The sequence below is a fragment of the Dasypus novemcinctus genome, chromosome 9, assembly GCF_030445035.2.
Source record: "Dasypus novemcinctus isolate mDasNov1 chromosome 9, mDasNov1.1.hap2, whole genome shotgun sequence".
NCBI lineage: Eukaryota > Metazoa > Chordata > Mammalia > Cingulata > Dasypodidae > Dasypus > Dasypus novemcinctus.
In genome coordinates, this window is record NC_080681.1 from 70,996,639 (window position 1) to 71,140,817 (window position 144,179).

Below are 144,179 nucleotides of genomic sequence, written 5' to 3' on the forward strand. Positions count from 1 at the left end.
CACACTATTGAATGCAAAGAACAAGGAAAGAGTTCTGAAAGCTGCAAGAGAAAAGCATCATGTTATGTGCAAGAGAGTGCCAACCAGTTTGAGTGCTGATTTCTCATCAGAAATTATAGTGGTAAGAAGGTAGTGGGTTGAAATACTTAAAGTGCTGAAAGAAAACAAGTGCCAGTGAAGAATTTTATATCTGGCAAGACCCTTTTTCAAAAATGAGGAGTAATAAAGATATTCTCAAATATACAAAAGTTGAGGGAGATCATCACCACAAGACTGCCCTGCAAGCAATACTAAAAGGAGTTCTTCAGATTGAAAGTAAAGGACGCTAGACAGGGGTCAAAGCAGCATCAAGAAATAAAGACCTGTGGAAAAGGTAATCATGTGAGTAATTATAAATGCCAGTAATATTGTACTGTATTGCCTGATATGTAACTCCAGTTCTTCCTACAACTGCTAAAATGCTAATGCATAAAAGGTAATTATACATCTATGTTTTTGGTCATACCCTGAACAAAGATTAACATGGTAACAATTACAAAAAATGCTGGGGGGACAGTGTGGTATAGGAAAAGTATATGTGCATTATATTGTAGTTAAGTTACTCTCAAACCAAATATGATTGTTATATATTTAGGATGTTAAATTTTAACTCCATGGTAACCACAAGGAAAAGATAGAAAATACATCCAGAAAGAAAAGATGAAGAGAGTTGATATGGTGCAACACACACAAAAAAACAAATAAATATAAAAGTAAGTATTGATGGAAATGAGGAAAAAGAAAAGGTATACGTCTTACAAGGATAAGTAGCAAAATGCAGGAAAAAGTCCCATATTGTCAGTAATGACTTTAACTATAAATGGATTAAACTCTCCAGCAAAGGCAAGAAATTAGCAGAATGGATAAAATGCATTACACTACTAAATGTTGTCTGTAAGACACATACTTAAAATTCAAAGGCATAGATATATTTAGGGTGAACTGATGGAAAACACTCTGCAGTTCATCCTGTAGGGCCAACATCACAGTTATACCAAAGCCAGGTATAGATAAAAGTAAAGAAAATTACAGATTGATATCTCTTATGAATATAGATGCTAAAATCCTCAACAAAATACTACCAAACTGAATACAACAGTGCTTTAAAACAATTATACACCATGATCTCATGGGATTTACCTCTTGGATGCAAGATTGGTTCAACACAAAATCAATTAATGGAATACACCATATTAGTAGAATAGGGGAAAAAACCCACATGATCATCTCAACTGATACAGAAAAATCATTTGACAAAATACAGTACCCATTCTTTTATTTTTTAAAACAAATTAATTTTATTGATACTTATTAATACAGCATACAATTTATCCAAAGGGTACAATCAGTGGTATTTAGTATAATCACATAGTTGTGTGTTCATCATTTCAGTCATTATTAAAGCATTTTCATTATTTCAATAATAATAATAATAAACAAAAGACAAACAAGAAAATTCCTCACCTATCAATCTCTTTTGTTTTCCCTGCTGTACATAGTAGCTGTTTCTGTATATTCTTGCACAATTATTTATTTATTAAGCAGTTTTACTGGGATATATTCCCATACCATATGATCTATCCAAAGTGTATAATCAATGGATTTTAGTAAAATTACAATGTTGTACATTCACCATCTTAAAAATTTTAGAACAATTTCATTACTCCAAAAAAGAAAGACTCCACAACCCTTAACATTTCTTCCTCAGCCCTACATAACCATATATTTACATTTTATATAAATGCAATCATACATTATGTAGTACTCTGTGCCTGGTCTCCTTCATTTAATACAATGTGGGTTTTTTGTATGATATTAACATTTTTAGTATAATCTACATTTGTTCAGCTTCAAAGAAAAAATTTTACCCATATTAATATTTCACATAATAAATTAAAATTTATATTTCATGTAATATATTTAGTTCATAACAGCATATTTGTCCTTTGGTGTCTGGCACTTGCATCATTCAACATAATGTCCTCCAGTTTCATCCATATTGTCATATGTTTCACAACTTAATTTCTTCTTACTGCTGCATAATATTCCATCATGTGTTGTATACTCTACAATTTGTTTATCTATTCATCAGTTGATGGACACCTGGTTGTTTCTAACTTTTGGCTAGTGTGACTAATGCTGTTATGAATATCATTGTGCAGATATTATTCGTGTCACTGCTCTTAGTTCTTCTGGGTATATACCTAGCAATGGTATTGTTGGGTCCCATGGTAAGTCTATATTCAATGTCCTTACAAAATACAAAACAGTCCTTCACAGCGACTGTATCACTCTACATTTCCACCAACAGTGAATAAGTATTCCTATCTTTCCACATTCTCTCCACAATTTATAGTTTTCTGACTTTTTAATAGCTGCCAGTCTAATAGGTGTAAAAGGACTTCTCGTTGTAGTTTGATTTGCATTTCCCTAATCTCTAGTGATGAACAGTTTTTCATGTGTTTCTTCACCATTTGTACTTCTTCTTTAGACAGTTGTCTTTTCAAGTCTTTTGACCATTTTTAATCAGATAGTTTGTCTTTTTATTGTTCAGTTGTATGATCTCTTTATATATAATTAAACACATCAGATATGTGAACTACTATCGGTATCAGAAATACTTTTTCTCATAGAGTTGGCTGCTTTTTCACCATTTTGACAAAGTCCTTTGAGGTAGAGCACCCATTCTTGATAAAAAATACATAAAGCATTAGGAATAAAGGAAACTTTCTCAACATGATACAGGTGATAGATATAATGCCCACAGCTAATTTCCTCTTTAATGGTGAAAGACTAAAAGCTTGCCATCTATGATCAGGAACAAGACAAGAATTCCCAATGTTAACACTGTTCTAAAAAATTGTATTATAAGTTTTTGCCTGATCATTTAGGCAGGGTAAAGATATAAAAAGCATTCAAATTGGAAAGGAAGAAGTAAAACTTTTCCCTATTTACAGACTATACAATCTATGACAGAAAATTCTGAAAAATCCACAACAAAGAACCTAAAGCTAAGGAATGAATTTGGCACAATGGTGGGTTACAAGGTCAACACCCAAAAATTGGTAGTGTATCTTTATACCAGTAATGCCAGTAATGAACAATTGGAAGGAGAAATCAGAAAAAATTCCAGTAACAATGGCAACTGAAAGAATCAAATATCTATGAATAAACCTAGGCAAGGGTGTAAAGGACAGGTACACATAAAACTATAACACTTTTAGTTTTTGGAAAGAAATTTTTAAAAAGACCTAAACAAATGAAAGGTCATGAATTGGAAGACTGAAAATCATTAAGATATCAATACTACCCAACACAATTTATAGATTCAAAGCAACTCAATCAAAATTTCAACAACTTTCTTTCAGAAATGGGTTTTGAAATGCTAACCTGATCTTGAAAAAGAAAAATGAAGTTGAAGGACTCACACATCTCAATCTTAAAAGTTATTACAAAGGCACAGTAATCAAAACAGCATGGTACTGGTGAAAAAAATCCTGACATTATAAATGGAATTGAATTAAAACATCAGAAGTCAACATGCACATTTATGTTAAACAGATTTTTGACAAGATTGCAAAGACCACTGACTGAGAAAGAACAGTCTCTTCAACAAATTGCCCTGGGAAAACTGGACCTCCATTTGCAAGTGAAAAAAAAAAAAAGGACCCATATACCTCATACCGTAGGTTAAAATCAACTCAGAATGGACCAAACAGCTGAATATAATAGCTAGACCTTCAAATACCTCGAAGAAAAAATAGATAGGCAACTTCAGACCTTGTGTTAGGTAATGGTTTCTTAGACTTTACCAAAATCATAAGCAACAAAAGAAAAAAAATAGGTAAATTGTACCTCACCAAAAATAAAAACTTTTTCACCTTAAAGAACTTTATCATAAAAGTTAAGTGATAAGGTACACAATGGGCGAAAATATTTGGAAACCACATATTCAATAATGGTTTCATATCTAGAATATATAATCTTTCAATTTAACAATAAAGAGACAAACACCCAATTAAAACAATGGATAAAATACTTGAACAAACATGTCTCCAAAGAAGATATACAAATGGAAAGAAAGCACATGAAAAGATGTTCCACATCATTAGCCACCAGGGAAATGCAGATCAAAACCACATTAAGATGTCACTTCAACACAACCATTCTAAGGTCCACAGGATGGAAGAATAGAGTATGGATTAGAGTGAACTTACTGATATTCTATTCATGAACTATTGTGATTAGTAATCGAAGAAAATGTGGCATTGGTGTGGAGAAAGTGGCCATAGTGGCTGCTGGAGGTAGGGAGTGGGAGGAAGAGATGTGATGTGGCGGCATTTTCAGGACTTGGAGCTGTCCTGGGTGGTGCTGCAGGGACAGTTACCGGACATTGTATGTCCTCCCAAGGTACACTGTGGGACAGTGAGGGCTATAATGTGGGCCATTGACCATGAGGTGCAGCAGTGCTCAGAGATGTATTCACCAAATGCAATGAATGTCTCATGATGATGGAGGAGGTTGTTGTTATGGGGGGAGGAGTGGGATGAGGGGGGTGGGGAGTATATGGGGACCTCATATTTTTTGAATGGAACATTAAAAAATAAAGACAAAAAAAAAGATATACCACTTCATATCCATTAGAATGGCTGGTATTTAGAAAATAAAAATAGTGTAAGAGGGAATGTACAGAAGTAGGAGCATTCTATCATTGTTGATTAAATGTAAACTGTTTTAGCTGCTATGAAAGACACTTTTGGTAGTTCCTCAGAAAACTCAGTATAGAACTAACATCTGTTCCAGGAATTCCATTATAGTTATAAACCAAAAAAGTATAAAATGTCAGTACACTAATAAATATCCTCAGACACTAATGTTCATAACGATGTTGTTCAGAATTGCTAAAAGATGTGAGCAACACACGTATCCATCAACCAATAAATTCATCAATAAAATGTGATGTGTGCATACAATGGAATATTATTCAGCCATAAAACTGAGTGAAGTCCCGATACATGTGACAGCACAGAGGATCCTTGAAGACTTCATGTGGAGTGAAATAAGCCAGACACAAGGACAAACATTGTATGAGCTCATTGATTTGAAACAATTAGAATAAGCAAACTCATAGAGTCAGAATCTAGAAGATGGGTTTCCAGGAGACAGGTAGGGAAATTGAATGGGAAGTTAAGGTTTAAAATATACAGTGTTCCTATTTGAAATGAGGGAAATTTTTTGGTAATGGAGGTGGGCATGGCAGTAAAACATTGTGAACACAATTAACAGCACTGAAATATATATCTGAATATGATTAAAAGATGAAATGCTAGCTTGTATATATGCTAGCAGAATGACTTTAAAAATATACATGTCCTGGGAACTACACTAGACAAATTGTGAACCTTAAGTTTAATCATGGAATTTAAATAATAGTACAATTATAAAAATGTATTATCAATTGTACCAAATGTTCCATGCCAGTGCTAGATGTTGGTGGGACAGTGTATGTGAATCCTGTATTTTGCACATGACTGTTCCATAAACCTACACCTTCCTAAAGAAGAAAAAAAAAAGAAATAGGAAGTGATTAAAAATGTCTCATTATAAAGATCACTAGGACTTCCAGGAAGATGGCATTGGAGTAGGATTGTAGGGCTCAATTCTCTTACAAAAATAATGGAGAAAGGGCAGAAGCTGTCTGAAGGAGTTGCTTTTGGCATCGTCAGACCAGAAGAGTGCCACTCATATTCAGATATATATGCACGGGATGGAGAGAGGCAAAGAGATGAAAAGGTCAAAATGAATACCATGGGTTACTCACTCCTGCTGCTGGGAACGTAGCCCATGCCCCATCTTCAAGGAGAACTTGTCAAAATCTGTGGTTGACAGGGGCCAACTGAGAAGATAATGGGTATTTCTCCCTGTGGAAGTCAAAGGCATGTTGGAGGGATGAGTATGGTTTTTCTGCAGCGAGTTTGGACAGCAGGGATTGTTGAATACCCTGTTAAACAAGACTCAGAGACCGACTGAAGTTGCAGTTAGTAGCAGTTTATTAGCATGGGGTGGGGTGGTCTGAAGTGAAGACTTTTTAGCCCATCCATTACAGCAAAAGGGTGCTATATATATTCTCAGGCATGGAAAAGTACTGCATAGCTTGGGACTGACTAAGGAGGGTATCGGGGAGGAGGGGGCGGGGCCTGTTTCAGGAGGCTATTCTCTGAGAGGCAGGGTGTTTGCCTGTCTTGCAGTTAGGTGTTCAGGAAAGGGGAAGCACGTGGGTTGTTGCCCTCCGGCGAGCGGGATGCGGGGTCCCTTCTACTCAGGCTTCTACTTAGGACTGCCTGACTGTCTTGACCTATATTCCCAACTCCTTTTATTGATGGTTGAGCTACAGAGATTGTGAGAGAGAAAAAGACAGAGCAGGGGAATATGGGTTCCGTTCTTCTGGCTGATTCCTGATGGACGTGGGCATTGTGGGTTTCACTTTCTCTCAGGGTCACTTTAGAATTTGGGAATCTGCATGCTAGGTGCTAGTGGCATATAGCTGACTCTTCTCATGTATAGAATGTTGTCTACATGACTTTCAGTGAAGTGGCGAATGGAGGTCTGAATGAATTTGGAAAAGAGGCGGAGAAGAGGTGGGTCAAAAAGGAGTAAGGCAAGTATTGTCATAAGGAATGGAAGAAAGGACATAAAAAGAAACAAGAGCTCCAAGCAGAGGGGATGTGTGATTTTGGAGTTCTCTTTGTATTTTCTGAATTTCTTTTACATCTGTCTGTACTTGCCCTGAATGGTTGACACAATAACAGCATTCTTCTCCCAAGAAGGCACAAGTGCCTCCTTGAGCAGCGGTGAGAGCATCTAGTACCCTTCTGAGGATCACTTTGGCTAGAGACTGTTATTGTACATCTAACGCTTGTAATCCTGTGGTGATTTTCTCAGATATTTTGTTGGGAGTGGCTGCTAGTTGGGAGTATTGGTGTTGAGAGAGACCTAATGAGGTGGCTCCTGTGGCAGTTCCAAGTAGCCCAAGAGTGGGCATTACAGGGATATATATTGTACATTTAGATTTTGAGGTGAGGGGTCATAGAAGGGAGGAAGGGGTGGCCAAGACATTAGTATACCTCATCCAGGGAACAGCATAGATTAACGTGCAGGTACCCTGCCATTCAGTGGGGAGAAAATGATACACAGAATTTCCACGGAGGAATGACAGTCTGGATTGATCCTCAAGGGCTATGTAGAAAGATAAAGTCCAGTCATAACTTACATATTTAGTTGATGCCTTGCTAGTGATTGTTTTGTGTAACATAGATAGGGCCCTGGTTGGTTTTAGGGCTGGATTTGGTGTGGATGCATTGTGGAAGGTTCAGAGATATCCTCTAGTGGGATCTCAAAGCATGAGGAAGGTGGTGCTTAGGGGTACACAGCTGTCATGTCATCCAGTGGGCAAATAGGTGGTGTTGATTAGGTGATAGGAGTCAACATATTGTGCTGAAGGTCTGCCTTAGCAGGAGACACCATGGCCTCCCTAGTTGTGTTGTGAGAGGTCATGGGAAGGTATAGGTATTTCAGTTATTGTGCAGTTGTAATCAGGATAGCGTCATGCAGACGCCCAGGGAGCAGGTGCTCTTACTACCGACTGGCTTAGGTGTTTTGGCTCTGTGCACATAAAATGTGTGTCTGCATTGGTTTAAGATTATTCACCCGAGATTTTTTGTGTTTGTGCTATTGACCAAGACACAAAATGGGAAGTATAACTTTGAGACATTCAGATTGGAATAAAGAGACCCTCTGTATGGTAGTTGGAAGTGTAGAGTCTTTACTGATTTATTAATGGCTGGCCAAAACATTGGATAGAGATTGAAAAAGATGGGTATTGATCCTGATTTTAGGTGATCTCAGATAAACTTTACCATGTCTCCCCGGTCCTTTTCTGAAGCAGGGATTAGCATAGGTGGCTTGGTTATGTCAGGACAAAGCCACCATGAAGATAGTTTAAGGAATAGGGCTGTTTGTTTGGCTAGGTGGAGCATGGTACTCTGAGGGTTGTGTGTGCACAAAGGGGAACTTGTAGGGTGGATATAAAGAGAAGGATGGCCATTTTGACTCTTGGGGTTAGAGTGTTAGTGATAGGAGTATGAAAGCAAAGAAGTGGATTTGCCCTGGGGAGAAATCTGCAAGGTCTCTGTATTAGTCAGCCAAAGGGGTGCTGATGCAAAATACCAGAAATAGGTTTGTTTTTATAAAGGGTATTTATTTGGGGTAGGAACTTACAGATATTGGGCCATAAGCATAAGTTACTTCCTTACCAAAGTCTTTTCATGTGTTGGAGAAAGATGGCCAATGTCTGTGAGGGTTCATGCTTCTTGGATTGTTCTGGGCTCAGCTCCTCTGTTTTCTCCACAAGGTCAGCTGTAGACTATGAGGCTCTCTAGACTTTGCCTCTCTCCACAAGGTCAGCTATAGACTATCAGGTGAATGGCTTTGTCTCTCTCCCTAGGGCTCCAGATTCAGCATCAAACTCCTGGGTTCTTCTCTTCCAGGGTCGCTTCTCTCTGGGTTCAGGGTACCTCTATTCCCAGGGCTTGCTTCTTCCTGGGCTCAGGATTCCTTTCTTCCTGGGGCTTGCTTCTTTTTCCTCTCTGTGGTTACTTCCTAGGGCTCCAGCTTAAGGTTTCAGCACCAAACTCCAACATCAAAAACCTTGCATCTAAAGTTCTAACTCTGTCCTTTGCCATGCCTTTTATCCGTGAGTCCCCACCAACCAAGGAGTGGGGATACAATGCCCTAATGACATGGCCCAATCAAAGCCCTAATCATAATTCAATCATGCCCAGTAATAGACCAGATTGCAAACATAATCCAGTATCTATTTTTGGAATTCATAACCATATCAAAGTGCTACAGTCTTCTTGGAGCCAAAGTCTGAAACAAGTGAAAGTAATTGTGGGTGGAAAGGGAGAAGGGGTTGGTAAGCTGAGAGTTCTTGAAGGACCATTAGAAGGAAGGTTTCAAACTGCTGTTGGGACATGCTACCACATGAAGGCAGGATTGCAGGCTGGACACAGCAAGGGGCAGCATATTCTGCTATGGCCGACAGAACCAGGGAGAGAAACAGAAGTGGGAATATCAGGAACAGGACTGCAACAATTGCCCAAGAGACTGTGGACATATTATGAATCAGATAATGGATTGGTCTCACCCCAAATTTTGCAGAAGAGGAACTTCAGGTCATTCAGAGGTTCGTAGCTATACAATTCAGATAGGTGGGGGTGTGTCTGTGGGGAGATATTATATTGGGCTTTGTTGTACAAGGAAGGGATTGTGTTGGAGGAGGGAGTGCCAGTTTCAACCAGGAGAAATGTATCTGCAGATTAATGCCCCTTAGCTTTGCCACATTGGGAGTAGTTGGTAAGATTATATAAGTTCTGGTCCAAAGAGGTTGGAGAGGTTCAGGATTTAATGTTTTGAGTTATGCCCAGTTGCCCAGGACAAGTTGAGGAGTTGGGGACTGGGGCATTGGCTGGGGCAGATTAATGTGTGCATGTTGTCAGAGGAGGTGTCCGGTGAGATTTAACAAGGTTATGTAGTCTCCCATAGGGGAATCCAGGGGAGGACTATTCCTGAGGACATATGGCCTACCATACATAATTTCAAAGGGACTAAGGAAAAGAGGTTTAATAGGAGTAGCATGGATTCTGAGAAGCACAAGTGGTAGTAAATCTATCCAGGTTTGCTGTGTCTGTGTCATGAGTTTTTTAAGTGTGTCTTTATGAGGCTGTTCATGTGCTCAACCCTAGATGATTGGGTTGGTACAGAATATGTAGCTTCCATTTTATGTTAAGGGTGCTACAGACTCCCTGTGTGACCTTAGAGATGAATGCTGGCCCATTGTCTGACTACAAGGAGTTGGGATGCTGAATCAAAGTATTGTGTCAGACAGGAGCACTTTAATTACACCATCAGTGTTTTCAGAAATACTGGGGAAGGCCTCAGCCTATCCTGAGAATGTGTCTACCACAACCAAGAGATACTTTAGCTTCTTGATGGCAGGCATATGTCTGAAGTCTTGTCCCAGATTTTGGCCCTGTATTTGGTATGTGGGGAAGGTGGGCTTATAAGGTGATTTGTGGAGATTTGTTGTTTGACAAATATGGCCTGATGTTGTAATTGTCGTAAGAGTTGTTTGGAGATTGGGAACGGTAAGGTATTGCGAGAGGAGGTGGGCCAGGGGCTCAGTGCCCACGTGAAAATAATGATGTATGGCCATGAGTGTCTCCATTGTCTTCTGCTTTGGTATTATGATTTAGCCATCTTTGACCATCCATCCCTCCCTAACTGATGCTCCAGACTGAAAAAGGGATGAGGTTTCTTTGGGGGCATAGGGGTAGGTCTTCTATGTGCAAAACTAAGACTAAAGGGAATAGGCCTTTGAGCAAAGTAGAGGGTATAGAAGCTTGCATTTTTGCTTCTTGGTTGGCTTTATTGTTTCCCTGTGCAATTTGGATGTTTAGCTTTTGGTGTCCTCTATAGTGCATGATTACTGCTGGTTTGGATAAGGCAGTGGCTTAGAAGAGTTTCATGATTAAATGCTGATTAATAATGGGAGAGCCCTTTGTGGTCAGGTATCCCTCTCTCTCCATAAAGGGGCATGTGAGTGTAAGATACACATGTATACTTTGAATCAGTGTATATTTTGACAGGTAGATTTTGGGCCAGTGTCCAAGCTTGGGTGAGTTCTACTAATTAGGTCTTCTGGGAGGTAGTACTTGGTGGCAACAGTCCCAACTCAAGGACTTAGTGTTGTGACTATAGGATACCGTGCATGAGTAGTGGTATTGTCTTTGTAGGAGCTGCCATCAATAAACCAATTTGGAGCAGGCTCCGGGCGTTTCGAAAATGTCGGGAGATGGGTTAGTGAAGTGATCGAGTACTTCTAGATAGCCATGGCCATGATTGGCAGTTTTTGTGGGTATAGAAAGAAGAGTGGTAGGGTTTAAGGAGGGACACCTGTGTAGGGAGATGGTCAGGTTTTGTAAGATGGAGTCATGAATTGCTTGCAAACACATGTTGGAAATGATGGAAACGACTTGGTGCGATAGTAATAAGGAGAGTGAATGAGACATGTAGACCTTAATGTTTCAGCAGGGGTGAGTTTAAGTGTTTTGTGGACAGGTAAGGCTGCTGCTGCTGGTGTTTTTAGACAGTGGAGCCACCCTGTAATGGTGCTGTCTAATTGTTTTGAAAAATAAGCTACAGCTCAAAGGTCAGGTCCATGTTCTTGGGCTGAAAGTCTGAGAGTATATCTTCCTCTTGTGTCAACATATAAAAGGAAGGGCTTATTTGGGTTCTGTAGAGCAAGGGCCAGGGCTGAGGATAAAGCTTTTTGCAGTTGCTTAAATGAATTGGGAGAGCAAGGTATATGGATTGGGAACAATAGGGGTGAGCAGTAGCATGGGTGCATTGACCACTCACAAATCTTGGACCAGGCAGTAAGAGCCATTGGGCTTCTTGAATGCAAGTATTAGAGTGTTTGCTAAAGAATTAGTTGGTATTATTAGACTGGCAGTGAGAACTTTACTGATTATATGTTGTAACCCAAATTGGGCCTGGGAAGATAAAGAATTTATTGGCAAAGTGGCTTGATTAATAATGGGAGAGCCCTTTGTGGTCAGGTATCCCTCTCTCTCCATAAAGGGGCATGTGAGTTGAGGAGAGTAACTTTAATGGGGTTATGGTGCCAAGTTGTAGAGGGATGTTCCATGTCCCAGACTGTCAGAGTGACCTGGTTTTGAAGGACTGAATGGAGAGGTACAGGCATGAGTGTCACTGTTTGTAAGAGGAAAATGGTTTCTCATGTAGTGTGCTTGAGTGCAGGCAGATTGATGGTGGCATGCAATTTGACTAGCAGGTCTCAGACTATTAGCGGAGTGGGGCAGCTGGGTATAATGAGGAAGGAATATGTGAGGGAGATTGTTCCAATGAGGCATATAATTTGTTGTGTCTCTAAGGGATTGTTTATTTGGTTGTTAACTTCCATAATAGAGACTGAGGAGAGGACTAAAGGTCTGGCATGTTTGGGGAAGATCGAGTATGTGGCCCTGTGTCTAATAAAAATGAAATCATCTTACTTGCTACTGTTAGGATTACTCCAGGTTCAGCTCCAGTGATGGGAATGGTGGGAGCCTCTAAGCTCAGGCAGCCTTGGTCTTCAGTGGCAAGGCCCAGTAAATCTGGGAGGGACAATCCTGGCTCTGGGTTTGGGCTGATTTTTGGCCAGACTGTTTCTGGTTGGTGGCCAGAGGACAGTCTGACTTCTAGTACCCCATTTACCCAGCACACTCAACAGGGACCAAGCAGAGTTCTGGGATTAGGGCAAACTCTTACTCAGTGTCCTTCCTTACCACACTTGAAGCAAGGGCCTGGCAGCCCTGGTGTTGCACTGGCAGTCTTCTTTCTGCTATCTTGGATGGTGGCTGCAATTAAATGGTATATAGCCTAATCTCTTTTTAACTTTTGTTGTTTTATTTCCTCATCTCTATTGTTAAAGACTCTGAAGGCAGCTTTAATTAAGTCCCTTTGAGGAGTTTGTGGGCCATTTTCTAGTTTTTTTCATTTCTTTTTGATGTCTGAACTGGACTATGAAATGAAGTGAGTGTGCAGATATAGTTTTCCTGCCTTGGATTCAGGATCTAGGTTGGTATATTTTAAGTGAGCTTCTGTAAGTTGGCTCTTGAAGGCAGCTGAGTTTTCATCAGCTTTTTGGGTAATTTCCTGAATTTTATCATAGTGAACTGCTTTTAGAGCTGCCTTTTTGAGGCTTTCTATGATGCATGTGAGAAAGTGAGTGAGCGACCTAGATCTAGGAAGCTGTGTTGATAATTCCAATTGGGGTCAGAAGGGTGGACAGCTCAGGGTCCAAATGGAGATTGGGCTGGGTCTTATGTATGAAGGGTATAGGACATGGCTGTGGCCCAGATGGGGGCTTTTTCCTCTGGGGTAGTGGAGGAGGAAACAATAATGTAGTCACATCTCAGTATGTGACACTGTATGATTGATCGATGTATTGGAATTCCTTGGTGTAATGTGCAGGATCAGTTGAGAAAGAGCTGAGGTGCTTTTTGTTTGGGAGAGATCAGCTAGAGAGAAGGGGACATGTACTCTGACTATCCCTTCCACCCCAGCTACTTCTTGTAGTGGCAGTAGAGGGCAGGGGAGATTTGGTGGATTTAGGATATTCTGTTGTGGTTCCTGTGTCTGAGAGTGGGTGACAGGTGGAAAGAGAAGTGGGGAGTTGGGAGGGGGAGGAGTGGCGACATCAGAGACAGGAGGAGTATATTAGGGGATGGAGTGTGATTAGAAGGATCAAAGTCAGTGGAAGGGTCATTGTCGTATGGAGGGAGGACTTCTTTTAGCAAAGAAGGAGGATCTCGTAGGTAGTACAAGATTGACATAGCGAGGGGCAGTTTTGGAGGAAGAGGAAAGCTTGAATATAAGGGACCTCTGACCATTTGCCATTGTACTCAATGAAGTTTGTGAGATCTTGAAGAATTTGGATGTCAAAAGTGCTATGCTCAGGCCATTGACTATTATGATCTAATTTATATTGTGGCCAAATGGAAGTAGAATAGAAGATGAGTTTGTTTGGTCTAAATTTGCCCCCTGGGTAGAGAGTTTTTAGATTTCTTAGGAGACACCTGAGAGGAGTTTCCTTGAGGGAAAGTGACTGTGAGTTCTCCATCAGAATGAGGAGGAGGAGGTAAGCTCAGAAACCTCTTATGAAAAGTAGAAACCTGAGAGGAGAGAACTAGGCATCCCCAGTTCTCTCACTTTCAGGTTGTAGGCAGGCAGAGTCGCCAGTGACCACTCCTAGGACTAAGTGTTCCTGAGGCTGAGAGGGTCAAACAGGGGTCAGCAAAGACTAGTGGCCAATCCAAGGGTTGAGTGTCCTCACCCTCTGGGAGGTCAGGAGAGAAAGATTCTCTAAGCTGAGGGGGGACCACTTGGAGGGGTTCCAAGACTTACCCCACAGATAGTTTGATGACTGGTGTTAGAAGGTGGACACACAGTGGCATGAGGAGAGGGAGAGAAGTTTTGGGGAGTCTCAACAAAGCCTCCTGGGTTTTGGCACCAATAATATGTTGGATACCCAGTTCAATGAGACTTGGAGACCAACCAAAATTACAGTTAGCTGCAGTTTATTGGCATGGGGTGGGATCTGAAGTGAAGAATTCAGCCCATCCCTGTACAGCAAAGGGGGAACCAGGTGTGGGTGGAAAAATACTGCTTAACTTAGGGCTGACTAAGGGGAGAAGGTGGGGACCTGTTTCAGGAGGCTATTCTCTGAGAGGCAGGATGTTTGCATGTCTTGCAGTTGGGTGTTTGGGGGAAGGGGGAAACAGGTATAGGTGGCTACACTTGGGCAAGCAGGGCATGGGATCCCTTCTACTCAGGTTTCTACTTAGGACTGCTTGACTGTCTTGACCTACAGGGATCTGCTTTGAATTGCAGCTTTATCCAATACAGAAATATCAGCAAGCAGAAGTTGAAAGAGTCACCTTGATGGAAAGGTTCAACAAAGAACAACATCTGCTGGCAGGTCTGGAAAGCAAAACAAAAAAAGTGTTTTTGGAGTTTCTCATGTCCCTATCCCAAACCCCCTTGTATCTCATTTCTACGCCATTACTGAGTCTATTGCCCTGTTTTGATAACTTGAGTAGGGCAATTTTAAAGATTTAGAATATGCTAAACTAAAAATCAAAGAAGAGCCATGAAAAAAACCTACAAGGCAAAAGAAAGGAATGGACCATCAGAGTAAATTCACCAACATAATCAGATACCTAGATATCAGAAAAACACAGGTCATGCTAAGAAAAAATAAGATATGGCCCAGCCAAAGGAATATAATAAAAATCATGATAAGATGCAGGATTTAAGAAATCTAATCAGGGAGTAGATGAGGCTCAAACTTTCGAGCACATGCTTCCCACATAAAAGGTCCTAGATTTGGTTCCCAGTGCCTCCTAAAAAAACAAACAGAAAACACCAACAAACTAAATAAAGGAAAAAAAACTCATGAGGGCTAATGTAGCTTAGTGTTGAGCACTGACTTCCTACATACCAGGTGCCAGGTTCAATCCCCCACACTGGTACCTGGTACCTCAAAGGAAAAAAAAAAAAAAAGAAAGAAAGAAAGAAAGAAAGAAAGAAAGAAAGAAAGAAAGAAAGAAAGAAAGAAAGAAAGAAAGAAAGAAAGAAAGAAAGGAAAAGAAAAGAAAACTAGTCAATAATTCACACAAATCTCCTAAAGCAATTCAAGGAGTTGAAGGAAAATATGGTTATGGCTAAAGGGATTTTAAGAAATACTAAGAAGACAGAAATACTTGCAAAGAAAATTAACAGGTATTATGAGAATGAAAGACACAATGGATGAGATTAAATACTTTAGAGACATATAAAAGCAGATTTGAAATGGTTGAAAAGTGAATAACTACATTGGGGGACAGAGTCTCTAACTTTGAAAAGACAGGAGAAGAGATGGAAAAAGAATGGAAAGCATTAGACAGGCTCTTGGGGAATTGAATAAATGTGAATCACACTTTCATACATGTTGTGGGTGTCCTGGAAGGAGAAAAGAATGGAAAAGAGGCAGAAAGATTACTTGAAGAAATTTTGGCTGAAAATATCAATATCCAAGAATGACAATGGACTCCTAACGGAATGTATCTAAATAGACATACTCCAAGACACCTACTATTCAGAATGTCAAATGCCAACTATAAAGAGAGAATTCTGAAAGCAGCAAGAGAAAAGCAATTCACCACATACCAGGGAAGCTCAATAAAACTAAGTGCCAATTTCTTATGAGAGACCATGAAGGTGAGAAGGTTGTGGTATGATATATTTAAGATACAGAAATGAAAAACTGCTTCCAAGAATTCTTTACTTGGAAAAACTGTACTTCAAAAATGAGGATAAGTTTAAAGTTTTCACAGATAAACAAAAACTGAAACAGTTTGTCACCAAGAGACAGGAATTACAAGAAATTATAAAGAGAGTGCTGCAGCCTTTAAGTGAAAGACAAGAAAGAAATGTTTGGAGAAGAGTGAAGAAATGAGAATTATTAGTAGGGTAGCTAAAAGGGTAAAAGACTGACAATACTTAGATATATCAACAAAAAGACCAGGGAACTGAGAGTGTCTACAGCTGCAAGCAGGAGAATCACATCCATCAGCCATGTGGGATCTAAGCTCCCTCTCAATTTAGAGGTGGGTTGGACTTGAGTCTCAGGGTCCACAAGATGGAGGAATATAATACAGATTGGAGTGGACTTGCTGGTATTCTATTATAGAACTCTTGTGACTCTAGCAATGGAAGAAATTGTATCATTGATATGGAGATGGTGGCCACAGGAGTTGCTGAGGGCTGGGAGAGGAAGGAATGGGTATGACTCATGGGGCATTTTCAGGACTTGGAGTTGTTCTGAATGATATTGCAGGGACAGATGAAGAACATTGTTTATCCTGCCATAACCCACTGCATGGAACGTGGGAAAGTGTGAACTACAATGTAAACTATGGTTCATGCGATGTGACAGTGCTCCAGGGTGTATTCACCAAGTGCAATGAAGGTGATTCACTGATAATAGGGGACGTTGATGTGGGAGGAGTGGGGGTTACTGGGGAGTGGGGTATATGGGAACCTGTTGTGATTTTAACATAATGTTTTGTGTGTTCTATTTATCTTTTTTAAAAAAAGACAAGGAAAAAAAAAAGAGTTAAGTCTGCATTGATAAGGAAGGGACCTTATAAGATATAGTAAATGAAAAAGTTGGTTACCTAACAGCAAATATAGTAATACTTCTTGTAAATGTTTGTATGTTTGTAAATGTGTAGAAAACATTTGGATATTGCCAAAATGTTAACAGTACTTACATCTGGATAGTAGCATTTTGGATAATTTTATCTTTCTTTAACTTGTATTATGTTAACAGAAAAATAAAGCTATTTTACTTTTTTTAAGTAAAAAAGAAAAGACATAGGATAAAATGGATGAAGTAAGTAATGGTTTTGCAGTAATAACATTGAATGTTAATGGATTGAACTCCCCTATCAAAAGACACATATAGGCAGAAATGATTTTAAAAATATGAGCCATCTATATGCTGTCAAGAAGAGACTCATAGACCCATGGGTTCAATGGTCATGGCAGATGGGGTTCACTGCCATGTCAGTTGGCCCTTCTTTGGAGCTGGTGTTTCTGCGTGATGGAACTGGACTCAGATGGGATCTCTTTTCACAAGACTTTCATGCTACTTTACTGGAATTGTAGTTGGTGCTGGCGTTTAAGATATATCTAGGGGATTTGAATCTCTGGACCGACAATATGATAGCCACGCCCTGAACCTCAACAGACTTCAACTCCTACACTCTGATTTATTGGACTTACCCCACTCAGCTAACATCGAGTTGAAGAATGTCAACCACCACACCATGGAGCCTAGAGTGCCTACAACTGAAAGCAGGAGGATTGCATCCAGTATCCATGTGGAATCTAAACCCCCTCTTGGCATAGATGTGCAATGGACACAACCAATCCAATGTCCACAGAGAAAATGTGGCATTGGTGTGGGAAAAGCAGCCATGGTGGCTGCTGGGTGCGGGGAATGGGAGGAAGACATGAGATGTGGAGGCGTTTTCGGGACTTGGAGTTGTCCTGGGTGGTGCTTCACGGACAATTACGGGACATTGTAGATCCCCCCAGGGCCACTGGATGGAACGTGGGAGAGTATGGGCTATGATGTGGACCATTGACCATGAGGTGCAGCAATGCCCAGAGATGTACTTACCAATGCAATGGATGTGTCATGATGATGGGAGAGAGTGTTGCTATGGGGGAGTGGGGGGTGGGGGCGGTGGGGTTGAATGGTACTTCATATTTTTTGAATGTAATATTTTTTAAAAAATGAATTAAAAAAAAAAGAGACTCATATTAGAAGCAAGGACACCAATAAGCTGAAAATGGAAGGTTGTTAAAAGATATTCCAGGCAAATTTTAACCATAAAGGAGCTAGAATAGAACACTAATATTGAACAAAGAAGATTTAAAATGCAAAACTGTAATAAGAGAGAAAGAAGGTCATATATATACATATATATACATATATTTAAAAGGAGCAATTCATAAAGAAGAAATCATGATAATAAATATTTTTGCACCTAATATGGCTGCCCCAAAATACAAGGGGGCAAACACTGGCCAAACTAAGGGTGAAATAGATGTCTCTACAGTAATATTTGGAGACTTCAGTAAATCACTTTCATCATAGCACATGTGGATAGCACATGTGGATAGAGGATCAATAAGGAAACAGAGTGTGAACAATATGATAACTGAACTAAGCCCAACAGAACATATATAGAACATTGCACCTGGAAACAGCAGTATATACATTCTTCTGAAGTGCTCATATAACTTTCTCCAGGATAGAACATATGTTGGGACACAAAACAGGTCTAAATTAATTTTGAAAATTGAAATTTTGCAAAGTAACTTCTCTGATAATATGGAATGCAGGTGTAAAAGGGAAAATTCACAAATATGTGGACATTAAACCATACCTTCTTAAACAATCAGTGGCTGAAAGAGACTATTGCCAGAGAAATGAGTAAATATTTCAAGAAAAATGAAAACAAGGACTCATCATTTGAAAAATTATGGGATGCAGCCAAACCTATGGGATGCAGCTGAGAATAAAAGTTATAGCCACTTATACTAACGTTAAGAAAGAAAAAGGGCAAAAATTTAAAAAATTAATTGCACCCCTTGAGGAAAGAGATCAACTAGAAAGAGAGCAACTAACTAATTCTAAAATAAGCAGAAGGAAAGAAATAAAGATAAGAGCAGAAATAAATGAAATTCAGAAAAAAACAATAGAGAGAATCAACAAAAGTTGGTTCTTCAAGAAGATCAACAAAATTCACAAACACAAAGCTACAATGACAAAGAATAAAAGAGAGAAGATGCAAATAATCAAAATCAGAAATGAGAGGGGTCATTACTACTGAAGCTACATTAATAGAAGATAAAAGAGGATACTATGATCAACTGTCTGCCACTAAATTAGAAAATGTAAATGAAATGGAAAAATTCCTAGAAACACATGAACAATCTGTGCTGACTCTAAAAGAAACAAATCCAGCACAAGTAAAGTAATGGAAAGTCATCAAAAAACTCCCTAAAATGAATAACTGTGGACCAGATGGCTTCAGAGGTGAATTTCCCAGTCATTCAAAGATTTAACAGCAATCTTCCTTAAACTCTTCCAAAAAATTGAGCTGGAGTGAACCAAACACATTCTGTAAAGCTGATATCACTCTAATTCCAAAGCCAGATAAAGTCACAATGAAAAAGAAAATTACATACCAATTTATCTAACTAATATAGATGAAAAATTCCTCAACAAAATACTGGTTAATTAAATTTAAAAGCACATTTAAAGATTACCTACATTGATTCAAGAAGAAATAAAAACAGCAACAACAACAAAAAGCAATATCAAGTAGTAAAATTGAAAAAACATGCTAAAACTTCCAGCAAAGAAAAGTCCAGGACAAGATGGCTTCCCTGGTGATTTTACCAAACATTTAAAGCATTAACACCAATCCTTCTCAAACTCTTCCAAAGAATTCAAGGATATAGAATACATTCTAATTCATCTTAAAATGCCAGCATTACCCTGAGAGCAAAGCAGAATAAAGGTATCATAAGAAAATTATAAACCAGAGCCCTTTATAAAATATTGATGCAAAAATCCTTAACAAAATACTGACACAAATGAATCTATGAACATATTAAAAAGATACTTCAGTACTTAATATGACAGAGAAGATACCATGATCATGAAGGTGGTTTTCCCAGGGTAAGGCTGATCCATTTCACTGGGGATCTGCTGATTCCTGTGCATCTTTGGGGGTGGGGGGGTTTGGGGCTGACACAAACAACTCCCTCCCATCTTGAATACCTTCATGTGTTTCTCCTTCTTGCTTTCTCTATTTTTTTCAGTTCTTTTTCTCTTAACCTCTAATTCCTCTTCCCTTCTTCACTTTTCTTTCCTATTCTATCCTTTCTTTTTTTTCCTGAAAATTTTAAAAGATTATTTAAAAAAAAACAACACTTCAAGATCAAATGGGGTTTATATCACAAACTGCAAGCAGGAGAATTGCAACCATCATCCATGTGGAATCTAAGCCCCCTCTTGATGTAAAAGGGGACTAGACATAACCATCCCAGGGTCCACAGGATGGAGGAATAGAGTATGGATTAGAGTGGACTTACTGGTGTTCTGCTGGGGAACTATTGTGATTAGTAATGGAAGAAATTGTAGTATTGATATGGAGAAAGTGGCCACGGTAGCTGCTGACATTGTGTGTCCTACCATGGCCCACTGGGTGGACTGGGGGAGAGTGTAGACTACAATGTAGACCACTGTTCCTGTGGTGCAGCAGTGCTCCAAAATGTATTCACCAGGTGCAGTGAATGTGTCACGATAATGGAAGAGGTTGTTGATGTGGGAGGAGTCGGGTGAGGGGGGTGAGGGGTATATGGGGACCTCATATTTTTTAATGTAACATTTAAAAGAAAATAAAGAAGAAAAAAAACTTTAAACGGTATTTGTATCAACATGAGGAAAGAAATAAACATAAATATATTGGATAAATACATTGATCAACTTTAAAAAAAAAGAATGAAAGCGTGGTTCAACATATGAATATCAATCAATATGATACGCCACATAAATAGAAAAAGGAACAAAAGCACATAATTATCTCAATACATGTCAAAAAGGCATTTCACAAAATCCAGCATGCTTTATCGATAAAAAGACTCATAAAAATAGGAACAGAACGTTGACAACGTAATAAACACTTTAAAAAACACAGAGTTGACATTGTCTTAAATGGTAAAAGACTTAAATATTCCCCTCTAAGGTTAGGAACAAGGCAAGTGTATCCACTTTGGCCACAGCTATTTAATATTATAAGTTCTAGCTAGAGTAATTAGGCAAGTAAAAGAAATAAAATATTTCCAAATTAGAAAGGAAGAGGTACAACTATCTCTAATTGCAGATGAAATGATTTTATATAGAGAAAATCGAAAGGAATCCAAAGCAAATGACTAGGGCTATACAGGATTTCATCAAAGTGGCTGAGTATAACATGCAAAAATCAGTTATGTTTCCTTACACTAGCAACATATAACCTGAAGAGGAAATTGTGAAAAAAAATTCCGTATAAAATAGCATCTAAAAGAGTAAAACATCTAAGAATGAATTTAACCAGAAATAAAAAAGACTATTACACTGACATCTACAAAATATGGCTGAAAGAATTTAAAGAAGACCTAAATAAATGGCAAGACATCTTGTGTTCATGGATTGGAAGACTTAACATAGTTAGGACTTTGGCCCAGTGGTTAGGGCGTCCGTCTACCACATGGGAGGCCCGCGGTTCAAGCCCCGGGCCTCCTTGACCCGTGTGGAGCTGGCCCATGCGCAGTGCTGATGCGCGCAAGGAGTGCCCTGCCACACAGGGGTGTCCCCCGCGTAGGGGAGCCCCACGCGCAAGGAGTGTGCCCGTAATGAGAGCCGCCCAGCGCGAAGGAGGGAGCAGCCTGCCCAGGAATGGCGCCACCCACACTTCCCGTGCCGCTGACGACAACAGAAGCGGACAAAGAAACAAGACGCAGCAAAAAGACACAGAAAACAGACAACTGGGGGAGGGGAGGGGAATTAAATAAAAAAAATAAATCTTAAAAAAAAAAAAAAAAGATATCAATACAAGCAAAATGGCCTCTGGTTTCAATGCAATCCCTGTCAAACTTCTAGTGGTCATTTTTGCAGAAATGGAAAGGCTGATTCTCAAATTAAATACAATTACAAGAGGCTTCAAATAGCCAAAATAATTTTGGAAAAAAAATCTATGGGGAGACTCACACTTCCTAATGTCAAACTGTACTACTAAGTTACCATAATCAAAACAGTTTGGTACTGGCATACAGATAGAAAAATAGACCAAAGAAACTGAGTTGAAAGGCCAAAAATAGACCCATACATCTATCGCCAATTGATTTTCTTTGTGGATGCTAAGCACTTGCAATAGGGGAAGAATACTCTCTTCGACAACAGGTATTGCAAAAACTAGATATCTACGTGCAAAGGAATAAATTTAGATCCCTATTCCACACCATATAAAAAATAAACTCAAAATGGATGAATGACCTAAATATAAGAGCTAAACTATAAAACTCTTAGAAGATAATAGTGACAAGTCTTCATGACCTAGCAAGTGGCAAAGGGTTCTTAAATAGGACACAAAAATCTCAAGTAACAAAAAAAGAAATAATAGATAAATTCAACTTCATCAAAATGTAAAACTTTTGTTCATCAAGGGACACAATCAAGAGAGTGAACGGACAGCCTATTGAATGGGAGAAAATAGTTGCAAGCCATACATCAGATAAGGGCTTATCTCATATCTTGTATATGAGAAACTCTTATAATGCTACAACAAAATATCAACTCAGTTCAAAAATGGGGAAAGAAATTAAATATGAACATCTCCAAAGAAGATATAAAAATGGCCAAAAACATTGGAAAGATGTTTTACATCTTTAACCATTAGGGAAATGCAAAACAAAACCATGAAGAAGAAGAAATGAAGTCATAAAACATATGAAAACATGTATGAACCTGTAGGACATTATGTTCAGTGAAGCAAGCCAGACACAAAATGACAAATACTGTATGATTGCCCTATTATGAACTAAATGTATTATGTGAAATATAAACCTTATGTGAAATACGAATATGGGTAGAATTGCATATGTAAGACTGTTTTTCTTTGAAGCCAAACAAATATAAGTTTATACTAAAAAAAGTTAATATCGGACAAAAATGGCATTACCCTAAATACAGGAGGATACAGAGTACTACAAGTTATATGATTCCATTTATATAAAATGTAAAAGTAAATCCAGTTATAAAGATGAAATTAGATTAGTGATTATATAGGCCTGAGGAAGGAATGCTAAGGGGTGTGGAGTCTTTCTTTTTGGAGAAACGAAATTTTTCTAAATTTTTTGAGGTGATCAATGTACAACATTGTGATTATACTAAAAGCCATTGATTATACCCTTTGGGTAGAGCATATGGTATGGGAATATATCCCAATAAAACTGCCTAATAAACAAATAAACAATTATGCAAGAATAGCCAGAATCAGCAGGTATGTACAGCAAGGGAAACAGAGAGAGATTGATAGGTAAGGAATTTTCTTGTTTGTCTGATTTTTATTATTATTATTATTATTGAAATAATGAAAATGATTTAATAATGATTGAAATGATGAATGCATAACTTTTTGATTATACCAAATACCATTGATTGTACACTTTGGATGAATTGTAATAATATGTATTAATAAAATAGATTTGTTTTTTAAAAATGCACCATAAGAAAAAGTACATAATGAGATACCAATTCACAGGCACTAGGATGACTACTATTTTTTTAAATGGAAAATAATAAGTGTTGCAGAGGATGTAGAAAAATTAGAACTCTAGTGCATTGCTAATGGGACTGTCAAATGGTACAACCATTTGGAGAGTAAGATGGAGTTTGGCAAATTGTAAATATAGGCCCACCAATTCTACTTCTCAGTATATTCACTAACAATGTGAAAACCAGATTTCATACAAATTCTTATACACTAATGTTTATAATATCATTATTCTCAAAAGCCAAAGGTATAAATAATCCAAGTGTTCATCAACAAATGAAAGGATTAAAAAAATATAGTACAAGGAAGCAGCTGTGGCTCAATCAGTAGGGTCCCCATCTACCATATGGGAGACCCTGGGTTCACATCCCGGGGCCTCCTTGTGAAGGCAGGCTTGACCATACACTGCGGAGGGCCGTCCAGCCCAGACGCTGTGGAGTGCTGCCGGGCCCACTGCAGAGCGTTGCAGGGCCCTCAGATGCCATGGAGCACCACCCAGCCTGCAAGCAACGCTGAGAGCCAACTCAGCAAGGTGACACAACAAAAAAAGGGATACAAGCAAAAAATACAGAGAAGTATGCAGCGAATGGACACAGAGAGCAAACAGCAAGCAAGCCGCAAGGGGGGAGGGAAATAAAAATAAATACATAAATACAGACACAGAAGAATGCACAATGAATGGACACAGAGAACAGACAGCACACAAAAAGCCACAAGGGAGGCATGGATAAAAAATATATAGTACATATGCACAATGAAATATTATTTGGCCATAAGAAAGAATGAAGTTCTTAGACATGCTATCATATTTAAAAATCTTAAAACATTTGCTCAGTGAAACAAGCAAGGCACAGAAGAACAAGTACTGTATGATGGCATTTATAAGACATGTCTAAAATAGCAGATTCACAAAGATACAAAATAAATTAGAGAATACCAGGGGATGGGGGAGAGGGGAGTGGGAATGTTTGCTTGATACAGAGTATTTGTAAAGAAAATTAATTTTTAGAAAAGATTAAAAAATTGGAATGGGGCAAATGACCACTTTATGTTGGAGTAGGGGATATTGAAGTCCTAAATTCTGCTGAGTCTTCTTTTCCAGATAATTGTATAATGGCCTCCCCTGAGGAAGCAGCTCTATCAATCCTGTCTGGGGATTAACTCTGTTGCAACAAACAAACCTGTAATCAAATCCTCTGAGATAGTTGTTGTGCAGGGCACCACTAATTCCTCACAGTACACAAACATGGTATTTTGATGCTGGGTGGCTACCAAAAAATCATGTCCTTAGAGGTGATCCATTCCTGTGGGTGTTAATCTATTTTAGGTGGGAACTTTTGAGTATATTACTTAATTTAAGGGCCTTTGGTTTAGATTACTACAGTAAGGTGTGAAACCGATTGGGTCTTAACACTCTTACTGGAGTCCTTGATAAATGGGATGAATATGGGAGAGACACAGGAGCTCATAGGGGAATCCAAAGAAGCTGAAAGAGAAAGTTACAGATGAAGTAGCAAGAAGCTGAAAGCATCAGAGCCTGGAGGAGAAGACAGAAACTGACAGACTACCTCCCACCATGTATCTCCCCATGTAAAAAGTTTCTAGGAATGCATACAGCCAGTCTTTAGTGAGAGAATTTTGCCTGATGTCTTGATTTGGACACTTTTCTCATCCTTGGAAATGTGAGCTTGCAAATAATAAATCCCCATTATAAAAGCCAAGTCATTTCTGGCATATTGTTCTGACAGCTTTAGCAAACTAATACAACACCTCCACCACTCCTGTTTGCATCCAGGCGATAACTAAACTAAGGCCCCAGCAGGGCCTGAAATGAGGTATAAAGTGTAACCCATGAGGAGGTATGCTACACTCAAAAGAACTGCATAGATTGCTTCCAATTTATGCAGAGAGAAATAAGGAGAATATGTTTGGGATTGGATATTAAGGGTGTGGGATTATGGAGGAAGGAACATAAAGTTAGATCTTGGAATATGATAGCATTCACCTTGCTGGTTTTTGATTGTTTGGGAACAATGACCCCTCTTTTCCATTCAATTTCTCCCTCCTGGAATGGGAATGTCTTTCCTATGCCTGTCGCACCAAAGTATAATCTTGGAAGAAGTTTTTGATGTTTCTTCCAAATTCTGGCTATTCTTAGCTGTCTCTTTTCTTGGTTGTCTCTGGCAAATTTCTAGCTAATCCACGGTATAGATTATGGCTCTCATAAAGCTACCAATCTCCTCTTAATTGTTTACCACCAAAATCTCCATTGTTTTCAAGAGCTCCTTTCACTAGAGACTGGAAGATAGGCTTACAGGAAATCGGGGGGTGGAGGAAGGCTGTGAGCCAATGTCTGCAGGGGTGGAATCTATGATGAGCTGGCGGTAAGTATGACCACAAAGAAGAGATAAAATGGGGCAAGGGGTTGCCTTTGGGTGGGGCTTTGCGGGTTTGAGGGGTGCTGGGGATGGGTGGATGGTAATTGCCCAAAAACTTGGGGGGAGGGAGGGCAACATATGAACATAGGAGAGTGTCAGGTGTTGGTTGATAGTAAAATGCTGAGAAAATCGTATCAAAATATAATTAGGAGGGTTACCTGTTAAGGATGCTCAGAGAGGATGGTCTGATGTGGGACGGACTCCTGGAGAATGTCTGAATGCTCATTTTGCCAGGGTGGGTTGAACCTTTGGGTAGAGACCCAAGTAGTGAGAGTTGGGGTGGACCCACATCCTGGGGAGGTCTAATGCCATCAAATAGAGGGAACTGTATCTCTCGAGAGAAAGGGTGGCTCCCAGGGCATTAGGGCAGTTGAGCAAGTCAGGCCCTGAACACTGTTGCAAGTATCTCTGGACGTGGCTCCTCGGGAAATGGAGATTGGCTGTCGCTGCGGGCCCCAAGGGGAGGGGAAAATGGGTGTTGAATGGATGGAACCAAGGTAAATGTGGGGGTAAGAGAGGAGTTTCACGAGAGTACACAAGGATGGATATAAAACATGTAATATTACACCAAAAACATGTAGGGTATGACAGACTAATAATGTAAACCATAATGTAAAACATAGGATAACTAAAAATTTAGAAAACTGTATATCCTAAAGTATGGGCCACAATGTAAGCACAGATGTCACCTTGTTGGAAAGCTATTGTCTCAGAGTCTGTACATCAGTTTAAGTAAATATGATATGAATAAGTTATAAGATTATTGCTGTGGAAGGGAAAAGGTTTTATGGTGGATGTGTGGGAGTACTGTATATTGTATATATGAATTACTGTGATCTAAGGCTCTTGTGAAGAGAAGCTCAATAATTAGGAAAAAAGAAAAGAAAAAGATAGGATGTAGAATTTTTCCAAATCAATACGTATTCTAGATCTAACCTTTAAACTCATCGTTATATTCCATTTTACTAGTAAGGGAACCTGGCATTATATTGGGCTTCACTTTTCAGGAAGTCTTGGATCACAGAGTGGTTCAACAATGGCGGCGGAGGAATACTGGTATGGGATGTTATTGACAGGTGATATATGGTTGACAGGGAGTTATACAGGGCATATGTCCAGGGTGCATGGTAATGTTTGGATATACTCATAGTGGAAACAATTAAAAACAACAGCTGGGGGGGTACTGGGTTCCTGGCTGGGGGTGCTCTGTCGTGGTCCCTAGGGGAGCAGCAGCAGTTCCCCAGGTGCAATGGTAAGAACAGGAAGGAATGAGGGTCCAACAGTAGGCCCCTGATACTAATGACTATGCTTGTGAGCCTATACACCTGAAATAAGAACAAGGCCTAGAGCAGCACTGTGCCTGGTAGTTTCCTCCTGACAGCCTTCATGTTACTCAAATGTGGCCAGTCTCAAAGTCAAACTCAGCATGTAGATGCAGTGCATTCTCCCCAGCGTGGGACATGACACTCGGGGATGAGCCTCCCTGGCACCGAGGGATCACTACCAAATACCAGCTAATGATGCAACTAGAAAATGACCTTGAATTAAAGGTTCAACACAGACCAGCAGAATATCCCTGTCTACATATAATAACAGGAGTTTAAAATGCTGTTTGACCTAATGTAAGGGGGAAATGGAAAGGAGAAATGAGTTTATATGGCTATGAGTCTCTAAAAAAGAGTCTGGAGGTTGTCAGAAGGATTGCCCTTATGCATACCTGAGCAGAGTCTCAGAGACAGATAAAGTAGATACAACCCCAGGTATTGGTTCTTTTGAGGGCTAAAGAGACCCACGGGTTCTATGGTCATGGCAGATGGGGTTCACTGCCATGTCAGTTGGCCCTTCTTTGGAGCTGGTGTTTCTGCGTGATGGAACTGGACTCAGATGGGATCTCTTTTCACAAGACTTTCATGCTACTTTACTGGAATTGTAGTTGGTGCTGGCGTTTAAGATATATCTAGGGGATTTGAATCTCTGGACCGACAATATGATAGCCACGCCCTGAACCTCAACAGACTTCAACTCCTACACTCTGATTTATTGGACTTACCCCACTCAGCTAACATCGAGTTGAAGAATGTCAACCACCACACCATGGAGCCTAGAGTGCCTACAACTGAAAGCAGGAGGATTGCATCCAGTATCCATGTGGAATCTAAACCCCCTCTTGGCATAGATGTGCAATGGACACAACCAATCCAATGTCCACAGAGAAAATGTGGCATTGGTGTGGGAAAAGCAGCCATGGTGGCTGCTGGGTGCGGGGAATGGGAGGAAGACATGAGATGTGGAGGCGTTTTCGGGACTTGGAGTTGTCCTGGGTGGTGCTTCACGGACAATTACGGGACATTGTAGATCCCCCCAGGGCCACTGGATGGAACGTGGGAGAGTATGGGCTATGATGTGGACCATTGACCATGAGGTGCAGCGATGCCCAGAGATATACTTACCAAATGCAATGGATGTGTCATGATGATGGGAGAGAGTGTTGCTGTGGGGGGAGTAGGGGGTGGGGGTGGTGGGGTTGAATGGGACTTCATATTTTTTGAATGTAATATTTTTTTAAAAATGAATTAAAAAAATTAAAAAAAAAAAGAGCTCCTTTCAATTTAAACTTCCCCACACTCTGTTCTAATGAAAGTCATTTCCCTTGGGGGGAGCTCCATATCTCTCTTAAGGCCTGCCTCTCCACCTGGCCAAAACCTCTGTGCCACTAGTACAGAGCTGAGTTTGGGGACAATTGTCCAATTCTCTTGGATAGGCACTCCTGCTTTATGAGTTGGGCACTGGGCAAAGATGGTAGCCTCTGGTCTTTCTGCCTTCCTTCTCCTGATGAAGAATCTTGGCCCTAAGAGTAAAGAGGGAGGTCATTTGTGCCCCAGGTATCTCACCCAGTTCTGAGGTAACACTTCCACCTGTTAGGTAGGGCCTGGTTGGGTAAGTGATCCCTGAGTCTCTCAGCTGCTCTTGCCTAGAATAGAATTACTGCAGCAATGGAGTTTGATGGAGGGAGGTGGGAAATGCTGGCAGGCTTGCCCTCCCCCACAGATTCAGTAGCCCTCAACTGGGACTTGTGGAATGAAGGAGCCCTATTTCTTGGCTATGCTTGCCCAGCATTCAGCTTCCATCACACTGAGTTGGAGGTTGGAAGAGAAATGCTATGTGTTCTTGCTGTTACTATTGAGTTCGAAGATTTTCTTGAATGAAAGTTTCTTCATTTGCTGTATGCCCTTAGGACAATTAGAAGATAATTAATTTTTTTCCAAGTCTTGTATTGCATTTATTTTCTCTCATATAATAAACTTTATTTTTAGAGTAGATTTAGATTGCATAAAAGTTACATCAAAAGTATAGGGGATTCCCATATACCTCACTCCCTTTCCCTCCCACATTTTCCCCTATTAATAACATCTTACAACATGTGGTACATTTGTAACACTTGGTGAACAAATATTGAAGTATTGCTACTAACCAAAGTCTATAGTTCACATTCTGATTTACACTTTTCACTGTACAGTTTTATAGGACTTGACAAAATGTATAATGATCCATATCCCACACTGCAATATCATGTGGAAGAATTGCAATGCCCTACAAACGCCTTGTGTTCCACCTGTTCTTTGCTTCTCCTTCCCACAAAACCTCTGGAAATCACTATTTTTATATCAATGTTACAAGTTCATCTGTTACAACAATAGTAATTCTACTTTGGTTTGTTTGTTTTTCCACCTTACGTTTGTTCATTCTTCAAATCTGAGGATTTGTGGGTAGTGTATTAGTCAGTCAATGGGGATACAAAATACCAGAAATCTTTTGGCTTTCTTAAAGGATATTTATTTGGTGTAGAAGTTTACAGTTACCAGCCCATAAAGTATAAGTTATTTCCTTCACCAAAGTCTGTTGTCACATGTTGGAGCAAGATGGCTGCCAACATCTGCAAGGGTCCAGCCTTCCTGGGTTTCTCTCTTCCTGGGGCTTGCATCTCTCCAGGCTTAGCTGCTTGACTCTCTCCACAAGGCCAGCTGCAGATTATCAGGCAAACAGGTCATCTCTCTTCCCAGGGCCTCTATCATGTCTAACTGAGTCTTCTCATTGCTCCTATATGTGCTTATTTCCTGGGATCCACCATCAAAACTCCAGCCTCCCTTCTCTATGGTGTACTTTCTCTGTGAGTCCCCACCCACCAAGGGGGTAGATACTAAATATCCTACTGACATGGCCCAATCAAAGCCCTAATCATAATTTAATCATGTCCAGAGGAACAGAGCAGTTTATAAACATAATCCAATATCAATTTTTGGAATTCATAAATAATGCCAAACTGCTACAGATGGTGATGCCCACTCTGCTTCAGACTGAGAGGAGAGATAGATCTTATGAGGCAGATGGAAGGAACTGTTTTGCTTGCAATTGTAGACACTCTTTGTTTTATTTATTTATTTATTTTTAAAGATTTATTTATTTATTTATTTATTTATTTATTTATTTCCCCTTCCCCCCCACCCCGGTTGTCTGTTCTCTGTGTCTATTTGCTGCGTCTTCTTTGTCCGCTTCTGTTGTTGTCAGCGGCACAGGAATCTGTGTTTCTTTTTTCTTTTTTGTTGCATCATCTTGTTGTGTCAGCTCTCCATGTGTCCAGCACCACTCCTAGGCAGGCTGCACTTCCTTTCGTGCTGGGCAGTTCTCCCTATGGGGCGCACTCCCTGCGCGTGGGGCTCCCCCACGCATTGACCCCTACACTGCACGGCACTCCTTTCATGCATCAGCGCTGGGCATGGGCCAGCTCCACACAGGTCAATGAGGCCCCGGGTTTGAATCACGGATCTCTCATGTGTTAGACGAACGCCCTATCCACTGGGCCAAGTCTGCTCACCACTCTTTGTTTTATTGATGGGAATTGTCTATCATCATCATTTTGTTAGTTGACTTGGGCAAGTCTGATGAACTGAAGGATAGGTGTCGGTCGCAAATTTGCTGAGATTCAGAGCTCAACCGGCTTATGAACAGACTAAAGATTTAAATCTCTGAGACATAATGCTAATTATAGGTTCAAATAAAAATGGTAGATGAATCATATGTAGAGAAATTATAAATTATACTCTTACATTGGGGCAATTAATTATCATATATTCCAAGGTAAGGCCCACCAAGAGGGTGCTGATTTCATGGAGTTGTGTGCCTTGCCTATAATGTCCAGATGTCACTAGAGCCCTTGGGAGCATGTCTATTTCAGTTTTGTTTACTGTGGCAGTCAGTGAGATCTGCCTGAGACATGCATAAGTGTAACCTCTGAAATGCCCTCCAGACTCAGTTTGAAATCTCTTAGCCATAAAAATTCTTTGGTATTTAATGTTTCCCCCTTTGGGTTGAGGCCTTTTTACAAATGCATCATTGGTTGGTTTTTGGTATTAATCCCTCAGTGCCAGTGAGGCTCATCCCCAGGAGTGATTTCCCATGCCTGGGGGAGGGTAGTAAGTTTATTTGCTGATCTTGGCTTGCAGAGATGCGACAATGAGTAACAAGGACATTTTCAGGAGGTAATTCTCAGGCAATAGATATTATTAGGTAAAGTTTCAATTTTACAGAAATAAGGTTCATAAGTACAAGCATTAATATCGTAGGCTTGGCATAGTGGTCTGTTTTCCTATTATTAGGCACTGCCTAGGTACTCTAGAGATTCTTGCCACTCTATTTGAGAACAAAGTAGGACTCCTCGGGATGGGAGGTTAATATTTTATTGGTTATTGTGTGGGTCTCTAACCATTGAAATACACCCTTTGATATCATGAACATATTCATATTCCATAGAGGAATGTCCCAGGTGTGCCCTTCACCAAATATCCTATTATCACCATCACCCTGCACCTGTGACTCTCCCCTGCCATAGATACAAAAGAACACTCCCACAATTGTATTCTCAACCAGTCTGCCTCTTCCTAGAGTTCACCTCGTCCTTCATCCAGTCATGGATGGTCCAACCCAATCCCCCAACCCCACTTACACTCACATTCCAGCACCATCAACCCTACTCACACTGCTGCACTGTAATAACCCCTGTTCACTTACAAACTGTCACCATCCACTGTATCATAGATTCTACACAGATTGAGCATCAGTTCAATACCCTGTACTCCCAATCCATCTCCTGGTAATGAATATTAGAAACATTGTAGGGATGTGTAACAACTCTAATAAAACAAGAAAGTCAGAACTGGAATAATACAAATCAAATTCCTACTAGTTGCTCCTTCTGGAATTTGGAAAGGTAGAGAAGAACTTCAATTGTTCTATTTTATATTTTCTTTTCAATAAAAGATGTTAAACCAAATCTAATTCTGGACAATGAGTACATGAGTTTTTGCTATACCATTCCAGAAATATTCTGCATGTTTTGAGTATCTCACAAATAGGGAGACAGGAGGGTAGAGGATGGAAGAAAAAGTTGGAAACTGGTGGCCTGACATTATGTTGGGAATTCAGAGGAAGAGCCTCAAAAGGCAACCCAAGAACTAAAACACATTCCTTCATCATCTTCTGGATTAGACTAAATCCTTAGGAGTTTTGCTTTCTCATCTTCAAAACACTTTTCAATGCAAAACCTTGATTAGTCTGGCAACAACCCCTGTGAGGTTTACCAGTCTGGGGGATACATTTTTTCAACACTTATTGATCCTAACCTGTTTCTCGGTTTCCTCAACCGCAATACCAGGCTACCAAGACCATCTCCAGCATAATTGTATGAGGATGAAACAATTTACATAAAGAAACTAATTCGCTGGTTGTAGTATAGTAAGAGCCAAAGAAATTTCAGTTGCTGCTGTTATCATACTATTGACCAGGCACAGTTTCAAGAACTGTGTGAGGAGATGACTCAAAAACAGGGAACCTGTGTGTTGCACTCTTTGAATTGCATTAAAACCATAAACCCAAGAGCACTAACGGTTTCAGAGAAAAAAGGGCTTTCAAAGGAGAAAAGAAACACGCTCCTAGCCTGACTTTTCCAAAACCATCTCCCAGGCTTCGGTACGGGTCCTCCTTGAGTCCAGCGGCTGCCGCCGGCCCTGCCGAGCCCCGCGAAGTAACCAGGCAGGCGGATCTGCTCGGTTTGGGAGCCGGTTTGGTGCAGCGGGAGAAGCAGGACGTTGTTGGAAGCGCGGCTGTCGGTGGGCGCGGCGGAGGCGGAGATGGGAGGAGAGGTGGGGCTGGCCTGAAAAGAGAGTGACCCGAGACTGGAGGTGACAGTCGTGTTCCAACAAAGGGGAGCAGATGGACATCCGAGTCTTGCTCGCTGCCTTAGGCTCCCTCCGGGCAGGGTTCCATCTCAAGCATCTCCTGCTGGGTGCCGTCGCCTTTCTGTGTGTTGCTGATTTCCTCAAGAGGCGGCGCCCAAAGAACTACCCACCTGGGCCCTGGAGCCTCCCATTCGTGGGCAACTTCTTCCAGGTGGACTTTGAGCAGTCGCACCTGCAACTTCAGCAGGTAGGCGCGTGCAGAGGTGCCCGGGAGTGCTCTTGCCTGAACCTGCAGGGCAATGGGCACTTCGGGGCCGTGGGGGAAGGGTTTGTGTGGCTCTGTAGCTAAAGCTGGTAACCTGGGTAAACCCCTCTCTGATGCTCATTTTCCTCATCTTAATGGCATTACTCTACGTGCACTTATCTGGGTGAAATAGCATTAAATGTTCCTATTTAAGTGTGGTAGGCATGTTGCCTTCCTTAACTCAGTTAATTGTGTTATTTTGTTAAATACTATGCAATATATAATTTACAGTATGATTGCTTTGTCACCTATGACGTTACAATTCTGTAAAGCATCTGCTGTGTTTTCCTTCTTGGAGGTTCCATTTCCCATGTGTAAAAGGGTCATAATGCCTAAATCCTCACCACTTTCCGAGAGGGTTACTGCCACGCCCACAATCCCTGAGCTTCTCACCTTCAGCTTCTTCCCCCTTCAATACTTTCTCACTGGTCATCTAAATCTGTTATTCCCCCGCTTAAATATTTTCAGTGCCTCCCATTGCCTCTGAGAGTTAACTCCTTACCAAGTCACTTGAGAACCTTCTTGACCCAATCTCTTTATTCTCATCTCTGACAAAGTTCCTCAACTCTGACCACTCTGAATTCCTTAAAGTTCCCTCCAACATTTACCACTTTCTCAGATATCTTCAGCTCCTATCCCTGTAGTTCAGCACAGGTACCAGGATGAGAGTGAACGCTGTGGTAGGGTTATGAAGACTAAACTGTAATGGGCAACACCAGCGTAACTTATAGAAGGGGCTCAACAAATATTAGTTTTGGTTTTCCTACAAATACCTGGCATAGCTTAAACGTGGATTTATATTACTCAAGTACAAATGGACAAGGTTTATCACTTTCAGGGAGATTTGCACAACTGGCAATGCTAGGTGACAGAATTAGTCACAGAATTTTAAAGGGAGGCCTCTAAACTCATCCCGTGTTTTAGAAGTGAGTTGTTTAATTTTCAAGAGTTTGGAAATTTTTCCGTTATATTTCTGTTAATGATTTCCATTTTGATTCCATTGTCTTCAGAGAAAATACATTGTATGATTTCAATTCTTTTAAATTTGTTAGGGTTTGTTGTATGACCCTTGAAATGGTCTTTCTTGATGGAGGTCACATGTGTCCATGAAAAAAATATGTATTCTGCTGTTGGTGGGATGAAATATTCTATAAATGTAAATTAGATCCTATTGGTCAATGGTGTTCACTTCTTCTGTATGCTTTGCTGACATTTTTGTCTAATGGCTTCTATCAGTTACTGAGAAAGTGGTGTTGAAGTCTTAACCATAACTGTAGATTTACCTGTTTCCCCATTTAGTTCTATCAGGGTTTCCTTCATGTGTTAGGCAGCTCTCTTGTTTGGTGCATAAACATTAAAACTGATATGCCTTTTTGGTTCATTTTACCCTTTTATCATTATGTAATGTCTTTGTCCCTGGTGATTTTCTTGGCTCTGAACTCGAACTTATCTGCTTTGTGTACACACTGTGGCTTTCATTTTTTAAAAAGCAATTTTATTGAGACATATTCACATAGCATACAATCTGTCCAAAATGTATAATCAGTGGTTTTTAGTATAATCACAATCTTGTGCATTCGTCACCACAAAAAATTTTAGAACAATTTCATTACTCCAAAAAGAAAAACTCCACACCCCTTAGCAGCCACCTCCCTCTCAATTCCTCTATCCTTTCCCAACCCTACATAGCCACTAATCTAATTTTATCTTTATAAATGGATATATATTTACATTTTTAATTTCCTTTTTTATTATCTTTTTTAAGATACATAGATCACATAAAATGTTACACTAAAAAATATGAGGTTCCCATATACCCCCACTCTCCCCCCATATTTACATTTTATATAAATAGAATTATACAGTATGTACTATTTTGTGTCTGGTTTCTTTCTCTAAGCATAATAGTTTTTTGTTTTGTTTTGTTATATTAACATCTTGTAACATTAATATACATTTGTTGAGTTTCAAAGAAAAACAGTCTTATATATGGAAAATCACCCACATTTACATTTCATATGAGGTTTTACTATGCTATACAGTCCCAGTTACATTTTCTAGCTTTCCTTTTAGTAAAATACATGACCTTAGACTTTTCCTTTCAACCACTGTCATACCTATAAAACAGCATTGCTAGTTACAAACATTGTGTTGTGCTTTCATATTTTCTATTCATTTCCAAAGATTAACATGCATCATATTTTCCAATTCTGCACAAGTTAATCCTCAGCTTTGCATTCTGTGACCTCATTATTTTCTGGTGCCCCATGTTCAAGTTATTAACTCCATGAGATCTACACGATGTATTTAGTTCATAATAACACAGTCATACCATATTTGTCCTTTTGTGTCTGGCTTGCATCACTCAACATAATATCCTCCAAGTTCACCCATGTTGTCATATACTTCACGACTTCATTTCTTACAACTGCATAATATTCCATCGTGTGTATACACCAGTTTATCCATTCATTGGTTGATGGACACCTGGGTTGTTTCCATCTTTTTGCAATCATGAATAATGCTTCTGTGAACATCAGTGTGCAGATGTCTGTTCATGTCACTGCTGTCAGTTCTGAGTATATACCCAGTAGTGGTATTGCTGGGTCACATGGTAAATCTATATTCAACTTCTTTAGGAACTGCCAATCCTCCACACTGGCTGTTTCATTCTGCATTCCCATCCACAGTGAATAAGTGTTCCTATCTCTCCACAAGCTCTCCAACATTTATAGTTCTCTGTCTTTTAATAGTGGCCATTCTAAAAGGTGTGACATGATATCTCATTTTAGCTTTGATTTGCACATCTGTAATTGCTAGTGATATTGAACATTTTTTGCCATTTGTATTTCTTCTTTGGACAAATATCCATTCAAGTCTTTGCCCATTTTTCAATTGGGTCATTTGTCTTCTTATTGTTGAGTTATATCATCTCTTTATATATCATGGATATTAGACCCTTATTGGAAATTCCTTGTCCTGTGGTGTCAGCTGCTTTCTTACCCTTTTGACAAAATCCTTTGAGGTGCAAAAGTGTTGAATTTCGAGGAGGTCCCATTTATCTATTTTTTTCTTTCATTTCTCATGCTTTGGTTGTAAGTAAGGTCCAAGAAACCACTACCTACCACAAGATCTTTAAGATGTTTTCCTACATTTACTTATAATTGTATTTTGTTGAAGATACATAGATCACAAAAAATGTTACATTAAAAAATATAAGAGGTTCCCATATACCCCCCCCGCCTCCAACATCAACAACCTCTTTCATCATTGTGGTACAGTCACTGCATTTGGTGAATACATTTTGGAGCACCGCTGCAACTGCATGGATAATAGTTTACATTGTAGTTTACACTTTCCCCCAATGATAGGCTTACAGGAAATTGGTGAAGAGAGGAAGGTTGTGAACTGATGCCTACATGGGTGAAATCTATGATCCTACATTTCTTCCAGTAGTTTTATGGTCCTGGATTTTGATCCATTTTAAATTGATTCATGTATAGAGAGTGAGATAGGGGTCCTCTTTCATTCTTGTGGTTATTGATATCCACTTCTCCCAGCATCATTTGTTGAAAAGACTGGATTTTTGTGTTAACATGGACTTGATAGGTTTGTTGAAATCCACTTGGCCATAGAGGCGAGGGTTTATTATGGGACTGTCAATTCTATCCACTGTTAGATATTCCTGTCTTGATGCCAATACCATGCTGTTTTGACCAGTGTAATATGTTTCAAGGCCAGGCAGTGAAATTCTTCCCACATTGCTCTTCTTGTTTTAGAATGCTTTTGGCTATTGGGATACACTCTCCCTTCCAAATGCATTTCATAATTGTCTTTTCTATTTCAGTAAGGTAGACTGTTGGAAATTTGATTGGTATTGCATTAAATTTATAAATCAGTTTGGATAGGATTGACATCTTTACCATATTTAGTCTTCCAATCCATAAACACATATGTCTTTCCATTTGTTTAGGTCTTCATTGATTTCTTTTAGCATTGTTTTATAGTTTTCTGAAGATAGGTCCTGTATTTCTTTGGTTAAATTGATTCCTAGGTATTTGAGATTTTTGTTGCTATTGTAAGTGGAATTTCCCCCTGATTCCCTCCCCAGATTGTTCAATACGAGTGGACAGAAACATTACTGATTTTTGCGTGTTGATCTTGTATCCTGCCAATTTGGTGAACTTGTTTATTAGCTAAAGTAGTTTTGTCATAGACATTTCAGAATTTTCTAAATATAGGACCATTTCATCTACAAATAGTGAGAATTTTACCTCTTCTTTTCCTAGTTGGGTGCCTTTTATTATTATTTTTTCTTGTCTAATTACTCAAACAGAACTTCTAGCACAATGATGAATAACAGTGGTGACAGTGGGCATCTTTGTCTTGTTCCTGAGCTTAGAGAAAAAGCTTTCAACATTTCCCCACTGAGTAAGATGTTGACTATCAATGAGGAATTTACTCCTATTCTTATCTTTCAAGTGTTTTTATCAAGAAAGGATGCTGGACTTTGTCAGATGCCTTTTCTGCATTGATCAAGATGACCATGTGGGTTTTTCCCCTTCAATTTGTTAATTGAATGTCTTGTGTTGAACTACCCTTGCATACCAAGAATAAATCCCACTTTGTCATGGTGTATAATTCTTTTGATATGTTTTTGGATTTTATTTGCAAATATTTTGTTGAGAATTTTTGCATCTATATTCACTAGAGAAATTGGTTTGTAATTTTCTTTTCCTGTATTGTCTTTATCTGGTTTTGGTATTAGGGCAATGTTGTCTTCATTAAATGCTTTGTGTACTTTTCCCTTCTCTTCAGTTTTTTTGGAAGAGAAGGGAAATGTTTTGGAAGCAGTATTGAAATATTTGATAGAACTCACCTGTGAAGCCATCTGATCCTGGACTTTTCTTTGTTGGGGATTTTTGGTGACTATTCAATCTCTTTAAAGGTGATTGATTTGCTAAGTTATAGTAGTTTTTTAGCATCAATGTAGGTTGCTTGGGCATTTCTAGGATTGTGTCCATTTCATCTAGATTGTCTACTTTCTTCACATACAGTTTCTCAGAATATCTTCTTATGGTCCTTTTTTTTTCTGTGGGATCAGTCATTACTTCCCTTTCATTTCTGATGTTCATTTATTTGCATCTTCTCTCTTTTTTTCTGTTAGTCTAGCTAAGGGTTTACCAATTTTATTGATCTTCTCAAAGAACTACCTTTGGGTTTTGTTGATTGTTTATTTGTTCTCAATTTCATTTTTTTTTTTTCTGCTCTAATCTTTATCATTTCTTTCCTTCTGCTTGCTTTGGGAATAGTTTCCTGTTCTTTGTCTAGGTTCTCCGGTTGTTCAGTTACTACTTTGATTTTAGTTCTTTCTTCTTTCTTAATATAGGCATTTAGTGCTATAAATGTTTTGATAAGTCATGTTCTTGTTTTAATTCATCTTAATATATTTACTCATTTCACTTACAATTTATTCCTTGAACCACTGATTGTTTAGGAGTATGTTGTTCAGTCTACACACATTTGTGAATTTTGCCCTTGACCATCGTTTCATTCCATTATGAGCTTTGTATAATTTTGTCTGTTTTATATTTATTGAGACCTGCCTTGTGACCTAATATGTGGTATATCCTGGAGAAAGATCCATGAGCCCTTGAGAAGAATGTATAACTCACCGATTTGGGATTTAGTATTCTGTATATGTATGTTAGCTCATTTATCATAGTGTTAAAGTTCTGTTTCTTTGTTGATCTATTGTATGATTGTTCTTTCTAATGATGTGAGTGATCCATGGAAGTCTCCAATTATTATTGTAGAGATATCCACTTCTTCTTTCAGTTTTTTAAATATATTTTTATTAGAGAAATTTCAAACTAGCAAAACAATCGTGGAAATGTGTGGAATTCCCATACAATACCCTTCCACCAACACACTACATTGTTTGGAACATTTGTAACAAAATATGAGATAATATCATCAAACTATTACCACTAACTATAATTTATAGTGTACATTTGGTATATTTTTCCATAGCATCCAATTATTAACAGTACATCTCTGGCATCAGTACAAGAATATTAAAGTATTGCTGTTGATTCTAGTCCATAGGTTACATTAATTATATTTTCCCTATATTTCTCCACTTTCTTACTACCTTGCAATAGTGATGCACATTTGTTCTAGTTCATAAAAGGATATTCTTGTATTTGTACTATTAACCACAATTCTCATCCGCCTCTGGGTTCACTATGTTATTCAGTCCCTAGATTATCCTCTAACTTTCTTTCAATTGACATTTACATCCCTAGACTCTCCCTATCACCTGCAATCCTGTGTTAGTTCTATTCACTATAATGTGTTACCACTAAGTCTATCTATTGCCACACTTATACAGTCAAGTTAATTAAAAATTCTATGTACATTAAGCATCAGTACCCCTTCTCAACCTGCTCCTTATCTACTAATAACATATAATCTAAGTTTTAACTTCATTCGTTTATTTTTTTAATATAGTTCATATTAGTGAGACCATGCAATATTTATTCTTTTATGTCTGGCTTATTTCACTTAGCATAATGTCCTCAAGGTTCATCCATGATATCATGTGGCCCACTTTCATTTTTTCTTATAGCAGCATAGAATTCCATTATATATATATACATTACATACATATACACATTATATACATATACACACCACATTTTATTTATCCACGCATCAGTTGATGGACATGAGTTGTTTACATCTTTTGTCAATTGTGAATAACACCACTATGAACACTGGTGTGAAAATGTCTGTTCATATCACAATTTTCAGTTCTTCTGGATATATTGCTAGGACAGGAATTGCTGAATCATATAGAAATTCTATATTTATCTTCCTGAGGAACTACCAAACTGTATTCCACAGAGGCTGCACAATTTTATATTCCCACTAACAGTAAAGTAATGTCCCTAGTTCTCCACATCCTCTCCAGCACTTGTTTTCTGTTTTTTTTTTTTTTTATTAAATAAAGGCCATTCTTACAGTGTGAAATGATATTTCATTGTCATTTGATTTGCATTTCCCTAATAACTGGTGATATTAAACATTTTTTCATGTGTTTTTGGCTATTTGTATTTCCTCTTGGGAGAAATGTCTATTTAGGTCTTTTGCCTGTTTTTTAATTGGATGGATTGCTCTTTCATTGTTGAGTATACACCATGGAAAGCAAACCCCTATCAGCTATGCAATATCCAAATATTTTCTCCCATTGAGTGGGCTGCATTTTCACCTTCTTGATGACATCCTTTGAATCACAAAAGTGTTTAAGTTTGAGGAAGTTCCATATATCCGTGTTTTCTTTCATTGCTCATGCTTTCAGTAAGGTTTAAGAATCCACCACCGACCACCAGATTTTAAAGATGTTTCCCTACATTTTCTTCTAGGATATTTATGGCTCTAGCATTTATATTTAGGTCTTTGATCCATTTTGAGTTAATTTTTATGTAAGGTGTGAGATAGAGGTCCTCTTTCTTTCAGATATGGATATGCCATTCTCTTAGCACCATTTGTTGAATAAACAGTTCTGCCCCAGGTGGATGGGTTTGACAGACTTGTTAAAAATCACTTGACCATAGATGTGATGATCTGTATCTGAACCATGACTTCGTTTCCATTGGTCTATTTGTCTTCTTTATGCCAGTATCATGCTGTTTTTATCAATGTAGCTAGGTAATATGGTTTGAAGAAAGGAAGTGAGTCCTCCAACTTTGCTCTTCCTTTTTAAGATGTTTCTGGCTATTCAGGACTCCTTACCCTTCCAAATAAATTTGATATTTGTGTTTTCCATTTCTTTTAAAAGTGCTGGTGGTGGGAAACGGACTTTGGCCCAGTGGTTAGGGCGTCCGTCTACCACATGGGAAGCCCGCGGTTCAAGCCCCGGGCCTCGTGAACCCGTGTGGAGCTGGCCCATGCGCAGTGCTGATGCGCGCAAGGAGTGCCGTGCCACGCAGGTGTGTCCCCCGCGTGGGGGAGCCCCACGCGCAAGGAGTGCACCCATAAGGAGAGCCGCCCAGCGCGAAGGAGGAAGCAGCCTGCCGAGGAATGGCGCCGCCCACACTTCCCGTGCCGCTGACGACAACAGAAGCGGACAAAGAAACAAGACGCAGCAAAAAGACACAGAAAACAGACAACGGGGGGAGGGGAGGGGAATTAAATAAATAAAAAATAAACCTTTAAAAAAAAAAAAAAAAAAAGTGCTGGTGGAATTTTCATCAGGATTGCATTAAATCTGTATATCAATTTTGGTAAAATTGATATCTTAATGATACTCAAGTCCATGAGCACGAAATGTTCTTCGAAATATTTAGGACTTTTTAAATAAACTTCTTTTCTCAATGCATTGTATTTTTCTGAACACAAGTGCTTTTACATCCTTAGGTTTATTCCTAAATATTTTATTCTTTTGGTTGCAGTTGTAAATGGAATTTTTTTCCTGACTTCCTCCTCAGATTGTGCATTACTAGTGTATAGAAACAATAATGATTTGGGGGTATTAATCATGTATCCTGCCATTCTGCTGAAATTATTTATTAACTCTAGCAACTTTGTTGTAGTTTTTTGGGACTTTCTAGGTATAGGATCATATCATCTGCAAATAGCAAAAGTTTTACTTCTTCATTTCTGATTTGTATGCCTATTTCATTTTCTTGCCTGATTGCTATAGCTAGAACCTCTAGCACTATATTAAGCAACAGTGGTAACAGCAGGCATCCTTGTCTTATTCCCAATCTCTGTGGGAAAGGTTTAAGTCTTTCACCATTGAGTATGGCCTTTTTCACATTGAGAAAATTTCCTTCAATTCCTATCTTTTGTAGTATTTTTATCAAGAAAGGCTGCTGTATGTTGTCAAATGCCTTTTCTGCTACAATTGAAAGGATTATGTGATTCTATTTAATTTATTAATGTGGTGTATTTTGCTGATTGATTTCATTGTGTTGAAACATCCTTGCTTGCCTGGTACTAAACCCACTTGATCATGATGAATAAATCTTTTAAAGTGTTGTTGGATTTGATTAGCACATATTTTGTTGAGAATTTTTGCATCCAAATTCATTAGAGAAATACGTCTGTAAGGTTTTTTTCATAATATCTTTACCTTGATATTATGGTCATACTAACTTGATAGAATGAGTTTGGTAGCATTCCTTCTTGTTGAAATTTTTGGAAGACTTTGAGTAAGACTGATATTAAATCTTATTTGAATGCTTGGTAGAACCCACCAGTGAAACCATCTGGACCTGAGCTTTTCATTTTGGGGAGTTGTTTGATGACTCTGTCAATCTCTTTAGTTGTGATTGGTTTGTTGTATTTCTTCTGGGGTCAGAGTAGGTTGTTCATATGTTCCTACAAATTTTTCCATCTCATCTACATTGTCTAGTTTGCTGGCATACTGTTGTTCATAATATCATCTTATGACCTTTTTTATTTCTGTGCAGTCAGTATTAATGTCCCCATTTTCACTTATGGTTTTATTTATTTGCATCTTTCCTTTTTTCTCTTTGTCAATTTTGTTAATCATCTCAAAGAACCAACTTTTGGTTATGTCAATTCTCTACTATTTTATGTTCTCAATTTCATTTATTTCTGCTCTGATATTTATTATTTTATTCTTTCTGTTTGCTTTGGGAATTGTTGGCTGTTCTTTTTCTAGTTCCTCCAGCTGTGTAGTTAGGTCATTGATTTTAGCTCTTTCTTCTCTTATAATGTAAGCATTGAAGGTTATAAATTTCCCTCTCAGCACTGACTAGCTACATCCCCCAGGTTCTGATATGTTGTGTTCATGTTTCCATTCGTCTCAAGATATTTATTGATTTCTCTCACAATTTCTTCTTTGACCCACTAATTATTTGAGTGTGTTCTTTAATATCCATATATTTGTGCATTTTTTCCCTTTTCCACCTGTTGTTGATTTCCAAGTTTATTCCATTATGATCAGAGAAAGGTTTTCTATAATTTCAATCTTGCTGAAATTATTGAGATCCACTATGTGACCCAACATATGGTCTATCCTGGAGAAAGACCCACGAGCACTTGAGAATGTATATCCTGCTGTTTTGGGGTGCAATATTCTGTATATGTCTGTTACTTTTAGTCCATTTATCATCTTATTCAAGCTACCTATTTCTTTATTGATCCTCTGGCCAGATGCTCTATCCAATGCTGAGAGTGGTATATTGAAGTCTATAACTATTATTGTAAAGACATCTCTTTCTTCCTTCAGTTTTGCCAGTGTTTGTCTTCTGTAATTTGGGCTTTTTGGTTAGGTGCATATACATTTATGATTACTATTTCTTCCTGGTGAATTGTCCCTTTTATTAATATATGATGTCCTTTCCTGTCTAATAACAGCTTTGCTTTTAAAGTCCATTGTAGCTAACCTAGCTTTTTTTTTCTTCTTCATTTTGGTACTACAGGTTTGGAATATCTTTTTCAAGCATTTCAATTTCAGTCTATTGATATATTTGGGTCTAACATGCATCTCTTAGACACCATAGAGGTGGCTGATACTTTCTCACCATTCCACAAGTCTTTGTCCTTTGATTGAAGAGTTTAATTCATTAACATGAAATGTTATTACTGTAAAGGCAGTTCTTCACTCATTTTGGCCTTGGGTTTTATCTGTCATATTTTATTTTCGCTGCTATTTTTACACTTTTAGTTAATTTTACTATATAATGTTCATTTCTAGACTCTCTTCCAAGCCTCTCTCTCCCCTCTTTTCTTTCCAGACTGTATTACTCCCTTTAGTATTTCCAGCAAAGCTGGTCTCTTGATTACAAACTCTCTCAATTTCTGTTTATCTCTGAATATCCTTAACTTGCCCTCATTTTTGAAAGACAGTCTTGCCAGATATGTTTCTGAGCTGGCAGTTTTTCTCTTGCAGTATCTTTAATCTGTCATACTACTGCCTTCTTGCCTCCATGTTCTTATGTGAAATCAGCACTTAAGCTTATTAGGTACCCTTTGTATGTGATGCATCACTTTTCTGTTGTTGCTCTCAGAATTCTTTGTCTTTGACATTTACCATTCTGATTATTACATGTCTTGGAGTAGGTCTATTTGGATTTATTTGAATGGGAATACACTATGCTTCTTGGACACATGTATCTATGTCCTTCAATAGGGTTGGAAAATTTTCTACCTTTATTTTTTCAAATATTTCTTCTGCCCTTTTTTCCTTCTCTTCTCCTTCTGAGATATCATGATACATATGTTTGCGAGTCTCTTGCTGTCATTTAGTTTCCTGAGACCTAGTTCAATTATTCCAATCTTTTCTTTATCTACTCTTTTACAAGTTTGCTTTTAGAGGCCTTGTCTTCAAACTCACTGATCCTTTCTTCTGCCTCCTCAAATCTGTTGTTATATGCCTCCAGTGTTGTTGTTGTTGTTTTCCTTTTAGGTGGTACTGGGGATTGAACTCAGGGCCTTGTACATGGGAAGTAGGCACTCAACCACGTGAGCTACATCTGCTCATTCCAGTGTATTTTTAGATATATTTTTATTTATTTTTAAAAGACACATAGATCATGCAAAATGTTACATTAAAAAATAGAGGAATTTCCCATATGCCCACCCCCCCACCTCCCATTTTTCCCAAATCAACTATTTCTTTCATTAGTGTGGTACATTCATTGCAACTGATGAATACATTTTATAGTTTTCATTGTAGTTTACACTCTCTCCCTGTCCATTCAGTGGGTTATGGTAGGATATATAATGCCCTGCATCTGTCCCTGCAATGTCATTCAAGTCCCAAAAATGCCTCCATATCACACCTTCTTTTCCCTCTCCCTGCCTTCAGCAACTCCCATGGCCACTGTCTCCACATCAATGATATAATTTCTTCCATCGCTAGAGTCACAATAATTCTGTAGTAGAATACCAATAAGTCCACTCTAATCCATATCTTATTTGTCCATCCTGAGGACCCTGGGGTGGCGATACCCACTCCACCTCTCAATTGAGAGGATTCTTTGACCCCACATGGTTGGTGGATGGGACTCTCATGCCCACAGCTATAGACTCTTTCAGTTCCTTGGTGTGGTGGTTGTCCATCCTTACCTCCCTGTCAGCTGACATTGATAAGTCCAACAAACTGGAGAGTAGGTGCTGCAACACTTCTGAGGTTCAGGGCCCATCTGGCACATGGACAGCCCAGATATTCAAGTCTTCTGGGCATACACCAACTCCAGTGCCAACCACAGACTCACTATAAGGGACAGAAGAGGCATGTGCAGAGAATTCACATCTGAGTAAACTCCATCACACTCTGGAGTACCAATTCCAAAATAGGGCCCACTGGCAAGGGATTGAACTCTGGAGTCATGTGCCATGACCATAGGACCTGGGTATATCCATAGCCCTCAGGAGCACCACTATCTGGGGTTGTATCTACTTTGGCTGTCTTGAGATCCTGCTGAGATGTGCATAAGTGCAACCCCTCTGATGAATTCTCAACTTATTTTAAAGTCTTTTAGCCATATAGACTCATTTGTCTTTACCATTTCCCCCTTTTATTGAAGGTCTTTTTCTAGTTGCATCACCAGCCAGTGCTTGGTAGTGATCTCTCAGCGCCAGGTAGGCTCATCCCCGGTGTCATGTCCCATGCTGAGGGGAAGGTAATTTATTTATATGCTGAGTTTGGCTTAGAGAGTGGCCACAACTGAGCAACATGGAGGCTCTCAGGAAGTAACTGTTAGGCACCCTGCAACAGTAGGCCAAGCTGAAATTTCAGGCACAGCAGACTAATAAGCATAGTCATCAGTATCAATCTTGGACCAATCTTCTTCACTGGTCATTGCCCTTGCACATGGGGGATTGTTGCTGTTCCATTAGGGAAAGTGGCAGAGCTGCCCAGAATGGGAACCCAACACTCCCTAAGTTGTCGTGTGAATCTCTACCCAGTGTGCCAATACTCAACGCACATCCAAATGTATCTATATTCTCTATATACATACATAGGCAAACTCTTTCACATGCATCCCCCGTCAATGACACCCCACACCAATGCTGCTCCTCTGCTATAGTTGAACCCCTTTGTGATCCAAAACTATTAAAAAATGAAGCCTAATATATTGCCAAATTCAGTTAATAGGAAAATGAAATAATGAGAGGTTTAAACATGAGAAATAAAACACATAATAATTTAGAAAAACTAAAATAAAGTTTAAAAAGTGGGATATTAAAAAAAGAAAAATATTAAAATTTTTTTTGACATTTTGACTTTTATCAGTGTAATAGGTGTCATTGTCCTGTATGTACGCTAACAAGGCAGTCTTCCATTTCTTCCTCAATGTCTTACCTCCTTTTTTTATTATTCCATTATGTCTTCACAGAAGTTTTAGGTCACAGTAAAGTCATACAAAATATAGGAAATTCCGATATACCAAACATCCTTCCCTTTTTCCTCCTTCCCCAACAATGATCTTTTTACATGTGGATGTTACATTTGCTACAACTGATGTACAAATATTGAAACATAGCTACTAACCATGGTCAGTAGTTTACACAATGCTTTACATTTTAGACCATACATTTTTATAAATTTTTGGTGAAATTTAACATGGCCTGTATCCATCATTGCATGATCATGCAGAACACTTCCATTGTCCCCCAATTGCCCCTCTTCCTTCTGTTCTATTCCTCTTTCCCCCTCCTCTTGGGTCCCACAATGACAACCAAGCTTCACTGCTTGCAGGACAAGATTCATAGATGCTTGCAACAATGCTGAGGGCTTGACACACTAATCTATCCTTCCCAATTAGGAGGCACCCATGCTCTCATGAGACACCCTTCCCTCTGTTTGAGAACATCAGGACTTCCCAGGATGGAGGTACAACACCTTCCTCCTCATTGTATGGGTCTCCACCCACTGAAATAACACACTATGACAAGATGAACACTCACACACTCCCTAAAAGTGTGCCCCAGGTGTACCCTGTGCCAAATGCACCCCACTCAAATAACCCTTCCTTATTATATTGTCTAAAGAGTTTTCTCAACATTATAGTTTCAACCAGGTACCTGCCAATCCCCCATGCTCACCTGCTCTCCCCATATTCCCCCCAATTCCATGGACCATCTGACCCATCCTCCCAACACTAGCCTCCATCAAGCCTGCACAGCCCAATCCAATAGTGTCCCTATATTCCTGTGTAGGGAGTATCCCTGTACTCTCTATAGACCTTTCACAGCACAACTACTTACCTCTTCCTTATCATAGATTTTGCCCATGTGGGTGTTGGCTCACAAATTTCCTCTCCCCCCCCTATTTCCTGTAAACCTGTCTTCCAGACTCTAGCTTTCTGAGATGGCTCAATTTGCTTAATTCATATCAGAGAAGTCGTGTAGAATTTGTCCTTCAATACCTGGCTTGCTTCACTCAACATAAGGTCCTCAAGATTCATCCATGTTACTCCATGTATTAGTACTGTTTTCCTTCTTATGGCTGAGTAGTACCTCCAGTGTATTTTTAATTTTACTTATTGTGTCTTTCATTCCCTTAAGATCTACTATTTTTCGTGTCTTCTAATATCCTTAATCTCTTTAACCGTCTCATTGAATTCATTAAGGAGATTTGTTGGAACATATATGATTACTTGTCTCAACTCTTTTATGTCATCTGGAGACTTATCTTTTTCCTTTGCCTTGGCTATATCTTCCAGTTCCTTTGTATGCATTGTAATTTTTTGTTCATGTCTTGGCATCTGGTTTACTAGATGTATTTATTCTGGGTGCAGTTTCTCTTTTTAGTTTAGGGCTTTCTTGCTCTTTCTCCTTTGATGGTTATATATAAGAGCCATGGATGTAGTTGGTACTGTAAAATGTGGAGTCTGAAGCTGCCCAAGTTACCCTATGGCCTGATGAAGTTTCTCCCAACTTTCTCCTCTTCCAAGGGTAGGGATGGAGATGCAGCTTTATATAGTAATCCAAGCTGTGCAGGCCAAGATTGTCCGAAGTTACCTGGAGAGACTGATGAAGCTTCTTGTCCCTTCCTCCCCTGCCTTGGTGGGGATTGAGGTGCAGGTGTGGGTTACAAACTAACTTTGTGGATCAAAACTGAGCACAGTTGACCAGGTAGACTAACATACCTCTAGCACCCTACCTCCCCTCCCAAAGGTAGGTATGGACCCTCCCTATGGGCCAACAGTCTAATCCAGGTGGACTGAAAATGCCTGCTCTTAGCTAAGGGAGTTCTGTCCCTTCCGTCCTTTAAGTGGGGAGGATATTACTAGAGGTACCCAACAAACTAGTCCATGTGGGCAAAAAGCCCCTGCAGTTTCCCAGAGAAGCTGATGAATCAGCTCTCCTCCTATCCTGTTGGAGGTCAGGGATGAAGCTACAGGTGTCCTTGTATCCAATCTGTGCAGGCAGAAAGCACCTGCAGTTCCTTAGAGATGCTGAGGAAACACCCACCCCCTCCTATCATATGGGGGGCAGGCAGGGTAGATCTCCAGGAGTGCAACAAACCAGCAAAAGTGTCTACAGTCACCCAGAGAGACTGAGGAAACATCTCCACTCCTATCCTACAGGAGTCAGGAGTGGAGCTATAGGTATCAGAGTATCCAGTCTGTGCTTGAAATTACCTGCAATTGCCCAGAGAGGATGAAGTAATACTAGCCCCCTCCTATCCTATGGGGGGTGGGAATGGAATCACAGGCATTCAACATACTAGTCCATGTGTGACAAAAACACCTGCAGCTGTCCAGAGAGGATGGGAAAACCCCACCCCCCTCTTGTCCTATTGAGAGTGGTGGTGGAACCAGGGTGACCAACAATCCAGTTTGTGCAGGCCAAAAGCACTTGCAGTTTCCCAGAGAGGCTGAGGAAACACCAGTTCCCTCCTATCCTATTGGGGGTTCTTAGAGTTGGAGCCACAGGTGTAGAACAATCCAGTATATATGGGCCAAAATCACCCACATTTGCCCAGAGAGGCCGAGGAAACACAGCTCTCCTCCTTTCCTATTGGCAGGCAGGGATGGAGTCCCAGGTGTCTCACTATCTAGTCTAGGCCAGCTGAAAGTGCCTGCAGTTGCCTGGAAGGGCTGGTGCAGGTCCCCCCAGCTTCCTTTCTGCTGGAGGTGGGGCTGGGGCCCATGCTAGGGCTGCAATCTGATCTGAGTGGAAAGAACCTGGCTCCTACTGTCATTGTGATTTTCGATCAGCCCTGTTTCCCCTCCTGCTGGGGATGGAGTTAAAATGGCAGCTGCTGGTCTCTTTCTACCTTGGACAGGTTCAAACTTCAAACTTCAGCTATTCTTAGGATTATTCTTTAGCCAGCCAAATTAAACTAATGAGCAAGTGTAGTCAGTGCCCAACCTCTTCCTCACCTGTTTTTGGGAAATAGGGCTTCCAGCTCCAGCCACAGAGTAGTTCCTGAAGTGACTTGTACTACCAGTGGAGGATAAGCATCAGCCTCCAGTGTGGCGTGCTCTACTCGTTAATCTTCACTGCAGATGGTCAGTCTCCTCCTTCCAATCTTTCAAGGGTGTTTCAGGATGTTCTTCTGGTTTCCTGGGCCCCCAGGTGCTTTAGATAGCTCTGGCTGATTGCTAGATGCCCTATAGGATGAGCTGATTCTTGAAGCTCCTTACTCTGCCCTCTCCCTTCAGTTTTGCCACAGTTTCTCATGTATTTTGGGGCACCCTGCTTAGGTGCATAGATATTTGTGTCTGTTATTTACTGTTATTTCTATTTTTATCTCTTAAAATGTTTTTGCATTTAAAGTCTATTTTATGTAATATTAGTATAGCTACCCCTGTTTGTGTGTGTGTGTGTGTGGTTTTGTTTTGTTTTGTTTTTGGTTACTTTTTGCGTGGAGTATCTTTTTCCAGCCTTACACTTTCAACCAGTTTGCGTCACTGGGTTTAAGGTGAGTCTCTTTTAGACAGCATATGGACAACTCATGGTTTTTTGTTGGTTGGTTGGTTGGTTTTTATACATTCTGTCAGCCTATATCTTTTGGCTGGGGAGATTAATCTCACTTTCAATGATATTAATGTGCTTACTTTGATTTTCATATGTCATATCTTATTTTTGTCAGTCTTTTGCTCTATTGGGTATATTTCTGCTATTCTTGCCTTCCACACACTCCTCCAAGCCTCTCTCCCATCGTTTTCTTTCAGGCTGCAAAGCTTCCTTTAATATTTCCTGCAAAGGCAGCTTCTTTTTTATGAACTCTCGTAGTTTCTATCTGATTTTTGACTATTTTAAACTCACCTTCATATTTGAAGGACAATTTTGCTGGATAAATAATTCTCAGCTAGCAATTTTTCTCTTTCAGTATCCTAATTGTATCAGATCACTGCATGCTCACCTCCATAGTTTCTGATGAGAAATTTGCACTAGGTCTTATAGATATCCCTTGTATATGATGGCTTGCTTCTCTTTTTCTGCTCTCAGTATTCTCTCTTTATCTTTAATGTTTGACATTCTGAGTAGTACATTTCTTGGAGTAGGTCTATTCACATTTATTCTGATTGAGGCACACTGAGCTTCTTGGACATGCAAGTTCATTTCTTTCATGAGAGTTGGGAAATGTTCAGTCATTATTTCCTCAAATACTCTTTCTGTCCCTTTTCCTATCTCTTCTCCTTCTGGAACCTCCATGACACATAGGTTGTTTTATTTTATGTTATTCAATTACCTGAGCCCCTGTTCAATTTTTCCGTTTTTTTTTCCCCCTCTGTTCTCTCTCTTCAATTTCAGCTCCTCTGTCTTCTGTACCACTTATACTTTCTTTTTTTTCTCTTTTAAAATTATTTTTATTAAAGCAGTTATAGCTTTAAAATTTTAAAAAAATCCTTGCAAATAGTATGAGGTTCCCATAAGTCCACACACAATTTCTTATAATTGGTGAAACACTATTATTATAATTGTACTATTAATTATATTTCATAATTTACAATAAGCATCCTTCTTTGTGTTGTAAGTTATATAATTTTTTAAGTCTCTTGATATATATGTAGATATACACAGAAACTGAATAGTCCCATTTATCCATTTCAATTATTCAATTCAGTGGTGTTATTTACATTCACAATTTCTACCACTATCAACCATCAACACCATCCATTACCAAAAGTTTTCCATTACCCCAAACAGAAACTCCATTACAATTATGCATCATCTCCCCATATCCCAACCCCACCTAGTTCCTGTTAAACTGTATTCTATTTTCTGACTTGATGAAATGTTATTTTGCTCCATACTGTTTTTAAATGCTTAATCCTACACTTGAAATTTTTATTTTTATTAAATTTCCTGTCTCCTCTTGCTTTTTTCCACTTTCATAGCTCCTATTTTAATTGTTCCTCTTTCTCTAGTTTCATTTCTGATTTTAAGCCTGTTTAAGCCTTTTGACCCATGTCAGTTTTAATGACTTTTGTTCCCTTAATCTTTATTTTTTTTCTTTTTTAAATGATTTATTTAATGAGGCTCAAAGTATGTTTTACCTGAGGAATCCTTTCACATGCCCCCAGGGTCACTTAAGCCATGTAAAGCAATTGGCACAATGCCTGCACTACAAATTGTTATCATCCCTACCATCATAAATATTATTGGGAAACAAGGGCACTAAAAGGTTGTTTGATCTATGCATGTTTACACAGTTTATCATACCATAAAAGTTTTTGATCCACCCCCAGGCCTTTGCTCTCTCACTTTCACTAAATTCAATGGTCCTGGAGCCATCTCAGGTTCATTTTTTGTTTTCAAATTTTGCCATGGCATCCAGTGAATGTGAATGTATTTGACCCTACATGTCTTTCTTGCACATATCCTTCTGCTGTCATCCTTTTTATCACTGTGATTGTGCATGCACATCCTCTCCATGCAGAGCCTGTTCATTTCTCAGAGTCTTGCCAAGCTGCAGTGTACCAGGTACTAGAAACCAAAATGCCTTTTTCATTGCTGTTCTCAATCTTCCTCACTGTGACAGTTTGAATTTGGTGAATCCCCCCCAAAAAAGGTTATGTTTTTGAACTATTCCATTCCTGTGACTATGAGACTCTTTTGATTGGACTACATCAGTGAGGCATGACTCAGGTTGAGTCTCCACCCTCTTGCTGGTCTTATATAAATGAAGACACCGAAAGAAACACACAAGAACAACAAGCGCTGCCATTTTTGATCCTGCCATGTGAAAGAGAAGACTCCAGGAAAACAGAGAAGCCCTGAGAAGCTGAGAGAGGTCCTTGAGTCTGGAATCAGCAGAGCATAGAGACTCTGAAAGTTGCCCTAAGAGGCTGGAACCATGGAATCCCTCAAGGCTGAAGAGCCAAGCAGAACCATGTGTCTGATAATCCACAGTTGAACTCAGGAAGAAAGCAGAGCAGCTAAGATTGAAAGAGAAGGCCAGGAAAGACACAAACCCTATGCCTGGTTGCCCACAGCTGAGCTCTGGGACATAGTAGATTCTGGAGTGGAAGGCAGGGACATAGGCAGTGATCTGTGGACATCTTGCTTCACCACGTGGCAAGACTCCAGGATCACCAGTAGCTTATTTGGTGAGAAAACGTCTCTGATGGTGCCTTGATTTAGGCATTTAATGACTTTGAAACTGTAAGCTTTTACCCCAAAAAAATCCCTTTTATGAAAGCCAAAACGTTTCTGGTACTTTGAATCAGCATCCCATTGATAAACTAAGACACCAACAGAAAGCTCTGATGAAGAAATAATTTTCTCTCATTTTTGGCTGGGTTGCTGAGCCTCAAAAAGGTGAAGCAACTTTCAAGAGCCCATAGCTGGGGGGGGACTGAAGTCTAATCTTCAGATCCCCTCCGTCAGGAGAGCTTCCCAATAAACTCCTGCCTGCCTGTAATCCTCAGTCTCCGTGTCCCAGTGAGTGCCATTTTTTCTCTGACATTAGGTGCCAAAAACCCAGGTCTGGGACTATGTTGAGACTGATTGATTGGTGAGGAGCCTCCACCCTGCCACTGCTGAATGCCAGTCAAACACCAGACATCGAATCTCAGTTGGACCGAATCATACAATCAACAAATCAGGAATATGTGAACAGCATCTTTTTGCTACATGAACACCAATACCAACCTTTTTTGGACCAGAAATGAGAACCCACTGCACAGGATAGAAGGGAACACTTCACCGCCCCATGACAGCGAAAACGTAAGGGAGGCTTGTGACCAGAGAAGAAGATGCTGGACATTTCACCTCTCTGAGGATATACTTTTCTTAGCCTACTCCTTTTTGCCTGTGTACATCACTGAGGAAGCATTGTGAGTCTTTCTCCCACTTCAGTCATATCTAAGTCAGTCTCCTAAAGAGCCCAAACAGCTGCAGAAGTTCTTCATTGGAGAATTGTGCTCTGAAATAACAGATGACAGTCTGAGGAGCCATTTTGAGCAATGCGGATCAGTCACTGACTGTGTGGTAATGAGAGACCCAAACACCAAGTACTCTAGGGGCTTTGGGTTTGTTACATATGTCACTGTGGAGGAAGTGGATGCAGCCATGAATTCAAGGCCACACAAGGTGGATGCAAGAGTTGTGGACCCAAAGAGGGCTGTCTCAAGAGAAGACTCAAAAGCCAGGTGCCCACTTAACTGTGAAAAAGTTCTTTGTTGGTGGCCTTAAAGAAAACACTGCTGAGCATTACCTGAGGAATTATTTTGAGCAGTGTGGGAAAATTGAAGTGATTGAAATCATGACTGACCAAGGCAGTGGCAAGAAGAGAGGTTTTGCTTTTGTAAACTTTGATAACCATGACTCTGTGAATAAGAGAAATACCATACTGTGAACAGCCACTACTGTAAAGGAAGGAAAGCTCTGTCTTAGCAAGAGATGGCCAGTTCTTTATACAGTCTAAAAGGCCAAAGTGGATCTGGAAACTTCAGTGGTGGTCATGGAGGTGGTTTGGTGGGAATGACAATTTTGTTTATGGAGGTCATGTTGGCTTTGATGGCAGATGAGGGGGTGGTTTTCATAGTGTCTGTGGACATGGGTTTTATGCCATTGGTAATGAAGGAAGTAGTTTTGGAGGTGGTGGAAGCTACAATGTTTTTGTCAGTTAAAACTACCTGTCTTCAAATTTTAGACCTATGAAGGGAGGAAACTCTGGAGGCAGAAGCTCTGGCCCTTATGTTGGAGGTCAGTACTTTGCCAAACCCCAAAACCAAGGTGACAATGGAGGATCCAAGAGCAGTAGCTATGGCAGTGACAGAGACTTTAATTACTGCCAGGGAACAAACCTTAGCAGGAGAGCAGAATGGGAGAAGAGGTGGGGAAGTTACAGATTATAACAGACTTGTGCACTCAGACAAGTAGAGTAGCAGCAGGGCCTAGCTGCTGCATAGAAGACATTCTTGAGACCATACTCATGTGTATAGGCAAGATACTCAAGGATTGTACTTGTTTGTAACTAATTGTATAACAGTTATTTTAGTTTCTGTTCTGTAGAAAATGTAAAGCCTTCTAATGATGGATTTTAATATAGGTTTTTGTTTTTTGCACCAATGCTGTTGATTGAGTCATGTAATAGTCTGAAAATGATGCTGAATAAATGTTTCTTTAAAATCATGCTGTATAAATTTAGTGTACTCTGAAGCCATCTCAATAAACTGCCTCAATGGTGTGAAATAAGATTTCTTTCAGGGTGATGCAAAAATCATTTAAAATCTCAGAGACTGTTTGACAGAGAAACCTTTTGCCTTCAGAGTGCAAGGTATAGTTGAACTGACAGTTACTGGGTTGTGACTTAGAGTTCATCATTGGAAAAGGTCACCTAAGCAAAATTTATGAAATTTCACTTGATTATAAATATGATTACAGGCACATACTATGGAATATCTAAATTGAACAATGGTACCAGATTAAAATATAGATGGAAAATGAAGCTTTTGTATTATCTATTATCATTTGTCATCAATAAACAATTTCATAGCCTCCTGGAAAAAAAAAAGCCCATAGCTAGTGAACTGCAGAGCCAAGATTTACATATAACTCCAAAGCTAGACTGCTTTTGCCTAAACTTAGCTCCATCCTTCTAATGAACTTTCTGTTATCTAGAAATGTGTTGGGGAATTGAGCATTCTCTTCTGATTAGATAGACATTATGATTTACTAAGAAATTCATGTTTGCTATACCAGACTTTCACTAAACATAACTAAGCCTTTTTGGTGGGTCAGATGAACAAAATTCTCCCTTTATGGACTCCATAATGCTGGAAATTAGAGACCTTTTTCATTTTATTTGCAGTTATATCCTCAGTGCCTTGTTCTAGGGACTTGCAGTGGATGCTCACTCAATTCATATGGGTTAAATATAAGAAAGAACTTCCAAATCCCATAGTGAATTGTACTTGAATCTAGTTGACAGAAGGAGAAAATGAGACAGAGAAAAACACTCCCACTCAACAAGGTGTGTGTGCAGACACAGAGAATTCCTTCAGTCCAAGCCCCTCCAGCTGCACACACACCCTTTGTTCCCTAACACATGGGCTTGTGTGCATTCAACTGTGACTATTTTTCAGCTTGTGAAGAAATATGGGAACCTCCTAAGCCTGCACTTTGGTGACTTGCATTCAGTAACTATAACAGGATTGCCCTTAATCAAAGAAGACCTTGTCCACCAGGAGCAAAACTTTATAAACCGTCCCATGACTCCTCTCCGAGAACATGTTTTTAAGAATAATGGTAAGTTTCCTGACTGATGTAAGACTTGAGCTTTTGATATTCTTATGTTCTGTTAAAAGTACCTCTATGATTATAATTCTTCAAAAACTCTGAGACCAGGCCCACTATACAATCCCTCCTTTAAAGGAATGTGGATGCTATATATCGACAAGTAAAGGCCCCTCAGAGGATATTTAGCAGGGTCAGCGCTAAAGTCAGGGATTTGGGAAAAGCCTCTTCTCCTGCAGGAACTCACTATGTATACTTTTATAATCAAGTAACCTCATCACTCAATGATAGCATAGAAAAAGGCAATGTATTCACTCTTTCTGCTTTCCGATTCCAAACCTCTTGCCCTAGGAAAACGGATATGGATCTGCTCCCTCTGCTACTCATCTAATTCCTTCTCTTATCTCTAGTTCCTTCTGATTGGTCATTAAGATCCTGCCACACAGGATGCCTCAAGCCTTCCCATCAATCACAGCTCAATATATATTACAACAGGCTGTTTTGAATATTTAAAATTATTTTTAAATAAACTTAATCATTTAAAAATCGAATGGAAAACTCAGATCTATTAGTCTATCAAGGCACCATTTTGTTCAAGTGCTTTGAAATTCCTCTTTGAAGCATTTCATCCATCACGCTCCATTCACTCCCTATATTTTTTAATTGTCTCCCATGTGAAGCACCTCCTTGGCATAAGAGATTTAACAGGGAATAAAATAGAGGAAGTCCCTGTCCATAAGTATCTTACATTAAATTCAGGAAGACAGGCAATGTCAATTCTATATCATTTTAAAGCCTATAATACTATGGAGATAAGTACAAGGTACAAATATTAGAGATAACTAATCTAGTTCAGGAATTCAGGAAAAAGCTAGCATAAGGAAATGGTAATTAATTTAGTAAAGTGTAGAGAAAGGAGGAGCAATCATGAAGAAGGAACAACGTGAAAATTGAAGAGATGGCTTGAAGGACAGTGAATCTGAGGAACTGAAACATGGCCAATGTAGCGAGAGAATAGAGATTAAACGGAGAAAATGACATGGAATGAAGCAACTCAGCTTGGCTAGGAATAGTTCATGCAAGTTCTAGGTAAGGATATTATAATAATAGAATCTATTGAAGGTTGTAAACAAAAAAGGGAATCATCATATTTATATTGTACATAAATCCTTTAGGTTACAGAATAGAGAATGGACTAAGGGAACAAGAGTAGATGCAAAGAAGTTCATTTAAAAGCTTAGGCACTATGGTAGCTTGGACTAGGGAGGTTGCAACAAATGAAAGTAGGTTAGATGAGCATGTTAGTAATGAAGATACATGGGTTTAAGATATTCAGGTGGTAAATTCACTAACGATGACTGAAGAAAGACAAGATGGAAAGAGAATGAGATGTTGAGGTGGACACCAAACTAGGTAAATGATTGAAGGTGAGAACACCTGAAGGAAGAGAAGGTGTTTGGTTTAGTTTGGTTTGTGTGGAAATTTCTATGGAGAAAATCCTGAATTCAGTCTCAGAGACGCTGAATTCGAAATGCCTTTAAGTTGGCAAAGTCAAGCATGCAGTTGTGTATATGGATCTGGAAATGAATACAGAAATAGATGGTCACTATCAATAGATGCTATTTAAAATTTTAGTAGTTTATGAGATTTCTCAGAAATAGAAAATACACCAAAAAAGAAGAATTTTAGGTCCTAATCTTGAAGAACTTTATTTCAATGTTTGATAGGAAACTATGAACCAGCAAAAGAAATGGGAGGGAAATTTGGAGATTGTGGTATCCTGGGTACCATTGGAAGAGAATATTTCAAGAAAAAAGAATCTACAGCTGTTAAAACCTCAAGTAAGAAGTTAAATAGTATCACTGAATATTACAAAAGGAGGACCATTTCATTGAAGTGGTGGATGCTAATGCCAAATATTATAGGGGGTTGAGTGAAGAAATAGAAAAGAATATAGCATTACCTGTGATATAAAACAAATGATGCTGTATTGAACACACTGAGTTTTTTTTTTTAACTTTCCCTTTGCTGTTCTTCTTCCTGCATGAAGTGTTCACTTCTCTTCACTTTCTTGAGCCATTCCTTCATCGATTATGACCTAGGTTAGTAGGACACCTCCTCAAAAGCCTTTTGTGCCTCCTTCAGAATGTGGACTTCGTTTTGCCTATGAGTTCATTCCTAATATTTAGCACAGTATAAGTACTTAAATATATTTTTTGAATAATATTTGAAGAATGGGCTTTGGAATCAGGCAGACCTAAATTTGGATGCCTGTTCAGGTGCTTATAATAGTGTCACCTTACAAAGTTTACCTTATCTCATTTTACCTCCTATATTCTTCAGTAAAAATGGTGGCAATAATAGTAAATTGTATAATAATTTATCCCATGGGGTTTTGTGAGTATTATATTATTAAATGCAGAAGAACACCCAATAAAGTACTGTGCATAGCATTCAGTAAATGTTGGCCATTCTATCTATGGTTTGGGATTGTTTCTATGAACATATTTCAAGTGCCTTAGGCTTCCTCCCTCTCATCCCCAATAATTTCTGCATATTCATATTCTAGATTCTGGATACCATTATATTGACTTTCTTTTTCCCAGGAATAGTCATGTCTAGTGGCCAGAACTGGAAGGAGCAAAGAAGGTTTGTCCTGACAACACTAAGGAATTTTGGCTTAGGAAAGAAGAGCTTAGAGGAACGCATTCAAGAGGAGGCCTGCCACCTCATAGAGGCAATAGAAGAGGAGAAAGGTGAGTGTTTCATACAGCAGGTGCAGGAGATTGTGGATTGTGGTTCATTTATTAATTGAAGAGATACTCATTAAGTGCCTAAGTTCCTACTCCATTCCCAGCACTATACTAGGCACACTGAGGAGATAACATTGAACAACGAATGGTTCTACCTTTATGGGGTTCTAGAATTAATCACAAGATAGACATTTAAAATATTGTTAAATTAAACCCTGGTCATCAATTTGACTTTGAAGGCATTCACTGAGTACTTACTGAGTGTCAGCCCCTGTGCAGGGCACTCTGACCCAAGGCTCATATGTGGTTCTATAACAAGTGTGTCAAGTGTCTTTTTAAGTGGGCTCTCCATAGAAAGCAACGACAACAAAAAATCCATCTGAATGATCCGTCTCTTTCTTCCTCTACCTCTAGGACAGAATTTTGACCCTCACTTCAAGATCAACAATGCAGTTTCCAATATCATTTGCTCTATCACCTTTGGGGAGCGCTTTGAGTACCAGGATGGTCAATTTCAGGAGCTGCTGAAGTGGCTGGATGAGGTCACATATATGGAAACTTCAAGGCAGTGCCAAGTAAGGCAGTTCTCCTTCCATTTTTTGGTTGAGAATATTGGAGCTGGGGTCAAGCACAAATGGTTTCTTCCTTTCCCTCTCCCCAGCTAAAATATATTTTAATTAACATCAACAAAAATTAATTTGATATCAATCTGTTGACTTTCATGTTTTTAATAATATTATGAAATATTTATTATGCGCAAAGAACATTTTGATATTTATGTAAGGTAAAAATTTCATATGGCATACCCCTATGCAACCATATTGTTCTTAAAAAATAATAATAATATTTCCATTGCCTTTGCATCCCTTCCTAATCCTAGGCACTTCTCTCCTACCTTAGATATACTTTTTTGCACTTGGCTTCTCACTTAGCAGGACCTATTGATATCCATTTCTGTTGATTGCTCTGCTTTAATGATGAGTAGTATTCCATTTTATGAATATTCACTGTTTGTTAATGTATTTTCTGTGTTTCCATTTGGGGGACGTTCTGAATAAAGCTGCCATGATCATTCTTGTACAAGTATTTTTGTGGATATATCCACTCAATTCTTTTGACTATATATGGAAATAAAAGATGGCAGCACATTTTTAAAGTGGTTTCACTATTTAAAGAACCACCAACACTTGCTTTTCTCAGTGGTTTAAGTTCATAGTGCACAGCCCTTTGGGATCCAAACTTCACCCCTTTCCTGGTGGGTCCTGAACTCCGAATTTTAACCTTCTATGCCTGTGTGTATACCAAAACTTCTCCTCAGCTTCTTGATCCCTCAGCCACTTTTGTGGATTTGGAGGATACTTCTAGAGTCACCCCAGAGTGTTGAGTTCACCTCTCCTGGTTTCCTTCTTTCTGTAGATCTTGTCCCTTAATTCCTCACTACCTTGGTAAGTGTGTATCTATGTGTGTGTGTGTGTGTATGTGTGTGTATTTTTTCTACTTATCTTACTGTTCTCAGTAGAAGATTTGGCCTTGATATACCTCTTCTGCCATTGTCAAATTTTAAAAAGTTGCCTCCCTTTAAAAATCACTTTATTTTTGAAAATTATAGGCAAATATAAAAATAGGAAGAATACCATAATGAATCACTATGTACCCCTCAATCAGCTCCAACAATTATCAGTGCATGGTCAATTTCATTTCATCTTACCCACACTCAAGTACTGCTTCTGCTCTTGGATTATTTTGGAGCAAATCACAGACCTTGATTATTTGATCCATTAATATTTTAGTATATATTTCTTCACAGAGCCGTTTTACAAAAATGCAATGTTCCTAAATGTGAAAAATATTAATATAATTCTGTTATCAAATATTCAGCCTGTGTTCATATTTCCCAAGTTGTCTTCTAAGTAATTTTTATGAGCTATCAGTTTTTTCTTTTAATCAGAATCTAAACTAGGTCCTTATGTTGAATTTGGTTGCTACGTTTCTCAAGTCTTGCTTAACATAAGGCTTCCTGCCCACCTCTATTTTTCCTGCAAAATTTATGCTTAAAAAACTGAGTTATTTGTCCTGTAGATTATTCCACATTCTTGATTTTGTTGATTGCATTCCTTTGTCATTTAATGTTTTATATTCATTGGTTGTTAAATCTAAATGACTGATCATAATCAGGTTTAATATTTTGGGGATGACAACCTTTTTGGAAGTGCATAATGTCTGGTTGTCTCTGCTTATATTAGGATTGATCAGTGAATTTATGTGTTACCAGCCTCATCCATCAATTATAACATCCCCCATTAGCTTTCTACATAATTATTTTATTTTATTTTATTTTATTTTATTTTTTAATAGAAGAAAAAGCAGAATCATTTATTTATTTCCCCAATTTGTAATTTTATGTTTTGATTGAATGTATTTGCACATTTTGAAAACCTTAAAAAAAGGTACTTCCCATTCTTCTTACCCATTTTTCCCCAATTGCTCATTCTCCACTTTTGTATATACTTTCATTCACATTTTATAAATAGAAGCAATGAGTCGGAAGTATTATTTATTTAATTTTGGTTGTGTTCTCAGGAGAATTATAGTAAGCAGAGTAAAATGCATGTCCCTGTGAAAATGTTTTGTGTTTTTTTAAATTATTTATTTATTTTTAAAAATTACATTAAAAAAATATGAGGTCCCATTCAACCCCACCGCCCCCACCCCCCACTCCCCCAACAGCAACACTCTCTCCCATCATCGTGACACATCCATTGCACCTGGTAAGTACATCTCTGAGCATCACTGCACCCCATAGTCAATGGTCCACATCATAGCCCACACTCTCCCACGTTCCATCCAGTGGGCCCTGGGGGGATCTACAATGTCCCATAATTGTCCGTGAAGCACCACCCAGGACATCTCCTCGTCCCAAAAACGCCTCCACATCTCATCTCTTCCTCCCATTCCCCAAACCCAGCAGCCACCATGGCTACCCTTCCCACACCCATTCCACATTTTCTTTGTGGACATTGGATTGGTTGTGTCCATTGCACATCTATGTCAAGTGGGGGCTTAGATTCCACATGGATACTGGATGCACTCCTCCTGCTTTCGGTTGTAGACACTCTAGGCTCCATGGTGTGGTAGTTGACCTTCTTCAACTCGATGTTAGCTGAGTGGGGTAAGTCCAATAAATCAAAGTGTAGGAGCTGAAGTCTGTTGAGGCTCTGGGCCTGGGTGTCATATTATCAGTCCAGAGATTCAAATCCCCTAAATATATCTAAAACCCCAGCACCAACTACAATTCCAATAAAGTAGCATGCAAGTCTTGTGAAAAGAGATCCCCTCTGAGTCCAACTCCATCACGCAGAAACACCAGCTCCAAAGAAGGGCCATCTGCCATGGCAGTGAACCCCATCTGCCATGACCATAGAACCCGTGGGTCTCTTTATTCCTCAAAAGAACCAATACCTGGGGTTGTATCTACTTTATCTGTCTCTCAGACTCTGCTCAGTTGTGCATAAGAGGATTCCTTCTGACAACCTCCAGACTCTTTTTTAGAGACTCATAGCCTTATATTCTCATTTCTCCTTTCCATTTCCCCCTTACATTAGGTCAAACAGCATTTTGAAGTCATCTACATAATGATTTTAGAAATTACTGATGATCATTGCCTAGGTCCATATTTCTTTGGAGAATTCAAACTGGTGATATTCTAATTCATTTATTCCCTCGTTGCAATTGACTTTGATTATTGATTTTGTATGCATCAAATTTGATAAACTGTTATTAACACTATAATTTATCTGTGGACTACCCCATAGATAATTTTATCATATGCAAATAATAATACCTTTGTTTCTTCCTTTCTAATCCTCATACCATAGATTTACTTTTCCTTCTTCATCGTGCTGGCTAGAGTTTCCAGTGTATTCATTAAAAATGCCCTTAGTACAAAGGTAGATTTTTAAATTTCTCTCTGTAGTTCTGTCAATTTTCGCTTTATATTTTTATTACTGTGTTGTTAGAAGGTGCATACAAGTTTAAATTTGTTATGTCTCTCTAGTGAATTGAAACTTTTATAACTGTTTAATAGTGTTCTTTATAGTCATTAATATTTTCTTCCATAAAGGCTGTTTTGTCTAATACCAGTATAGGAAATTGCCTTTACTTTGGTTAGTGTATGGTTAATCCTTTTCCATACTTTTACCTTTTTATTCCCTTATGTTTTAGGTGTTTCTCTTTTAAACAGCATAAAGCTAGATGTAAATTATGCCTTTTTATTGGTGCATGATTCCTTTACATTAATCATAATTACTGAAAACTTAGAATTTAATTCTAGTTATTTTGTGCTTTCTATTTATATGTTTTTCTCCTTTTTTTTTTTTTGTTTGGTTGTTTTGCTCATTCCTTCTTTTTTGTATTAGTTTAAAAGCTGAACAATTTTGTTCTATTATTTTAGTCTTTAACCTAGAAATTTTAATATGCATATTTAAACTGTCAAAATCTAAAATTAATAGCTCTATCCTCTCCCCAAATAATACAAGAACTTTAAACACTATGATCACTCATCTAGGCTTCTAGGATTATGTGTTTAGTTTGTTCCTTTTAAACTTGAAAGTATATAACTTTTATTGTTTTGTTTGGTCACTATTTATATTTACCTACATATTTATTGCTTTCAGTTTTCATCATTCCTTCTTGCATTCCATACCCTCCTCCTGAATTTAGTAGGTATCAGTTGGGGGCAAATTCTTTTGTTTTCAGTTACTTGAAAATATTATTATTTTGCCCTCACTTAAAAAATGTATCTTGAGGTTGACTATTTACTTTTCTGTGCACATGGAAAATGTTATTCCCCTGCTTTCTGGCTTCTTTGGTGCCATGGAGAGTCAGTAGAATAATATACCTCTCCCTTTCTCTGGCTTCATTTTAGACTTCACTGCCTTTAGTGTTCATTAGCTTCTCTATGATGTACCTAGAAGTGGATTTATTTGTATTTACTGCTGAAAAGTACCTTTGCCTGGAGCTTTCTGGATACATCACATGAAAATTGGTGAAGCAGTTACCATGATTCTTTACTCTTAAGAAAGGCATAATTAATGCTATTTTTATTTTCAGAATCATTTTGAATTCCTTGTTTTCACTTCTAGTCATGGTAGGCCTCTGTTCAGTAAATTCATTTTTTTTCCTTCCTATTACAACAGAGTCTAGGAAATCAGAGTTTAATGGGTACCCTGCTGACTTCCAAGTACATGTCTCAGGGATGAGATTTTCAAGGGAGAGGAAGAAGGGAAAGTCCAGTGGGGGTAATAATCATTTCTTGGAGCCCCAAAAAATACCAGGTACTTTAAAGGACAATTGCATGAAATTTACTTACTTTACAAAACCATCCTAAAAAAAAACAAAATGCAGCTATATCATATGTGCAAGCAGATATGGGAGTGTGTCTGCAAATACAGGAGGCAGTTGTCCACTGGTTCTGTGTTAAATGTTCTATGTTCCTCATTTCATTTCATCCCCAGAAACCTTAGGACCCCACAGGAAGTTACTGAAAGTAAGAATCAACAATTTACATTGCTATTATTATGACAACTCTTAAAGTATTACACCTAGAAATGCAGAGCTAATATTCAAAACCAAGTCTGTCTCATGTTAAGTGTAGGCAATGTGTATTATGTTACACTATATACCTTCTATCAGATATGAGGGAAAATTTACTTACCATCTATTGTATTTATGTAAAAATGTCAAGTTTTGCCTACATGGAGATTACACCATAGTGGAGAGACAGACACATGGAAATGTACATGTGTATACATGTATATATGTATGTATATGTATATATGCATGTTTAGGTATGTATTTGTATGATTTTATAAATATATAATTGCCATTAAGGAAAAAAAAGCTGTGTAGGAGAATAGACAAAGGGTGACAGAAGAGCTGCCACATACAGGATTAGCTGGTAATCCACCATTCCAAGGCAGTGGCATTTGCGCAGCACCTTAATGAAGTGAGCAGGTGGGTCATACAGGTTTACAGAGGAAGAGCATTGCAGGCAGAGGGAACAGAACAGGTAAAGGCTAAAATAGGAACATACTTGATGTGATCATGGACGCCAGTAGGGCTGGAGTGTAGAGAGTGAAATGGCCATAAGATAGGAAAGGAGGTAATGGGAGAGGAAGGGACAAGTGTGTGTGAAGACTTAGAGACCCAAGTAGTGATGCCAACCTTTTTTCTGAGTGTAATGGGAAACCATCAGAGGGTTGAGAGCCAAAGAGTGAAATAACCTGCTTAAACTGTGAAATGCTCAATCTGGTAGCTCTGTGGAAAAAAAGACTGGGAAAGGGATTAAGAATTAAATCAGGAAAACTATTGGAGGCAACTACAGATAAAAACTGCTAGTGGTGTGTTCTAAGTTTGTAAGCAGTTGGGGTGGTGAGAAGTGGTTGAGGCTGGATATATTTTGAATAGAGAACTGAAATGCTCCCCTAGAGCAGTGAGGAGAGGAATGAGAGAGGAAAAGAGGCATCAAAGGTGAGTCCCAGGTTTAAGGCTGAGCAAATGAAAGAGATGGAAAGAAGATTGTCATGAACAGTGGAAAAGTGACAACATGTGGTCCCCATGATGGTTTTTCTTTTATCATTTAGCTCTACAATATTTTTCCATGGATAATGAAATTCCTACCTGGACCTCATCAAACACTCTTTAGAAACTGGGAAAAACTGAAATTGTTTGTTTCTCATATGATTGAAGAACACAAGAGAGATTGGAATCCTGCTGAAATGAGAGACTTTATTGATGCTTACCTCAGGGAAATAGCAAAGGTAAGGAAATCAAAAGCATTTCCTCATTTGTTCTGAAAGGTCAAACTGAGCTATAGTTGTGCTAATAAATTGCCACAGATGTAGTATCTTAAAACACATATATTCTTATATACTCAGGAGGTCAAAGTCTGAAATCCATTTCATTGGACTAAGGTCAAGGTGTTAGCAGGGCTGGTTCATTCCAGAGGCTATAGGCTATAGGGGTGATTTGTTTCCTTGCCTTTTCCAGCTTCTGGAGGCCGCCTGTTTTGTGTGTGGCCCCTTCCTCCACCTTCAAATCCAGCACCATATCATCTCACTGACTTCTGCTTTGTCCTTACATCTTCTCTCTGAATTTATCCCTTTTGTTTCCCTCTTATGAGGTTTCTTGTGATTACTTGGGGCCCTCCTTGATAATCCAGGATAATTTAACCATTTTTTGTCTTTATTTTTTTAATATTGTATTCAAAATATATGAGGGCCCCATATACTCCCCACCCCACTCACCCCACTCCTCCCCCCATAGCAACAATCTCGTCCATCATCATGAGACATTCATTGCATTTGGTGAATACATCTCTGATCACCGCTGCACCGTATGTTAATGGCCCACATCATAGCCCACACTCTCCCACGTTCCACCCCGTGAGCCATGGGAGGACATACAATGTCCAGTAACTGTCCCTGCAGCATCACCCAGGACAACTCCAAGTCCTGAAAACGCCTCCACATTTCATCTATTCCTCCCATTCCCCACACCCAGCAGCCACCATGGCCACTTTCTCCACACCAATGCCACATTTTCTTCGATTACTAATCATAATAGTTCATGAATAGAATATCAGTAAGTCCACTCTAATCCATATTCTATTCCTCTTTCCTGTGGACCTTGTAATGGTTGTGTCCACTCCACACCTATATCAAGAGAGGGCTTAGATTCCACATGGATGCTGGATGCAGTCCTCCTGCTTTCAGTTGCAGGCACTCTTGGCTCCATGGTGTGGTGGTTGACCTTCTTCAACTCCATGTTAGCTGAGTGGGGTAAGTCCAATAAACCAGAGTGTAGGAGCTGAAGTCTGTTGAGGCTCAGGGCCTGGCTATCATATGATCAGTCCAGAGATTCAGATCCCCTAGGTATATAGTAAACCCCAGCACCAACTACAGTTCTGGTAAAAGTAACAGGAGAGGCTTGTGAACAAAGATGACATCTGAGTCCAGCTCCATCACACAGAAACACAAACTCCAAAGAAGGGCCAACTGACATGGCACTGAACTCCATCTGCCATGATCATAGAACCTGTGGGTCTCTGTAGCCCTCAGAAGAACCAATACCCGGGGTTGTATCTACTTTATCTGACTCTGGGACTCTGCTGAGGTGTGCATAAGGGCAACCCCTCTGATAACCTCCCGGCTCTTTTTGGAGACTCATAGCCATATAAACTCATTTGTCCTTTCCATCTCCCCCTTGATTCAGGTCAAAAAGCATTTTTAACTTCTGGTATTATATGTCGACTGAGATATTCTGCTGGTCCAAGTTGACCCTTTTATTCAAGGTCATTTTCTAGTTACATCATTAGCTGGTACTTGGTAGAAATCACTCGGCGCCAGGGAGGCTCATCCCCGGGAGTCATGTCCCACGGTGGGGGGAAGGCAACGCATTTACATGCTGAGTTTGGCTTCGAGACTGGCCACATTTCAGCAACATGGAGGCTCTCAGGAGGTAAATCTTGGGCACCCTGCAGCTCTAGGCCTTGTTCTTATTTCAGGTGCACAGGCTCACAAGTATATTCATTAGTATCAAGGGCTCATTGTTGGACCTTCCTTCTTTTTTGGTCTTTGCCATTGCACTTGGGGGATTGTTGCTGTTCCTTTAGGGACTGTGATAGAGCTCCCCTGGCTAGGAACTCAGCACTCCCTCAGTTGTTTTTTATAATTGTATGCATTATGAAAATATCCAAACATTTTTATGTACCCTGGATATATGCCCTGTAGAACTCCCTGCCAACCATGTGTCCCCTGTCAATAACATCCCACACCAGTATTCCTCCACTGCCATTGTTGAACCTCTCTGTGATCCAAAACTTCCTGAAAAGTGAAGCCCAATATATTGCCAGGTTCCATTAATAGTAAAATGGAATATAGCGATGAGTTTAAAGGTTAAATATAGAGTACAAATTAATTTGGAAAAATTATGGTAAAAATAAATTGAGGTATCAAAAAATTTAAAAATGCAAAAACTTTATTTTTGAAGTTTTGCCTTCCATCACTGCAATAAGTGTTGCCCTGTATGCAAATTGGCAAGGCAACTTCTGTCTTTTCCTCAGTGTCTACGTCCTATCCTTTTCTTTTTTCTAATTATTAAGCTTATCTTCACGAGAGTTTTAGATCACAGTAATTCATATATACAATATACAGTACTCCCACATATCCACATAAAACCTTTTCCCTTCCACAGCAATAATCTTTTTACATATCCATACTATATTTACTGAAACTGATGTACAGATATTGAGACAATAGCTTTCAATCAAGGTAACATTTGTGTTTACATTGTGGTTTATATTTTAGACTATACAATTTTCTAAATTTTTAGTTATCTTATGTTTTACATTATGATTTACATTTTAGCCTATCAACCCCTATACATTTTTTATGTAATTTTACATGTCTTATATCCATCCTTGCATACTCTTGTGAAATACTTCTATTGCCCACACAGTTACATTGGTTCCATCTATTCAATACCACTTTCCCCCTCCCCTTAGGGCCCACAGTGACCATCAATCTTCATTGCTTGAAGGGCCATGTTCAGAGATACTTGCAACAGTGTTGAGGGCTTGACATTCTCAACTGCCCTAATGCACTGGGAGCCACTATTTCTCTTGAGATACAGTTCCCTCTATTTGAGGGCATCAGTCCTCCCCAGGATATGGGTATACCTTCACTCTCATTATATGGGTCTCTATCCAATAATACAATCCACTATGGCAAAATGATCATTCACATATTCCCTAGGAGCCTGTCCTGCATCAGATTATCCCCTTAAGCATCTTAAACAGGTAACTTTCCTTATTATATTTTTGAAAAGGTTTTCTCAGCATTATACTCTCAACCAAATACCTGACAATCTCCTATGTTCATATGTTGCCCCACCCTCCCCCAATTTCTTGGGCAATATTACCCATCCTCCCATCCCTAGCCCCCCTCAAGCCCACAAAGCCCCACCCAAAAGTAACCCTATGCCCCCATTTTATCCCTTCCTTGTACAAATACTTACCTCCAGCTTATCATAGATTTCACCCATGTAGGTGTCAGTTTACATCCTTCCTCTACCCCCCAATTTCCTGTAAGCCTATCATCTAGTCTCTAGCTCTCTGAGGCAGCTTGGTTTACTTATTTCATATCATTGAGGTCATGTAGTATTTGTTCTTCAATGCCTGGGTTGCTTCACTCAACATAAGGTTCTCAAGATTCATCCATGTTATCATGTGTGTTTGTAGTGTATTTGTTCTTAAAACCGAGTAGTATTCCATTGTATGTATACACCACATTTTATTGATCCATTCATCTGTTGATGGGCATTTGGGTTGATTCCAACTTTTGGCAATAGTGAACAATGCTGCTATGAACACTGGTGTGCATATATCGGTTTGTGTCCTTGTTTTCAGTCCTGCAGGGTATATACCTAGCAGTGGAATTGCTGGGTCATATGGCAAATCTATGGCTAGTTTTTTGAGAAACAGCCAAACTGTCCTCCAGAATGGTTGGATCCTTCTGCATTCCCACCAGCAGTTGATGAGTGTTCCCATTCCTCCACAACCTCTGCAGCATTTGTACTCTTCTTTTTTTTTTTTCATAGCTGCCAATCTCATGGGAGTAAGATGATATTTCATTGTAGTTTTGATTTGCAATTCCCTGATAGCTAGAGATTTGGAGCATTTTTTCATGTGCTTTTTAGCCATTTGTATTTCTTCTTTGGAGAAGTGTCTGTTTAAATCTTTTTCCCATTTTTTAAAATGGGTTGTTTATCTTTTTATTTTCAAGATATAGGAGTTCTTTATATAGGCAAGTTATAAGTCTCCTATCCAATATATGGTTACCAAATATTTTCTCCCATTGACCTAATACATTGCTTTTTCTGCATCTAAAGATATAATCATGTGATTTTTTCCCTTCAATCTGTTTATATGGTGTATTACATTGATTGATTTTCTTATGTTGAACCATCCTTGCATACCTGAAATGAATCCCACTTGGTCATGGTGTATAATTCATTTAATGTGTTGTTGAATACGGTTAGCAAGTATTTTGTTGAGGATTCTTGCAACTAGGTTCATTAGAGAAATTGGTCTGTAATTTTCCTTTCTTGTGGTGTCTTTGTTTGGCTTTGGTACTAGGGTAATGTTGACATCATAGAATGAGTTAGGTAATGTTCCTTTTGTTTCGATTTTTTGGAAGAGTTTCATCAGAATTGGAATGTTTTGTAGAATCCACCTGTGAAGCCGTCTGGCCTTGGGCTCTTCTTAGTTGGGAGGTTTTTAATGACTGATTCTATCTCTTTATTTGTGATTAGTTTGTTGAGATCATCCATTTCTTCTTTCATCAATATAGGCTGCTTATGTGTTTCTAGGAATTTGTCCATTTCCTCTGAATTGTTGGAATATAGTTTTTCAAAGTATCCTCTGATGATAGTCTTTATTTCTGTGGGGTTGGTGGTGATATCTCCTTTCTCATTTCTTATTTTGTGTATGTGCATCTTCTCTCTTTTTTTCTGTTAGTCTCACTAAGAGTTTGTCAATTTTATTGATCTTCTCAAAGAACCAGCTCTTGGTTTTGTTTATCTTTCCAAGTGCTTTCTTATTTTCTATTTCATTTAGTTCTGCTCTTGTCTTTATTTCTTTCTTTCTTTTTCCTCTGGAGTTACTTTGTTGTTTTTTTGCTAATTCCTCCAAATGTGCAGTTAGTTCTTCAATTTTTGCTCTTTCTTCTTTTTTGATGTATGAATTTATGGCTATAAATTTCCCTCTCAGTACTGCTTTTGCTGCATCCCATAAGTTTTGGTATGTTGTGTTATCATTTTCATTAGTTTCAAGGTAGTTATTAATTTCTTTTGAGATTTCCTCTTTGACTCACTGTTTTTCTAAGAGTGTGCTGTTTAATTTCCATATCTTGGTGTGAAATCTGGCCCTCCAGCCCTTGCAGATTTCCAGCTTCACTCCACTGTGGTCAGAGATATTATTTTGTATGATTTCAATCTTTCTGAATTCATTGAGCCTCTCTTTGTGGCCTAGCATATGGCCTGTCTTGGAGAATGATCCATGAGCACTTGAGAAAAATGTATATCCTGCTGTATTCGGGTGTAATGATTTGTATATGTCTATTAGATCCAGTGTTGTGCTTTCTGGACATGTACATCCATCTCTCTCAGTAGATTTGGAAAGTTTTCGGCCATTATTTCCTCCAACACCCCTTCTGTCCCCTTTTCCTTCTCTTCTCCTTCTGGGATGCCTATAATATGTATGTTTGTGTGTTTTGCATTGTCATTCAGGTCTCTAAGTCCTAGCTGGATTTTTTCTATCTTTTTATCGATCAATTCTACTATCTGTTTGATTTCAAATGTACTCTCTTCCACATCGCTAATTCGCTCCTCTGCCTCTTCTAATCTGCTGCTATTTGCTAAGAGTGTATTTTTGATTTCTTGAACTGTGGTGCTCATTCCCATCATATCTGTTATCCTTTTGCATATGTCTGCAATTTCCTCTCCAAGTGTTTTCTTCATATTGTTAATCTCTTCCTTTACTTCATTAAGTTGGTCTCTAATATATGTTTTGAGATCTTTAATTACTTGTCCGATGTTCTGCTCCCCTTCCTGGTTTTTAGTTTGTTCATTGGATTCAGCCATGTTTTCCTGATTATTGGTTTGGTTTGTAGTTTTTTGTTGCTGTCTGGTCATCATTTTATCTTGATGTGTTTAATCAGTTTCTTAGCTTCTTTGTCTAGTCTTGGGGATTAATTAGTTGTTGTTCTTGCATAAGTGTTATGTCTTCTCTTTGTCTCTTTGGTCTTCTTACTCTATTTTCTTGTTGCTAGCTAAGTTCACTTTGAAGGAAAATATTAGGGCCAGGGAAAGCAAAATGAGTAAGAAAAGAAAATGTGTAAAGTAGTATTGGTAATAAATATTAACAGAGCAACAATGTGAGATCTGGGAGAATGGATGTTAGACTCATGTAAGTTGTGTAGAGTTACAGCAGTAAGTAGAGTACCTATAATGAGACAGTGAACTGAATATGGGGAGGAATATAGTATGAATTAAAAAGCCAGTGTTATCATGAGAGATGGAAAGAGAAAAGACAGACAATAATATCAAGAGTGGATAAAAGACAGAAAACAGAACAAAGGTATTAAAAATTAAAAGTCAGACAATTTGGGGGCCAAAGAAAGGGAGGTGGAATATAAGAGAGACAGTAGATGATGGAGGATAGCAAGATGTGTGTGTGTGGGGGGGGGGAGGGGATGGTGTAGGTTGCCAAAATCAATTCACACAGAAAAGAGGAAATGGAGGATGAGGAAACACAGCAAATGTGAAGCACTCCCTGCAGCACCTATCATATAAAGAAAAGAAAAGAAAAGAAGAAGAAAAAGAGAGAAAAGAACAAAAGAGAGGAGAAAAAAAGGGGGTGGGCAAAGAAAAGGGAGGGAAACAAGCAAGAAAAAGAAAAGGAGAAAAAAACTAAATAAACAGAAAAGGACCTTGGGGCATAAAATGGGAGAAAAGTCCAGGAGATAAAGCAATATTAGCAACCAAGACAAAAAAAATTTTTTTAATGAAAAAAAAAAAAATACAAACACCGAGGGCTAAGATAATCAAAGACTTGGGATGGACCTCAGGGCACGGTGGATTCAGGGATGGGAAGTCTGTGATATTGCAGACTCAAGGTGTGTGAGTCTCTGGAGTGTGGGCCACCAGGGTTTAGGGGACACAGACCTGGGAACCACGCATCCAGTTAACAGGGGGCCTGGGAGCACCGCAGTGCAACACAGCCTTCCGGGATCCCCGCAGCTGGGTGCCAGCCCTAGGGGGAGGGGTCCTGCCCACAAACTCTGACCTCCATGTCAGAAACCCAGAATTCCACCTCTTACAAGAATCTCTTCTGTCACTGTCTCACCAAATCGACATCCAGACACCTCCTGCCCTGCAAGCCCCCAAAACAGCCTGCTGGGGGCACCACTGTACTATAAAGAGTTCAGGGACAGCCACGGATGGGCTGCCAGCTCTAGGTGGAAGGATTCCTCCTAGAACTTCTGACCTCCGTGTCAGAAACCAAAAATTCCACCTCTTGCAAGAATCTCTTCTTTCACTGTCTAACCAAATCGACATCCAGATACCTCCTGCCCTGTAAGCCCCCGAAACAGCCCGCTCAGGATTGGGAACTCCCCACTCAATGAAGATCCCAGGGATTGCCACAGCCCAGCCGCCAGCCCTAGGGGAGGGGGCTCTACCCAGAACCTCTGACCTCTGAGTCAGAAACCAAAATTCCACCTCATGCAAGAATCTCCACCGTCACTGTCTCACCAAATCGACTTCCAGACACCTCCCACCCTGCAAGCCCCCGAAACAGCCCACTCATGACTTGGGAATTCCCCAGCACAACAAAGCCTCCAGGAATCTCCGCCGCCAGGCCGCCAGCCCCAGGTGGAAGGGTCCCGCGCACAGCCCCAAACTCCGTGAAAGAGACCCAAAATTCTACCTCTTACAAGAATCTCCTCTGTCACCATCTCACCAAATCGGTGTACAGACACCTCCTGCCCTGCAAATACCCAAAACAGCCTGGTTTAGCAGGACTCCAACCCTACTCAGCCGCTTCTTTGCAGGAGAGATTATAAAGTGCACTCACTCAGACGCCATCTTGCCCCGCCTCTCCCAATTTAACCATTTTATGAGCCTTAACTTCTTGATTTCTCTATAGTCCCTTTTGCCATTTGTGGTAGCATTCAATGCACATGCATGGACATCTTAGGGGATCATTGTTCAACCTAATACAGTGGGGTGGTAAAAGGAGAGGCAGTGTTTCAGAGAATGTAATACTAGGAGTAGCATTAACTCAGGATTGGTGAGGCAAGTAGAAATAAAGAGAGAGGGGTTGAAAAGTATTTGGCTTGAGGCCTTGGGAATACCTAAATATTTCCTTCTCATGCCCTGAGCCCTACTCTCTACCCATATCTCTGTTATAATTGAGAATAATAAAAGCAGTTTTTCATTATCTGTTGGGCCTATGGCCAGTTAAGTATCCTTTTCTCCAGCCCACAATGCAGAACACAAGTAAAACTGAGTTGAATGCTGCAGTTAGCCTCAAGGCCTAAGTAGGTCCTCCTACTACCCCATCCCCTATATCATTTACTTTCCAACATTATAGGCAGAAAACAGGGAGAAAGCTAAGAGAATGTTTGGCCTTTAACAGTGACCCCTCTAGTTAACATATAATCCCTATATAGATGTCTTAATCTTTGACTCATCTGATTAGTGGGCAGAATGGTGGATTTATTTCCCTTTCCTCTCTTATTTCATCTTTTTTGGCACAGTATTAATGGAAACTTTGTTTTTTCCTCAAGGAAGAGACTTTACTTCCTACAAGGTCCTCAGGTATGGGACCACACAATAAGAGGAATGTTGACATTGAAAATTACAGAGGAAGGTGATAAAAATGGTGAGGTGTCACGAGGAATGTTTGATGGAGTCGGAGATTTAATCTAGAAGAGATTGATGGGGAAATATGAGAATTGCTATATAAAAGAGGAATTCAGTGTAGTCTTTCTTCTATCAGTTTTGAGTATGTGCTCTGTTTCTTTTGCATTATATGCGAAAGATATTCGCATGAAATGGTCTTAAGAGGGGCATATTATTTTCACTTTACAAAGGAGAAAACTGAGGTACAGTGAATTTAAGGTGCTTGCTCCAAGTCATACACCTGTAAATGATATGACTGATATTGGAGCTAATGTCTTTCTTATCCTTATCCCATTCTCTTTCCACTGTATCAAGACCTTCTCTCAAATTATAGGCATAAGAAATGTCTGTATTGATTTTTATTCCTCCAATTGCTGGAAGCCCAAAGTAGCTTCTGACCTTTGGGACAGGACAATGCAAATGATATTGACTTAATAGCCGCTGTCTCCTGAGTATGCCAAAAGGAGAATCATTTATCCAGAGGACATTTCCTTCCACGTTCCCTCCTTAGGATGAAGCCCTGTGTTTTATGGTCAAGCACAAACACTGCAAACAAATCCATAAACATTGTTCTTTCTAGAATTCTGGTAATGCTGCATCTAGTTTCCATGAAGAAAACCTCATCTGTAGCACCCTGGACCTCTTCTTTGCTGGAACGGAGACAACTTCTACAACACTACGCTGGGCTCTGCTTTACCTGGCCATAAACCCAGAAATCCAAGGTGAGCATGTTGGTGTTGGACCTGGAACAGGCACTGCTTCCCAGAACCTCCCAGTCCCTAAAGTTGGGGCCAGAAAAGAGTAAGGTAGAATGGAAAGTCACAAGGTGATACGGACTTGAGAACTGGGACATTCTTCAGTTTTTCTCTTGGGATAGTGATGAGTCCTGGTAATACAAATATAGCAGAGTCCCTGCCCTCCAGAAGGCCATAGTCTAGTGAAGGAACAGTGTAGTCAAAGGGCATTGTAGTTGTTTCCATGGAAGAATTGTATTCTTATATGAAAATCTGGATGTGCCTTTTAAGTGTTAGCTTCCCATTGCCCTCTTGGTAATGTCCGTACTCCTTACACTGGTATATAATACCCTCTAATGTACCTCTTTCTGCCTGTGCAGCTTCAACCCATGCCCTCTGCATGGGGTCTCACTAAATTACATGTCATTTATATTTGCACCATCTTTATTGATGCCTCTATATCACCACAAGTGATGTTCCTTCTATAAAGAATTTCTCTACGGGGAAACGGACTTTGGCCCAGTGGTTAGGGCGTCCGTCTACCACATGGGAGGTCCGCGGTTCAAGCCCCGGGCCTCCTTGACCCGTGTGGAGCTGGCCCATGCGCAGTGCTGATGCGCGCAAGGAGTGCCATGCTACACAGGGGTGTCCCCTGCGTGGGGGAGCCCCACGCGCAAGGAGTACACCCATAGGGAGAGCCGCCCAGCGCGAAGGAGAGAGCAGCCTGCCGAGGAATGGCACCGCCCACACTTCCTGTGCCGCTGACGACAACAGAGGCGGACAAAGAAACAAGACGCAGCAAGGAGACACAGAGAACAGACAACCGGGGGAGGGGAGGGGAATTAAATAAATAAAAATAAATCTTTAAAAAAAAAAAAAAAAAGAATTTCTCTACGTTTTAAACCAGTATTCTTCTTAAAGAATCTTTTCAAATATTACCTCCACCATGATGTTTCCCATTTTTCTAGGAAATTTCTAGCATTTCTTCTTCTAGTGATGATCCAGTATATCTCCATCACTGTACCAATTGCACAGTATTTCCATTTGTTCTGCACACACTGTGCTCTATTGAAGAATAGTGACTCATATTCATTTTTCTCTCTCTAGGTCTCATAACAGTTTGAGCACATTGGGGCTGGTAACTGAGAGGGTACTGTTTTTCAAAACTGTAGGTAACAATTTATTAATGTACTTAAAATCAATTTGGCGAATTAAGACCAACTCTTTATTCTGAAATAAACATAGAATAGAAGATAGTTTGCTCTCCATGTACGAAGGATAAGCATGTTCATGAAACTTTATTTTTTTCGTATTTCATGAATGTATATATAATGTATGTGTATTTGTGTATATGCTTCCTAGAACATGATGAAAAATGCATTTCTAGGTTTGGGTTACATTTTTAGTAAACTTTAAAAGCTACTGAGTTAGGATATAGATTTTTTTTTCTCTAACACAGTGGCTTAAAGGATAGTTATTTCAATCCCAGGTGAAAAGTCTCAGGTGGAGTCTGCAGAGTCCTTGGAGTTCAGAGCTCCTTCCAGCTTGTTGCTCTGGTGTATCTAGACTAATGCCCTTGTTGGCACTAAGAAGGCTTACCCCTAGGTCTGCCTTTCAACTGATATGGAGCGAAAAATGAGAAGAGAGCACATGTACCTTCTATTGGTCACATTTACTGACAAGGGACTCTGAGAAGTATAGTCTTTAGATGAACAAACATGTATCCAGTCAAAATTTCTATTACAGTAGAATAAATGAAAATATATATTGGGGGACAAATAGTATTTTCTATCATATAGTGGGTGCTCATGTACATAAGTTCTGCAATTCTCAAAAAATCCTGGGTTTCATTCCCTGTACCTCCTGAAAACAAACAAATGAAAAAACCAAAACTCATTGAGGGGGCAGATCTAGCTCAGTGGTTGAGTGCCTGCTTCTCATATATGAGGTCCTGGGTTCAATCCCTGGAATCTACTACTACTACTACTAATACTAATACTAATAATAATAAAAATAATAGAGCCTTCTTTTCTTTTCCAGAGAAAGTACAAGCTGAGCTCGACAGAGTGATCGGCCCTATGCAGCAGCCAAGCATGGCAGACCGAGAGCGCCTGCCCTACACCAATGCAGTCATCCACGAGGTGCAGAGAATGGCCAACATCATACCCCTGAATGGGCCCAGGGAAGTGTCGGCTGATACCACTGTGGCTGGATACTACCTGCCCAAGGTAATCAGGGACTCCTGAGACTTTCAAACCTATCTTTATAGATGGTTGGAACCTGAGCTTGTAAAGAGGCATGTTTTCATATCCTAAGGAATCACATGGACGGGAAAGTATATTATAGCAGATACAATACTATGGTCTTCCTCAATATGAACTTTGAAAGAGTAGTTCAACTAGCTGTTAATAGATATTTGGGGGAGGGAATTTCCTTGGTCCAATATGTTTAGGAAAAGAAGTCTTGTGGGATTTCTCAGAGTTTTACTATGCCAACATGCATTGTGAATCTTTATGGGGATACAACTATCAGTAGTACTACTTTCTTATAGGAGAGCAGCTCACAGGTTTAGGGACTTTTGAAAATACTGCTTCATACAGTGCTGGGGTCATGGAATGTTAAAACATGAAGGGACATTTGAGACCAACTGGGCCAATATCACATTAATGATGGTGTTTCTAACATAACCCCCACAAGTATTTTCCAGCTTTTATTTACAGTTCCAGTAAAGGGGAACTTAAGTATCAGACCAGAGAAACCAACCTAGGTGTTAGTTCTTAGTTAGTAGATAGTGAATTAGTCAGTATACCATGGTTTCTAACCCATGTTAGAAAGGTAGTAAAAGGAGCCAACACTTATTAAGCATTGATTTTGTGCCATGGACTATCTAGGTTCTTTCAAAATGATTAGTCCTCTAATAATTCTTTGTTATGCCCATCTTATAGCTTGGGAAATTGAGGTTCAGAGAAACTTGCCCAAGGTCTCTCAGCTACATAGTAACAGAGATGTGATACAGAAACAGTTCTGTTCTGATTGAAGGAATATATGTATCATGTCCCCTCCATGTGAGTTGCTTTCCTTTGACTTTAAAAGAGTCTCCCTGTGTTTTTTCTCTATTGGTCCCTGTTAAATTCTCCTTATCCTCACAGAGAATTCTGATCCTACTCTTACCATCCTCTTCTCCTGAGCTCTGTAGACAGCTCTCCTTTACCCTCAGTGCCCTCTCCCCAGAGGGCACAATCTCAGCTCTGGCCTTTGCTTTCTTACCACCTTGGTCAACCACCCAGATCCATTCCAGTTTGTCAAAGTCCCTTTGAGTGTGTCTTACCCAGGGATGACTTCAAGTGGCAGAACCAGAGGAGCTTCTGCTTAACCTTGATCACTGCTTAGTCACTCTTTGGTCACTATCCTTGCACAGCCAGGATATACAGCTGTTGCCTTCACTGATTTCCTCACTGATTAGCCATATTACAGATGATAGCTGGAGACAAAATTCTAGGGGCCATTTCCTATTTTCTAGCAATTTCGTGGACTCAAGGGAACCATCCCAGGTAAACAAATTTTGTCTACCACTTGATTTTAGCATCAAGTTTAAATGTGAAATTTCTCAGCCCAGGAGCTGAGAAATCTAACTATGATAGAGAGGTAAGGAACCAGGTCTTTGGAAGACCAGATTCATACATGGCTTTGCATCCTCCCCTTACGTCTGCTGATTAACCTTTCAGAGCTTCAGTTTATCTGTAATGTGCTTGAGGAGGTAGAATGATGTCAAGTAGGTTGAGCACTTAAAACCTACTGCTTAATGTACAGTGTGCTCAAAAATATGTTATGGTTCTTTATTAATTCAACAAATATTCATTGAGCACTAATGTGCTTAGATCTAGAGAAACAATCCTGAGCACAACAATCCTAGAAAACAATCAAAACAAGAACATAATTTTAAGCCATGATAGGCGTCCAAACAAGGAAGCTCATATGAAGCAGATAAACTGGTGCCAGAGTAGGGACAGGAGTAGTCTGAGAAGGCTTCCCAAAGGAAGTGATCTGTGAGCTGAGGATTAAAGGATGCCAAGAGGGAGGAAGAACATTCCAGGCAGGACCCAATAGGCCTTAAAAAGGCCTTGAAATGAGTGGAGACTTGGCATGTCTGAGAGACTGAAAGAAGACCACAGTAAGTGGGAGAGCAGGGAGGAGGAGGAAATGGCCCAGACAAGGCTCAGATGGTGAGTCTTTAACCTACAGTGACTGGAAGCTCTGCAAGGGTTTCAGGTCCTGGTGTTTTAGGGTGGGAGGAGGGGGTGGGATGATGAAATCATTTTCAAGGCTCACTCTGCTTTCAGGGTGCATAGCAGATTGAAAAGGCAAGAGAGCATGTGGGCCAGAGTTGGTCATATACTTTAGGAGTAGAGACAAGCAAGATGGCTTGTCTAGGGTGGAGCACTGGACATGGAGTGGAGGAGGCAGCATCAAGAGAAAATTAGCAAGTGAAGTTGACATTTGTGCCAATGTGTTTGATAAAGGCAGAGTAAGCAAAGGGAGGGGTTAAGGCTGTCTCCTGGGTTCCTTGCTTATAATTGGATAGATAGTGATGACTTTCACTGCACTACCTGATTCTATTTTTAACCCACTGTTTGGGGTGGGGGATGATCAGTGTGACATTGAAAGCAATGGGGGGAAGAAAATGGGAAAAACAGGGATGAATAACAATTCTTTTACCCTCGTGAGCTGCCACACTGAGCAGCTGGTTGATTTTAGTCCAATGCCGGTGGACGGCTATACCATTCTCTCATTGTTGCGTATTCATCCCCTCCCAAGTCCTAAGCTGTCCCGTCCCTGTATAGAGAGATTCACGCCACAGTCAAGAGTAGCCAATCTACCCTGGTAAAATTCCCGACAAGCAGTTATGATCCACACTGTGAGCTGTCCATGGACACAGGATTCTGGGGAAAGGAGGAGTGGCAGTGGTCTCAGTAGATGTTGGCTTAGGGAGGGCAGGGGAAATATACAGTGAGGTTACACCCTAGCTTTGAAGCTCGAGGACCCACGCCTGTGCACAGGCATGTTGCACATAAAGAGCCTTACCTGAGTCATTGCTGTCTTTTCTAGGGGACCATGATCATGACCAATCTGACTGCACTGCACAGGGACCCTGCAGAGTGGGCCACCCCTGACACGTTCAATCCGGAACATTTTCTGGAGAATGGAGAGTTTAAGAAAAAGGAATCCTTCCTGCCTTTCCCAATAGGTGAGTTGTAATCAATGAGCATGAGTGTTCAGAGTTCCTCTTTCAGTCTCCCCCACTCTTCTGAAGTCCTTTGCTTTAGTTGGAATGTCTCCATTTGGTCCCACCAGTGTGACTCTGTCTTGCTGTTGGTGGCAGCCTCAGGATTCCCTGGGCTGTGCATTTATTCACACTGTTCCTTGCTTTCTGAAGCTTCCCTTGCCTCTGATGGAGATTTCAGCTTTGCTTTGTTTTATCTGGAGCATGGGAAGCGAGACCCAAACTGTGCCTCTTGCTCACAGAGAAGTTCAGTCACCTGCCCTCTTACATGCTTTTTAAAATGCTTCATATTCATTTTAAGGACCAGCCCACTTACACAGACATAGGCCAGATTTATAATAAAGAGATTGAAGGTGGGCAGAGAAAGGGGCTATTTACTATTAAGGGCATCAGGTAGTGACTATAATTGTCATAGGCTTAACTAGGTCAACTTCTAATCTGTACTCACTGAAAAGGCCCTTTTGCCTTATTAAAATTTCAGTTACCTTTTTAAAATTTAGTTAATACTTCATTCACTTAATAGAATGGGATGTGGCCAGATAGTGCCAAGAGTGAGCTGTGAAGAGAAGTATCTGTTATAGCATTGGGCCTCACACTGTAAAAAGACAGACTTCAATTTGTTGGAAAGACTATTGTGAGAGTCAGGGAGGTCAAAGCAGCTCAAGTGGAAAGGGCCTCTTAAATTCTTGACTTCATCCATGTCAGTGATATCCCCAATAATTGAGGAAGATATGGATAAATAAATATGCTTTGTAATTTAGAAACTTCTCTAACATTTGGAAAATTTCCATTTAAGGTCTACAAAAAAAATAACAGGGTTTTCTTGTGTTGTCTGACTTTTAATTGTTTATTAATTGATTTTTGAAAGCCTTTAGGCTAGACATCTATTTTCTTAGTCAACAGGAGCCTCCCAGTTCCCCAGTTTAATTGTTCTGTGCCCTCACCTTTTTTGCCAGCCTAATCCCTGAAGGTAATTGAGTTTGTGATCCCGGGCATATGCTCTCTGTGCTTTAGTTTACCTGGGAGGTTACCACACTGTAAATAAATCTCTGGAACCTAGCAGACCCTTCCTTTGCCCAAATTTTGCAGGACTGTTCTATCAGACTGGGAAAGAGCCTCTGATCATCCATCCTAACCCATTCCGTCCATAGAATAGTCATCTGTAACTCAGACCTATCAGATGTCAGAAATATCAATAAGCTCTCCTGGCCTTTATAATCCCCAATTTAGAGGTAACCAGATTCTTGAATCCAAGTCAAGGACAAATAATAATGGACAGGATTTTAAAAGCTTGCTATGCTAAAATGGCTTTATTTGCACAGAGAAAGTGCTTTCAACTCACCTTTTCACTGTCTGAGGTCCTAAGTCATGGCTGCTCCAATTTTAAGCAGGCATTCATTCTCTGTGGGGTACCTCCTCAACCTGGAAGATAACTGTCTTACTCTTTCTGTCTTTCAGGAAAACGCGCATGCCCTGGAGAACAGTTGGCCAGGTCCGAACTGTTCATTTTCTTGACTTCCCTTATGCAAAAATTTACCTTCAAGCCTCCAAACAATGAGAAGCTGAGCCTGCAGTTCAGAGTGGGCCTCACCATTTCCCCAGTCAAATACCACCTCTGTGCCATTCCTAGGGGGTGATGCTGTTGGAGAATGACAGGGGAAAGGAAAGCAAGAAGAAACGAGGAATATAATCTGAAGACTCGTGTCTGCTCAGAAGTGGGGGACAGAATAAACGTGGCCCTGAGGAAAAATCACAGAAAGTGGACTGAGAAGAAACTGGATCCAAAACCCATGGGTCCACTAAATCATCTTTGATGATTTATTTACATTCTGAATGATATACCATTCCATGCAATGAAAATGAAGAGAGTTGCTTGTAAGAATCAAAGGAATTAATGTACTTTAGATGGTTTCTAAACCATAGAGCATATCATAAAATTATAGTTGTTATACACGTCCTCCTTCCTTACATATTACTTGCTTGTGATCTATTGATATGTATCAGGTCAACAAAGTGGTGCAAATGGTTGATGCACATTAGTAGTTAGAATGGGGGTCCAGGTCATACAGGTTAGCCTTACAGACTTGAACATGTGGTAGCATGGTGCATGTTTCATCTCGCTTGTCCCTAAGAATGGCTCTTTGGTGTCAGCAGGAAATACATGGTTCCCTATTTGCAGGCAGGGAAAGCAAGTGTGGCTGAGCTGTTTCTGTGGTTTACATAAGGAGGTACTACTTTGACTTTGGACTCAGGATAAAGTAAGATTTGACCACAATTAACTAAAACTGAGAAGTAGATTTAGGGAAAAGTGTGGAAATGTTTTCCATCTTTAAGAGTGGCTGTATTCGTCAGCCTCCTTACCTTAATTCCTCCATCAGGCATGTATTCCCATCATGATTCACACCATGATTTAACTGTGATTGTGTGTGCTTCTTTCAACCAGGCTGTAAACTTTTAGATGGCGAGTATTTCCAGCCTAAGCTGGTAGAGTATATTATAACAGGGAACCAGAAGTAGCAGAATGCTTTTCATCCCCTCTGTGTGTGATTGCTCAAGAAAATGATAGCCATAAAATGAAAGACAGGTAACTTTGAATTTTGACCCCAACTCTCATGCTAATGAGTACAACTACCTTTTGAACCTGACTAAACCATATAAACAGATGTTTTTTTACCAAGTGTAGCAGTAGCAGAGCAGAAACCCTAAGTTCCTACAGAAATGTGCTCAGTTCACGCATAGCTGGAATTCATGAATCAGAAAGAAGCCTCCAGGAGAGATACACAAAATTACAATACTTGACATATTTACAGAGAAGGAAGAAGGGCTGCCTAAGTGACTAACAAGGGCAGTGTATTAGGGTTCTTTAGGGTAATAGAACCAACAGGAGATATCTATAAATAGTATGAGATTTTATAATAGTCTCTCATGATCATGCAAAACACAAGTCCAAATTCCACAGGCCAGGCTGCAAACCAGGGCTTCAATTAAGGTCCTTGATGAGTACCTATGGGAGTCGGTGGATTACTAACTTGTCCAGTAAGTTAGAGACGGTGCAAGAGAATACACTTAAACACTGTTAAGTGGCAGAGCCCTCCTTTATTTCAAGATGTATTAGTATATATACTTTTTTGGAGCTGGACTTTTTCCCAGGAATTTTTCAGGTTAGACATTTGAACTTTGCTTTTTTTATTGCCATATCAGGAGGCAGGGGAGCAGGACAGCACAAGCTGTTTCTGCTGAACTTTGATGCCTGAACAAAGAACACATATACAAATAGAACCTTATGGCCTTGCTACTCTGTTAGTTTTTACTTCTGCTACTATAATCAGGGGCAAGGGGTAAAGCAGATGGAGCTGTTTTCAGCTCAAAGACTTTGCCCAAGCAATAAACAAAAGCATACGTGGCTGTTTACAGCTCACAAATGTTAGTAGCAATCATAAATTCTTTATCTAGGCAACCACAAGTACCCCAAGAGATGCTGGTCATATGAAGCAGAGATGGGAATTCTCTCTCTCTGAATGCTGAAATCACTTCCCCTTTTAAGGTCTTCAACTGATTGGATGTCACTCATTGCTGACTGCAAATTCCAGTTTGCAACCAGCCATCTATGCGATTAAGTCCATTAATGCCCCTGTGTTACAATTAGCCCAGTGCTTGCTTGATCAAATACCTGGGTACCATTACCTAGCCATGTTCACACATTAGCCTAATCATCACAGACAGCTTCCTGGGTGAGGAGGTAGCTTTGTGGAACCAGGAATTCTAGAGCTCAGATGCTGTGTCAAGGTGCTCTTCATTTAAGCTAACTCAAACCTGCTAAATAGTTTCCTAGGCTTCTGGGACAAAGTTCTACAAACTAGCTGCCTTAAAACAACAGAATTTTTTTTAAGATTTATTTATTAATTTCTCTCCCCTTCTGCCCCCCGCCCCGGCCCCCCCCCACCCCGCCCCGGTTGTCTGTTCTTTGTGTCTATTTGCTGCGTCTTCTTCTTTGTCCACTTCTCTTGTTGTCAGCACAGGAATCTGTGTCTCTTTTTGTTGCATTATCTTGTTGTGTCAGCTCTCCATGTGGGCGGTGCCATTCTTGGGCAGGCTGCACTTTGTTTCGCGCTGGGTGGCTCTCCTTATGGGGCGCACTCCTTGCGCATGGGGCTCCTCTACGCAGGGGACACCACTGCATGGCACAGCACTCCTTGTGCGCATCAGCACTGCGCCTGGGCCAGCTCCACACGGGTCAAGGAGGCCTGGGGTTTGAACCATGGACCTCCCATGTGGTAGATGGAGGCCCTAACGACTGGGCCAAGTCCACTTCCCAAAACAACAGAATTGTATTGTCTCATAGTCCTGGAGGATAAAAGTCCAGAATCAAGATACTGGCAAGGCCATGTTCTCTCGGAAACTGTAGGGGAAAACCCGACATTATCTCTTCCAGCTTCTGGAGTTTGCCAGCAATCCTTGGCTTTCCTCAATCTCTGTCTTCACTGTCACATGACTTTCCCCCCTGTGTTTGTATGTCTGTCTCACTGTGTCCAAATTTCCTACTCTTTTAAATCCATCAGTCCTATTGGATCAGGGCCCACCCTAGTCCAGTTTGGCCTCATCTTAGTTAATCACATCATCAAAGTCTCAATTTGCAAAGAAGGTCACATTCATGGGACAGGAGATTAGGGTTTGAACATATATTTGGAGGTACACAATTCAAGCCATAACCTACCAAATGGAATTTGGGGTGAGGATGAATGTTCAGAAACATTTGGGTTTATCTTTCATAAACCCCTTACTGTGACCTTGAGCAAGATATTTAAAACTGCAAACCCATTTTCTTCTTCTAAAACATGAGTACAAGAATAGAAACCTCACTGTGTGCCAGTAAGTTTAAAACTTAAAATCATGAAATACCATCTGTATAACAATCAGACTGATGGCATGGTACTCTCAGATTCAAGTTTTAGTCCTTCCCCACCCTTAAACATACTCAGGGAACTTAATTCTTTGTCTCTGAAAGAAATTTTGGACAGAGCCCATCACTTTTCTCATCACTCTTAGATAATAAATATTCTTCCTGTTGTATTCAGTCCTAAGAAGAATCATTTTGGTCAATAAAATTTGTAGCCAGTGTTTTATTTACACAGCTCCATAAATGAGCTGGTTTTGCTCTCACATGTTCAGCCTATTTTTACACCTAGCAGCCTGACAGATGGTGGGCAGGAGGCGTGTCCTATTCTTCCTTTTGTTCCATTTCCCTTACCAATCCTCACATCCACAAAGGGTGCTTCTGGCTCCCCGTGTCTTGCATGGGAGGGTGGGCAGGACATCTTGCCATCTGGGTGAGGGGTTAATTCCCAGGGCTAATTGTTGTTCTCCTGAGGTCTCTGCCACCAGCGCCCTCCTTCTGCGATGCCCTTGGCTTGGATAGTGATTTCCTCCACTGAGTCTCTCTCCCAATCCTAGGTGTCTGCCCATCCAGCTTCTCTTTACATCACACTATCCCTCCAGGCAATCCTCTGTGGATCCAAGTGAGTTCATGCTGGCCAATCCCATGAGGTGCCCATCAAGTCCCCCACATTTACCACATTGGAGGACAGTGCAGATCCCTATCAGGAGAGCCGTCCCTCCTCTGCCCTCTGTCAACCTCACACTTATCTCTTACTTCAGTGTGATATGAGTTCTTGGTACCCTAGAAACTCTAAAAGGAACTGCTAAACCCTTTTGACATGAAGCCTTTAGATTCATGAGGGAAGATCATGCCCCTCCCCTCCATGGGGAGAATGGGGTGAGCGGTAGGATGGGTCTCTCAACAAATCCCCTACAATACTCCAAAAGCCCAACAACTCCTCACTGAAGTTCCTCTCTTTCTTTTCCCTTAATTCTCAACTATTATGTATTCTTTCTCAGGTGATAGGCTATGAGTCACATAAACAGCCTCGTAGCAAGTCCTACCTGCACAGGATTTCAAGTGTCTGTTTTTAACTGTGAGTTTAATGGCATTAGGCATGAATTGTTTGGCTTGCAGCAATTGGAACCCCATCTGAAACAGAGAGGAAGAAAGCTGTTTTCACATCCTGATACAAATATCCAGCACAAGAAGCCCTTATTAAATGTTCTTTCTCTTTGTGTGTTGAATGAAGGAATAGATGCATGACCCACGGGACACCTCAGGATCTTACTGTGTCCCCAGGATGGCACTATGGACAGCAAGGACCCATCAGGACTATAAATGGAGCAAACCCTGGACTAGAGCTTTACTGAGCTCTGACACCTTACAAAGTGTTCTTTGTGTTTTAGTTTTATTTTATCACACACATATGCTCGATTTTCTGCCATTAAGTCCCTTGAAAGTAAAGTTTCAATTATATTTGTAATAGGAGATTATACTTCGTTTTATTCTGATTAGCTTTGGCTATATGGCAGTATAATACAGTATGACCTAAAAGTTAACATGTTTTTATCGGGTAAAATTGTATTGCTTTCCCAATACCCTCACACCCTGAGGTATCTCTCAAAGTGTGGAAAAATCCAGGCCTTAGGAATTGTTAATTCTACCTGGAAAGAGTGAATGGAGCTGTGCACTGGAACCAATTCTCACATTAATAATATTTTCATGTCAATTCAATAAATATTTATTGAGCATATGCCATTAGCAATGACTAACAAGGGGAGTACAAGGTTACATTAAGAGCATTTTCATTTCAATTGAACAAATATTTATTGAGTGTATACCATAAGCCAGATATGCAGTGAATAACAAGGGGAGGTTCAGGCTCATCGATTCTTAAATCTTTCAGTGTAGTGAAAATGAGAGTGAGGATTGTAAACATATAAACACATTTACATTATTGGCCCCTTTGTCAGCCAAAGGGGTGCTCCTGCAAAATACCAGAAATCAGTTGGTTTTTATGGAGGGTATTTATTTGGGGTAGAAGCTTACAGTTACCAGGCCATAAAGCATAAGTTACTTCCCTCACCGAACTCTATTTCCTCTTGTTGGAGCAGGATGACTGTGAACGTCTGTGAGGGTTCAGGATTCCTGGGTTCCTCTGAGCTCGTCTGGTTTCTCCACAAGGTTAGCTGTAGACTATGAGGCTCTCTAAGCTTTGACTCTCTCCAAAGGTCAGTTGTAGACTAGCAGTTGAATGGCTCTTTCTCTCTCCCTGGGGTTTCTACCATGTCTAAGGAGCCATCTCTGTTCATCCATATTCTCCTGGGACAGGTCTCTTGGCTCAGGTCCTCACTTCCTGGGTCTTGCTTCTCTTTCCTCTGTGTCTGACTTCCTGGGGCTCCACCTTAAGACTTGAGCATCAAATTCCAACATCAAAACTCCAACATCAGAAACCCTCAGCTCTATCTTTTGCCATGCCTTTGGTGGGTGGGGACTCAACAGCCTAATGACATGGTGCAATCAAAATGCTAATCATAACTTAATCGTGCCCAGGTACAGACCAGATTACAAACATAACCCAATATCTATTTTTGGAATTCATACCCATATCAAACTGCTACAGGCCCCATTGAGGAATGTGTACCAAAGGAAAATTTCTCAACCATATGCAGCTCCATGCATCTTTCATCAATTTCATCATTGCACAGTAATCTTTAGGGGCTGGGTGTATATAATGAGTAATTCCCCCAAATTGGCCCCTGTATTAGTTTCCCAAAGGGTGCTGATGCAAAGTACCAGAAATTTATAATGGGGATTTATTTGGGGTAAAGCTTACAGTTCCAAGTCCATAAGTCCAACTCAAGGCACCATAAGAAGTGCTTTCTCAGCAAAGTCAGCTACCACGTGTAGCTAGTAGGCCATCTCTGCCTGGTCTCTCCCTCCCCTCCAAGATTCCTCTCTGTGGCTCAGCTGCTCTGCTTGCTTACCAATTTCAGCTGCAAGCTGGCAGAGGGCTTGTCTCATAGGGCTTCCTATATCAGTCTTGGCTGGTCTGCTTTCTTCCCAATTTCAGCAGTAAGTTGTCAGGCAAATTGGCTTCCTGGAGCCTGAGCTGTTTTAGCTTTCTCCTTCATATCATACAGTAGGATAAAAAATGACAGAGCTCTCTCTTTCTGCATCTGTCTGAGTGTCCATTTATATCAAACCAAGCAAGGGGTCAGGGTCTCAACGTGGGTCAACTGAAAAGCCCTAGAGAAAGAGGTACCTCCTGAGAGCCTCCATGTTGCTCAAATGTGGCCAGTCTCAAAGCCAAACTCAGCATGTAAATTCCCTCCAGTGTGGGACATGACTTCCAGGGATGAGCCTCCCTCGCACCGAGGGATTACTACCAAGTACCAGCTGATGATGTGGCTGGAAAATGACCTTGGATGAAAGGGTCAACTCAGACCAGCAGAATATCTCAGCCTACATGTAATATCAGGAATTAAAAATGTTTTTTGACTCTGAATAAAAGGGGGAAATGGAAAGGGCAAATGAGTTGATATGGCTATGAGTCTTCAAAAAAGAGCCAGGAAGTCATCAGAGGGGTCATCCTTATGCACACCTCAGCAGAGTCCCAGAGACAGCTAAAGTAGATACAACCCCAGATATTGGTTCTTCTGAGGGCTACAGAGACCCACAAGTTCTATGGTCATGGCAGATGGACTTCAGTGCCATGTCAGTTGGCCCTACTTTGGAGTTTGTGGTCCTGAGTGTGATGGAGTTGGACTCAGGTGTGATCTTTGCTCACAAGCCTCTCCTGTCACTTTTACCAGACCTGTGGTTGGTGCTGGGTTTAGTGTATACTTGGGGGACCTGAATCTTTGGACTGTCCATGTGATAGCCAGGCCCTGAGCCTCAACAGACTTGCAACTCCTACCTTCTGGTTTACTGGACTTACCCCAGCCAGCTAACAGGGAGGTGAAGAAGGTCAACCACCACACCAGGGAGCCAAGAGTGCTTACAACTGCAAACAGGAGAATTGCATCCATCATCCAAGTGGAGTCGAGGCACCCTCTCAATAGAGGGGTGGAGTGGACATAGCCATCCCTGGGTCCACAGAATGGAGGAATAGAGTATGGGTAAGAGTGGACTTACTGATACTCTATTCTGGAACTAATGTGATTAGTAGTGGAAGTAAATGTAACACTGAGATGGAGAAAGTGGACATGATAGCTGCTGAGGGTGGGAATGGGAAGAAGAGATGTGATGTGGGGGCATTTTCAGGACTTGGAGGTGTCCTGGGTGATACTGCAGAGACAGTTACTGGACATTGTATGTCCTCCCATGGCCCACTGGGTGGACTGAGGGAGAGTGTAAACTGTAATGTGGACCATTGACCATGTGGTGCAGCAGTGCTCAGAGATGTATTCACCAAGTGCAATGAATGTCCCATGATGATAGAGGAGATTGTGGAGTGGGGTGAGGAGGGTGGGGGGTATATGGGGACTTCATACTTTTTTAATGTAACATTAAAACTAAATTAATTAATTAAAAAAAACACAGAGTTTTCTTATGTCCTTTTAGGAGGTCCTAGATTATAAAAAAAATCCAAATAAAATATTTGGATTATAATAAAATATCTTATATCCTGAATTATAATAAAATATCTTTATACTGAAGTAAAGGTACACAATTTTCAGCAATGGCATCACTTGAGTCTCTATTATTCCTTTGAATTTTCAGATGCCAGTGTCATTTTAAATTTTGGAGTATATACATATATATATAAAGCCATTTAAAGTTTAAATTCAAAAACTGAAATAAAATCCAGATTATGAATAAAAAATAAAAAATAAATAGGCGGCGGACTTGGCCCAGTGGTTAGGGCATCCATCTACCACATGGGAGGTCCACGGTTCAAACCCCGGGCCTCCGTGACCCATGTGGAGCTGGCCCATGTGCAGTGTTGTGCCACGCAGGGGTGTCCCCTGCATAGTGGAGCCCCAGTAACAAGGAGTGCGCCCTGTAAGGAGAGCCGCTCAGCATGAAAGAAAGTGCAGCCTGCCCAGGAATGGTGGCGCACAAATGGAGAGCTGACACAACAAGATGATGCAACAAAAAGAAACACAGATTCCCTTGCCACTAACAACAACAGAAGCGGACAAAGAAGACCCAGCAAATAGGCACAGAGAACAGACAACCAGGGTGGGGGGGGAGGGGAGAGAAATAAATAAATAAATCTTTTTAAAAATAAATAAATAAATAAAATAAAAGCCCCAAAGAAATCTTAACAGATAATCTAATCAAAGACCTCTCAGCTGAATTTAATACCATCAAAGTCCTTTAAAAAGAAAAAAGCTGTCCTTTAGCTGAGCAGTGTAGCTCAGTAACTAAGTTGAGCATATGCCTCTCATGTACTAGGTCCTGGGTTCATTACTCAGTACCTCCTAAAAAAAAAAAAACAATCAAAGGGTATCACACCCAGAGGAATAGATTAGTTTACAAACATAATCTTTCACCTTTTTGGGATTCATAAAATAATCTCAAACTACCACAGTCTCCCCTGTTCCCTTCCCACTATTTAAGAATCAGTACAATACATTGTGAACTGAATTCTCTCTCTTTTTTCTTCCTTCTCTGCTTCTTCATTTTTAAAAAATAATTTCACCAGATACGGAATTCTAGACTAAGGTGTTTTTTGCTTTTAGCACTTTGAGGATGTCATTCCACTATTTTATGGATTACAGTATTACTGATAAAAGGTCCACAATTATTCCTGACTTTGTTTTCTGTTCTTTTTTTTTTCAAATTCTAGTTCTTATTCAGATTTTTTTTTTATGATTACCTTTCAACAATTTGATTATAATGGACCTTGGTATACTTCTATTTGTTTTTATTCTGATTGGTGTTCATGGAACTCCTTGAATACATGAGTTTATAATTTTTAGCAAATTTGAAAATATTTGGTCATTATTCAAATATTTTTTCCAAAACTACTACTCTCTTCCCCCAAATTTCTGTGATGTCAGTACAATATATGTTAGAAGTTTGGTAATGACCCAATGGTCACTGAGGTTTTATTTTTGAACATTTATTCTCTCTGTGCTTCAGTATGGATAGTTTCTATTGCCCTTATTTCAAACTAACATACTTTTACTTCTACAATGTATAATCTATACTCAAACCATCCTTTAAATATCTTATTTCTTATATTGTATTTTTCAGTATAGGGGAACCAATCAAAAAATTTTATAGGTTTCCTCTCCATGGTTTTCTTTTAAATCTTTGAATATAGAATAATATACATTTTAAAGTTCTTGTCTAATAATTTCATAATTTTCTTCATGTCAGTGCCAATTCTATTCACTGATTTTCTTAGTATTTTAGGTAACATATTCATACTTCTTCATATGTCTACTGATTATGGATTGACTTGAAATTTTATGTTGTAGAGTGTCTCGTTTATGGTATCTTTTCTAAAGCATGTTGAGTTTTGTTTTGACAGGTGATGAATTAATTTTTGGAATAGTTTGATACCTTTAAAGCTTGGAAAGTATAGCCTGTCTGGGTTGTCTGCTCATTGGATAATTTATTCAAAATGATCTCTCTACTCTGGTTGGTCATAAAGCAAATAATTCCAATGCTGTGCAGTTCCTTGGTAGTTATTCCATTCATGGTGTCTCAGGCTACACGTGTACAGCTTAGTTTAGTTGATATCTCTGAAGATTTATGGAGCTTTCTATTGGCCTAGTTTCCTCCTTTCTGGTTCTCTGCCATGCAAAATCCAGCCACTAGAATCTTTCCAAACTCTAATTTCTATTTTCTCAAATCAATCCAAAAACTCTGTTCTGTTTGCTTCCCCTGCCTTATAATAGGAGTCCAATAAATGACTCCAAGTAAAAAGCCAAGGGGCTTATAGAGCTCAACTTATTTTTCCCTTTCTCTTGGGTATCATAGCCCTGTACTCTCAGTTTTCTAATACCTGAAATTTTATGTTTATTTACTTATAACTTATGGGGAAGGCTAGTCCAGTACCAGTTACTCTGTCCTAGCATAAACAGAAGTCTCAGAACCATGTTGTATTTTTTAAAAGAATTTAATACGATGTGAAAATAATACTTACTTGGCAAAGTGGCCACAGGTATTCCCCTCCCTGTATCTCTTTCAATGTGACTTTAAAAATCTTGCCAACTTGATATGGAATCTATTTATCTTTCCCTATAATCTAGGTTGGCATGGTGACCTATTTTCACAAACAGAATGTGGTGGAAGTGAATTCCTGTAGATGCAGGAAGTGAAGGCTAAGTAGAAAAAGTAGGAACTACCTTTTGGAATGTGTAAGACATACTCCCAAACAAGCATGAGTCCTTAGCAAAGGCTAGGAAATTAACTGGTTCAAAGTATTTAAGGGAAATTCTGTCCAATCGCTACCTGAACACTATGATTAAAGAGCATAGAATTCAGTGGCCATACATGGCAAATAATACCAATTTTGCAGAATAAGGCCAAGACAGTCACTAAACAAGCTGTACCAAGTAGAAGAATAAACAGTAACGGTAAGAAACTTGGAGGAGCGGCCATTCTGATTTCCAGAGTTGCCATATTGTATTATTTAAAATGTTGAATTTTCAATAGAAAATTATGGACCATGTAAAATTTTAAAACCTGAAAATTTTGGCCTATTCACAGGATAAAAAGTAGTGAATAGAACTGACCCTTAGGAATTTCAGACATTAAACATACTAGACAAAAACTTTAAGTCAGTTACTGACACTGTGTTCAAACAACTAAAAGAAATCTTGTCTATATAATAAAGGTAGGTATATGAACAATATCTCTCCAAATAGATAAAACAATAAAGAGAAATTATAAAAACAACCAACAAAAAATATTGGAGTTGTAAAGTACTATAGCCTAATTGAAAATTTCACTAGAGGGGCTCAGCAACATATCTGAGGTGGCAGAAGAAGGAATCAATGAGCTTAAAGATAACTCCATTTAGATGATCTAGTCTAAGGAACAAAAAAAAAAAAAGAGAATAAAAGAAAATTAAGAGTCTCAGAAATCAGTAGGCATACCAAAAGTAAAAGAGGGAAAGGGGAATAAAGAATACTTGAAGATCACCATCTCAAAATCCTCAAGACTGGAATGAACAAATATAAGGTGGGGGGATGGGGATGCAACTATGGACTAAAATAGACTTATTACTTTTCTAGAAATGGAAGAACTTATAACATTGATATAAAGAAAGTGGCCACCATAGGTTCTGAGGGGAGGGAGAAGGAAGGTTAGGTGCAACATGGATCATTTTGGAGATACTGGAATTGTTCTGCATGACTTTGCAATGATAGGTTATATATATATTATATGTGTATATATATATAGTATATATATGTTATTTTTTAAAACAATGACAGGTTATATATATATATAACAAATCCTGTTCAATGCACCACATAATTTTTGACTGTGTAAAAGATACTATACTAATTACTACAGGGAAAGCGTAGATGAACCAGATATGGCCCTGGACCTCAAGAATCTCAATTTAGTGGGGCAGAAACATAAGCCAGGTAGTTCAAATTAAAGGTACAAAGACAAAGATTTTTAAAGGTTTAGAAAAATGGATCTTTATTCTCAAGAAATTGTGTAACATCTTATGTAAAAGGAGGGATTCTGAAGCCAGAGATCTGCACTGCAGCTTTTACCACTTATTGAGAGACAAGTTGCTGGAACCTGGGAGGGTAGGGGAATGCAGTGTTTAACCTGCAAAGCCATAGCAAACTTGAGTCCAACTGTAGGCCCTATTCCCACACATGCCATTGTATGTAATAGTGTGATGTCTCTGTTTCACTTTTGCTATATTTCTGTGACCCAAAATCACATGGAAATTCAGAGAGTGATGTGGAATATGTACATTCAACCTAGAGATCTAGAACATAGCTGTCCAATTGAATTCTCTCTGATGATAGATATATTCTCTATCTCCACTGCCCAATATGGTAACAACTATCACACATGGCTATCGAGCATTTGAAATGTGGCTGGTACAAAGAAAGAAGCAAATTTTGGTTGTAATGAGTTAGAACTTAAATGTAAATATCCAATATGGCTAGCAGTCACCATATTTCTCAGTTCATTTAGAGAACTTTGGATCATTGTTTCTGAACTAGTCACGAAATAATGTAATTTGAGTTGGACCAGCACTTATTGTCCAGTCCTTCAGAAATTTATGTTCATGGAAGCATGCTCTTTGGGGACCATGGGTACAGACAGACCTAAAGTGAAACAGGAATTCACTTTTTTGTCTATCCTTGCTTACCTGGTACATTATCTTCAACCATTCATAAGATCTTACTCAAACATTTATTAAGCATCCACTAGCAATGACAGAATTAAACTTTTCCAAGGAAGCATAGAAAATGGAACCCCATGCTCTTTTCTAAAAATCAACTTCACAGCAAATTTTTTGCAAACCTGTATAAACGAGGAAATAAGTTAGGATGATGGACAAAAAAACTGCAAAATACAGTATCTTCAAAAAAAAAGATAGCTTAAAATGAGAATTCTGGGCAAGTGGGCAGTGAATGAGTTTACAACTGATATGGCTAAAAGTGGTGATTTCAGGGACCCAAGTTTCTAGTGACAGGACTAGGCCCCATCCCTAGCCCCCATAACAGCCACAACTTGCAGAAGCTGCAAGTTTATTATTAACTTGCCCCATTATGGAAGAGTGACCAGTCATTTACTCAGAAGGAGCCACATCCCATGACATAGAGCAGTCCCCCATCCTGAACCTATGTGTCCAGGTACAGTTCATTTCCTTACAAGAATGGTCAAAGAAGCCACAGGACCCCACCAACCCCTCCCACACCCTTAGAATTCACTGCCCCTAGTCTACTGCCCCCTAGCCATCCCTATAGGCCCTCCAGTCTTACCTAGGCCCAACCCAATTCCACTAAGCATGTTCCCACCTATAGATGTATTGTATAAATTCATGACTTCCTCTGTCCAGGGGAGTGGGGGGGGGGGGCTGAAGTTTATTCTTCAGAAGCCCTCCATTGGGAGAGCTTCTCAATAAATCCTTGCCTGCAATTGCTGGTCTCCATGTCCCAATTGTCTCACTCCACCATCTAACATGTGGTTCCGAAACCCAGGATCCAGGAACAGGAGACCCCCACAAACATACCTTACAACCTGGGAAGCAGTGAGCAGTAGCAGCTTGCTCATGCTTACTCCCAGATCCTGGTTGGTGAGCTTGTTGCCTGACCTTGGAAAGAGGAAGCAATGGGTTGCGACAGCTTGCCCGGGCTTACTCCTCGATCCTGATCATGCAACTCTGAGTCCTATCCTCCTTTTAACCCTCTACTGGAATTTCCCAGAGCAAACCCCAGAGACACTTGGGATTGCATTGAGACTGGCAGATTGGTAAGAGACCTACCCTTGCTGCTGCTGTAGCTTCATCCAACACCAGACTCCAATTACCAGCTGGGTGAATTAAGGTAATTCTCCTCTGGAGGATCCTGTTCTTTCTCCCATTGTTTTAGACAAGTCTGCAAATCCTAGCTAGGTCAGTAATCCTCTCTGTTTTGGGGAACCAAGGCAGGTGCCTGATCTGTGTTCCCAGAAGCCTCTCAGAAATCAGGGACATCTGGTCCTGGGTGCAGACTTCCTGCTGATAAGGTTCTCTGACTAACTCAGGGACACCTGACTTGTTCAGTTAACCTTTAAGAGTCCCTGACTTCATCCCAGCTTCCAGAAATAGGAAACACTTCTTTGGCTCCTCCAAAAACTACATCACTGGACTGCCTTCTTCAGAACCTTAAAACCTTACATCCTGAAGGAGATATCAGACCCAAGAAACATATCTATTACTCTACTACAATTGGGCCTCAAAACAAATTAGAACATAAAAGTCAACGGCTGGAACATGGTACCTTTGACATATAGATCCTTAGAGACCTGGAAAACTTCCTGCAATGCAATGGCAAGTGGCTAGAGGTCCCTTACCTGCAGGCCTTCCTATTTCTCTGAAATCATCCTTCCTTCTGTCAGTCGTGTTTCTCTCACCAAATCCTATTGCTCAATCAGAAACCTTCTCATAAGACACCCCCATCTAAAGACTCTTTGAATTTTGATCCATCTGAACACACTCCCCCTCCTCCATATCATTCATCAGCATCCCCTTCCAAGCCTCTGACCTCACCCAACTCAGGGTCTCCACCTCCATCCCCTCCCTCTGCTTCTACCTCCTTTTCTCCCCTTCATAGTCATTCCTGTGGAATGCCTCCCTCCACCCCAGAAACTGAGTCACACTTAGCCCCCCTATTTCCAATTAGGGAAGTGGCAGGAGATGAAGAAATCATCCAAGTATATCTTCCTTTCTCTCTCTCAGATTTTAGTCAGATAGAAAAGCAATTAGGGTCTCCTCAGAAAATCCTTCTACATACATTAAAGAATGCCAACACCTCACTTGCTCCTATGATCTCACATATCAGGATGTCTATGTCATAATAAATTCTTCTACCACCCCCAAGGAAAAAAAACACATTTGGGCTGCAGCTACTGCCTTTGCCAATTCCCTACACACACAGAACCCTCACTGACATGCCCCTGGCATTGATGCAGTTCCTGAAGCCTCCCCTCCATGGGAATATCAGACAGGCTCTAGAGATTTAGATCACATGGTATACTTTCAAACCTGCATAATAGAAGGCATGAAGAAGGCAGCCCTCAAAGCAATAAATTAGACAAAATCAAAGAAATTTCCCAAAATCAGATGAAAACACTGCTGCCTTCATGAAGAGATTAACTGAATCACTCCTCAAATATACTAATTTAGACCCGGTTTCTGAATCCAGACAACTATACTTACATACCTACTTTATCACTCAGGCATACCCAGATATCAGAAGAAAACTGCAGAAATTAGAGGAGGGCCCTCAAACCCCTCAGAAAGACCTAATTAAAGCAGACTTCAAGGTCTTTAGCAATTGAGAGGAGGAAGCCAAATTAGAAAAACACAAACAAGGTCAAGCTAAAACCTCCCTCCTTGCTGCTGCCCTCAGAGTCACTTCTCAAAAACCCCACCCCTCTTCTTCCCTCCAGCCGCCACCCAGACCCTGCTTTAAATGTGGGAAAGGACACTGGGCATGAGCATGCCCTAATGCAAGACCCCTGCTGGGGTCTAAGCACAAACCCACTCCCACTAACTAAGCATGTTCCTACCTACAGATGCACTGTATAAATCATGACTGCCTCTACCAGGGGTGGGCTGAAATTTATTCTTCAGACCCTCTCCATTGGGAGAGCTTCCAATTATTCCTCGCCTGCAATCACTGGTCTCAGAGTCCCAATTGTCTTACTCTGCCATCTAACACCAAGTACCTTGTTGTTCCCCTGTACCTAAGAATGTTGCTGAGTTACATGGCTGAAATATTCTCTGGGTCAGTATTCCATCTGCAGGGAGGAGAAAGGGACTAGGGAATGACTGTTCATGCTTTTAATATGCACACATCAGAACTAGTCACATCCTATTGGATAGAAGTTAGACTAATGGCCATACGCAGACAGGAGAGTCTGGGAATTACAATTTTATTTTCTTGATACTAATATAACAAGTTAAAATTGGGATTTCTATTACCAAAGGAGAAGAAAACAGATTTTAGGATAATTAACAGTGTCAGCAAAAGAAAAATCTTTCAAACAGGAATGTTCTGGACTTCAAGCTAATGCAGGAGGTCTGCATTCCATTGGGGAAATAGGAGACAAAAAAGGGCACATCAAATAATTACTATTACACATCATTTCATTCACAAAATGTTTTGAAAGGAAAAACAAAATTAGAATAAAATTAATCCAATGTAGTTTTTCTTTACTGATTCAAATATTTTAAATGCTTTATGTAACACAGCAAATGGTGTTTATTTATATCATTATAAACCCATCACACATGAAAGCAGAAAGTTTTTTTATGTAAAACATTTCAGAAATAATATATTGCTATTGTGCAATCATGTTTCTAAAATAATATAATTACTTACAAAAATAAGTCAAGTATTGCTTCCATTTTTCAAGTGTCAAAATATTTGCCATAGAAAATAGAAAGGACCTTTATAAATTAAACATTCATTTAAATTACATCAAATTTATTAACTGCATTCTCTTTTCTTTGTGATGGTGCTTAATGTTATTTCCAAACTACTTCTTTGCCATTTAGAGGTTCAAATAAGAACACATGCATACAACAGATATGCATGCATTTTTACACAGGAATGTTTCTCATTAAATATACATTTAGAGAACTTGAGAAAGTATAGTAGCCTGCAAGTCATCCCATAGGACCAGATATGCTACTGAACAGAGACAGGTGAAGATGTGGAAGCAATATCTGACATTCAGATTAGCACTCTGCTGGCATCATAATGAAAGATACTCAGTTTAATGTTTCTAGATACAACATTTATTTCTTAATTTATACTAAATCATTATTTCAATGGCTGCATTCATTGGAAAAATAGAAAAAACTTGAAATATATTTCATTTCATTTAATGAAGCTCAGAATAAATATCACTGTTATATATAAACCCATTTTTTATTTTCAAAAGAGAGGAATGAGTACAAATCATAGATCAAATGCTCAAAATTGTAGATCATTTCCAAATTCGTGGTTTTACTTATAATCATCGGACGGTTCAATTTCTTATCAAAAAGTTAAATGCTGCTGAATTTCTCTTTTAGAGTATACACATTCAAGTCTTCCTTATAATGCATGTGTGTATAAATCATGGTTTATATTTAAATATTTATAATGTATTACCACCCACTGGGTGTTAATCTCACTACATTAACCACACTTCTGTGGTTCCTGAACTTCTGTACAATTATTCACAATAACAAAGAACTTTAAATTATTTGAGTCTTTATAAATACTTGCATATCAAACACTTTAATTTCTATTCAACAATCAGAAAAAGGTATCAATAGGAAAATTTGCCTTTTCTCTATCAAGAAAAAAGGATCTTGCTTACATCCTTATTCAGACATTCTATGAATCAGGCTAAATCTGACCCACCGTCCATTTTGCAAGGAAAGTTTATTGGAACACAGTCACACCCATGATTTACATATTGTTTGTGGTTGCCTTCTCATTAATAAGCTGAAGTAACCAGTTGTGACAGAGGTCACTTGGCTCACAAAGGCTAACTAATATCTGCCTCTTTACAGGGTTTGCTGGCTCTTGGTCTAGAAGTGTACACGCATCCTAGTATGTAGCTGTTGTATAGCACTGGAAGGCACTGGAAAGACCTACCTATGGATATCACAACACAAAACATTCAAACTGTAGGGAATGTACGATGCTAGTTATGTCACAATATAATTTCTTTTTATACCTAAAATAAATCTAACATTTTTCTTTTTAATTTTTGGTTCTACCCCAAAAAATATTTCCAATGTATTACAAAAAGCTTTGTGTGACATTGTCCAAAGAACTTTCTGCAATGATAGAAATGCTCTATATCTTTACTGTCTAATATAGTATATGCTAGCCACATGTGTGGATGGTACATTTGTTTACAACTGATGTATAAATATTGAAACATAGCTACTAACCATGGTCAATGGTTTACATTATGGTTTACATTTTAGACCATATACTTTAATAATTTTTTGATGAAATTTAACGTGGCCTGTATCCATTATTGCAAGATCATGCAGAACACTTCCATTGTGCCCTAACTACCCCCTCTTCCATCTATTCTAGTCCTCTATCCCCCTCCCCTCAGGGCCCAAGGCAACCACCAAGCTTCACTTTTTGAAGGACAAAATTCATAGATACTTGCAACAACGCAGAGGGCTTGACACATTAGTCTGTCTTCCCCTATTAGGAACTACCTATGCCCTCAAGAGACACCATCCCTTCTGTTTGAGAACATACCAGGAATCCCCAGGCTGGGAGTCCAACTCCTTCCCACTCATTATGTGGGTCTCCACTCACTGGTACAACACACTATGACAAACGATCACTTGTACATTCTCTAGAAGACTTCCCCAGGTGTGCCCTCTCCCAAATGCCCCCTCCATCCAACACCCTAAATCAGTAAGTAACCTTTCCATCCTTATCATATTCCAAAAAAGCTGGATATATTTTCTATCTATTTTCCTTGTGGTTACCATGACATTAAAATTTAACATCCTAAATATATAATAATCCCATTTGGTTTGACAGTAACTTAACTACATTATGATGCACATATACTTTTCCTATGCCACTCTGTCTCCCCAGCAATTTTTGTATTTGGTTTCTACTTATATCTTTGTACATTGTATGACTAAAAACGTAGATTTATTGCTACCTTTTATGCATTTGCATTTAAACAAATGTAGGAAGAAATGGAGTTACATATCAAATAATACAGCATATTATTGACATTTATAATTACCCACATGATTACCTTTTCACAGGTCTTTATTTCTTTATGCTGCCTTGGCTCCTGTTCACTGTCTTTTTTTTTCAATCTGAAGAATTCCCTTTAAACATTGCTTGCAGGACAGGTCTAGTAGTGATGATCTCCCTCGTGTTTGTATGACTGAGACTGTCTTTACCACTCCATTTTTTAAAGAGGTTCTCATAAGATATAAAATTTTGGGCTGACACTTGTTTTCTTTCAGCACTTTATTTCAAACTACTGCTTTTTTACTACAATGGTTTCTAGTGAGAAATCAGCACTCAGTCTAGTTGGCATCCCCTTGTATATGACACGGTGTTTTTCTCTTGCAGCTTTCAAAGCTCTTTCCTTGTGCTTTGCATCCAATTGTGTGATCAATGTATTTGGGTGTATTTTCCTTCAGCTTTATTCTGTTGGTGTTCTCTGAGCTTCTGGGATGTGCACATTCATTTCCTTTCCTAAGTTTGGGAAGTTCTCTGCTATTATTTCTTTGACTGTTCCTTCTGATCTTTTCTTTCTTCTTCTCTGGGACACCCATAATGTGAATATTTGTGCTCTTGGTGGTGTTCCAATGATATCTTTGGGTGTTTTGCTTATACGGTTTCTTATTTCCTTCTGCTCCTCAACCTGACTTATTTCAAATTTTGTTTTCTAGTGCACCAAATCTTTGCCACCTCCAATCTGCTCTTGAAACCCTCCTGTTTGTTCTTCACTTGTTATTGTGGTCTTCAACTCCAGTAGTTCTGTCTGTTTCCTTTTTAAAATTTCTATCTATGTTACAGTTTTCTGTATTTTATACTTCTCCTTTGGTTGGGCCATCATTTCCTGTTTCTTTATTTGTCTTGTACTCTTTTGTTGCATACTGCAAATTTTAATATTTTAAAATGATAACTGTGGGATTTAATTCCTGAGATGCTTTTACTTGATTTTTTTAACGAGCTGATGATAAGGCAAAGATTTTCTTGATCTTTAGTCCTTCTATCAGGAAGAACTGCCCAAGGGGAATTCAGTGCTCATGGTATCTCTGTCTTGTCCTGGATTTTTGCTTGTTAGTTGTTTTAGAGTTCCTTTGTTATAGGAGTTTGGTTTCTCCCTCAGTTTTCCAGGTGATAGACCTCCTTATCCCAAGTGATTGAAACCAGCAGGCCTTTGTCCCACCTCTATAGTTTTTTGTACGCCTTTTGTTGTCTCAAGCTGCTTTTGCCTGGAAGGCAAGTTCTGTGAGTTGGCTCGCCAGAAAGTACTTTTCCAAAACAGTTTTTCCCAGCCAAACAGTTCCAAGGATCCATGAAAGGGTTGCAGACAGACTCCAAATTGACCTCGGGAGGGATCAAGAAGACTTCTCCAATGGCTCCCCAAAGCTCAGCTTTCCTTGTTGCCCAGCAATTCTAGCAGTCCTGAGGAAGCACTAAGTCTTTAAATCTCCACTGCCTCTGCCCCTGTCCTGAAAGGGTCAATACAATGTCTGCTGCCACACTAACATGCCACACTAACTCCAAATTGAAGAGCAATTCCAGTAAAGGAATGAATGGAAAAATGATTTGTGAAGTGCTTTTCTTCTTATATCTCACATTCTTTAAGAAGAGTGTCTCTCTCAGCATTAACAAATTTGGCATTCTATAAAGCTAAAATCATGTAATTTGAAAACTTTAAAATTAATAACTTAAATAAATTTAGAAATACTGTGCTCCAGAACACCTGTATGACCTCTGTCAACCATATACATCCACAATATGATACTAGGGATTGAACACACATTAAAATTCATGTCTACCTTGCTTTTATTATTTTGGGATTATTTTGCTTTGTTCTGTTTAGTTGTGAGATGATTTATAAATATTCTTAATCCAACATTTCTGATAAGAACAGAAAAATTAGAGTGATGGAAATGTTTGTAAGCAAAAGCATTATTCCAGTCATGCTTAGAGATAATACAATTAAAATTGATAAGAAAAATGTATATTTTACCTATGGATAGAATGAAATATTTGACTCTTAGGAATAAAGATCAAATCATGTAAGAAAAAAATTTTCACCTCTAGATAATATAAAAAGAAAAATGGTTGCAGGACAAATTGGAAATTTAGACAGCAGGTTTCGAAAGAAGACAAGATTTCAGGAATGGGGGGGTGGGAAGTGGGGTATGTGGGAACCTCATATTTTTTAATGTAACCTATTTTGTGATTTATGTATCTTTTTAAAAAGACAGTTTATTATTAAAATACATAAATAACAAAATAAAAATAAATAAATAAATACCTCAAATCCAGCAATTCCATTCCAAGATGTATACCCAAGGGAAATTATTTCATGTATATTCCAGGAAACATGCAAGAGAATGTCCATATCTTTACTGTTCCTGGAACAAAAATGTGGTTGGGAAGAAGGAACCAAGGACCTTTAATAGGGTAGTGGTTGTAATCAAATAATGTATGTCACAGAATGGAATATTTCACAAGAATAAAAATAAACAAACTACAAAAATGTTTTTAAAAAAACAACAAAAACAAACAAATAAACAAACAAAAGATGTCTAGGCTAGAGGAATTATTTCACTACCTGATCTGGAAAGAATGGATTCTAACTTTTTCCCAACCTTTATCACAACAAAGTTCCAGAAAGAGAAACTTGCAGGTCTGTCTTGGGCTGAGATTGTGGTATTCAGTTCATTTCCTAAAACAGCTCTTTCATGCAAAGGTGTTATAGTCTTAACTTTTGGTCATCAAATTAAAAAGTAGCTACTTTGAAGTTTTAATTTAATTGTACTAAATCGATGCTGTCCAATACAGAGTCACAAGTCACAGATAGCAATTTAAATTCAAATAATCAAAATTAAAAATTAGATTCCTTGGTGGTACCAGCCATATTTCAAATGCTCTGTAGTCGATATACACCATTATATATTTCATCAAAACCTATAAAATTATGTGAGGCAAAGAGAAAACTATAATATAAACTATAGACCATGGTTAGTAGCAAAGCTTCAATATGTGTTCATCAATTGTAACAAATGTACAACACTAATGAAAATGCTGCTAATGAGGAAAGGTATAGGGGTGGAGGGAGTGGGGTACATGGGAATCCACCTATATTTTCGATGTAACATTTATCTACTCTAAAGTTTATTTCAAAAGAAAAAAAAAGAATACTTGATGAAATAATGACCCAAATCTTACCAAACTATTTGAAATACATTAATCTGCAGACCCCAAAACTGCAATGAACTCCAAATAGAATACATTAATAAATTTACAGAGACTCATCTCTAAGCCCAACATAGCTAAACTGTTGCAAAATAAAGACAACTAGAGGAATTTGAAAGCAGCAAAGAAAAGTGATTCATTATATACTGGTTCTTCAACAAGATTAAAAGCTAGCTTCTTACCTGAAACTATAGAAACCAGAAGAGTGATATATTCAAGGTGCTAAAAGAAAAATACTGTCCACCAAGATTTTCTTATTGAGCAAAAGATCCTACTAGGTTAAAAGCAAAATTAAGATACACTGAAATAGACAAAACTGAGATAATTTGTTGGCAGCAAATCTACCCTGAAAGAAACACTAAAGTGTGTCCTTCTGGCTGAAATGAAAGTTCACTAGACAATAACTTAAAACTAAACAAGAAATTCCCAAATAACAATATGTCAAAAAAGAAATCTCAAGAGAAAATCGAAAATACAGTGGCATAAATGAAAACAAAAACACAATATACCTACTATAAACCAACTATGCATAACAGACATAAAAAGAACACTCCCAACAGCACCAGTATACACATTCATCTCAAATGCACAAGGATCATTCTCCAGGTTAGACCATATATTAGGCCACAAAATGTCTCAATACATTTCAAAAGATTGAATTACAAAGATTTTTCTCTTTTCATAGTGGAATAAAGTTAGCAATCAATAACAGAAGGAAAAGTGGAAAATTCATAAATATTAATATGTGGAAATTAAACAAGACACTCAAACATTCAGTGGGTCAGAGAAGAAATCATAAGGGAACTTCAAAAATTCTTAGAGATGAAGTACTTTTTGTGTCTGAATTTCATTCCATTTATAAGGATTCCATTAATAAGATGAAGACCTATTATGATTAATATGGGTCACACATTAACTGAAGTATCTTCAAAAATGGTATACTTACAATGGGTTCAAACCCACAGGAATGGATTAAATTGAAGAACATGTTTTTCTGATGTACACATACCTTCAAATCAGAAAAGTCCAGGACCAGATGGGTCCACTGGTAAATTGTATGAAACATATAAAGAAGAATTAACACCAACTTTATCAAATTCTTCCAAAAAATAGAAGAGGATGGAAAACTCCCTAACTCACTCTATGATGCCAACATCACACTAATACCAAAGTTACATAAAGAAATCACAAGGAGGGAAACGGACTTGGCCCAGTGGTTAGGGCGTCTGTCTACCACATGGGAGGTCCGCGGTTCAAACCCCGGGCCTCCTTGACCCGTGTGGAGCTGGCCCATGCGCAGTGCTGATGCGCACAAGGAGTGCCGCGCCACGCAGGGGTGTCCCCCGCATAGGGGAGCCCCACGCGCAAGGAGTGCACCCGTAAGGAGAGCTGCCCAGCACGAAAGAAAGTGCAGCCTGCCCAGGAATGGCGCCACCCACACTTCCCGTGCCGCTGATGACAACAGAAGCAGACAAAAGAAACAAGGTGCAGCAAATAGACACAGAGAACAGACAACCGGGGGAGGGGGGGGGGGATTAAATAAACAAATAAATCTTAAAAAAAAAAAAAAGAAAGAAATCACAAGGAAAGACAACTACAGATCAATATCACTTACGAACATAGGTGCAAGAATCCCAAGTAAAGTACTAGCAAACCAAACCCAATGGCATATTTTAAAGGTACACCATAACCAAGTGGCCTATTTCCCAGGAATGCAAGGGTGGTTCACCATAAGAAAACTGATCAATGTAATATATTACATTACTAAAATGAAGAGAAAAAATCATATGGTGATTTCAATTGATACAAAATGATATGTAACAAAATCCAGCACGACTTTTGATAAAAACATTTGGAAAACCAGAAATAGAAGGGCACTTAGTCAACATGTTAAAGGGCATATATGAAAAACCCACAGAAAACATTATAATCAATGTTTGAAGACTGGAAGCATTCCTCCTAATATCAAGAAAGATTCAAGGATGCCCATTGTGACCACAGTTGATCAACACTGTACTAGAATTGGGCAAGAAAAAGAAAAAAGACATCCAAATTGAAAAAGAAGTAAACTTTTATCTATTTGCAGATGATGTGATCCTAAATATAGAAAATCCAAAATAACCAACAACTGGAGCTAATATATAAATTCAGCAAGGTTGTCAGTACAAGAACAACATACAAATTTTCTTAGTTCTAAAAACTTTTTAGTGGATACCTGAGGGTTTTTTATATACAAAATCATATCATCTGCAAATAAATATAGTGTACTTTCCAGTTTGAATGCTTTTATTTCTTTTTCTTGTCTAATTTCCCTGACTAAAACCTTCAGGACAAAATGGAATAGAGGTGGTGAGGTTGGGCATAAACTAGGAAGGGTGAATTATCATGGACTCTGAATTAAATCTCAGAAATGCTATTATTTTTAAAAAGGACTTATGATAAGAACATTAAGAGACTTAGGGATATGTCCAGGGAACCATGAGGCTGAAATTAAAACACATGTCTCCTAATTTTCTGCCTATTCAGATGTTCTTTGCAAGGCACTCCCAGGATCTCTTCAGACCCATTAAAGACTGGAAAACATGGATAAATGGTACCTCCTCAAACTTAAACACTTCTGTGATTCAAAGGACTTCATCAAGAAGGTGAAAAGGCAGCCATTCTATGGGAGAAAATATTTGGAAACCACTTATCTGATAAGGGTTTGATTTCCATTCTATATAAAGAGATCATAGAACTAACAATAAAAGAGCAAGCAATCCAATTAAAAAATGGGCAAAAGATTTAAATAGACATTTCTCCAAAGAGGAAATACAAATGGTCAAAAAAGCCATGAAAAAATGTTCCATATCACTAGCTATTAAGGAAATGCAAATTAAAGCAACAATGAGATATCATCTAACACCACATAGAATGGCTATTATTTAAAAAAAACAGACAACAATAAGTGCTGGAGAGGATGTGGAGAAATAGGAATACTCCTTCACTGTTGGTGGGAGTGTAAAATGGTGCAGCCTCTGTGGAAGACAGTTTGGTGGTTCCTCAGGAAGCTAAATATAGAACTGCCATATGATCCAGCAATTCCTTTACTAGAAGTATATCCAGAAGAACTAAAAACTATGATGCAGACATCTGCACACCAATGTTCATAGCAGCGTTGTTCACAATTGCCAAAAGATGTCCATCCACCAATGAAAGTCAATGGATAAACAAAATGTGGTAATACATATGATGGAATACTATGCTGCAATAAGAAGAAATGAAATTGGGACATATGTGATAACATGCATGAGTCTTGAAGACATTATACTAAGCGAAGTAAGCCAGGCACAAAAAGACAAATATTGCATGGTCTCATTAATAAAAACTAAATACAAATAATAAACACATGGAATTAAAACCTAGAATATAGGTTATAATGAGATGAGAGGAGGGCTGAGAAGAACTATGGATGCTTAATGTGTAGAAGTTTTAATTAACTTGACTGTAAAAGTGTGGAGATGGATAGAGTTGATAGTAACAATAAAATCCTGCAAATATTAATATAGTTATTCATGTAGCTTCAGGGATTACCTAGCTCCCTGTGGCCCAAGGACTACTATTAAGAATCCTGGTCTCACAGGTATTTCTTGAGGCAATGCTAGGTTTCTGAGTAAAACCTGTGGAAATCAAAATCAAGTTCAATTCAGTAAGTTTTTATGGCACTTATGAGCATTGCTAGACTTCTTCCTGCTTTGCCATGTTTTATGTGGAGACAGTATAAAGATCAACAGTATATAGTGGTTTCATAACATATCAAAGACCCTTGGGAAAGACTGATGGTATAGATAAACAAATGCATTGCAGAAGATAACATATGCTATAGTGCAGGTAGAAAGAAATAAGAAGAGATGAACGTCGACTCCAGATATCAGAGTAAATTTTAAAGATTGGTAGTATTTGAGCTAGATCTTAAGTGAGGGTCAGGTTGACAGTAAAATAACATACACTGTGAAGGCAGAGACCTTTTAGGCTGTGGGAACAACATATGTAAATGCAAAGGCAAGAAAATAATGGGTGTTTAGGGACAAACAAGCAAACCACTGTGATTAGAGTGTAGACTTCATTAGTGAAAAGAGCCCAAATATGTGGTAGGTCAAGGGCAGGTCCTGGGGTATGGCTGAGGGTTACATCTTTAACATCTCATTCTGGAAAAGATCGAGCAAAAGGCTTTGATTTTATTCTTCCTACTAATCACAACACAAATGGACACAGACAAAAATAGCTCCAAAAAAGCTTGTTTTCTCTATCTAGCCAAAGGTTTAGAAAAAGAGAAGCACAACAGGACAGAAGCCTTTTGATCTTTTTACCTGCCTGTTCTCCAGGCAAAATCATGAAAAAATATGTGATTACTCCCCCACCATAGGGGTTCCACTATACCAAAGTGGTGCCCCTCCCCTGAAGAATCTGAGGACTTACCTATTACTTCCACCTATGCCCTGAAGGAAGAAGACCCCTAGAGGAGTTAGTGAGCTGCAGACTTATTAATCCTACCCCTTTTCTTCAGTAACAAGGAGGTGCCTCTTCTTCATTAAGCCTGTGGGCAGAATGCTTACTTCCATTCCTCCTGCAATAAGGAGGCTCTCCTACCTTCAGGAGTCAGTGGACAGTATGCTGTCTTCTGTACCAACCACCCTTCTCTCCAGCCTTCACCGAAGAGACTATGGGAAAGATTCTATCATCTGGGTAACAAATAAGTGAGGTAGACTAGAATAGCATCGTAGAGGACTTTTACCTACAATCACATTTGAAGCACAGCCCACACAAATGAGCAGATGGAATAGCTGGAAAATAGAGGACTTATATTGGATCCATAGTCTTACAGCACAACATGCAAAATTTTCAGAAATCAGTTCAAAATTATACATCTTACTTAAAATCAGAAAAATTTAGACTTGAATGAAGAAACCAACCAAAACCAACAATGATATGATACAGATATTGTAATTACTTGGTAAATACTTTAAAGATCTATCATAAACATGTTCCACCAAGCAATAATGAAGAATCTAGGGACAAAAGGAAAAAAGTTAAATCTCAGCAAGGAAATACAGAACACAGATAACGAAATAGAAATTTTAGAACAAAAAATGATAATAACTGAAATAAAACCCCAGTGGATGAGCACAATAGCAGAGAGGTAATGAAAGGGGATGCAGTGAACTTGAAGACAGCAATAGAAAATATCTAATTTGAAGAACACAGAAAAAATAGATTGACCTGTGGTGCAATAAGAGAAGACTGCTCTAATGCCATAAAGTCCAAGAGTCCCAGGAGAGGGGAAATAATGTGGAGTGGAAAGTATGTGAAGAAATAATGACTGAAAATTTCCCAAATTTGACAAAACAAATCAACCTATGTATTCAAGAAATTGAGTAGAATCAAAGGTAGATAAACACAAAGAAATCAACCCCAAACAGAATAAACACAAAGAATTCCTGACTAAGACACATCACATCAAATTTCTGAAAACCAGATAAAGAAAAATCTTGAAAGTAATGAGAAAATTCTTGAAATCAGTCACCTTTACCTATGGTGAACAACAAAAAAATGACAGAAGAGATCTCATCAGAAAACATGAAGACCAGAAGAACATGGCACAACACCTTCACATGTTGAAAGAATGAAGTTGTCAATGCAGAATTCTATATCTAGTGACAATATACTTCAGAAGTGAAGGTGAAATAAAGACATTCTCAGATGAAGGAAAGTTAAGGGAACTTGTCAACAGAAGACTTGCTCTGAAAGAATAGCAAAGGAAGTTATTCATACATGAAGGAAATGATAACTGTAGGGCACCTGGAGCCTCAAGAATGAAGAAAGAGCAACAGAAATGGTAAACAACCACATACCAGCTGAAGAAGCAACTATAAAATGACCTTGAATTAAAGATTCAATGCGGAACAGCAGAATATACCTGTCTACATATAATAACATGACTTCGGGAAGCTGTTTGACCTAATGTAAGGGGGAAATGGAAAGGAGAAATGAGATTATAAGGCTGTGAGTCTCTAAAAAAGAGTCTGGAGGTTGTCAGAGGGAATACCCCTATGTACAACTGAACAGAGTCTAAGAGACAGATAAGGTAGATACAACCCCAGGTATTGGTTCTTTTGAGGGATAAAGAGACCCACGGGTTCTATGGTCACCCCAGGTATTGGTTCTTTTGAGGGATAAAGAGACCCACGGGTTCTATGGTCATGGCAGAAGGGGTTCACTGCCATGACAGATAGCCCTTCTTTGGACCTGGTGTTTCTGCGTGATGGAATTGGACTCAGAGGGGATCTCTTTTCACAAGACTTGCATGCTACTTTATTGGAATTGTAGTCGGTGCTGGGTTTAAGATATATGTAGGGGATCTGAATCTCTGGACTGATAATATGACACCCAGGCCCAGAGCCTCAACAGACTTCAGCTCCTACACTTTGATTTATTGGACTTACTCCACTCAGCTAACATGGAGTTGAAGAAGGTCAACCACCACAACATGGAGCCTAGAGTGTCTACAACTGGAAGCGGGAGGAGTGCATCCAGTACCCATATGGAATCTAAGCCCTCACTTGACATAGATGTGCAATGGACACAACCAATCCAATGTCCACAGAGAAAATGTGGAATGGGTGTGGGAACGGTAGCCATGGTGGCTGCTGGGTGTGGGGAACGGGAGGAAGAGATGAGATGTGGAGGCGTTTTCGGGACGTGGAGTTGTCCTGGATAGTGCTTCACGGACAATTACGGGACATTATAGATCCCCCCAGGGCCCACTGGATGGAACATGAGAGTCTGGGCTATGATGTGGACCATTGACTATGGGGTGCAGTGATGCTCAGAGATGAACTTACCAGGTGCAATGGATGTGTCATGATGATGGGAGAGAGTGTTGCTGTGGGGGGAGTGGGGGGCGGGGGCGGTGGGGTTGAATGGGACCTCATATTTTTCATAATGTAATTTAAAAAAAATAATAAATAAATAATTTTTTTAAAAAAAGAAAAGAAATGGTAAACAAATTTATATATACAATAGACTATTGTCCTCTTGACTTTTGCATGTCATGTTTGATGGTTAAAAACAATAATTATAATATTATCTAATATGGTTCTCAATATATTTAAGTCATTTATGTCATAAAAGAGAAACTATGAAGGAACTTACATGAATATATACACATTCAACTTAAAGTGGTAAAATGTGATACTATTAGACTGCAATAAGTTATTTATACATATTGCAATATCTTGAGCAACCACTAAACAAAAAACTATTCACAGTTTAGGGTTAAATAAGTCATAAAAAAATGAATCCCTCAGACTGGTAGCCTCATGGGGGTTGCCAGATTAACCAAGGTCTTGAATTTGCAAAGAGTTCTGAAGATTAAAAAGCAAAACTCCTAAAATTGAGCCTAATCCAGAAGGTTGTTGAAGGAATGCATCTTAGTTCTTGTCTTGCCTTTTGAGGCTTTTCCTTTGAATTCCCAAAACAGTGTTAGGACTCCAATTTCCAACCTTTCCTGCCATCCTGTGCTCACCTGTGTCTCACCATCTTTGAGAAATTCAAATCATGCAGAATAGTTCTAGAATAGTAGAGTGAACACGCATGTACTCAAAGTCCAGAAACATAGTCTGCTTAAAATCTTATATTAAAAAGAAAATATAAAATAAAACAGAATGTCTCTTCTCTACCTCTCCAAAGTTCAGAGGGAGATACTAGCCAGAGCTTAGTTTGTTTCCATCCAGTTCTTATTTTCCTTTTATACTAGAGTTCCTATATATCCCGAGAATATTTCTAATACTCACAGAAATGTAATTTTTAAAAAAGAATTATTCTACAAACTGCTTTTCTTTTATTTCATTCTGCTTTACGTGCTTGGGATCTATCCAGTTTGATACATGTGGCTCTAAATCATTCTTTTTAATAGCAGTGTAATATTCTATCACTTCAACACTATTTATTAACCCATTCTCATAATAATAGACATTTATATTTGTTATTTCCTCCCCTTTTTGTTTGCATTAAAACAATGCTGTATGGGGACAACTTTTAAAATGGCAGCATGAAGAGCTCTGCTGATCCTCTTTCCAGCAAAACTTCAAGTGTTGGAGGGAATGTGGAATAATAGGTACACTCATCCACTGCTGGTGGTAATTTAGAAAGGTACAGACACCTGGAGGATGGTTTCATGGTTCCTCAGGAAGCCAAGTATAGAATTGCCCTATGATCCAGCAATCCCATTACTAGGAATGTACCCAGAAGACTCAAAAGCTGGGACACAAATAGATATATGTACACTAATGTTCATCACGGCATTATTCACAAAAGCCCCAAACTGGAAGCACCCGAAGTGTCCAATTACGGATGAATGGATAAACAATATCTGTTACATACATACAATAGAATATTACTCAGGTGTAAGAAGGAATGAAGTATTAACACATATGACAACATGGATGAATCTTGAAGACCTTATGTTGACTGAAGTAAGGACAAATATTGTATGACCTCACTGACAGAAACTGAGGATATTGAGATGACTCACAGAGGTAGAGTCTGTAAGATAGGCTGCTAGGAGATGGAATGGGAGTAGAGAGAGTTGATCCAATGCTCGAACTGGGCAGAATCCATGATAAGGTGGATGGTGGGGGTTTGGCAGTGAATGGGGGTGATGGAGGTGCAGTGGTGTGAGTGGAGTTGATGGTGCTGGAGTGTGCATGTGAGTGGGGTTGGAGGGATGGGTTGGCCCATCCATGGAACAGGGGGGACAGCTGGATGAAGGGACAGGTGAACTCTAGGGAGGAGGCAAACTGTGGTTGAAAATACAATTGTCAGAGTATTCCCTTGGTATCTACGGCAGGGCAGGACCATTGGTATAGGGTGTTGGTGATGAGAGGATATGTGGGGAAGGGTACACCTGGGGCATGCTTCTTTGGAATATGAAAATGTTCATGTTGTCATAGGGTTGGATCTCAGTGTGTGGAGACCTACACAGTAACCAACAAAATATTAAACTCTGATTAGGGAGTCCTACTACACTATCAAATAGAGTAGTAAGAATCTCTAGAGTACATAGGCAATGCCTAATAAAAGGAAGCAGACCAAAATGCCAAGACTATGATATTAATGCTTATGCTTATGAACCTTATTCTTATAAAAAAAATTATCTATTCCCTAAGAGTTACCTCTTGAAAATATCCTTGTTGCTACAATGTGGACGTTCTCTAAACCAAAATCAGCAAATAAACTCATTACTTTCCCCCAGTTTGGGCAATGTCTCCCAGGGATGATCTGTCCTGGCATGGAGGGATTAATATCCAACACTAATCAAGGATGCATTTTGAAAAAGACATTGACCCAAAAGGGAAAACATTAAATACTCAAGAGTTTTTATGGTTAAGAGATTTTAAAATGAGTTGAAAGGGCCTTTCAGAGGTTACACTTATGCACATCTCAGGCACATCTCAAAAACTATACACACAACCACATGAAATCAGCATCCTCTTGGTGGGCTTTACCTTGGATATATGATAATCTATTTCCCCAATATAACAGAGTTACACTCATTTATTATTTCCTGACACACGATTCATCTACTCCTTTCATTTGAACCTAGAGTGTAGCAGTTTGATATAATTGATGAATTCCAAAAAGAAATATTGGAGTATGCTTGTAATCTGATCTATACCTGGGCATGATTGAGTTACAATTAAGGTTTTAATTGGGCCATGTCATGAAGGTGTTGAGTCTCCACCCCTTGGTGGGTGGGGACTCACAGATAAAAGGCATAAAGAAGAACAGAGCTGATGGCTTTTAATGTTGGAGTTTTGATTTTGGAGTTTGATGCTGAAGACTAAAACTGGAGCCCTGGGAAGTCAGCACGCAGAGAAAAGAGAAGCCAGTCCCAGGAAGAAAGGAAACTTAAATCCATAGTAAAGCAATCCCCAAGAACACAGGAACCCAGGAAGCCTGAACCCTCACAGATGTCAGCAGCCATCTTGCTCCAAATAGACTTTGCCTTATGGCCTGGTATCTGTAAGCTCCTACCCCAAATAAATACCCTTTATAAAAACCAACCAATTTCTGGTATTTTGCATCAGCACCCCTTTGGCTGACTAATACATACAGTAGGCACTCTACCCCTTAAATATTTGTCCAAGACTTAAATATTCAGTCAGTTCATATGCTGGTTGAGCCCCAAATCTCAGCAGAGTCACAAACAACACTACTCTCCAGTTCATCAAACTTGCAAAGGACAACTAACAAAATGATATTGATGGATGTTAGAGGTTTGCAATAATTAACAAGCTGTAGCTCAGTTTCTCCTGATATGCACTGGGAAAAAGGCAAACCCCCTCCACCATGTCTGAGGGCACTTTCCCACAGTTAAACAAAACTCATCCTGAGTCATGCCCTACCAACATGGTCAAATCAAAATTCTAATCTTAACATAATTTAATTAAAGAAGTCTCAGTTGAATTGAAAACAATCAAAGGGTTTCACACACAGAGGAAAAGACCAGTTTACACACATAATCCTTCTTTTTTGGAATTAATAAATAATATCAAACTGCTACAATCATCTAAGCAAAAAGGAAGACAGTATAGGAGAAAACAATGAATAAAAATGGTGTAAGGCTTACAAAAAAACAATTAGCAAAATGGCATTATTAAGTCTGGCATTATCAGTAGGTATATTAAAAAGAAATATAAATGGATTATACTATCCAATAAAAAGGCTAATACACACAGGAAAGAGATACCTGATGAAACTCTATGTTGTTTACAAGTAACTCATCTTAGATTTAAAGGAATAAACAGGTTTAAATTGAAAGACTGGAAGAAACATCACATCCAAATAGTAAAGGAAGAGGGGTTGTATTTCTAATGAAATTTATAGCTATGAAATCCTGTATTAAATAAAGAAGAAATAACTCAAATGAAAAACAACTTCACATTGAAGAAATTATAAGGATTATGAGAAAATAGTATGATTAATTGTACACTGAAAAAGTAGATAATCTAAAGGAAATGGAGGAAAAAAACACCTAGGAATACACAAATTACCTACAGTGGCTCAAGAAGAAATAGATACCCTAGAAAAACAATAAAAATAATAAAATTGAATAAATAAGATAAACACTCCACCAAAGTAAAGTCCAAGACCAGATGGCTTCACTGATGATTTTATCAAATATTTAAAGAATTAACACCAATCTTTCTCAAAGTCTTCCAAAAAATTCAAGAGGAGAGAAAAAAAATGAACTCGAAATGGATGAAGTACCTTAATATAAGATCGAAACTATAAAACCCTTAGAATAAACTTACAAATCTTCATGACTTAGGATATGGCAATGGGTTCTTAGGTATGACACCAAAATCTCAGGAAACAAAAGAAATAATAGACAAAGTCAATTTCATCAAAATGTAAAACTTTGTGCATCAAAGAACACAATCAAGAGGTGAAAGGTCAGCCTATTGTGCAGGAGAAAATGTTGCAAGCCATATTTCAGAAAAGGATTTACTATCCAGATTACATGACAAACTTTCACAATGCATCAACAAAAACTCAACCCAATTAAAAAATGGGCAAAATAATTGAATATGCACATCTTTAAAGAAGATATAAAAATGCCCAATAAACATATGAAAAGAGGTTTGACATCATTAAATATTTGGGCAATGCAGATCAAAACCATAAGGTGATACCACTACACAGACAATAGGATGACTATTATTGTTTAAAATGGAAAGTAACAAGTGTTTCAAAGGATGCAGAAAAATAGGAAGTCTAGTGCATTGCTAATGGGACTGTAAAATGGTGCAACCATTGTGGAGATGAATATGGAGTTCAGCAAATCATAAATATAGACCTGGCAATTCTACTTCTCAGTATATTCACAAACTATGTGAAACCCAAGTTTCATACAGATTCTCATACACCAAGGTTTTTAACAGCATTATTCTCAATAGCCAAAAGGTGTAAATAATACAAGTGTTCATCAGCAAATGAAAGGATAAAAAAAATGTAGTACATATGCACAATGAAATATTGTTTGGGCATAAGAAAGAATAAAGTCCTGAGACATGGAAGAATCTTAAATCATTATGTTCAGTGAAACAAGCAAGACACATAGGACAAACACTGTATAATGTCACTTATAAGAAATGTTTAAAATAGCATATTGTCAGAGATACTGATATGGGCTTTGGGTGGGAGCTGTTCGTTACTTCATAGATAACCTGAGCTGTGTGAGAGCTACAGCCTTGCCCTTGGTAACCATGGCAACAACTCCAGTCCCGGAAGAACAATTAAACAATGTAAACTCTATAAACTTTAAATATTCAGGGAAAATGCAAGCCAAATGTGTTAAAAGCTTACATGGAATATATGAAGTTCATGCAAAAACTTACCTAGAACGTGTAAAGTTCATGCTATAGCTTACCTAGAATGTGGGGGGTTATGTGTTAATTCAAACTTATTGAGCACTGAAACAAAGGACCATTTAACTTATTATTTATAAAAGGAACTAAAAAATCTTATTCGAGGCTCAGGTTTTGAAAAGAAAGCTCCCAAGCCTGGCTGGTCATAAATAAATTCTCTTTTCCTTCCCAAAATTATTACTGAGTCCTGGCCTTTTCATGGGCAAATAATTGAACCTCTCTCGACATCTACAACAATACAAAGTAGATTAGAGATTACCAGGATATGATAGAGAGGGAAAGTGGGCAAGTATGCTTGGGTATAGAGTATTATGTAAATAAAATTAATTTTTAGAAAAGACTAAAAATTTGAAATGGGTATATGGGCACATCATGTCGAGGTGGAGGACTTTGAAGCCTTAATTTCTGCTGAGTTTTCTTTGCCAGATAATCCTGTAACAGCCTACCCTGGGTAAGCAGCCCTCCTAATCCTGTCTTGGGATATTAATCCTGTTTCAACAGTCAACTCTGCAACTGAATCCCCTGTGATAATTGATGTGCAGGACATGGCTAATTCCTCACAGTACCACTAATGGTTGTTTGATCCTGGGTAGCCTCAAGATAATCAAGTCCTTAGAGATAATTCATTCTTATGGGTGTGAATCTATTGTAAGTGGGACCTTTTAAATATATCACTTTACTTACAGACTTTTGGATTAGCTTACTTCAGTAAGATGTGAACCTGGTTCAGTCTTAATCTTACTGGAGTCTTTGATGAATGAGATGAACATGGAGAAAAACACAGGAGCTCAGAGAGGAACCTACAGGAACTGTAAGCTTGCAAACTAATAAATCCCCATTGTAAAAGTCAAGGCACTTTGGTATATTGTTCTGACAGCTTTAGCAAACTAAAACAACACTCTCACCACTCCTCTTTGCATCCAGACCATAACTAAACCAGCAGGCCCTGAATGGTGAAATATAACCCATGAGGAAGTATGCTACAATGAAAAGTGCTGCACAGATTCCTTCCAATTTATACAGTCAGGAATCAGGGGAATATGTGTGGGAATGAATAGTAAAGTGTGAGATAATGGGAGAAGGAACATAAAGTTAGATCTTCGAATCTTACATCTTTTCATCTTGTTGGGTTTTGGACTAGTTTGGAAAGAGAGACCCTTCTTTTCCATTCAATTTCTCCCTTCTGGAAAGGGAATGTCTTTCCTATTCCTGTCCCACCATTGTATAGTCTTAGAGGCAGATTTTGATGTTTGTTCCAAACCTGGAAGCCTGTACCTAGCTGTCTCCTTTCTTGGATGTCTCTGGTAAATTTCTAACTAATCCATGGTATAGATTATGGCTCTCAAGGAGTTATAGTTCTCCTTTTAATTGCTTATCACACAAACCTCCATTGTTTGCAAATGCTCCTTTAGGCTTCAACTTCTCCACCCTCTATTCCAATTAAAGCAGTTCCCTTGGGAAGAGCTTCATCTGTCTTTTCTTATGATCTGCCTCTCTGCCTGGCCAAACCTCTGTGCCACACTCCAGAGCTGACGGTGGAGACAATGGTTCACTTCTCTTGGATTGCTTTATGAGCAGAGCACAGGTCAGGGGCCTCTGGCCTTCCTGGCTTGCTGCTTCAGATGTAGGACCTCTGTCCTAAGAGTGAATGGGAGATCATTGTTGACCCAGTAGTCTAGGCTTGTAGGCCTTAGTTACACTCCCACCCTATTAGGGGAGCTAGGTGGAGAAAGAGATGCCTGAACCTCAACTGCTCTTGCCTAGAACAGGGCCCTTGGATTTGGGAGCTGGTAGGTAAGAAATGCTGGCAGGTTTTCCCACCCTCAGCAATTCAGTAGCCTTCAACTGTTACTTGTGGAGCAGGGAGTACCATTTATTGACTATGCTCACTCAGCATTCAGCTTCCATCACACTGAGTTGGGGGTTGCAAGAGAGAAGTGATAGGTTATCATCAAATGCCATATACTCCTGCTGTTTTTATTGAGATTTAGAAGATTTTCTTGAATAAAAGTTTCTTCATTTGCCATATACCCTTAGGACAATTAGAAGATATTTTATTTTTTCCAAGTCTTGTATTGCCTTTATTTTTTCCATATAATAAACTTTATTTATAGAGAAGTTTTATATTACATAAAAGTTACATCAAAAGTATAGGGGATTCCCATACACCACACACTTACATTGTGTGGTACATTTGTTACACTTGGTGAACAAATATTGAAGCATTGTTATAACCAAGGTCTATAGTTTACATTTGGTTTATATTTTGTACTGTACAGCTTTATAGGAATTGTCAAAATGTAAAATAACCTGTATCCCTCATTGAAATAGAATGCAGAAGAATTCCAATACCCTAAAAATGCTCTATGTTTCATCTATTCATTCCATCTCCTCACCACAAAAACTCTGGTAACCACTATCTTTATGTCAATGTTATAAGTCCTTTCATGCAATAATAATATTTCTACTTTGATCCATTGTTATACTTTGATTCAATGTACTGGTTTGCCTGCAGTTGTAGATAGTCCTTGTTTTTTTGGATGGGACTTGTCCATTGTTGGAGAAAATACGGCTCTTACTGGGACAGGGAGACTGATTGACCATAAACAAAGAATTTATTTATTGAGAACCTCTCCCAATGGAGGGGATCTGAAGAACAGACTTCAGCCCACTCCTGGAAGGGGGGGACTTGAATTTATACAGAACTTTTTTAGGTGGGGAAATGATAGTTAATGGGAGGGGGTTGAGGGAGTTCATTGCTTCCTGGAATGCTATAAGAGCAAATGTTTCTTTTGATCTGCAGTTTTTTTAAGGGTTTGTAAATAGTGAAAGTTTCTGTTTGGGTCTTCCTCTTTTATGCAGGTAGAGGTAGTAAAGATCTTAATCTCCCTCTCATATGCAGATGGTGAACATCTCTATCTCCCTTTACTCCTGTCTCTATGAGTTTCAGTCCCTGCCTCCTTGTTGGGCTAATATAAATGGGCAGTAACTCAAGAAGAGACACAGAAGAAGATACATGGAAAAAGAGAGAATTTAGTCATTTTATCCTGCCATGTAACAGAAAGGAAGAGGCTCAAACAGCTAAAGTCCTGGGAAGAGAGATGAGCTTTATGCCAGCATATAGCTGAGGTAGGAAGAAGTTGGGTCCATGGACACTTAAGAGGAAGGAGGATCGAGGAAGGAGACTCCAGAAGAGATCACCTTGATTCAACACATGGCAAATGACATTAATGAGAAAATAACCTTAGTTGGACTCTTAGGGACTTGTAACTGTAATCTTTAACCCCAAATAAAGACCCTTTATAATAGGCAACAGATTTCTGATACTTTGCATTAGCACCCTTTTGTCTAACTAATAGAATGACTTTTTTGTTTTTGTCTTTATTAAAGAAGTTGTGAGTTTAAAGAACAATCATGCATAACATATAGGATTCCCATACATTGTCCCACTACCCACATTTCGCATTGTTGTGGAATACTTGCTACAACTGATAAAAGAATAACATTGAAGTGTTACTGCTAATTATTGTCCACAGCTTACATTTGGTGTATTATTCCATAAACCATCCAACTGTTAACATTGTGTATTAGTATTAGTATTTGTTATATTCATGACAGAACATTTTCATATTTGTACTGTTCTGAATATAGGTCCTTTATGACATTCATTGAGTTTATTCCTAAACACTTATTCTTATCATCGCTATTAAAAATGGATTATTTCTCCTGATTTCCTTCTCAGGTTGGTCATTAGTAGTGTATAGAAATGCTACTGATTTTTGCATGTTAATCTCCTATCCCACCACTTTGTTGAACACTTTTACTAGTTTTGGAAGATTTGTTGTGGATTTTTTGGATTTTCTAGGAATGGGATCATTTTATCAGTGAACAATGAAAGTTTTACTTCTTCCTTTCCTTTTTTGCACGTTTTTTATTACTTTTCTTTGCTTAATTTCTCTTGCTAGAACTCCTAACACAATATTGCCTAATGGCGGTGACAGTGGGCATCCATATTTGGTCTTGATCTCAGCAGGAAAGTTTTCAGTCTTTCAACATTAAGTAAAATGGTAATTCAGGATTTTTTCATATGTATGCTTTCTCATGTTAAGAAAGTTTCCTTCTATGTCTACCTTTCAGTGTGTTTTTATCAAGAAAGGATGCCATATTTTATCAAATGCCTATTCTGTGCCAATCAAGAAGGATATGCAATTTTTCTTCCTTGATTTATTAATGTGGTATATTATACTGGTTGATTTTCTTGTTTTGGATCACCCTGGCATACCTAGGATAAAACCCACTTAACAGTCATATGTAAATTAAAAAAATGATATTGGATACTTTATTAACAATAATTTGGATAGATAGAATGAGAAGCCACTGGCCGAACACACGTACTATAGCTCCTTCAAATAAAATCAGTCCATGTCTAAAAGATGAAACACTAATAATTTAACAATAGAGTATTGAAAAAAATAAGAATGCCCCTTATTGAATCTATAATTGAGTATTGAATAGAATATTGAATCTTGAATCTATAATAGAATACTGGATCTAGCAATAAAATTAGGAGAAAAAAGAGGTATACAAATTGGAAAAGAGTAAGTAAAATTACCAGTTTTTCAGATGGTATAATTTATACCTGCAAATACCAAGATAATCAACTAAAACTTTATTAAAAGCAAAAAAAAAAAAATTCAGTAAGGTAGATGCTACCACATTACTATAAAAATCAATAGTTCTATAATGTATAAATATAATTTATTATAAATATAATGGAAGAAAATAGCCGATTAATTGTTGTAATAAAAAGATAAAGGGGTTGAATGGGACCTCATATTTTTTAAATGTAATTTTTAAAAATAAATAAATAATTTTTAAAAAAAACAATCAAAAAAAAAAAAAGTATAATCCATGCAGTGTAGCAGTGTTCCAAAAGGTATCCACCAAATGCAATGAATGTGCCACAATGATAAAAGAGGTTGTGGATGTGAGAGGAGTGGGGCAGGGCAGGGTTTGGGGTATATGGGAACCTTTTATATTTTTTAATGTAACTTTATTTGTGATCTATATATCTTTAAAAAAGACAATAAAAATACAAAATATTTTTAAAAAGAGAAAAAAATAAAAAAAAATAAAAAGATAAAATACTTAAGATAATCCTTAACAGACAATGTACAGGATTTACATAATTGAAAATTGGAAATTCCATTAAGGAATATTTAATAAATAGAAACACACATCCTGTTTTTGGACAGAAAACCTCAATATTGTAATATTCTACAAATTTTAAACTCAATAAAATTATATATATGTATGTATTTGGTGGTAGGGGTAGAAAAGGGGTTTCAGGAGTAGCAGACAATGTGTTTCCAAGATATAAACATAACAAGACTTATCAGAAAATTTCTGAAAAAGAAGAATGATGAGTGAGATCTAGGCTTATCAGGTATTAAAACATACTGTTCAAATACTACTGCTTCTAGCAAACCAACCCCAATACTTAGGGGTGCAAAATAACCATTTCAGTATATTCATGAAATCCTTGGGTCAGGAATTCATACAGAGCATTGTGCATGGGGGGTGTTTCTACTCTGCAAAGTCCAAGCCCTCTTTTGGAAAGACTCAAACAACTGGAGATGACTCAGAAGTTGGGGGCTGGAAGCAGAGGCATCTTCCCTCATGTATTTGGCTCCTGGGCTGTGATGACTTCAGAATACAGCTCAGCTGGAGCACCTACACATGGTTTCTCCACAAGAACAGGCTAGAATATTACACAAAAGTGTCAAAAATAATAAAAATAAACCATGAAAACTGGTTAGAGTTGAGTTTTTTGTTTACTTTTTTTTGTTTTTCTTTTCATTATTGAAGTAAATTGATTGCAATTGATGAATACATTTTGGAGCATTCCCACTAAGCATGGATTAAAGTTTACATTGTAGCTTACACTCTCTCCCACACAATTCTGTAGGTTATGTCAAGAGTTATAATGGCCTGTATCTGTCATTGCAATGTCATTCAGGACAGTTCCAAGTCCCAAAAATGCCCCCATATTACACCTGTTTTCCCTCTTCCTGATCTCAGAACCTCCAGTGGTCACTGCCTCCACATCAATGATATATGTTCTTTTACTAGAATTACCATAAGTCTATAGTAGAATACCAGTAAGTCTACTTCAGTCCATAGTTCATTCCCCAGTCCTGAGGATTCTGGGATGGTTATGTGTGGGGATTAGTTCCACCACCTGGGCAAGAGCATGGTTAAATGATTTATAAAAACTCATCACTAGGGTTGGTGTATACTCAGGAGACTTGAATCTCTGGACTGTCCATGTACCAGCTGGGCCCTGAGCCTCAGCGGAGTTGCAACTCCTACTCTCTGGTCCGTTGAACTTACCCAGGTCAGCTAATAGGGAGGTGAAGATGGTCAACCACCACACCAGGGAACCAAGAGTGCCTACAACTGCAAGCAGGAGAATTGCATCCATTATCCATGTGGAATCTAAGTCCCCTCTCAAAATAGAAGTGTCATGAACATCACCATCCCAGGGTCCACAGGATGGAGGAATAAAATATGGATTAGAATGTATTTACCGATATTCTGCTATGGAAATATTGTGACTAGTAATGGAAGAAATTGTAGCATTGATGTGGAGAAAGTGGCCATGGGAGTTGCTGAGGGCAGGGAGAGGGAAGAAGAGATGTGATGTGGGGGCATTTTTGGGACTTGGAGTTGTCCTACATGATATTGCTGGACATTATATATCCTGCCACAACCCACTGAATGTACTCGGTAAACTACAATGTAAGTGTAAACTACAATGTAAACTATTATCTATATGGTACAGCAGTGCTCCAAAATGTATTCACCAAATGCAGTGAATGTGCCACAATGATGAAAGAGATTGTTGATGTGGGAGGAGTGGGGTGAGGGGGGTGGGGGAGTATATGGGAACATCTTATATTTTTTTAATGTAACGTTAAAAAAAAATAAAGAGATCATAGAACAACAACAACAAAAAATAGACATTAGCCTAACTTAAGGAAGGGACTAAACAAATATTAGTTTCATTTTCCCAAATATCTGGATAGCTTAAACGTGAATTTAGATTACCCAAGTACAAATGAATAAGATTTATCACTTTCAGGGAGATATATCCAATTGGCAATGCTAGGTGACAGAATTAGTCACAGAATTTTAAAAGTAGGCCTCTAAACTCATGCTCTTATTTTCAGAGTGTGTGGTTTAGTTTTCAAATGTCTGGAGATGTTCCCATTATTGTTCTGTTAATGATTTTCAGTTTAATTCCATTGTCTTCAGAGAAAATGCATTATATGATTTCAATTCTTTTAAAATTTGTTAAGGTTTGTTTTATGACCCCAAATATGGTCTATCATGATAAAGGTCCCATATGTGCTTGGAAAAAAATATGTATTCTGCTGTTCATGGACAAAATATTCTGTAAATATCCTTTAGATCCTGTTGATCAATAGTGTTTTTCAGTTCTTCTGTATCATTTTCTGAGTTTTTCTCTAATGGTGTGTATTAATTACTGGGAAAGAGGTGTTGAAGTCTCCAATCATAATTGTAGATTTATCTGTTTCTCCATTCAATTCTATCAGTGTTTCCTTCATGTATTTGGTAGCTCTGTTGTTTCATCCATATACATTAAAGCTTGTTATGCCATTTTGGTTAACTGACTTTTTTTTTTAAGATTTATTTATTTATTTATTTATTTCTCTACCCTTCCCCACCTCCCCCACCCCGGTTATCTGTTCTCTGTGTCCATTTGCTGCATCTTCTTTGTCCACTTCTGTTGTTGTCAGCGGCGAGGGAATCTGTGTTTCTTTTTGTTGTGTCATCTTGTTGTGTCAGATCTCCGTGTGTGCGGCACTATTCCTGGGCAGGCTGCACTTTCTTTCGCGCTGGGTGGCTCTCCTTATGGGGTGCACTCCTTGTGCGTGGGGCTCCCCTACATGGGGGACATCCCTGCGTGGCAGGGCACTCTTTGCATGCATCAGCACTGCACTTGGGCCAGCTCCACATGGGTCAAGGAGGCCCAGGGTTTGAACCGCAGACCTCCCATGTGGTAAACGGATGCCCTAACCACTGGGCGAAGTCCGCCACTGGTTAACTGGAATTTTTTTATCAGTTTGAAATGTCTCTCTTTTCTCTGGTGATTTTCTTGGCTGTGAACTCTAACTTATATTTAATATTAATGTAGATATGTGGGTTTTCTTTTGATTAGTATTTGCATGATGTATTTCATCCATCTTTTTCCTTTTAACCTATTTATATCATTGTATTTGAAATTGATCTCTTATACACAGTGTATAGTTCATTCATTTCTTAAGTTCTTTCTGCCAATCTCTATCTTTTAATTAGTGTATTTAGACTATTGATATTTAGGACATTTATTGTTATAATAGGATTTAAATCTGACATTTTATTGTTATTTAATCATTAGTTGTCACCATTTTATTATTGTCCACCCTGTTTTCCATTCCTCTATGTCTTCATTCCTGTCTTCCTGTGGTTTACTTAAACATATTTTTTAAATTTCCATTTTGATTTATCTATAGTATCTTTCAGAATATCTTTGAATAGCTTTTTATAGTGGTCGCTCAAGATATTACAATATACAAACATAGCTTATTATAGTCTACTAATATCAACATCTTACCACTTAAAGCTGAATATAGAAACCCTACTACCATGTATGTTCCTTTACATTTATCTTTATGGTATAATTGTCTTAAATATTATCTCTAAATATATCAAGAACCAAGCTAGACAATGTTATAATTTTTGTTTTTAGCTGTCAAACATGACTTTCAAAAGAAGAATAGTCTATTGCATATACCAATTCATTCATGCCTTCTGTTGCTCGTTCATCATTCTTGAGGCCACAGGTGTCTCACCATTTTCATTTTCTTCCTGTACGAATAAATTTATTTGCTATTCTTTTAGAACAGGTCTTCTGGGAACAAGTTCCCTTAACTTCCCTTCACCTAAGAATGTCCTTATTTCACCTTCATTTCTAAAGTCTATTTTCACTGGATATATAATTCTGCATTGACAGCTCCATTCTTCCAACACTTAAAAGTGTTGTCCCACTTTCTTTTTGTGCTCAAAATTTTTGATGAGAAATCTGTCATTTGATTTTTTGTTCCCCGTAAGTAATGGTGTTTGATTTCAAGATTTTTTCTTACTAAAGAAAGATTTTTTCTTTGTCTTTGTTTTTCCATAGTTTGATTGTGATTTGTTTTGGTCCAGGTTATTTGTTTTTCTCCTGTTTGGGCTAAATTATCTTGGGTTTATTTTTCTTGGGTTTCCTCAGTTTATTGAATCCAGGGGTTGATTTCTTTTGCCTAATTTGGGAAATTTTCGGTCATTATATCTTCACAGAATTTCCACCCCACATTATTTCCTCCCTCCTGGGACTCTTGGACTCAGATGGCAATCTTCTGTTATTGCACCACAGGTAAATCTCTTTTCTCTGTGGTATTCATCGATACTTTCTATTCATCTGTCTTCAGGTTCACTAATTCCCTACCATTACCAATTTGTTATTGTACTCATCCACTGAATTTTTATTTCAATTATTATCTTTTTCAGTTCTAAATTTTCTACTCATTTGCCTATATTCTGTACTTTTTTGCCAAGATTTTCAATTTTTCCCTTTTTTCTTTTTTTTTTATTCATTTTTTCAAAATATTACATTCAAAAAATATGAAGTCCCATTCAACCCCACTGCCCCCACCCCCCACTCCCCCCACAGCAACACTCTCTCCCATCATCATGACACATCCATTGCATTTGGTAAGTACACCTCTGGGCATCGCTGCACCTCATGGTCAATGGTCCACATCATAGCCCATACTCTCCCACGATCCATCCAGTGGGCCCTGGGGGGATCTACAATATCCCGTAATTGTCCGTGAAGCACCACCCAGGACAACTCAAAGTCCCGAAAACGCCTCCACATCTCACCTCTTCCTCCCATTCCCCGCACCCAGCGGCCACCATGGCCACTTTTGCCACACCAATGCCACATTTTCTCTGTGGACATTGGATTGGTTGTGTCCATTGCACTTCTATGTCAAGAGGGGGCTTAGATTCTACATGGATACTGGATGCAATCCTCCTGCTTTCAGTTGTAGGCACTCTAGGCTCCATGGTGTAGCTTACTCCATGTTAGCTGAGTGGGGTAAATCCAATAAATCAGTGTGTAGTGGTTGAAGTCTGTTGAGGTTCAGGGTGTGGCTATCATATTGTCAGTCCAGAGATTCAAATCCCCTAGATATATCTTAAACCCCAGCACCAACTACAATTCCAGTAAAGTAGCATGAAAGTCTTGTGAAAAGAGATCCCATCTGAGTCCAGTTCCATCACGCAGAAACACCAGCTCCAAAGAAGGGCCAACTGACATGGCAGTGAACCCCATCTGCCATGACCATTGAACCCGTGGGTCTCTTTAGCCCTCAAAAAAACCAATACCTGGGGTTGTATCTACTTTATCTGTCTCTGAGACTCTGCTCAGGTGTGCATAAGGGCAATCCTTCTGACAACCTCCAGACTCTTTTTTAGAGACTCATAGCCATATAAACTCATTTCTCCTTTCCATTTCCCCCTTACATTAGGTCAAACAGCATTTTAAACTCCTGTTATTATATGTAGACAGGGATATTCTGCTGGTCCACGTTGAACCTTTAATCAAGGTCATTTTCTAGTTGCATCATCAGCTGGTATTTGGTAGTGATCCCTCGGTGCCAGAAAGGCTCATCCCCGGGTGTCATGTCCCACGCTGCGGGGAATGCACTGCATCTACATGCTGAGTTTGGCTTTGAGACTGGCCACATTTGAGTAACATGAAGGCTGTCAGGAGGAAACTCCTAGGCACAGTGCTGCTCTAGGCCTTGTTCTTATTTCAGGTGTATAGGCTCACAAGCATAGTCATTAGTATCAGGGGCTCACTGTTGGACCCTCATTCCTTCCTGGTTCTTACCGTCGCACCTGGGGGACTGCTGCTGCTCCCCTAGGGACCATGACAGAGTACCCCCGGCCAGGAACCCAGTACCCCCCCAGCTGTTGTTTTTAATTGTTTCCACTATGAGTATATCCAAACATTACCATGCACCCTGGACATATGCCCTGTATAACTCCCTGTCAACCATACATCGCCTGTCAATAACATCCCATACCAGTATTCCTCCGCCGCCATTGTTGAACCACTCTGTGATCCAAAACTTCCTGAAAAGTGAAGCCCAATATAATGGCAGGTTCCCTTACTAGTAAAATGGAATATAGCGATGAGTTTAAAGGTTAGATCTAGAATACGTATTGATTTGGAAAAATTCTACATCCTATCTTTTTCTTTTCTTTTTTCCTAATTATTGAGCTTCTCTTCACAAGAGCCTTAGATCACATTAATTCATATATACAATATACAGTACTCCCACACATCCACCATAAAACCTTTTCCCTTCCACAGTGATAATCTTACAACTTATTCATATCATATTTACTTAAACTGATGTACAGACTCTGAGACAATAGCTTTCAAACAAGGTGACATCTGTGCTTACATTGTGGTCCATACTTTAGGATATACAGTTTTCTAAATTTTTAGTTATCCTATGTTTTACATTATGGTTTACATTATTAGTCTGTCGTACCCTATATGTTTTTGGTGTAATATTACATGTTTTATATCCATCCTTGTGTACTCTCACGAAACTCCTCTCTTACCCGCACATTTACCTTGGTTCCATCCATTCAACATCCATTTTCCCCTTCCCTTGGGGTCCGCAGCGACAGCCAATCTCCATTTCCTGAGGAGCCACGTCCAGAGATACTTGCAACAGTGTTCAGGGCCTGACTTGTTCAACTGCCCTAATGCCCTGGGAGCCACCCTTTCTCTTGAGAGATACAGTTCCCTCTATTTGATGGCATTAGTCCTCCCCGGGATGTGGGTCCACCCCCACTCTCACTACTTGGGTCTCTACCCAATGGTACAATGCACCCTGGCAAAATGAGCATTCAGACATTCCCCAGGAGTCTGTCCCACGTCAGACCATCCCCTCCGAGCATACTAAACAGGTAACCCTCCTAATTATATTTTGATACGATTTTCTCAGCATTTTACTCTCAACCAACACCTGACACTCTCCTATGTTCGTATGTTGCCCCTCCCTCCCCCCAATTTTTTGGGCAATATTACCCACCCGCCCACCCCCAGCCCCCCTCAAACCCGCAAAGCCCCACCCAAAGGCAACCCCTTGCCCCCATTTTAGCTCTTCTTTGTGCTCATACTTACCGCCAGCTCATCATAGATTCTACCCCTGCAGACGTCGGCTCACATCCTTCCTCCATCCCCCGATTTCCTGTAAGCCTATCTTCCAGACTCTAGCTCTCTAAGGCAGCTTGCTTATTTCATATCATTGAGGTCATGTAGTATTTGTCCTTCAATGCCTGGGTTGCTTCACTCAACATAAGGTTCTCAAGATTCATCCATGTTATCACATGTGTTTGTAGTGTATTTGTTCTTACAGCCGAGTAGTATTCCATTGTATGTATATACCACATTTTACTGATCCACTCGTCTGTTGATGGGCATTTGGGTTGATTCCAACTTTTAGCGATAGTGAACAATGCTGCTATGAACATTGGTGTACATATATCGGTTTGTGTCCTTGTTTTCAGTTCTGCTAAGTATATACCCAGCAGTGGTATTGCTGGGTCATATGGCAAATCTATGGTTAGTTTTTTGAGAAACCGCCAAACTGTCCTCCAGAATGGTTGGATCCTTCTGCATTCCCACCAGCAGTGGATGAGTGTTCCCCTTTCCTCACATCCTCTCCAGCATTTGTATTCTTCTGTTTTTTCATAGCTGCCAATCTTATGGGAATAAGATGGTATCTCACTGTAGTTTTCATTTCCACTTTTCCCTGATAGCTAGAGATTTGGAGCATTTTTTCATGTGCTTTTTAGCCATTTGTATTTCTTCTTTGGAGAAGTGTCTGCTTAAATCTTTTTCCCATTTTTTAAATGGGTTGTTTATCTTTTTGTTTTCAAGATATATGTGTTCTTTATATATGCAAGTTATAAGTCTCTTGTCAGATATATGGTTGCCAAATATTTTCTCCCATTGTGTAGGCTCCCTTTTTACTTTCTTGACAAACTCCTTTGAGGTGCAGAAGGCTTTAATTTTGAGGAAATCCCATTTATCTATTTGTTCTTTTGCTGCTTGTGCTTTTGGTGTGATATTCATGAAGCCATTTCCTATTACAAGGTCCTGTAGATGTTTCCCTACACTGCTTTCCAAGGTCTTTATGGTCTTGGCTCTTATATTTAAGTCTTTGATCCATCTTGAGTTGATCTTTGTATAAGGTATGACATGGTTATCCTCTTTCATTCTTCTACATATGGATATCCAGTTCTCCAGGCACCATTTGTTGAATAGGCCATTCTCTCCCAGTTGAGAGGGTTTGGTGGCTTTATTGAATATTTTATGGCTATATATATGAGGTTCTATATCAGAACTTTCAATTCAATTCCATTGGTCTGTGTGTCTCTCCTTATGCCAATACCATGCTGTTTTCACTACTGTAGCTTTGTAGTATTTTTGAAGTCTGGTAGTGTGATTTCTCCATATTCGTTTTTCTTTTTCAATATGTCTTTGGCTATTCGGGGCCTCTTTCCTTTCCAAATAAATTTCATAGTTAGTTTTTCTAGTTCCTTAAAGAAGTCTGTGTTGATTTTTATTGGGATTGCATTGAATGTGTATATCAGTTTTGGTAGGATAGACATCTTAATAATATTTAGTCTTCCTATCCATGAATAGGGAATATTCTTCCATTTATTTAGGTCTTCTTTGATTTCCTTGAACAGTCTTGTATAGTTCTCAGTGTATAAGTTTTTTACATCTTTAGTTAAATTTATTCCTAAATATTTGATTTTTTTATTTACTATTGTGAATGGTATTTGTTTCTTGATTTCCTCCTGATCTTGCTCATTATTGGTGTACAGAAATGCTACTGATTTTTGCGCATTGATCTTATAACCTGCGACTTTACTAAACTCATTTATGAGTTCTAGAAGCTTTGTTGTAGATCTGTCAGGGTTTTCTATGTATAGGATCATGTCATCTGCAAATAATGAAATTTTGACTTCTTCCTTTCCAATTTGAATGCCTGTTATATCTGGTTCTTGCCTCAGTGCTCGAGCAAGTACTTCTAAGACAATGTTAAATAGAAGGGGAGAGAGTGGGCATCCTTGTCTTGTTCCTGAGTTTAGAGGGAAGAATTTTAGGAATTCTCCATTGTAAACAATGTTGGCTGTAGGTTTTTCATATATACTCTTTATCATGTTCAAAAAATTTCCTTGTATTCTGATCTTTTGGAGTGTTTTTATCAAGAAAGGGTGCTGTATTTTGTCAAATGCTTTTTCTGCATCTATAGATATAATCATGTGAATTTTTTCCTTCATTCTGTTTATATGGAGTATTACATTGATTGATTTTCTTATGTTGAACCATCCTTGCATACCTGGAATAAATCCCACTTGGTCGTGTTGTATAATTCATTTAATGTGTTGTTGAACACAATTAGCAAGTATTTTGTTAAGTATTTTTGCGTCTAGGTTCATTAGAGAAATTGGTCTGTAATTTTCCTTTCTTGTGGTGTTTTTGTTTGGCTTTGGTACTAGGGTAATGTTGGCATCATAGAAGGAGTTAGGCAATGTTCCTTCTGTTTCAATTTTTTGGAATAGTTTCAGCAGGACTGGTGTTAGTTCTTTCCAGAATGTTTTGTAGAATTCACCTGTGAAGCCGTCTGGCCCTGGGCTCTTCTTAGTTCAGAGGTTTTTAATGACTGACTCTATCTCTTTACTTGTGATTGGTTTGTTGAGATCATCAATTTCTTCTTTTGTCAATATGGGCTGCTTATGTGTTTCTAGGAATTTGTCCATTTCCTCTGAATTGTCATTTTGGTTGGAATATAGTTTTTCAAAGTATCCTCTTATGATAGTCTTTATTTCTGTGGGGTCAGTTGTGATATCACCTTTCTCATTTCTTATTTTGTGTATTTGCATCTTCTCTCTTTTTTTCTTTGTTAATCTCGCTAAAGGTTTGTCAATTTTGTTGATCTTCTCACAAAACCAGCTCTTGGTCTTGTTTATCTTTTCAAGTGCTTTCTTATTTTCTGTTTCATTTAGTTCTGCTCTTATCTTTGCTATTTCCTTCCTTCTTCTTCCTGTTGGATTACTTTGTTGTTTTTTTTTCTAATTCCTCCAAATGTGCAGTTAGTTCTTCAATTTTTGCTCTTTCTTCTTTTTTGATATATGAATTTATGGCTATAAATTTCCCTCTCAGTACTTCTTTTGCTGCATCCCATAAATTTTGGTATGTTGTGTTATCATTATCATTTGTTTCAAGGTAGTCATTGATTTCTTTTGAGATTTCCTCTTTGACCTACTGTTTTTCTAAGAGTGTGCTGTTTAATTTCCAAATCATGGTGTGAAATCTGGGCCTCTGTCCCTTGCAAATTTCCAGCTTCACTCCACTGTGGTCAGAGATATTATTTTGTATGATTTCGATCTTTCTGAATTCATTAAGCCTTTCTTTGTGGCCTAGCATATGGTCTATCTTGGAGAATGATCCATGTGCGCTTGAGAAAAATGTATATCCTGCTGTGTTTGGGTGTAGCGATCTATATATGTCTATTAGATCCAGCTCCTCTAATATACTGTTCAAATGTTTTGTTTCTTTAGTGATTCTCTTTTGAGATGTTCTGTCCAGAGTTGATAGTGGTGTATTAAAATCCCCCACTATAATTGTAGATGCATCTATTTTTTCACTTAGTTTTTCCAGCGTTTGCCTCATGTATTTAGAGGCGCCCTTGTTAGGAGCATAAATATTTATGATTGTTCGATCTTCTTGACAGATTGTCCCTTTCACTAAAATGTAGTATCCTTCTTTGTCTCTCACAATTGTTTCGCATTTAAAGTCTATTTTGTCTGATATTAATATAGCTACTCCTGCCTTTTTTTGGTTATTGTTTGCTTGAATGATTGTTTTCCAGCCATTCACTTTCAACCTCCATGAGTCTCTGGGTCTAAGATGTGTCTCTTGTAGACAGCATATAGATGGGTCATATTTCCTTATCCAATGTCCCAGTCTGAATCTTTTGATAGGTGAGTTTAATCCATTGACATTCAGTATTATTACTTTCAAGGAATGATTTGTGTTAGCCATATTTTGATTGGAGTTGTGTTTGTCATATTTTGTTTGCTTTTTTTTTCCCTTCTCTTTTTGTCTTTTTTGTTGCTCTTACACTCTCCTCCAACTCTGCCTGCCCTGTTTTTTCCTTTCTTCCTGCAGAACTCCCTTTAGAATTTCTTGAAGGGGAGGTTTCTTGTTGGCATACTCTTTCAGTTTCTGTTTATCTGCAAATATATTGAACTCTCCATCATTTTTGAATGCTAGTTTAGCTGGATAGAGTATTCTTGGTTCGAAATTTTTTTCCTTTATTACCTTGACTATATCATACCACTGCCTTCTTGCCTCCATGGTTTCAGATGAGAAATCAGCACTTAATCTTATGGAGCTTCCCTTGTATGTGATGGTTTTCTTTTCTCTTGCTGCTTTTAGAATTTTCTCTTTGTCTTGAGCGTTGGATAATTTGACAAGTATATGTCTTGGGGTGGGCCTGTTGGGGTTTATGACGATTGGGGTGTGCTGTGCTTCTTGGATATGTACATCTGTCTCTTTCAGTAGATTTGGGAAGTTTTCAGCCATTATTTCCTGCAACACTCCTTCTGACCCCTTTCCCTTCTCTTCTCCTTCTGGAATGCCTATAATACGTATGTTTAAGCGTTTTGCATTATCACGCAGGTCCCTAAGTCATAGCTGGATTTTTTCTATCTTTTTATCAATGAATTCTACTATCTGTTTGATTTCTGATGTACTGTCTTCCACATCACTAATTCTCTGCTCTGCCTCTTCTAGTCTGCTGATATTTGCTGCAAGTGTATTTTTGATTTCTTGAACTGTGGTGTTCATTCCCATCATATCTGCTACTTTTTTGCATATGTCTGCAATTTCCCCTCCAAGTGTTGTCTTCATGTTGTTAACCTCTTCCTTTACTTCGTTAAATTTGTTGGTGATAAATGTTCTGAGATCTTTCATTACTTGTGCAAAGTTCTGCTCCCCTTCCTGATTTTTAGTTTGTTCATTGGATTCAGCCATGTTTTCCTGATTACTGGTTTGGTTTGTAGATTTTTGTTGCTGTCTGGTCATCATTTTATCTTGACGGGTTTAATCAGTTCCTTAGCTTCTTTGTCTAGTCTTGGAGATTAATTAGCTGTTGTTTTTGCGTAAGTGTTATATCTTCTCTTTGTCACCTTGTTCTTCTTATTCTAATTTCTTATTGCTGGTTGAGTTCACTTGAAAGGAATGTATTAGGGCCAGGGAAAGGCAATTGTGTAAGCAAGGAAAAAGTGTAAAGTAGTATTGGTGATATATGTTAACAGAGCAACAATATGAGATCTGGGAGGATGGATGTTAGATTCATGTAAGTTGTGTAGAGTTATAGCAGTAGGTAGAGTACCTATAATGAGGTAGTCGACTGAATATGGGAGGAATATGGTATGAATTAAAAAGTTATTGTTTTCGTGAGAGAGGGAAAGAGAAAAGAAAGGCGATAGTTTCAAGAGTGGATAACAGACAGAAAACAAAACAAAGGTATTAGAAATTAAGAGTTAGACACTTTGTGGATCAAAGAAAGGGAGGTGGAATATAGGAGAGACAGTAGATGATGGAGGATATCAAGATGTAGGGGAAAGGGGATAGTGTAGGTAGCCAAAATCTAGTCACACAGAAATGAGGCAGTGGTGGATGAGGAAACGCAGCAAATGTGAGGTGTTTCCTGCAGCACCTATTGTATAGTTAAGATAAAATAAAATAAGAAGAAAATGAGGGACAAGAGAGAGAGAAAAAAAAAGAGAGAAGAAATGAAGAAAGAAAAAGGGGGTGAGTAAAGGGCGGGGAACAGGTAGGGAAAAGAAAAAAAAGATATACACCAACCACAACAGCCACAACAACAATTTTTAAAAAAACCCTAAATAACTGAAAAAAAAGACTTTGGGGGATACGCTGGGAGAAAAGACTAGGGGATAGTGCAATGTTAGCAATCAGGACATTAAAAAATAAAAAATAAAATAGAATAAAAATGAAAACAAAACAAAACAAAAAAGAAAAAATGCAAATGTTGAGGGCTAGGACATTCAAGGACCTCAGATGGACCTCAGGGCGTGATGGATTCAGGGATGGAAAGTCTGAGATATTGAGGACTCAAGAGGTGTGAGTCTCTGGGGTGTGGGCCACCAGGGTTTAGGGGACTCAGACCTGGCAACCTCAAGTCTGGTTAACAGGGAGCCTGGGAGCACCACAGTGCATCACAGCCTTCAGGGATCCCCGCAGCTGGGTGCCAGCCCTATGGGTGAGGTCACATCTGCAAGCTCTATCCTGTGTGTCTGTACCCCACAATTCACTCACTCACTGGGGTCTATTCTGTGGATGTATCACAAATTCGACTTCAGGACCCCTCCCACACTGTAATCCCCCGGAACAGCCACCTGGGGGCGCCTCTACACTGCAGCCAATTTAATGACACAGATCAATAGCCAGGCCCAGGGGTGGGGCTCCAGCCGGAAACGCTAATAACAGAGTCCAAACCCAAAATTCCCACGCTTTGCAAAATATTCCCCTAATCTGCTTCCAAACATCTCCCACCCTGCCAGACCCTGGTGGGGTCTCTTTATTGCTATCAATTTAAGTCCACTGGAGATCGGCAGCCGGGCTTGGGGGGGGGGCGGGGCTCTAGGCGCAAGCACTATTGTTTGTGTCCGCAATCAAAAATTCCCCCGCTTTGCAATAAAACTCCCATTTGTCTCCCCAAATTGGTCTGCAAGTGCCTCCTGTCCTATTAACCCCCCAATAGGTCGCTCAGGGCTTATGAATTTCCCAGTACTGCAGAGCCTCAAAAACAAACAAACAAACAAAAAAAAAAAAACACACGGCAGCACCCGGTGCCACGGCTCCGCCCACCCTAGGAGGGAGCATTCAGAGCGCAACCCGGACCTCCTTGTAAAGAGTCTCAATTATATTTTATAGACGTATTTTCTCTGTTACCTTCCCACCAAATTGATGTCCAGACAGCTTCTGTCCTGCAAAAATCCTGAAACAGCCTGGTCCCGAAGAACCTCCAATGCTGTCCAGCCACTTCTTTGCAGGAGATATTATCAGGTAAGCTCACTTAGCCACCATCTTGCCATGATTCTTTCCCTTTTTTCTTAAGGACATCCATTATTGCTTGATGGAACAAGTTTATTGATAGATGCTTTAAAATATTTATTCAATAATTCCAAAATCTGTGTTATCTCAGTGTTGGTATCTGTTGGTTTTCTCATGCAAGTTGAGATTTCCTGATTTTTAGTAAAATGAAATATTTTGACCTGTATCCTGGGCATTTTTTATAAGACTCTGGATACTATATAAATCTTCTATTTCTGCAGGTAGTCTACCTGCTCAGTTTAGTGGGCTATGGTTGAAATGTGATTATAGGTATAAAGCTCCTACAGTGCTATTCTTGTCTTCCTTACTTACATGCTACCCAGATGATAGAAATCTATCCCAAAGTCTCTTCAGTGCAGGTTGGAAGGAGGAGGATGATACAGAAAACAGCATATTTTACTATGACTTCTAACTGCATGAGAAATGAAAGCCAGAGTTCTGTCCACAGGCTTAATGAAGAAGAGGCACCTCCTTGTTATTGAGGAAGAGGGGTAGAAATGCCAAGTACTCCTCCAGGGAGTCTCCTTATTTCAAGGCAAGGATGGAGCCCTCAGACTCTTCAAGGGAGGGGTACCACCTTTAATGCAACACCCATAGAGTGGGGGAGTAACTACATCTTTTTTTCATGGTTTTTGCCTCAAGAATAGTAAGTAAAAAGATTAAAAGGCTTCTGTTCTGTTTTATCTCTCTCTTCCTGATCCTTTGACTAGCTAGAACAAGCTTTTCTTGGAGCTTTTTTCATTTGTGTCTGTTTCTGTTGTGATTAGTAGAAATAGTAAAACAGAAGCCTTTTATTCAGTCTTGTCCAAAATGAGAAGCTAAAGTCTTGTATTAACCCCCAGCCATATCCCAGCACCTGCCTTGACCTACCACATTGTTGGGCTTCTTTAACTAGTGAACCTTACATTCCAGTCATACTGGGTAGCTTGTTTGTCCCTGAACACCCATATCTTCCTGCCTTTTCAATTGTGTATGCTGTTCCCACAGCCTCAAAGTTCTCTGCCTTCACAGTGTATGCTCTTTTGCTGGCATCCTGGCCCTAACTTAAGTTCTAGCTCAAATACTACCATCCATTAGAATTTTTCTCTGATATATGGGGTGGTCATTCAACTCTTCTTGTTTCATTCTACCTGCATCATATCATATGCTATCTTCTACTATGCATTAGTTGTTCTGCACTCTCCCAAAGGATTTTGATTTTTAGGAAAACACTGTATTCTGTTGATCTCTGTACTGTCTTCAAATATAACATGGCAATGTAGGAAGGAGTCTGTCACCTCTTGTAAGTGTCATAAAAATTTGGATTGAAATTAAATTTGATTTCCACAGATTGTTCAAGGAGGCCCAGGGTTTGAACTATGGACCTCCCATGTGGTAGGCGGACACTCTATCCATTAGGCCAAGTCCACTTCCCAGAAATATATTTTTAAATGATAAAAAGCAATAGGCACTCATTGCAATATACAGTTTAGCAGCAGAGGAAGAAAGCCTGACCAATACTCTTGCCAATCACTCCCATCAGCCCCTTCCAACAAACCAAGCAATACCTCTGGGTTAGGACTTTGGTATACATCTTTCCAGATTAAATAAAAATTAAATAAATTAAATAAAAATTTAATTATTTTGTTGTGCTTTATTAGAGTTTCTGCATGACAATAAGAAAAATATTGAACACCTCATTGCAAAAATGATTAGAAGGCACAAGTGTTGCAGCAAAGCCAGGATTTCTGAGTGGCAGAAAAACCCAAATAGCACTCAGAGAGGTGGAGGAACAGATTTATTATGTGTGGGCCCAGAGGACAATCAATCTCCAAATTCTGAGCCCTGTTTTTTAGTTTTCATAGGTTTATATAGGATTTTATGTGGTTTCAGCATGACTTTTGCTCATTTGCTAATGTGTTGCTAGGTGACATTTTGCAAGTGGGGTTACAGAAGCAGAAGGCAGCTACAAAGTCATGCTTTCAGGGGCTGATTTACAGAAGCAGGGGCAGGAGTGGCTCATTAGATATTTTTCTGCAAGGTTATGCTTTCTTTAAAGATTTTTTAAAGATTTATTTATTTTAATTTATTTCTCTCCCCTTCCTCATCCTCTTAGTTTTCTGCTTTCTGTGTCCATGCACTGTATGTCCACTTGTATTCTTGTAAGCAGCACACAGAATCTGTGTCTCATTTTTTGTTACATCATCTTGCTGTGTCAGCTCTCCTTGTGTGCAGTGCCATTCCTGGGCAGGCTGTACTTTTTTCACCTGGGCAGCTCTCCTTACGGGGTGCATTCCTTGTGCATGGGGCTCCCCTGAATGGGAGACACCCCTGCATGGCAGGGCATTCCTTGCATGCATCAGCACTGTGCATGGGCCAGCTCATCACACAGGCCAAGAGGTCCTGGGCTTGAACCTTGGACCTCCCATGCGGTATGTGGACACCCTATCCATTGGGCCAAATCTGCTTCCCAGGTTATGCATATATGGAGCACTCACATACATCAGTTCATGCAGTTGTAAAAAAAATCTTTAAGATGAAGGCATATTTGTCCCCACTACTCAGATGAAGAAATGAGGCTCTCAGAATTTAATTTGGAGCATTAATGCTGTGGAGCAAAAGTTTACTTCCAGCATTTTCTTACATCATGGCTCACTTTCCACTCACACATGCCTCCGTGAGAAACTAGAGTTTATAGAGCTTAATACAACTTAGTCATTTTGATCCTGGTTATTCCACTCCTTAGCCTACTCAGGATCAAGGAAAATTATGGAATCAGCAGTTTTCTAAATAAGCCCTTGGAAAGTTTAAGAACCATTTTATTTCTTTGCAACCTGGCCACCAACTGAAATACAGCAGATGAGAATTTGGAGACCATCCTTATATCTTTGGAAGGAATCACAGAAATTTTACTAAAATAAGAACCTTCTCTTCTTTTCAGAGAAAGTACAAGCTGAGCTCAACAGAATAATTGGCCCTTCACAACAGCCAAGCTCGGCTGACTGAGAACACCTGCCCTACCAATGCCGTCATCCATGAGGTACAGAAAATGACCAACATCAACCCCCTCAATAGGCCCAGGGAAGAGTCAGCTGATACCACCATGACTGGGTACTACTTGCCCAAGGTAATCAGGACTCCTCAGACCTTCAAGCCCATCTTCTTAGATGTTTCAAACTTGAACTTGTAAAATGGCATGCATTCATAACCTAAGGAATCACATGAATGTGGAAAGAGTATATTCAATACTATTTTTCTTCCTCCATTATGAACTTTAAAACAACTAGTTGTTAAAAGGTATTGGGGAAGTGGGGGCTCTTGTTCCTAAAAGTTTAGGGAATGGAGTCTTGTGGGATTTCTCAGAGTTTTACTATACTAACTTGTGTTGTGATCTTTGTGGCAATACAACAATCAATAGTACTACCTTCTCATAGGAGACCATCTCTCAGTTTAGGGACTTTTGAAAATACTGCTTCATACAGTGCTGGTGTCATGGAATGTTAAAATGTTAAGGGACATTTGAGACCACCTGGGCCAACATCACGTTAATACTGGTGTTTCTAACACAACCTCCCACAAGTATTTCTCCAGCTTTTACTTACAGTCCCAGTGATGGGGAAACTTACCTGGGTGTTAGTTGTTACTTAGTTAAATAGTTAGTAAGTAGACCCTGGGTTTCTAACCCAGGTTAAAAAAGGAGTAAAAGGAGCCAACAATTATTAAGCATGGTTTTGTGCCATGGACTACCTAGATTCCTTCAAAATGTCTTAGTCCTCTAATAACTCTTTGATATACCCATCTATAGCTTGGTAAATTGAAGTTCAAAGAAATTAATTAACTTGCCCAAGGTCTCTCAGATACTAAGTAACAGTTGTGATCCAGAACCAGTTCTGTTCTGATTCAAAGGCTCATATAGATATAGAGATAGATAGATAGATAGATAGATAGATAGATAGATAGATAGATAGATAGATAGATAGATAGATAGATAGATAGATGATAGATAGATATCATGTTCCTTCCAGATGAGATGCTTTCCTTTGATTTTAAAAGTCTCCCTGTATTGTTTCTCAATTGGTTCCTGTTAAACTCTCCAGGTCCTCACAGGGAATTCTGATCCTACTCTAATCATCCCCTCCACCTGAGCTCTACAGACAACTCTCCTGTGCCCCCTACTGTTCTCCCTCCAGAGAACACATTCTCAGTTCCTCCTTTGCTTTCTTACCACTTTCGCTAACCATCCCAGTTTGTCAAAGTCCCTCTGAATGTGTCTTACCCAGGACGACTTCAAGTAGCAGAACCAAAGGAACTTCTGCTTACACCTTGATCACCGCTTGGTCACTCCTTGGTCACTATCCTTGCACAGCCAGGAAGTGCAGCTCTTGCCTTCACTGATTTCCTCACTGATTGGCAATCTTGCAGGTGATAGCTGGGGTCAAAATTCTAGATCCCTATTTTCTAGCAATTTCTCGGACTCCAGGGTACCATCCCAGGTCAACAAACTCCTACCAATGATTTTAGTGTCAAGTTTAAATGTGAAATTTCTCAGCCCAGTTGCTGAGAAATCTAATGGTATGATAGAGAGATAAGGAACCAGGGCTTTGGCAAACCTGGTTCAGATATGGCTCTGCGTCCTCCTCTTATGTCTGCTGATTAACCTCTCAGAGCTTCAATTTCTTCATCTGTAATGTGCTTGAGGAGGTAGAATGATGTCAAGTAGGTTGAGCACTTAAAACCTACTGCTTAATGTACAGTGTGCTCAAAAATAGTAGTTATGGTTCTCTATTAATTCAACAAATACTCATTGAGCACTAATGTGCTCAGATCTAGAGAAATAATCCTGAGCACAACAATTCTAGGAAGCAATCAAACAAGAACATAATTTTATGCTACAATAAGTGTCAAACAAGAAAGCTCATGTGAAGCAGATTAACTAGTGCTGGAGTAGGGGCAGGAGTAGTCTGAGAAACCTTCCCAAAGGAAGTTATCTGTGAGCTGAGGATTAAAGGATGACCAAGAGGGAGGAAGAACATTCCAGGCAGGACTCAATAGGCCTTAAAAAGGCCTTGAAATGAGTGGAGATTTGGCATGCCTGAGAGATTGAAAGAAGACCACAGTAGTGGGAGAGCAGGGAGGAGGAGGAAATGGCCCAGACAAGGCTCAGATGGTGGGTCTTTAACCTACAGTGACTGGAAGCTCTGCAAGGGTTTCAGTTCCTGGTGTTTTAGGGTAGGCGGGGTGTGGGATGATGAAATCATTTTCAAGGCGCACTCTGCTTTCAGGGTGCATAGCAGATTGAAAGGGGCAAGAGAGCATGTGGGGCAGCGTTAGGAGTGTGCTATAGGAGTGGAGACAAGCAAGATGACTTGTCTAGGGTGGAGCACTGGACATGGAGTGGAGGAGACAGCATCAAGAGAAAGTTAGCAAGTGAAGTTGACCATTTGTGCCTATGTGTTTGATAAATGCAGAGTGAGCATAAGGGAAGGGTTAAGGCTGTCTCCTGGGTTCCTTGCTTATAATTGGATAGATAGTGATGACTTTCACTGTGCTACCTGATTCTATTTTTAACCCACTGTTTGGGGGGGAGGGGAGGGATGATCAGTGTGACATTGAAAGCAATGGGGGTAACTGGGATGAATGAGACTGCTTTTACCTTGTGAGCTGCCACACTGAGCAACTGGTTGATTTTGGTCCAATGCTGGTGGACAGCTGTACCATTCTTTCGTTGTTGCATATTCATCCCCTCCAGCTCCTACCTGGCCTGTCCCTGTAGAGAATGATTCACCCCATAGTCAAGAGTAGCCAATCTTCCCTGATAAAATTCCCAACAGACAGTTATGATCCACACTGTGAGCTGTCCATGGACACAGGATATTGGAGAAAGGAGGGGTGGCAGTGGTCTCAGTAGATGGTGGCTTAGGGATGGCAGGGGAAATTCACAGTGTGGTTACATCCCAGCATTGAAACCCCAGGACCCACACCTGTTGCACAGGCATGTTGTGCACAAGGAGCCTTACCTGAGTCTTTGTTGTCTTCTCTAGGGGACCCTGATCATAATTAATCTGACTGCACTGCACAGGGACCCTGCAGAGTGGGCCACCCCTGACACGTTCAATCCAGAACATTTTCTGGAGAATGGAGAGTTTAAGAAAAAGGAATCCTTCCTGCCTTTCTCAATAAGTGAGTTGTAATAAATGAGCATGAGGGTTCAGAGTGCCTCTTTCAGTCTCCCCCACTCTTCTGAAGTCCTTTGCTTTAGTTGGAATGTCTCCATTTGGTCCCACCATTGCGACTCTGTCTTGCTGTTGGTGGCAGTCTCAGAATTCCCTTGGCTGTGCATTTCTTCAGACTGCTCCTTACTTCCTGAGCCTTCCCTTGCTTCTGATGGAAATTTCAACTTTGCTTTGTTCTACTCCGAGTATGAGGAGCAGAGACCCAGACCCTGCCTTTTGCTCACAAAGAAGTTTGGTCACCTGTCATCTTACAGGGTTTTTTAAATGTTTTTCACATCCCTTTTAAGGACCAGCCCACTTACACAGACATAGACCAGATGTATAATAAAGAGATGGGAGTGGGCCAGGGAAAGGGGCTACTTACCATTAAGGGCATCAGGCAGTGATGTAATTGTTGTAGGCTAATTAGCAAGTTTAAGTTCTAATCTGTACTCCCTGAAAAGGCCCTTTTGCTTTACTAAAATTTTAATTACCTTTTTAAAATTTAGTTAATACATTTAAATTGTACATGAATTGAAGAGTACAAAATATAATACAATAAAATGAGTTACCTGTAAAGTTTTCAGCCCTGAGTATATGACAAAAAATAAGTCAGAAAAAATAATTCTGCCTTCATGAAGTTTATGTTTTAGTGCAGCTTTCTGAGGTTCAATTTACTACCCCCACTTTAGAGATGATGAAAGTGAAGTTAAAGGGTTAAGTATGGCAACTAAACATACATGGCAGCTATAATTCTCAATACCAATCAAATTTGTCAATAATCAAAGCCTGTACCCTTTCTAGTTCTAGCTCCTAAAAATAACTAAATGCTACACAGAGCCCAGAGTGTGCAATGCATGCCAAATCATTCTTATGACTAATGCTGCTTATTATCACCTTAAAATAAGTTCATCATAGTATGAAACAGTATCATTTTGCTGATGATGACATGAAAAGCACATAAAAAAAGGAAAGAGCTGGAATTAGAACACAAGTCAGTGTGACTCCAAAGACCACGCTTTTCTACTGTGCTGTACTGCCCTAAGTGTATCTAGGCTGATTCTGATTACATCCTCTTTGTCTTACTTCAACTGGTAATGTGTCACCTTTGCTAACATTAGACAAGTGATATGAGAATTAGGGATATCTTCCAGTCTTCTTGTCTACAATAGCTTCAAATTTTGTACTGCTAGACCAAATTTTACCTACATAAAGCAATGATTGTAATTCTTCTTATCCTTGGCCCTTGTACCAGATTCATGTACTTATGAAATACTAAAAATATGACCCTTTATGCATTCCACAAAAGTGTCCTCACATAATGCTTGCTGCACCTGTGATGAGAGAAATCTTAATAGATATCCATGGTTTTAAGAAAAAAGAAGGACCCTTTGAGTCTGAGTGATGCCTAGATAGCTTTACTTCATATTGCAAAAGACTTTTTCTTAGAGTTGCTTCATGTCTCTCCTGTTGTAAAAGTAATTTACAGGAGCAAATATGTCTGATACCACCTTACTCAAGTGATCAAGCTTAGTATCACCAATAATGGGACAAATCAAAATCATGTACCACATGTTAGGATGAAATGTGAAGAATATTGTGTCATGTCAGTAAAATTCCTATGAAAATATACAACCTCACTACCTGAATGTAATAAGGAAACATAAGAGATATTTTATAAAACAACTGATCTGTAATCTTCAAAAATACCAAAGTCATGAAAGATAAGGAAAGACTGAGGATTTACTCCAGACTAAAGTAGACTAGGCAGCTAAATGCAACACATGATTCTGAAATGGATCCTTTTATCATAAAGGACATTATTGGGACAACTGGTAAAAATGGGATAGGACCTGAAGATCAGTTGTTGATAGTGAATCAGTGTTACTTTCCTGACTTTAATCATTCCATTATAGTTGTGCTGAAGAATATCCTTGTGTGTATGAAACACATACTAGAAATTTCATGGGTGGTTATATTAGTCAGGGTTCCTATAGAATTAATCAACAAGAGATATCTATCAATAGTAAGAGATTTTATCAGAATCTCTCACACAACCATGGGGATGCACAAGTCCAGGTTCCACAGGCTGGCTGCAACCAGGGG

The 144,179-nt window shown here is 39.1% G+C and overlaps 1 protein-coding gene and 1 pseudogene across 1 annotated transcript; both read left to right on the plus strand.

The window, feature by feature from the left end:
- The first annotated feature begins 33,304 nt into the window (after positions 1-33,304).
- Positions 33,305-82,219, plus strand: LOC101440653 (cytochrome P450 2J2-like). The gene is made up of 9 exons (XM_058304717.2): positions 33,305-33,517; positions 56,107-56,269; positions 58,864-59,013; positions 59,425-59,585; positions 65,652-65,828; positions 75,113-75,254; positions 77,307-77,494; positions 80,373-80,511; positions 82,006-82,219. The coding sequence occupies exons 1-9, from the start codon at positions 33,305-33,307 to the stop codon at positions 82,182-82,184; spliced, it is 1,512 nt and encodes a 503-aa protein (XP_058160700.1). The 3' UTR covers positions 82,185-82,219.
- Positions 48,521-54,876, plus strand: LOC139439566 (heterogeneous nuclear ribonucleoprotein A1-like; annotated as a pseudogene).
- Positions 82,220-144,179: the final 61,960 nt, after the last annotated feature.

Coding starts and splice junctions, on each gene's coding strand:
- LOC101440653 (XM_058304717.2), top strand. CDS start 33,305: ATGGACATCCGAGTCTTGCTCGCTGCCTTAGGCTCCCTCCGGGCAGGG. Junction 56,270..58,863: donor ACATGTTTTTAAGAATAATG/GTAAGTTTCCTG, acceptor TCTTTTTCCCAG/GAATAGTCATGTCTAGTGGC. Junction 77,495..80,372: donor CTGGATACTACCTGCCCAAG/GTAATCAGGGAC, acceptor TGTCTTTTCTAG/GGGACCATGATCATGACCAA.